Source organism: Geotrypetes seraphini, chromosome 16, assembly GCF_902459505.1.
Source record: "Geotrypetes seraphini chromosome 16, aGeoSer1.1, whole genome shotgun sequence".
Classification (NCBI taxonomy): Eukaryota; Metazoa; Chordata; class Amphibia; order Gymnophiona; family Dermophiidae; genus Geotrypetes; species Geotrypetes seraphini.
Window position 1 is genome coordinate 15,629,268 of NC_047099.1, and position 144,179 is coordinate 15,773,446.

The 144,179-nt window shown below is 42.9% G+C and overlaps 3 protein-coding genes across 3 annotated transcripts; 2 read left to right on the top strand and 1 right to left on the bottom strand.

Moving 5' to 3' along the window:
* The first annotated feature begins 18,739 nt into the window (after window positions 1–18,739).
* On the top strand, window positions 18,740–57,928 carry LOC117349729 (vomeronasal type-2 receptor 26-like). Its single transcript, XM_033923320.1, has 3 exons — window positions 18,740–18,865; window positions 36,046–36,169; window positions 57,012–57,928. The coding sequence occupies exons 1-3, from the start codon at window positions 18,740–18,742 to the stop codon at window positions 57,926–57,928; spliced, it is 1,167 nt and encodes a 388-aa protein (XP_033779211.1).
* Window positions 57,929–74,763: 16,835 nt separating this feature from the next.
* Window positions 74,764–81,314, bottom strand: LOC117350566 (solute carrier family 52, riboflavin transporter, member 3-A-like). The gene is given in 5 exon segments (XM_033924896.1): window positions 74,764–75,793; window positions 76,637–76,760; window positions 79,114–80,059; window positions 80,062–80,233; window positions 81,241–81,314. Coding segments are annotated over 4 exon segments (1,356 nt in total). The 5' UTR covers window positions 80,138–80,233; window positions 81,241–81,314; the 3' UTR covers window positions 74,764–75,583.
* A 10,718-nt stretch (window positions 81,315–92,032) lies between these two features.
* Window positions 92,033–103,481, top strand: LOC117350938 (olfactory receptor 11-like). Its single transcript, XM_033925693.1, has 3 exons — window positions 92,033–92,096; window positions 93,053–93,217; window positions 101,930–103,481. The coding sequence occupies exon 3, from the start codon at window positions 101,952–101,954 to the stop codon at window positions 102,873–102,875; it is 924 nt and encodes a 307-aa protein (XP_033781584.1). The 5' UTR covers window positions 92,033–92,096; window positions 93,053–93,217; window positions 101,930–101,951; the 3' UTR covers window positions 102,876–103,481.
* Window positions 103,482–144,179: the final 40,698 nt, after the last annotated feature.

Sequence of the window (144,179 nt, forward strand, 5' to 3'; positions counted from 1 at the left end):
AAATAAAGTTTGAAGCACAGCAAAAGGAAATGAAGACAAAAAAATACCAGGACCTAAACTGCATATATACTAATGCAAGGAGCCTAAGGAACAAAATGGGGGAATTAGAAGTCATGGCCAAAACTGAGAACATAGATATCACTGGGGTCTCCGAAACATGGTGGAATGAAGAAAACAAATGGGATATAGCACTACTGGGGTACAAACTCTATCACCAGGACAGGTCAGGTCAGAAAGGAGGAGGAATAGCCCTATACATAAAAGAAAGCATACACGACCAGAGTAGACACAGCAGTGACGACCAACAATATGGAATTGCTATGGGTTAAAAATACCAGGAAGGAAAGGGCCCGAGATAAAGATGGGCCTAAACTATCGTCCACCTGGGCAAACCGAAGCTATCGATGAAGAAATGGAAGCTGAGATGAAGCGAGAATGCAAAAGCGGTAACACGCTTATTATGGGAGATTTCAACTATCCAGGAATAGATTGGAGTCTTGGAAGCTCCAAATGCGCCAGAGAGACCGGATTCCTGGAGACTATACAGGGTTGCTTCATCGATCAACTTGTTAGAGAACCGACGAGAGGGAATACCACTCTGGACCTAATCCTAAATGGGCTAAGAGGACCTGTGAAGGAAGTGGAAGTAATGGGACCATTGGGAAACAGCGATCACAATATGATCAAGTTCAAAGTTAAAGTAGGAATACCGAAGGGAAAAAGAACCATAGCGACAACTTTTAACTTCAAGAAAGGAAACTACAAAGCAATGAGAGTAATGGTAAGGAAGAAACTTAGGAGCACCTCAAAGAAATGGCAAACTGTAGAGCAAGCCTGGTCTTTAATCAAAGACACAGTGATCGAGGCCCAAAATCTACACATCCCAAGATTCAAAAAAGGGTGCAAAAGAAAATCGAACAAAAAAGACCCGGCGTGGATAACCAAAGAAGTGAAGAAAGGGATAGGTGATAAGAATAATTCATTCAGGAAATGGAAAAAGGGCAAAACTGAGGAGAACTGGAAAGAACACAGGAAGTATCAAAAAGAATGTCACCGTGTGGTTAGAAAAGACAAAAGAGAATATGAAGAAAGGCTAGCCAAGGAAGCAAAAAATTTCAAACCGTTCTTCAGATATGTTAAAGGGAAGCAGCCGGCTAGGGAGGAGGTGGGATTGCTGGATGACGGAGACAGGAAGGGAGTGGTGAAGGAGGAGAAAGAAGCGGTTTAAAGCCTAAACATGTTCTTTTCATCTGTATTTACAAAAGAGGAAACATCCAATATACCAGAACCTGAGCAAATCTTCAAAAGAGATCAAACAGTAGGAAATAAGCCTTGAAGATGTACGCAGACAGCTAGAAAAATTAAAAACTGACAAATCGCCAGGCCCTGATAGAATCCACCCAAGGGTTCTGAAAGAACTAAAGGAGGAAATAGTGGAACTACTACAGCAAGTTTGCAATCTATCCCTGAAAACAGGTGTGATCCCAGAGGATGGGGAAGATAGCCAATGTTATGCCCATCTTTAAAAAGGGTTCAAGAGGTGACCCAGGGAGCTACAGACCAGTGAGTCTGACCTCGGTTCTGGGGAAAATGGCGGAAGCACTGATAAAAGACAGCATCGATGAGCATTTTGAAAGAAATAAACTTCTAATCACAAGCCAGTATGGCTTCTGCAAGGGGAGATCGTGCCTAATGAACTTACTGCACTTCTTTGAAAGAATTAACAAACGGATGGACAAAGGGGACCCCATAGACATCGTATATTTAGATTTCCAAAAAGCCTTTGACAAGGTACCCCATGAACGCCTACTTTGGAAACTATGAACCATGGGGTGGAAGGAGACGTATACAGATGGATCAGAAATTGGTTGGCGGGTAGAAAGCAGAGAGTAGGAGTGAAGGGCCACTACTCAGACTGGAGGAGGGCCACAAGTGGTGTTCCGCAGGGGTCGGTGCTCGGACTACTGCTATTCAATATATTTATAAATGATATAGAATCAGGGACGAAGTGCAAAATAATAAAATTTGCAGATGACACCAAATTATTTAGTGGTGCTCAGACTAAAGAGGATTGCGAAGAATTACAAAGGGACCTGAACAAGCTAGGGGAGTGGGTGACGAGATGGCAGATGAAGTTCAATGTAGAGAAATGTAAAATATTGCATGTATGAACCAAAAACCTGAGGTATGATGGGAGGGATGTTATTGAGTGAGAGTACCCAAGAAAGGGACTTGGGGGTAATAGTGGACAAGACAATGAAGCCATCAGCACAGTGCGCAGCGGCCGCCAAGAGAGTGAACAGAATGCTAGGTATAATCAAGAAGGGTATTACAACCAGAATGAAATAAGTTATCCTGCTATTGTATCGGGCGATGGTGCATCCGCATCTGGAGTACTGCACCTAATATTGGTCGCCACACCTTTAAAAGGATATGGCGATACTCGAGAGGGTTCAGAGGAGAGCGACACGTTTGATAAAAGGAATTGAAAACCTTTCATACACTGAGAGACTGGAGAAACTGGGGCTCTTTTCTCTGGAGAAGAGAAGACTTAGAGGGGACGTGATTGAGACCTATAAGATATATAAGGGCATAGAGAAAGTAGAGAGGGACAGATTCTTCAAACTTTCAAAAACTACAAAAACGAGAGGGCATTTGGAAAATTTGAAAGGGGACAGATTCAAAACCAATGCTAGGAAGTTTTCCTCACCCAACGGGTTTGGACACCTAGAATGCGCTTCCAGAGGGCGTGATAGGACAGAGTACGATATTAGGGTTCAAGAAGGGATTGGACAATTTTCTGAAGGAAAAGGTGATAGAAGGGTATAGAGGCCTACTACACAGGTCCTGGATCTGTCGGGCCGCCGCGCAAGCAGACTGCTGGGCACGATGGACCTCCGGTCTGACTCAACAGAGGCACTTCTTATGTTCATTCAAACATGATGATGTCAGACCATGAGGGGGAAGGGGGAAGACAGAGTTGTCTGACCATGGGAGAGGGTTGAGATGATGCACAGGGATGGAAGGGAAGGGGAGACAGAGGGAGGAGATGGTGCACAGCAATGGGTGCAGCAAAGAAGAGATAAGAAGAAATGCTTGTTATAGATAGATGGAAATAGGAGAGAATAAAGAGGGAGGAGATGGCACACATGGATAGATGGGAAAGGAAAACATGGAAAAGTAGATCGATTTTGAGAAGATAGCAGAAAAATGGAAGAAATTTGAATGTTAAAAGTTAATGCTAAAGATGGATGTATGGCAGAAAGTGAAGGAGAGATAAACAGCACATGGATAAGGTGGCCCTGGATACACAGTTAAGAGCACAGACAGAAGGAAGTGCAACCAGAGAATGGGAAAAGATGGTTTGAAAACCAAAATCACCAGACAACAAAGGTAGAGAAAATGGATTTTATTTTCAATGTAGTGATTGAATTGTGTCAATTTTGAGAATTTAAATATGCCGTCTATATTGTGCACTATTCAGGAAAAAATGCATTTATTTCTATTTCTCTGGCGTTGTTCTACATGCAGTCTTGAATCTCAGGATTTTCTTTGTATATATTAGTACTTTTAGTTTGAGGTCCCATATTTGCATAGGGGTTATCTGTGTTCTGGTAGGAATGAATGTTGAGAAGCATACAGTGTGCTTTGTGTAGTTTAATTTTGTGATTAACCATTATGTATTGTTAATAAGATTATATTGTGGGCTCAACAAGTGGCCTTACCCAGTGCACAGAAAACCTCAGCCGAGCAGTTACGTGAGGTTCTGTTGGTAGCTTGGTATTGGAATAATAAAAAAAACAGGTCCAATGACAGAGGTGTACTTTCCTGGTATAGTTTATTGATCAAAATCAAAACAAACTTTCAAACAGGCTTCTTCAGGTTTGTATCACCTGTATCATTGCAGCATTCAAAACACAAACAATTGTCAGTTCCAAGCCCATTATCTCAAAAGAGAAAAAAAACTTGTCCCACTGTAAAGTTTTCTTCAAACAAAAATTCAGCCTTCTCTTAATCTAGTACACAATCTAAATTTTATCCCAGCTCTCTTTAACATTAATTAATTCATTAGCGTATTTCCATTCCTTCTATACTGGGCAACTCTGTTTCTTCTATCTCCATATTTTAAGCAAGGTCCTCATCAGCCATCTCATTGTCTTACCCAAACACCATTCTCTGTGTCTTCTATCTCACCAACCTCTACCTGAGCTGGTAGACTGTGGCTTCCTGATTCTCTGGGCTGGCAATCTGTGGCTTGCAACCTGCTGACTGGCTCTGGATTGCTGGGTCTGGAGCAGGTGTGTACTCTGAGGCTGGCCCTCGAACTGCTTTTGGAGCTGGCTCCCTTGCTTTGAGAAAACTACTCCCTTTTCTTTCACTGCAGGAAGCTGATTAGTCCTCCCTGCAGGTGTGTTAAAGTAGCCTGCTCTCAGAGAGCTTCTCACATGGCTTAAACCAATTTGAGCCTGATTGGGAGTGGTTTGTATTCCAGTCCTGTTCTTTCCTTTCCCTGGCTCTATGCCTGCTGGGAGATGTAGTCTTTCAACTTGTTTTCTTATAACTGGCTTATGTAAAGCTAAACCAGATCTGCCCGCTTTAGGCAGGGCTTTAGGAGGTTTCATTGCTGGAAGGCTTGGTTTTAAGTATTCCTAGGAGCTGCTTTGGGACTCTCCTTAGCAGGCTTAGGAATAATTTCAAGGGTTTTAACCCCATTTCCTTTTTCTCGCAAGGCTTCCTCGCTAGGAACAGGGGCAGCCTTGTGACAATATATAAAAAATGAATGAAAAAATGGTATTACAATTAGTACTATTATGGAGGCGGGGTCTGGGGGCGGTGATTCGGCAGAGATTGGGCAAGGTCTGGCCCACAACGTAGCCTGTGTTTTAGATTTCAGCCCCTTAATGTGATTGAGTTTGACATCCCTGATCTAAGCATATAACTTCATTACTTAAAAAGTTTAATTGGTGCTGATATAAGTACATAAGCACATAAGCAATGCCTCTGCCGGGTCAGACCTGAGGTCCATCGTGCCCAGCAGTCCGCTCACGCGGCGGCCCAACAGGTCCAGAACCTGCGTAATAATCCTCTATCTATACCCCTCTATCCCCTTTTCCAACAGGAAATTGTCCAATCCTTTCTTAAACCCCAGTACCGTACTCTGCCCTATTACATCCTCTGGAAGCGCATTCCAGGTGTCCACCACCCGCTGAGTAAAGAAAAACTTCCTAGCATTTGTTTTGAATCTATCCCCTTCTAATTTTTCCGAATGCCCTCTTGTTCTTTTATGTTTTGAAAGTTTGAAGAATCTGTCTCTCTCCACTTTCTCTATGCCCTTCATGATCTTGTAGGTCTCTATCATGTCTCCTCTGAGTCTCCGCTTTTCCAGGGAGAAGAGCTCCAGCTTCTCCAATCTTTCAGTGTATGAAAGGTTTTCCATGCCCTTAATCATTCGTGTCGCTCTCCTCTGGACCCTCTCAAGTATTGCCATATCCTTCTTAAGATGCAGTGACCAATACTGAACACAGTACTCCAGGTGCGGGCGCACCATTGCCCGATACAACGGCAGGATGACTTCTTTCGTTCTGGTCGTAATACCATTTTTAATAATACCCAACATTCTGTTCGCCTTCTTCGCGGCTGCTGCGCATTGCGCCGTTGACTTCATTGTTGTATCCACCAGTACACCCAAATCTCTTTCAAGGTTACTTCCCTCTAATACTAATCCCCCCATTTGGTAGCTGAACATCGGGTTCTTTCTCCCTATATGCATGACCTTGCATTTCCCTACATTGAATTTCATCTGCCATTTATTTGCCCACTCCTCCAGTTTGCTTAGGTCTCTTTGTAGGGCCTCACACTCTTCTGTAGTTCTGACCCTTCTACAGAGTTTAGTGTCATCCGCAAATTTTATAACTTCACATTTTGTCCCCGTTTCCAGGTCATTAATAAATACATTGAACAGCAGTGGTCCAAGTACAGACCCCTGCGGAACTCCACTCGTGACCTTTCTCCATCCCGAGTAGTGACCCTTCACTCCAACCCTCTGTCTCCTGCCTGCCAACCAGTGTTTGACCCATCTGTGTACGTCCCCTTCCACCCCGTGGTTCCACAGCTTCCTAAGTAACCTCTCATGGGGTACCTTGTCAAAGGCCTTTTGGAAGTCAAGGTAGATGATGTCTACAGGTTCCCCTTTGTCCAAATGGCTGTTTACCCCCTCGAAGAAGTGCAGTAAGTTTGTTTGGCACGATCTTCCCTTGCAGAAGCCATGTTGGCTCGCTTTCATCAGCCCATTTTTTTCTATGTGCTCACAGATGCTGTCCTTTATCAGTGCTTCTACAATCTTGCCTGGAACCGATGTCAAACTTACCGGCCTATAGTTTCCCGGGTCTCCTCTTGACCCCTTTTTAAAGATAGGTGTAACATTTGCTATCTTCCAGTCCTCCGGTATCTCTCCAGTTTTCAAGGATAGGTTGCAAACTCGTTGGAGTATTTCCGCTATCTCATTTCTTAGTTCTTTTAGTACCCTAGATAATAAGCATAAATTAAAATTAATTGGATGGTAGATGCTTAACTCGGTAGGCACCTACCACTTTCAGGTATATGCCTACTCCAAGGCACCTACCAAAAATTAGATATGGTTATGGGGGCAGATTGTGGGCATGTTTGGAATGTAGGCACCTGTTTTGGACTTAGGTGTCAGTATTTCTGCCAAACAAATCTCTGGCTTAAATAGGATGCATCTAAGGTTAGGACAAAACTGGCATCTAATCCCACTTTAGGTACCACTAGGTATAATTCTATAAATGGCACCCAACAGAAGACAACACATGCACTAAGCACTGCATTCCTCAACATCTATGTTTTAAACACCATATACAGCCTGGGTGCTATTCTATAATGGCATTAGGACATAAGATTCCATTATAGAATACTCGCTTAAGTTGGTATCTATTTGTCTACATTTAGGAATACAACTTATGCAATTTCAATGGCAGCTGTAAATGTTCATGTGTAACTTACCATATTCTGTAAATGTTCAACCTACATATACCACACCGCTGTAAGTGTTTCTTGCATTTCAGTGCTATGCAAGTTCTACATGTAAATTACAGAAGGCTGCTTAATGCTCAACTAGATTATATACCTACGAGTAGGTGTATATCCATATGCATATAAGGGTGAGAACTGTACTGATTTTGCTTGGATTAATTAGGTACCAGTTATAGAATGAGCAGTGTTATTTTCCATTTGACATTTCATTAGATTATCTGTTGAATTCACTGTAACAATTAAATGCTTTGTATAAAATTTTCAAAGCTAGTATAACATGAACAACAGATCAACTTCTTTGAATTGTTCATCCCAGATCAGTTACGGAATTTCAGAAGCATCAGTGAATGACCAACTTGAATTCCCATCCTTTTATCAGACTTTTCTACATGATTATTCTCAATACCATGGTATGATTGAGCTTCTGAGACTCTTTGGATGGAGCTGGGTGGGAATTCTCACCTCACCTAATAAGGATGATCAAATGCACAGTGAAGAATTGAAGAAGGCGATTGTCAGGAGTGGGAGTTGTGTAGATTTTTTGATAACATTGCCGTCATTAATGCTTCTCCTAGCTGGAGAAAAAATAAAATATGTTTCTGACAAGATTTACAATTCAAAAGCCAATGTGATTATTATCCACAGTACCAACAGTCAAATAAAATTTGCACTGTGTTCCTCTGCCTTCAACATTTCTGACAGCAAACTTTTGATCTTCTCTGTGGAGACCTCTGTCATTCTGAAGATACATACCTTCGTTACCTCTTCAAACTGTGCTAGCTTAAATCGTTCCCTAATCTTTACAATCCCTACAAGGAATATTCCAGGTTTCACGCATTTCCTCCATAATCTCAACGCCTCCACATTCTCAGAGCCATCTTTCTTACAGACTCTGTGGAGAGCAGCTTTTCGTTGTTTGTTGCCCTATGGGCATACATTATTGAATATGAGAAACTGCACCGGACAGGAGACACTGTCTAACATACCCCCTTACAAATTTTATGTGGATACTTTACAGTTCTCTTTCAACCTTTATAATATGGTTTATGCCTTTGCTCATTCTTTACATAATATGTTCACTGCCAAGTCTCAACTTGGGCAGAGCCTCAACATGGACTTTCAGCCTTGGCAGGTAAAGCCTTCAAGTTCATTTTTTCTAGGAAGTGTAATGATCATTTTCCTTACAATAAAGTTCATTGTTACAAGATATTGTAGATTAGTAACATATAATATACACTGCCAGAAATTGTATTCATGTAAATCCCTATTGAAAGCTGTAGTTAGATATTTTAAATTTGGTGCAAAAGAATACCAATAAAGAAACTTTTTTCACATTTTGTAGGAGTTCAAAATCAATTATACAAAACTGCAAATATTTCTAGGGGGTAGAGAGGAAACCCTATGAAGCCTAGAGCTAAGTTATTGTTCATTTTCTCCTCAAACATCTCTTTGACCTCAAAATCTAAGTTCTACAAAAAACTGTGCAAAATATCACACATAGGCAAACCATTCTATGTATGCAACCTATTAGGAAATAGTATACACTCTACAGAAAAGATACACTGAGGGGTGGATCCATCAAGAAGCATTACAGCTTAACATACCTTTACCTCACATTAAGGAAATTAGTGCACATTAAATTCTAAAGCCCATTATATACATGTGGGCTTTTAGGCCCAGATTCCAAAAATGACACATCAGCACATCTAGGTACCTAAAATTATTCAATTAGGCTTAATTGGCACTATTAATTTAAAAGAACCATTAAAAATGATTAAAAGCAACAATTTAAAAAAGTTAATTAACTGGTAGGAGCCTAACTTGGTAGGTACCTACTACTTCAAGATAGGTGTCTACTCCAGAAAGTAGATGTGGTTAGGGGCAGATTCTGGTCAGATTTTGGACATGTTTTGATTCAGGCTCCAGTAGGCGCCTAACTTAGGCACACTCATTTTGGCCAAGAAAGCACTGGCATAAATGAAGTTTGCCTAAGATTTCAAAGACTACTGATGCCTAAAACTGCTTAAGCTCTGCTAGGCTCAATTCTATAAATAGCATCTAGTGGAGGATTGACAATTGTGTTCAATGGCATCTACAAGATACGAACTGTTTGTAGAATCTGGGCCTTAGTGTTAAACACACTCTAATTCTCTTAATGCACATTAAGGTGCATTAAACCCTAAAACTGTTTGATAATCCCTCTGCCCCTTAGTGAATATAGCGTACCTATAACTAAAAAGTAGTAGAGGTTTCTACTGTGGGCCTATAAGGTATATGCTCCGATTGAATCTCTGAAAGAGATGGGATTTAAAAATGAAAACATTTGGAGAGAAGTAAATTGGGAGATTGAGTGTTAGAAACAGAAATAGTAGTTGAGTTGGACTGAGACAAAAGATGAAATGTGGCTCTAATCTTCTGAATTTTACCTGTAAAAAAATCAGCCAAAGTTTGTACTTAAGGTAATTGAAGAGAATAATTTTGTTTTTGGTGATTTGTAGTCAGGAAGCAGACAATTCTGTAAAGGGTTTCCGTATTCCCAGCTTTAGAAATTTGTTTTGAGGCATAAAGTGATTTTGCTTGTATTATTTTTGATTTATAGTAATCCGCTTGATCTTTGTATTGGTGTAAGATAGTCAAGGATTTATTGTGCCTCCACAATACGCAATTGTTTCTTTACAAGCTTAAATTCAGATGAGTACCATGGATTTTTAAGTTGTCGAGAGGTAAGAGATTATCCCCCTCTTCTATGAAACTGCAATAGCAGTTTCTAGTGCGGGGAGCTGTGCTGAATGGCCTGTGCTGCTCCCAACGCTCATAGGAACTCAATGAGCGTCGGGAGCAGCACGGGCCATTCAGCACAGCTCTCTGTGCTAAAAAACGCTAGCACAGTTTTGTAGAAGAGGAGGTTAGTTTGGAGAGGAGCTAGTTCATCTAGAAGTATAGATAGAGAGTTATTGCATTCTGCTATGAGCTCATCCGTGGTTTTATCAGAAGTAGTTTCACACTTATACTTAAAAGAGGAGGAAATGTAAGAGGCGTCTATTTTTGAATAATCACAGGAGCTAAGTTGTTTGGTGCCAGACAGAGGAGTCGTAGGTAACCAAAAATAAGAAAAAATAAGTAAAGAGTGATCCGATAATGGCACGGGATTATTAGAGATCAGAGAGTAGAAAAGAGCTGCAGGTTTAGGAACCATAATCATATCGAGCATGTGTCCTGTTCTGTGAGTTGGGGAAGTTATTAGCAGGAATAGGTTTAAATCATTGAATAAATTCATCAACTCTGAGGCATCTGAGTTATTGGGGTCTTCAAGGTGAACATTAAAGTCTCCAAAAATGAGGGGGATTTTCAGTAGTGGTACAAAATTCAAATATTGTGGATTGTAGTAATAAAAGCCTTTCTTGAGAGATAGGAGGAGGAAGGTATAAAAGTAAACAGTCATGGGTAACGTTGGTTTTAAATTTGAATTGAATAGATTCTAAAGGATTTTGTTTAAAAGAGAATTCATGGTCAAAGGCTAGTTTCTTCCGGTGGACTTTGGCTACCCCTCATCCTCTTTTGCAAAGACGGTGGTTTAATGAAATATGTAACTAGTGGGGCAGGCAAATGCTAAATATGCCTCCTCACCATCTGAGAGCCATGTTTCAGTGATACCAAGGAAATCAAGATTGTGTTGAAGTATCACATCATTTAGCAGATGATATTTAGTTTTAAGAGATCTAGAATTGATTAGGCAAAAGTTGAAGCAATTCGAGAGGGAAGAACTATGAGTAGTTGTTTTAATCTGAATGAGGTTAGGGCAGGGATCTCAAAGTCCCTCCTTGAGGGCCGCAAGCCAGTCGGGTTTTCAGGATTTCCCCAATGAATATGCATGAGATCTATGTGCATGCACTGCTTTCAATGCATATTCATTGGGAAATCCTGAAAACACGACTGGATTGCGGCCCTCAAGGAGGGACTTTGAGACCCTTGGGTTAGAGGGTAGTAGATGAAGATTAGAGGGATTGTGATGTATGAATTTGCATCTGCCTAATATAACTAGAATTTTCAACGGTTCACAAGCCAAAGGCTCAGCCTTATTAGCTATTGTTGGGGCAGGAAGAGTTAGTTTCCCCATGAGAAAAGTAGTTACGAAACAATGAGGCAGAGCTAGGAAATTAACCAGAAGCAGACAAAAGGCAGAGGTATAAAATTTTACATAAGAACATAAGAATAGCATTACTGGGTCAGATCAATGGTCCATCAAGCCCAGTAGCCCATTCAGACAGTGGTTAATCCAGGTCACTAGTATCTGGCCAAAACCCAAGGTGTAGCAATATTCCATGCTACTAATGCAGGGCAAGCAATGGCTTCCCCATATCTTTCTCAATAACAGACAATGGACTTTTCCTCCAGGAACTTGTCCAAACCTTTCTTAAAACCAGCTATGCTATCCACTCTTACCACATCCTCTAGCAACATGTTCTAGAGCTTAACTAATCTCTGAGTGAAAAAAAATTTCCTCCTATTGGTTTTAAGAGAATTTCACTGTAACTTCATCAAATGTCCCCTAGTCTTTGTTATTTTTGATGGAGTGAAAAATCGATCCACTTGTACCCGTTCTACTCCACTCAGGATTTTGTAAACTTCAATCATATCTACCCTCAGTCATCTCTTTTCCAAGCTGAAGAGCCCTAACCATTTTAGTCTTTCCTCATACGAGAAGAGTTCCATCCCCTTTACCATTCTGGTCGCTCTTCTTTGAACCTTTTCTAGCATCACTATATCTTTCTTGAGATAAGGAAACCAGAATTGAAGGCAATACTCCAAATGAGGTCACACCATGGAGCAATACAGGGGCATTATGACATTCTTGGTCTTGTTAACCATCCCTTTTTTAATAATTCCCAGCATCTTGTTTGATTTATTGGCCACCGCAGCACATTGGACGGAAGGTTTCATTGTATTGTCTACAATGATACCCAGATCCCTTTCTTGGGTGCTAACCCCCAAGGTAGACCCTAGCATCCGGTAACTATGATTCAGGTTATTCTTCCCAATGTGCATCACTTTGCATTTGTCCACATTAAATTTCATCTGCTACTTGGACGTCCAGTCTTCTAATTTCCTAAGGTCCGCCTGTAATTTTTCACAATCTGCATGCGTTTTAACAACTTTGAACAGTTTAGTACCATCTGCAAATTTAATCACCTTACTCATCATTCCAATTTCCAGATCATTTATAAATAATTTAAATAGCACCAGTCCCAGGACAGACCCCTGCAACACTCCACTGTTTACTCTCCTCCATTGAGAAAAATGACCATTTAACCCTACCCTCTGTTTTCTATCTGATAATCAATTCTTAATCCATAACTGATCTTTGCCATTTAACCCATGCGCTTTTCAATATTTCCCTAAGTAATGGAAAAGTCCCTTTGGACTGGAAAACTGCTAACGTCATTCTGCTCCACAAAAAGGAATGCAGGTCAGAGGCTGAGAATTACAAACTGGTGAGTCTCACATCAATAGTGTGTAAACCTATGGAAATGTTGATTAAAAACAGATTGGATACGATTCTGGATGTCGAGAGGCTGAGGGATCCCCACCAGCATGGATTCATGAAGAGAAGGTCTTGTCAATCCAATCTGATAAGCTTCTTTGACTGGGTAACGAAAAAACTGGACAAGTAATAGTGCCTGGACATCGTGTATTTGGACTTCAGTAAGGCTTTTGACAGTGTCCCACATCGTAGGTTGTTGAATAAGATGAAAACGATGGGACTAGGAGAAACATTGACGGCATGGGTTAAAGACTGGCTCAGTGGTAGACTTCAGAGGGTGGTGGTAAATGGTACCCCCTTAGAAACGTCGGAAGTGACCAGTGGAGTGCCGCAGGGCTCGGTCTTGGGTCCGATACTGTTTAATATCTTTGTACGAGACCTGCCTCAGGGACTTCGAGGTAAAATTACACTATTCGCCGATGACGCTAAGCTATGCAACATGGTTGACAGCGCAACCGTGCCCGAGACTATGAGGCAGGACCTATTTTTACTGGAACGATGGTCTAATACTTGGCAACTGAGTTTCAATGCCAAAAAGTGTAAGATTATGCATCTTGGTAGCGGTAACCCCAGCAGAACATACACCCTGTCACGGAACGGGACCTGGGTGTAGTCATTAGCAAAGATATGAAGACTGCCACTCAAGTGGAAAAAGCTTCGGCCAAGGCTAGACAAATGCTGGGTTGCATCCGAAGAAGTTTTGTCAGCCGAAAGCCTGAAGTCATAATGCTGTTGTATAGGTCCATGTTGAGACCTCATATGGAGTACTGTGTTCAGTTTTGGAGGCCACATTATCAAAAGAATGTGAAGAGAATGGAATTGGTTCATTGAATGGCCACTTAGATGGTCTCAGGACTCAAAGATCTCCCATATGAAGAACGTCTAAGCAGGCTGCAGTTATATTCTCTCAAAGAAACAAGAGAGAGGGGAGACATGATAGAGACATTCAAATATCTTACAGGCCGTACCAAGGTGGAGAAAGATATCCTTTTTCCTACGGGTCCTATGGCAACAAGAGGGCATCCGCTCAAACTCAAGGGTGGGAGATTTCATGGTGACATCAGGAAGTACTTCTTCACCGAAAGGGTGGTTGATCGTTGGAATGGCCTTTCAACGTCAGATAGTTGAGGCCAGCAACGTGCTCAACTTCAAGAAATGATGGAATAAACATGTGTTTAATTGCTTAGAGGGAGTGTTCTTTTAAGGGGAGTGTTCTTTTAAGGGGAGGGTACTTTTGAATGGGCAGATGTGTTGGGCCAACGGCCCTTTTCTGCCATCATACTCTGTTTCTTTGTTTCTATGTTTCTAACTTTTATCAAAAGCTTTCTGAAAATCTAGATACACTATATCAACCAGCTCACCTTTATCCACATGTTTATTCACACCTTCAAAGAAGTCAAGCAAATTCGTGAGGCAAGATCTCCCTCGGCTGAACCCATGCTAGCTCCCTATCATTAAATCATGTTTGTCTATGTGTTCCACAATTTTAATTTTTATAATCGTTTCAACCATTTTGCCTGGCATCGAAGTGAGGCTTACTGGTCTGTAATTTCCTGGATTTCCCCTGGAGCCCTTTTTAAAAACCGGCTTAACATTGGCCACCCTCCAATCTTCAGGTACTACAGACGATTTTAATGACAGGTTACAGATCACTAACAACAGGTCAGCAATTTCATGTTTGAGTTCTTTTAGTACCCTGGGATGTATACCATCCGGTCCTGGTGATTTATCACTTTCTAACTTTTCGATTTGGCTCAGTACCTCTTCCAGATTCACCGAGATTTCTTTAAGTTCCTCTGCATCATCACCCTTGAAAACCATTTCCTGTTCAGGTAGATCTCTTATATCTTCTTCCGTAAAGACCGAAGCAAAGAATTCACTCAGTCTTTCTGCTATGTCCTTATCCTCCCTGAAAGCCCCTTTCACTCCTTGATCATTCAACGGTCCCATAGATTCCCTCACAGGTTTTCTGCTTCTGGTGTACCTAAAAAAATTGCTATGAGTTTTTGCCTCTTTTGCAAGTGTCTCTTTATATTCTTTATAAGCTGTCTTTATCAATGCTTTGCAACTAACTTGCCAGTGCTTGTGTTTCTACTTATTTTTTTCATTCAGATTCTTTTTCCATTCCTTAAAGGATGTTGTTTTGGCTCTAATAGCCTCTTTCACTTCACTTCACTTCACTTTTATTCTTTATCATTTTTATCATATTTCAATAAAATACATATTGAACAAATACAAGAGTCTTGCACATTAAAATAAAAAGAAATTATAAACAAGTAACAAGGCAGGGTGGCTGCTTCAGCCCGACAGCCGGAACCTACCTTAACAAGGCAAGGACTACTCACGAGTTTCTTCACATCCTCGCCTCGGGGCGATCCTGCTGAGCCAGACGCGAAGGAAGCGTCAGCACTAGAAAGTGAGATCTCGCTTAGTCCCGCAGGACCTGCACCTCCCTTGCAGCCGCGAGAGAGGGGAACTTCAGCAGCAATGTTGGCAGTGGATTCTCCACTGCCCCTGGAGCTACCAAGCTTGCTGGCTTCACCAGAACTCGTGGTCTTTAGTCAATGGAGCTCCAGTGGAGAGAGGGGAATTACCAACATTACAGCCCCTTGTTAGACCCGCTGAGGTTACTCTGGACACTATTTGGACTGCGTTAGACTCCCTTTACAAGGTATGTCTGGGAATCTTTCCTCTTGTTCCGGCTCAATCTTTGAGGTTAGAAAAATTTGAAGAAGACTTGAAGTCCCAGGGAGAAAAAGTTAATTCCTTAGAACAGTCGGTGCAGGAATAAAATCTACTACTGGAACTATAAACAGGATAAACTTTTGATGCAGGATAAACTTCTGCAGGATAAACTTTTGATGTCGAGATAAATAGAAAATCTTGAGATTATACAAAGAAATTGAATTTAAGATTGTTAAACTTCCCTAAGACACTGACTATGACACCTAAAGAAACTTTTTATAAGTTTCTGAAAGAAGTTTTCAAATATCCCGATAATGTAATGCTTCCTCTATATAAAATTTACTTTTTGCCTGTTTCTCAAAAAAAGCCTTCCTCTTCTGATCCTGAAGGTATTCCTCAGACAAGAACAGCAGGTCCATTGGATATATCAAATATATTGGAGGTTTCTCAAGAGGAAGTCATTATGAGGTTCATAATCAAAACACAAAAACATCTAAAAAACCGCCTAAGTCGGAGTTTGGACGTGTTACCTGGCAAAACGCTCAAGTGACCATAATCAAAGGTCGGCCAGCTGCACATCTTATGCTGCAAAACGTCCAACGTAAGTCGTACAAAATGGGGGCGTTCCGGGGGCATTCTGAGGGTGGGTTTAGGCCCCAAACGTACAAATATGATAACCAAAGCTCAATCAGATTGCTCTGTGCGTTCAAAGTAGCGTTTTGACTTAGACCTGCTACCTGGTACAGATGAAGCTTCTGGACCAACTGGGGCTACATCAGTGTCTGAGCTGCCACTAGCAATGCTGGAGTCAGTGTTCTGCTGTGGAAAACCTGGCCATGTAACCTGAGTGGAGGAAGGCAGGCGTGGAACAGGTCCCAACAGCTGGGGGTGCTTTGTTTCTGTGTGGCTTTGCGTCCTGTTGCCACTGAGGGAGGTGGAGGGTGGTGCAGGCACCTGATCATCGTGCTGGCTTGTGGAGGGAGGACGGTTGGTAGCTCTCAACTCACTCTGAAGGCCTTCCAGCTTGCCTTAGCAGTTCATTCGTCTCCCGTTGGGCCTCCAGTGACTGCTGTTTTACCACCAGTGACTGCTGTCTTGCCTCCACACCCTCTCTCAGCAGCTGGAGCTTCTGCTGCCGATATCCCTCCAGGGTCAGATTGTGGCCCAGTAGCCTCTGGGCCAGTCTCAGCAGGTGGCGACGCTGGCGACTGGGTGCCCTCCAGCGGCCAGACTGTGCGGCCTCACTGCCCTCCTCGGTATCGGCAGCCACATTGGCAAACTGCTTAGGCGGTGGGAGAATTGGCAGCTCCTCATCCCCATTGGCAGGCTCCTGGAGTTGGGTGTCCTGGGACTCGTCTGGCTCCTGCTGGCTGAGTGTTGCAGCTGTGTCATCCTGCTGTCTCAGCACAGTCAGTGTGTTGATGCCACTGCATCCGTCCTCATCCTTGTCAGAGCTGGCATCTACATAGGGGAAAAGCACATATGGATATCATAGCATACCACAGGTAACATGCATCCCAAAGGTTTGTGACCACATACCCAGCTAACATAGGGCGGTGTGTTGGTGACATTATGAAGGGGGTGAAAGCAATGTATGTGCAGACACCTTATGTGAGCACACCTACTGATCATAGCAATGGTTCCAAATTGTCTGTACAAGGGTGTAGGAATCTAATTCCTTGCTCTGCCATCAGCACATGGAGCAGTACCAACCAGGTGTTATGTAAAGGTTTGAAGAGCAGGTGTACTCACTGCCCCATTAGAGGAGTAGAAGAAGGAGGATGAAAGAGAGGTCCCTCTGAATAGGGGACATAGCTGTGAGACTGGGGATTATGACACCTACATACCAGAAGGCAGTGCAGGTGCGGCGGCTGATGTGTCCTGTGTGCCCACACCATAGGTGGAGGTTGCTGACACAAAGGTGAGCACCAGCTGCTCCATGGGGCTGAGGTCTGCCATGTTAGCATCTGGAGGCCGGTTGCCCACCTTAGCTCCGACCTCCCTTTTGATGGCTCTCCATTTCTTCTCGCTTATGGTGGTGGACTGCATTCAGGTGCTGAGCTATTGCCGTCCAGACCTTGCTCTTTGAGTATGCCCCGAGTCTCTCACCTTGGGGTGAGAAGAGCTGCTGGTGTTGTGTGTGCAGCTCCTGCACCAGCATTTCGGTCTCAGCCTGGGAGAAGTTAGGCTTTCGGGACAGAGCTTTGTCCGGTTTGGGAGCCATGGTGTCAAAGTACCCACACTTTTGATAATATGAGGTTAGACGTATTTATTGGCATTTAAGCATGTCCAACAAGCCTTCAGCTGGATGTCTTTGCGTAATATGTCCATGTGGTCGGTTATGGACAAATCCGAAACATGTCTAGGTCACGTTTATTGGTACGTTTAAATCCAGGGGGCCGGGATACATCTACATCAGCACGAACGTCCGTCTCCTATCTGTTCGGACACACCGTCCTATCTACTGATGCAAACCTAACCCATTTGCTGGATGTTACACATTACATGGTCTGCCTTTTCAAGCGTGTGGCTGTATTCAGGTAAGCAAGTATTCATGCTTAATCGATGATGTTTTACATGCTTATAGAGATGTCAGGGCCTCATGTTGCTGGTTACCCTCTGGAAAGCCTGTTTGAAACAGCATTTAGACGAGCAGGGGGGGAACAATCTGCATAGGGGCCATAACAGGGTAAGGGCAACGACTGTGTGAGCTTCCTGGAATACACCTCTTCACTCTCCCCATCCCCATCCCTGCCTAGGGGGGCTCCTTATCCCACAATGCCACCCCCTTCCTCCAATGATTGCTTCACCTTACCCCCTCCCCTGGGATTCCTGCCTTATACACCCTTGATTTCTGCCAGCTAATTTCTGCCAGCTAATTGTGAGCTGTCAGGGACACTGTTGGTAACATGACTGGGGCTTCAATGGCCCATTGGCAGCGTGGCCCTCAGGTTTGCCCCTTTGTCCCTAAACGGGCTCCTGAAAGATGCCAACCATCTGACGATTTCCTGCAGGGTCTGCATGATTTCACGCCTCCCCTCCTGCAGTTCGCTGCGCATTTCGACCACAACGTTCAGCAGCTGTCCATAGGCCTCAGGAGGGGGAGGAACAATTGGGGCCACTGGCTGTAAATCGTGGCATGGGGCCGGCCCTGCTGCCTCCATCGCCACCTCCTCAACCCCTTCAAGAGGGGGCATGTTTGCATAGACATCAGGGACCTCCCATGCTTCCTGCTCCTCCACCACATGCTCCGGCACCACCTAGAATATGTTAGGGTTACCATAGCGTGCGTTGCTTTTATACTACATACACAATTAGCTATCACCCCCCACCCAACCCATTGAGACTAAGTGGGAGACAGGTCAGGCCAGTGTGTGACCAAATATGTAAATTACTTTGTGTGTACAGTTACACCGGTATACATCTATACAAAAGGTGGCCGGCATATGCAGGTGACACTGAATGGCCTTGATGTATTTGTTGACACAGTGGACTGACCCACATCACCCACATCTCATCACCCACATTTTGGCTGGCAATAGGTTGCATACCAGAACAGCTGCCAAGGAAGAGCACATTCACAAGAAGGTGAGCTTTGAGAGGTAGCAGACATGATATGACATAGGATACAGGGTGACAGGTGCAACTATGATTCACACATTATGCTTATAATCGGACAGTGTCTCTCTGAAGCCCTTCTCTGCAATGAACTGCATTGTCAAGGAGGCATACCTGAATAAGGGATATATGCCTCCAACACAGCAGGCCTGACATTGGTCTGGAGCTATGAAGGTGACCTCCAGACCAACATGTGGGCAGCAGCCTCTGAGGCGTATATCCCTTGTTGTGTTATGCCTCCTTGAAAATGCAGTTGATTGCAGAGAGGGGCTTCAGAGAATGAGCACTCAGTATGCTACCAGCGCCGATATCAACTGGAGAGATATTCATTGATCTGAGGATGACCTCCCGTTCCTCCATTATAGCTTTTTACCATCTTATAGTCACCTACACGTTTCAGGATTTCTGGTATGTCTTACAAGGCAGCTACCATACCTGTGCTACTGACTTTTTTTTGGGGGGGGCTGCCACTTAAGTGCAGCTCTGAGGCGATGTCTGGTGCGCCGGATGAGGGCTGGATTCTCCCGGTGGACCCTGCGCCACCTGCACCTCAGGGACTCCAGGTCACGGTATACCCCATAACGCCTGCAAGAAGGATATGGTGGAGAATAGGGTCAGGTGACAGTTCTTTGCATCCCCCTTTCAAACATATGCAGGCTTCTGAGGGCACTGAGCACATCACATCTGTCATGTATTTTCTGATAGGATAGGTACATATCCAGAAATGAAACATCTGCCTGCCAAGATATTGTTATCCTTCTCTATCTATCTATCTATGTTTCCTTTATTATATATATCTAATCTAATCTAATCCTTAGCTTTGTTTACTGCATCATCTCCACGTTCGTAGAGCTCGACGCGGTTTACAGTAGGAGAAATAGGAAGGAACTACAACAGAGGGTTAAAGGTAGAAGTGTGAAGAAAATTTAGAGGACTTGGGATGCCAAGATATAAGAGTTTCCTTGATTCCTAAGTTGGAGGGAGACTTACATTTTTTTGAGAAAAGCCAGGTTTTCAGATGTTTGCGGAAAACTTGGAGAGAGCTCAAGTTCCGAAGAGGGGAGGTAAGGTTCTTCCAGAGCTCAGTGATTTTGAAGTGGAGGGAGGTCCCTAGCTTTCCTGTGTGGGAAATGCCTTTTAGTGAGGGAAAGGATAGTTTTAATTTGTGGGAGGATCTGGTGATATTAGGGTTTGAGGAATTCCAAGAAAGAGGGATAAATGGAGGGAGGATAACATATAGGATTTTGAAATCTAAAGAGGCGCATTTATAGTGGACCCTGGCAATTATTGGAAGCCAGTGGAGCTTGGCCAGGAGCAGGGAGACATGGTCAAATTTACTTTTAGTGAAGATGAGCTTGGCTGCGGCAATCTGAATCCGTTGGAGTCTGTGGAAGTTTTTCTTAGTTAAGCTTAAGTAGATAGAGTTGCAATAGTCCAATCTGGAGAGGATGATGGATTGGACAAGGAGGGTAAAATGTTTTTGATGGAAGCAGAATCTAACTTTCCTCAGCATGTGAAGGCTGAAAAAGCATTTTTTTTTTACTAAGGATTGGAGGTGGTAATTGAAGGACAATGTGGAATCAATGATGATGCCCAAGACCTTGCTTGAGAACTCAACCTGCAAAGAGGAGCCAGAGGGTAGTGGGATGGAGGTGGGTAGGTGATCTAGTTTTGGACCGAGCCAAAGAAGTCTTGTTTTGGACTCATTCAATTTCATTTGCACAGTGTGGGCCCAGAATTGTAGGTTCATTATACAAGAGGATATGTTCTTAGACAGGTCGGTGAGGTTCAAATCGGTCTCGAGGAGGACGAGGATGTCGTCTGCATAAGTGTAAACTGTTTCAAGGGGGGATAGGTGGAGGACATATAGATGTTGAAAAGGATAGGGGATAGTGGAGAGCCTTTCGGGACTCCACAATTCGGTTTCCAGGGGGAGGATGAGGTGCCATTCATGTTAACAATGTAAGAACGAGAGCGGAGGAATTTAGAGAACCAACCTAGGACTGTGGAGTTGATATCTATCTCAGAGAGTTGGTAAACAAGAATATCATGGTGAACAACGTCGAAAGCAGCGGAAAGGTCAAATTGTAGGAGGACGGCGAACTTGTTTCGAGAGTGAAGTTGTTGAACCCTTGAAATCAGGGAAGACAGTAGGGATTCGGTGCTGAAGTTAGGACGAAAGCCATATTGATAGAGTAAAAGAATAGAGAATCTCTCTAAGTATGATGAGAGTTGGGAAGAAATGATGGACTCTAGCATCTTGGTTAGAATAAGCAAGCAGTTCCTTGAAAGATGGGGGTGGGAGCAATAGGTTTAGAGACTAAGACACTGGAGGGGTTCTCACCTATGCAGGGTGACACGTATTCTGGAACAGGCCCTCATGGCGACGTTGCCATTGTGGCCAAACACCCGTGCCTCTTACTGGAGGCAGAGCTCCACTAGGGACTCAGTATCCCCTAGGGAGTAGTTTGGCTCCCTTCACTCCACCATCACACCCGCACGTACTCACACAAGCTCTCACACACACACTCACACACCCTCTCCCACACTCACCCTGGTGGCCACACACTCTTCCTGGAACGCCCTTCCTTACTACATGATCTCTCACTCCCACAACCTTTCCTAATAATTTTTTGCTGATAGTATCATTCCTTCTGATTGAGAAATTGTCTCTCTCCATAATGAGGACTACAGATGAGTACTGACATATTGAAAGGAATTGTTGATTCACTTCACTTTTTAACCACGCCGGCTCTCATTTCCTCTTTTTTCCACCTATGCTGATACGTGAAATACATCTGATCTGGGCTTCCATGATGGTATTTTTAAATAACATCCACACCTGGTTTACAGTCCTAACCTTTGCAACTGATCCTTTTAGCTTCTTTTTAACCATTTTCCTCATTTTATCATAGTCGCCCTTTTGAAAATTAAATGCCCCTACAGTAGATTTCTTTTGCGACGTTACTCCTGGTATCAGCTCATGCGCACAAAGGAGTTCCATAGGGAAGGGAACTTTTAAACACATGTACCAGCTGATGAGCAGTGGGTGGAGTCAACAGCGCGCCACTGCTTCACGGTGGCAGAGAGAGTAATAGATGGAGGAACCTGAAATTAAATGGGAGAAGGCAGGTTAACAACAAAATAATTCTACTAGGGGAGGAACAACAGTGAGGATACTGGCAAGGAACACAAACAACAGATATATTGACAAAGGAACAAAATACAAATATACTAATATACTAATCAGAAATTCAAAGCACAAGTAATTAAAAGACTTACAGGTAAATGCACAGATCAAGTAATCAAGCAGTATAGTATAAGTCAAGGCGTGACAATTTGCAGAACAAGTAAAAACTAAGTGAATTGTGAATAGCGAGCGCCACAGAGAAGGGAACTTTTAAACGCATGTACCAGCAGATAGTGTAATAGATGGAGGAACCAGCTGATAAGTGGTGGGCAGTATCAACAGGGTAGAACTTGCAGAAATCGGAATCTCACATATTGTAGGATAAATTATAAGTGATGTGTATGTAAGTATAAAAAAGAAAAGAAATCTAACCATTATTTACCTTTCTAGCTCAACCAGTACCTTAAAGAGGTTAACTTTAAAACATCAGATGGACATGAGATTTTCTTTGATGGGCAAAGATATGCTACAGCTCGCTATGACATCATGCAATTGATTCTGTTCCCCAATTCGTCATCCAAAATAATCCATGTTGGACATTTCGACCCCTCAGCAACTAAAGACAAGCAACTCTTTGTGAACCAAACTGGTATCATATGGAACACGCCCTTCAACCAGGCCTGAAACTTTCTATTCTGTTTATAGTAGAGAATATAGGGCCCCATTTACAGACCCATAGTAGCAAGTCCCATCATGGAAAATGGAATGCAGCCATTAGGAATTAAATGGGCTGGGTCACATTTGCTGCACACGAATCGCTACTATGATTTTGTAGAGGTGGCCTATAATGTAGAAACTTAACAGTTTAAAAAGTAGGGGAAGATAAGAACTTCTTAAAGTTTGTATTCATATTACCCTAATTATAAAATAAATATTCCTGTCCTTTGTTGAAAATGTTTTGTGACAGAGATTCAGCTTGTGATGGTAAGCAGTTTTAAGCCATTCATCACCATAGGCTGAGTAGACCCTGGTTATTCAAAGCCAGGGCATATCTGATCTCCAGCATTGACCATCCATGTGGCACCCAAAATGTTAACTGGACACTGGACTAATACCCAGTTAATTCAGCAATAAATTTAAGACAGCCTTTCAACTCTATGTTTTATTAAACTATGGTATACCTCCTTATTTAAGGCTGAAGTCAAGGTGGTTTAAGATTCAATAAAAATAGTGAAAAAGATGAAAATGTTTAATGCCCTTGTATTATTCTATGATATGGCAGCACCTTGAATACTGGTCGTGTATCTCATAAAAGATACGGCATTAGAAAATGTACAGAGAAGGGCGATGGAAATGATAAATGGGATATGTGGCGGGGTCAAGCCCCAGCCACGCAAGTTTGGATATAGTCCCCACAGAGTGCCAATGAGGTGTGTAGGTTTCACCAAATAAAGTCTTTTCTTTTTTCTTTTTGCACTTTCCAAAATAAAAAAGTTTTATTTTCATTGAAATTCCTTATACCGGGCAACTGGCAGCAAAATCCCCTTCACTGCTTTCAACATAGTACATACTTCACAAATACAGCAAACTTGGCAAATCTCCAACAGTTCAGGATTTCTATATTTCTCCAACTAAACAAAACAGCAAATTGGTTTTCCAGTTTTTGCCCTTGGCTGCTGTCTTCTCTCAGTCCATGCAGCCCTTGTAAATGGGGCCAACGTTTGCTTCTCTCAGCCCACAGGCAACTCCAGACAGTGCTCCTGCCTGCACTAAATTCTCAGACTGCCACTATGATCCACAGTCAAATTAAGGGACACTCTCTTATGCCTAGCTCCAAAGAGCTCTCTCACCTAACTGCCCTGACTCTCTAACTGGGCCAGTAGGTGTGGGAACAAGTTCCACCCAAATACAGACAAATGGACCTTGTACACATCCCGTGCTCACAATTAGATACTAAACTAAACTAAACCTTAAGTTTATATACCGCATCCTCTCCACGGAAGTGGAGCTTGGCATGGTTTACAAGAACTTAAAAGGAGAGAAAGGAAAAGGTTTACATGAGCTTATATATAGAATGGAAGAGTAAGGGGGAAAATAGAATTACATGTTAGAGAAGAACCAAGTTTACAGTTGCTTGCGGAATAGTTGGAGAGAGCCCAGGTTCCGCAACGGGATAGTAAGGTAGTTCCAGGGATAGGGACAAACTTTGGCACTTGCCTTGGTTTTAAACCTAGTCGCCTCTGCAATAACACTGGGCTTTCCTCCCCCACTGCACCAAAGCTCATTCACTCACAGCTGTCCCCATACTCAAACAATCTCTGTTTCAAATCCCTGCACAGGATCCTTTACCAGGAAGGTTAACCAGGATCTTAAACAGGAAGGTTTCTTATTTAAAGGAGGTTTATTCATCCATGCTCTCATCAAACATTCTTTCCACGGGTTCACAACTATAATCCATGTCATATTCTACATTATCATTATCAAACCTTGTTCATTCACATTCATAGGAACTATTTCTAGGCAATGTGACTCCCTTCCCCCACTCTGTATAAGCTCTCGTTTCCCACAGCCAGTCTGCTCCAACATTTCCTCAGAATCTTCCCCTCCCAATCTAACCTTGCTCTGGGACATAGACTCTTGCCTTGCCTGGGAGTTTCAGACAGCAGCCTTAAATGAGGCAGGGGTACTGGAATGGAAACAGGGTTTTCAAACGTGCCTGGCATACTTCTCAGCTGTGCAGCTCTGCCTAGCCATTTCTATTGCTGCTCTGACAAAGATTCATATATCATTCATTCTAGAACAAATTAAACTATGGATGACCAACTTCAAATTAAAGCTAAACACAGACAAACTAAATTTTTCCTGGCAAGTCCTAACGACAAAATCAAAGACTCATCGATATCCTTGAACGGTCAGGTCTTTCCTATTGACCATTCCATTAAAATTATGGGAGTGACTCTGGATCGCCACCTTACTCTAAATGCTCACACAGATTTACTGGTTAAAAAATGCTTCTCGTTACTTTGGAAACTCAGAACCATCAGAAAATACTTTGATGCAGCATCTTTCCGCATACTGGTTCAATCTTCCATCTTAAGCATGCTCGATTATTGCAACATCATTTACTTGGGATCCTTCAAAAAAACCATTCTAAGACTCAGAGTCATTCAAAATTCAGCAGTTCAACTGATCTTTGGGCTGAAGAAATGGGATCACATAAGCCCTTATTATCAAAAACTCCATTGGCTGCCCCTGGAGGCACGAATTCTGTTCAAGTTCTCTTGTTTGTATTATAAATCAATACTTGGTCTGGCCCCCACTTACCTAGTTTCCCAATTTAATCTGGCAAGTTCTATTAGGCCCACACGAAGAATACATCTGTTCATCTACCCAACAATAAAGGCCTGCCACTATAAAAGATTCCTGCCCAGAACCCTCGCCTTCCAGGCAGGCAAATGAAATGATTGGCTGAGTAACGCTATCACGCACTCCTCAACCTACCTCAATTTTAGAAAATTGATAAAAACGAGTTTGTTCAATTGATTTGTAAACTAAGAATTTTATAGCACTGCAAATTCAACCATTAACCTTAAGAACTATATAGCTTTCTACTTCTTCCATTATATAAGATTGTATAGATGTCTTTGAATTGTTGACCTCTTCGCTGATTGTCCAGCGTTTCTTGTTGTAAACCGCCTCAAACTTTTAATGGCTTTGGCAGTATATAAAAATAAAATAATTATTATTGATGTGTGAGCTATCTGCTTGCCAGACTTTACAGCTTGCTTTCTTGTTCTAGTTTGCCAGGAATAGGGTTAGCAGCACAGTCTCTGAATGAGACAGGGTCCTGCCTGTCACATATCCCCTAAAACACTATTATTTCTTTCAACAATAGGAATTTCCTGATCCTTCTCCCAAATATGGGATAAAATATCTGCATTCTAGCTCCCCCACCGGCTTGCGGGTGAGCTACTTCAGTGGAATCCCATCCTTGCCTCCCCCTAGGTGTATCCTCCACCCTACCCAACTCCTGGATCTCTGGAAGAGTGATTCTTTCACATATAAGCTAGGCTACCCTATCTTCTACCTTCACCCTGTAATCTTCCTCCCTGAAGTTAAACAGAATTATCTGTAGAGAGCTCCTAAAGTCAGGGTCCACCATTCTGGCTCCCACACTCAACCCATGTTTGAGATTAAGCCCAGACCGTGGCACAATGGACTTTATAACTCTTCTACTTCCTCTCAGTATGGTTACCTCTTGGGCTCTAGACAAATCTAGGCCTGCTGATTGCTTAGTAGCCCTGTAGGGTGGTCACGCATTCACAGACGTCCACATAAACTTTAGGACAGACTCACTGAATTCTTTCTTTGCCACTGCCATGGGGATTTGAACACTACTTTCCTTGCCTGTCTTCTATCAATCTCAAGCTTGCTTATAAGCTCCACAATTCTTCGACCATGCTTATATCTCTCAGGGCATGGTGGGCCAACAGAACTGGACAAGGCTCTCTTACTGGTTTGCCCTAGAGATAATGTCTAGCCTGAGGATCCCAATGGGCCATACCAAAACATTTGTTTCCTAAATCCTTGGGGAATCACCAAATGTTTACAGTTTCTGCGCTCCCTCGAGTCCCAGGTCAGTAATACAAGAGACCCCCTACCACCTGGAATTGGCACCTGCCCTTCTTGGTACTTCTCAATCGCTGCCAGGCATAAGCCAGAGTAGGATCAGTCCCTTGCTCCCTTCCCAAATTGGTAAATCTCTCTAGTACTTCTCGTGGGATCCAGGGTCCCCACCTAAGGTTCCCATCTCCTCTCCATTTTTGGGCATAGACCTGATTCTCTGCCCTCCTCTGTATTCGGGTTTTCTTAACCCTCCAGGAGGGTTGCTCCAGTAAGTCATCTGCTAAGGGAAAGATACTACCCAGCTTTGCTCTCCCATTCTCCCTTTCTCTCTCCTGTTGTTAAGAACATAAGAATTGCCACTGCTGGGTCAGACCAGTGATCCATCATGCCCAGCAGTCTGCTCACATGGCGGCCCTCTGGTCAAAGACCAGACCCTATCTGAGATTAGTCCTACCTGCGTACCTCCTTGTTTATTATGAACTTGTCTAACTTTGTCTTGAATCCCTGGAGGGTGTTTTCCCCTATGATAGACTCCAGAAGAGCATTCCAGTTTTCTACCACTCTCTGGGTGAAGAAGAACTTCCTTATGTTCGTACGGAATCTATCCCCTTTCAATTTTAGAGAATGCCCTCTCATTCTCCCTACCTTGGAGAGGGTGAACAACCTGTTCTTATCTACTAAGTCTATTCCCTTCAGTACCTTGAATGTTTTGATCATATCCCCTCTCAATCTCCTCTGTTCGAGGGAGAAAAGACCCACTTTCTCTAATCTTTCACTGTACAGCAACTCTTTCAGCTCCTTAACCATCTTAGTCGCTCTTCTCTGGACCCTCTCGAGTAGTGCCATGTCCTTCTTCATGTACGGCGACCAGTGCTGGACGCTGTACTCCAGATGAGGGAGCACCATGGCCCGGTACAGTGGCATGATAACCTTCTCTGATCTGTTCATGATCCCCTTCTTTATCATTCCTAGCATTCTGCTCGCCCTTTACGCTGCTGCCGCACATTGCATGGACGGCTTCATCGTCTTGTCGATCATAACTCCTAAATCTCTTTCCTGGGAGGTCTCTCCAACTACCGCCCTGTACAACCTGTATTCAAGCTTGAGATTTTTGTTACATACTTTACACTTATCCATGTTGAACCTCATCTACCATGTTGATGCCCATTCCTCGAGCTTGATTATGTCACGTTGCAGATCTTCGCAATCCTTCACTACACTGAATAACTTTGTATTGTCCGCAAATTTAATCACCTCACTCGTCATACCAATGTCCAGATCATTTATAAAGATGTTGAAGAGCATGGGTCCAAGCACCGAGCCCTGTGGCACCCCACTGGTGACACTTTTCCAGTCCGAGTATTGTCAATTTACCCCCACTCTCTGTTTCCTATGCTCTAGACAGTTTTTAATCCACATGAGTATTTCACCCTCAATTCCATGGCTCACAATTTCTGAATTAGTCATTCATGTGGAACCTTGTCAAACACCTTCTAAAATTCCAGATATACAATGTCGACTGGGTTGCCCTTGTGTATCTGTCTGTTTACTCCCTCAAAGAATTGCAGCAAGTTCATCAAACACGACCTGCCTTTGCTAAAACTGTGCTGACTGGTCCTCATTAGCCCGTGTCCGTCAAGGTGATCAATGATGCAGTCCTTTATCAGTGACTCCACCATCTTTCTCGGTACCAAGGTCAGACTCATTGGTCTGTAGTTTCCCAGATCTCCCCTCAAATCTTTCTTGAAGATTGGCATAACATTCGCCACCTTCCAGTCTTCCGGAATCTTTCCCAATTTGATGGACAGATTGGCTATTAGTTGAAGCAGTTCAGCTATGGTCCTTGATGACCCTCGAATGGAAGCCATCCGGTCCCATGGATTTATCGCTTTTAAGCCTATCAATCTGCTTACACACCTCCTCTAGACTGACCATCAATCCTTTCAGCTTTCCTTCTTCATTTCCAGCATATAGCCTGATTGGTTCCGGTATGGTGTGTAAATCTTTGGTAAATACAGACGCAAAAAATGTGTTCAGTTTGTCAGCGATTACTTTGTCCTCCTTTAGCGCTCCCTTTATTCCATGGTCATCCAACGTCCCACAGCTTCTTTCACGGGTTGTTTCCCCTTAATATATCGAAAGAATGGCTTGAAGTTCTTTGCCTCCTTGGCTATTTTTTCCTCGTAGTCTCTTTTGGCCCATTTTACCACCTTATGGCACCTGCGTTGATGTTTCTTGTGCTTGTTCCAGTTTTCATCCGTTTTTGACCTTTTCTATTCCTTAAACAAAGTTTTCTTGTCTCTGATCGCTTCTTTCATCTCTACAGTGAGCCACGCCGGTTCTTTGTTCTTTTTCCTCTTTGATCCCTTGTTGAGAAGCAGTATATATAGATTTTGAGCCTTGGTGACTGTGTCCTTTTTTGATCGATGTTTCTCTCCTGCATCCAGATCAAAGTGGATTATATTGTGATCACTGTTTCCCAGCATCCCTTCTACTTCTACATCTTGTGCCGGTCCTCGCATACCATTTAGAATTAAGTCCAGAATTGCATTTCCTCTAGTATTTTCTTGACAAGTTGTTCCAGGAAGCAATCACCTACAGCTTCCAAGAACTTGGTTTCTCTAACGCAGCCTGAGGTACCTAAGTTCCAGTCTATTCCTGGATAGTTGAAGTCATCCATGATAACTGTGTTGCCTTACAGTTGCGTTTAATCTCGTCTGTCATTTCTCCGTCAATTTCTTTGGACTGCCCTGGAGGTCGGTAGTAGATACCGATCTTGGTTTCCAGGCCATTTGTTCCTAGAATTTTGACCCATAGAGACTCTAACTTATTCATCAGTAGTGGCATGTTCTCTCCAGTAGATTCAATTTCCTCTTTGACGTATATGGCAATTCCTCCACCTTTTTGGGCCACTCTGTTTCTGCGGTATAGTTTGTATCCTGGTAGCACAGTGTTCCAGACATTTCCTTAGTCCTACCTTGTTTCCGTGATGCCTATGATGTCAACATTATCTTTTTTTGTGCCCTAGCTTCTAATTCACCCATCTTATTTCTAAGGCTCCTTGCACTCGTGTATATACACTCGAGTTTGCGACGTGTTCCTTTCTTGCATTTTCTTCCCTCTTGTGTCCTTTTTGATCTGTCTTGCCTGTGATCTGGTGAGTCTTTCCCTCTATCTTCTTACATGGTATCCTCTGGGTATACCGAGTCTCGAACCATCGACTCTCTCTCTTGGCTGACTGTCGGCTTTCCCCTTCTTTCTAGTTTAAAAACTTCTCAATTTCTCTCTTGATGTTGCTTGCAAGTAGCCTCATTCCGTCCCTGCTGAGGTGGAGTCCATCCTTCCTGTATAGCTTGCTCTTCCCCCAGAACGTCGTAGACCAGATATACAGTCAAGGGAGGTATGCTGTCTGCCTGGAGCCAGGATCCGAGATGTCACCGCCTGTCTAGATAGACTACTCACGCCCCAGGACCACTTCCCCATGCTTCTTATCCACATCGGAACGAACGACACAGCCAGGAACACCCCGGAGAATATAGCCATTGACTTTGGAGCCTTGGGTGAGAAGCTGAGGCAGACGGGAGCACAGGTGGTCTTCTCATCGATCCTCCCAGTTAGAGGCAAGGGAAGAGCCAGAGATGAGCGCATCCAGAGGACCAATGAGTGGCTACACGGATGGTGCAGGGAGATGAACTTCAGATTCCTGAACCATGGAGAGGCACTACAGGGACTTCAGGGACCAGACGGACTTCATCTAACCAGCAGGGGTAAGAACGTCTTCGGACACCGACTAGCCCGTCTGCTTAGAAGGGCTTTAAACTAGGTAAGTTGGGGGAGGGTTCCTGTGCAGTGGGTAACTATCCTGAGGAGGAGAGTCACAGCTCCACTTCTGAGTCTAAGGTAAGTGCTCACTTTGCTAACAATACTAACAATACCAAGTCCGAGGTAAGTACTCACATTACAAATAATTCTGAGTCCGCAATAAATGCTCACATTGCAAACAATTCATTAGGGGGCAAAATAACTCGGACGGGAAACTCCCCACAGAGTCCTAGCAATCACAAGGCATGGAGAGCTATGTATGTCAATGCACACAGTTTAGGCAATAAAATCCTGGAACTGGAGACCAAGATAATAAATGCTGACCTAGATGTGGTGGCGATTTCCGAAAGTTGGTTCACGGACTCTTATGGGTGGGATATGGCTATACCGGGTTACAACTTACTTCGTCGAGACAGAGAGGGCAAGTTAGGAGGAGGGGTAGCACTATACACTAGGGAGGACATTAAAACTACGAGAATCACGGAGGTCAAGTACTCCGGAGAATTCCTCTGGGTAAACCTAGCCAGAGGCAAAGAAAAGTGTCTGTATCTTGGTGTAATTTATAGACCACCAAGACAGCTGGAAAACAAAGACATAGAATTAATCCATGACATAGAGAATATCACTTTAAGGGGGGACACTGTACTGTCTTCACTGTACTGGACTTCAACATGCCAGATGCAGATTGGAACACGCTCACAGCGACAACCAACGCCAGCAGAAGGCTATTATCCACCATTAAAGGAGCACAACTCAAACAACTGGTATCAGAGCCCACTAGGGCACAGGCGATATTGGACCTGGTACTCACCAACGGAGAAAGCGTATCGGAGGTCTCGGTAGGCGATAAGTTAGCCTCCAGTGACCACAACATGATATGGTTCAACCTCAAGAAAGATTTCACTAGATCAAGCACGGCAACCAGAGTACTCAACTTTCGAGGCGCTGACTTCAAACGCATGGGAGATTTCGTCCATCACACACTACAAATCCAAGCTGTGGCCAATAATGTGGAGGATATGTGGTCAACCTTGAAATCTACCTTACATGTAGCAACGAACCGATACATCAAATCAGCAAGCAAACGGCAAAGAAACAATAGACCCCAATGGTTCACCGCAGAGATCTCAGATCTCATTAAAGAAAAGAAATCAGCATTCATTTCTTACAAACATTCAGAGACAAGGGAGGCTAAATTGGAATACATGGCCAAATCTGCAGCGGTGAAAGCGGCAGTCAGAGAGGCCAAGCATCAAGCTGAAGTAAACCTAGCAAGGAACATCAAGAAGGGCGACAAATCCTTCTTCAGGTATATTAGTGACAGAAAAAGAAACACTGATGGGATAGTGCGCCTTAGGAAATCAGATGGGAAATATGTAGAATCAGATTCAGACAAAGCCGAACTACTAAATGAATATTTTTGTTCTGTTTTCACCTGCGAGGCACCGGGGTCTGGTCCACAGTTGCAGGCAAAGCAAAGTTCAGAAGACCCATTTCGGGATTTTGAGTTTACTTCCGGAGACGTCTACGACGAATTATCAAGACTCAAGGTGAACAAAGCAATGGGGCCGGACAATCTATATCCCAGGGTGCTCAGTGAGCTCAGGGACGACCTAGCGGAGCCTTTATCAGTACTCTTCAATCTGTCCCTGAGCACGGGAATAGTGCCCTTGGACTGGAAAACAGCTAACGTTGTTCCTCTGCACAAAAAGGGTTGTAGGACAGAGGCTGCGAATTACAGACCGGTGAATCTCACATCGGTAGTGAGTAAACTCATGGAAACACTCATCAAACACAAATTAGACATGATACTAGACGAGGAGGAACTACGCGATCCCCACCAACATGGATTCACCAAGGGGAGGTCCTGTCAATCCAATCTCATCAGTTTCATTGACTGGGTAACAAGGAAACTAGATATAGGAGAATCCCTGGACGTCGTGTACTTGGACTTCAGTAAAGCCTTTGATAGCGTCCCCCACCGCAGGCTATTGGGCAAGATGAAATCGATGGGATTAGGTGAAACACTTACAGCATGGGTCCACGATTGGCTGAGTGGAAGAATTCAGAGGGTGGTGGTTAATGGTACCATCTCTAAAACGTCGGAGGTGACCAGTGGGGTGCCGCAGGGCTCGGTCTTGGGCCCGATCCTTTTCAACATATTCGTAAGAGACATGACTCAGGGGCTTCAAGGTAAAATAGCATTATTCGCCGATGATGCCAAACTATGTAACATTGTGAGTAACGGCAGTCTGTCCGACAGCATGATGCAAGACCTGGTTTTATTGGAACTTTGGTCCTCGACCTGGCAGCTTAGCTTCAATGCTAACAAATGCAACGTCATGCACCTGGGCAACAATAATCCGTGCAGAACGTACACATTAAATGGTGAAACCTTAGCAAGGACTACAGCAGAACGGGATTTGGGGGTGATCATCAGTGAAGACATGAAAACGGCCAATCAAGTGGAGAAGGCCTCATCCAGGGCTAGGCAATGCTGGGTTGTATCCGGAGAAGCTTTGTTAGTCGGAAGCTCAATGTCCTAATGCCCTTGTACAGAACCATAGTGAGGCCTCATCTGGAGTACTGCGTACAATTCTGGAGGCCACATTACCGTAAAGATGTACTGAGAGTCGAGTCGGTACAGCAGATGGCCACCAGGATGGTCTCGGGGCTTAAAGATCTATCATACGAAGAAAGACTGAACGAATTGCAGCTATACTCTCTCGAAGAACGCAGGGAGAGAGGAGACATGATTGAGACGTTTAAATATGTCACTGGTCGTATCGAGGGAGAAGATGATATTTTCCTTCTTAAAGGACCCTCCGCCACAAGAGGACACCCGCTGAAAATAAAGGGCGGGAAGTTTCATGGCGACACCAGGAAATACTTCTTCACCGAAAGAGTGGTTGACAGCTGGAATAAGCTCCCAGTGCAGGTGATCGAGGCCAGCAGCGTGCCCGATTTTAAGAACAGATGGGATGCTCATGTCGGATCTCTACGAGGGAAAGGTCATCAGAGAGCGATTAAATAGGGGGGGGGGGGTCAGCGGTGTGGGCAGACTCGATGGGCCTCGGCCTTTTTCTGCCGTCACTTTCTATGTTTCTATAAAGTGGAATCCTTCTTCCTCACACCAGCGCCACATCCATGTGTTGACTGCTTGCAGCTCCATCTGCCTCTTCTCATCAGTCCTGGGTACCGGCAGGATCTCCGAGAATGCTATCCTCTGCGTTCTGGTCTTCAGCTTCCTTCCCATTCTTGGAAATAGGGCTACTCCTGTCCTAGAATAACATCATATGGTGGATGGGGCATAACTATTATTATACTAATCACAGCTATGATATAAAATAAAATATATTTAGTATGAAGTGCTCAGACCAATACCCTTTGATTCAGTGATCTCACCAAACTGGGGTATATTAGGGACCATCATATCACTTCATTGTCCCTATGCCACCCTCCACCATTCTTTTAGTACAACATAAATGTTGAACAAGAAAGTAAAAGTCACTTATCTTTGAGTGGATTATGTAGATTGGGTGGACAATCTTAAACCTCCAGCTGCGTGAAAATTAAAGTGCTGTGTGCTGAAAATGCACCCATTATCAACGTGAAACCTTAAGTGTGCTGTTACTATGCCTGACTCCTCATAATCCACTCAAAGATAAGTGACTTTTACTTTCTTGTTCAACATTTATGTTGTACTAAAAGAATGGTGGAGGGTGGCATAGGGACAATGAAGTGATATGATGGTCCCTAATATACCCCAGCTTGGTGAGATCACTGAATCAAAGGGTAAAGGTCTGAGCACTTCATACTAAATATATTTTATTTTATATCATAGCTGTGATTAGTATAATAATAGATTAAATATTCATCACAGAGTAATACTGAATATCTCCCCAGTAGTTAGTGTAATGGGATGGGGCATAAGTGCCATATTCAGTTCATGCTTTCTTCCCTGATACTCCAAACTCACCCTCTTTATGATTGTGCCATTCATGCACTTAATTCTAGATACTCCCTCTACTCTCTGCCCGTTCTTCCTCACAACATCCTTCCACAGGATGGCTCCAGAGTTTAATAATGCCCTGACAGAAACCCCCTCTAATTGCAAAGGAACCCAAAACTCCTTTTTAACTCTATTTCAGTAGATCTCAGTTCTATTAGTCAGGGTCATTTTGATCTGGTACTGCTGCTGTTTGTGTCCTATCTTCCCATAGGAGAAATACCTGAAGGATAATGCTTTTGGACGTTTCCCTAGTACCCTTATAAGGGACCGAAATTGGGTCCTATAGTGCTCCGGGGAATGCCCTAAGTATTCAAGCAACACTTGTTTAATGTTCTTATAGTCTAGGGCTTGTTCAGCACTCAGAGTCTGATAGGCCTATAAAGCAAGGCCTAATAAACAAGGCATGAGTCTTAATTGCCACTGCTCCACTGGCCAGCAAGAAACCCCAGCAACCCTCTCAAACCCCAGCAAAAAGTCCTCAATGTCATCTTCGCTGGATAACTTATTGAGTCTAATTGGCTCCCTGAAGGGAGGTCCTACCGAGACACTGGTAGTGCTACTTGAGTCACTGTTCATGACAGTTGAATGCTGAGCCAGGTTATTGATGGCTTGTGCTTGGTCACCCAACTGCTGCATCAGTTCTGTGTGGCATGTCTGCTGCACCTGGTGATCGACTCTCCATAAGTCCATCTGAGCTCTTATCTATTCCTGATAAGCTTATCGATTCCTGCTTCCATCTCGGCTCTTGCTTGGTGGACACCTCTTGAAAGTGATACAAACACACAAAAAAACAAGTGTGGCTCTCTCACAGTGTTTTATTTTCTCTTGGCATCCCCAGGCCAATCCCTTACTTTTATCCACACCAGCCCTCCTTCAGGTACTCTTTACCTTCAGGACTGATGTGTCTCAGCCCTCAGGTTTTAGGCCTCCCGGCCTCTCTCTGCCATGAACCTCTCCCCCACCGTGCATCTATTTTAAACCTCTTGTAAATGTTGCCAGTTGGAGGAACCAATTCTCAACACTGCCCTGCCACTGGTCAGCATCTTCTTTCCACTGCGCCCTGCTCTCTCTGACAAGTTTCTGCCGGGGTGGGCAGTGGAGAGAAGACACAGGGCAGCATCGAGAATCGGTTCCTCGACCCGTCAAAATTTACAAGAAATGTAAAGTAGATATATGGTGGAGGTGGGGGGTGGGGGGGAAGCAGTAGATGTCAGGCAAGATTTGCAGAAGAGAGAGCCAACCAGCAGATACATTGACGAGTAGCAAGATGCCATTCCCAGGAGAGTACACCATCGATCCCATTACCACCAGGAATTTTTGGGGAGGTGATGGCCCCTGTGGCTCCTACCCCCTCACCTGTTCTGACATTTTTGAATTTTGCTGTAATTTAGTTTTCATGTAGCTGCCTTATGACAGCTCAAAAATTCTGTATTTATTAGGAAAAAATAATCTTGTGATACTTTGTACATCTGAAATATTGGAAGCAGATAAAGTTTAAAATCTTATAGAGTGAGGTAACAGCTGATTAGGGAATATGACTCTTTTTCTTCCTTTCCTCAGATACTGTGCTCTGTGTGCTCTGAGAGCTGTGCACCTGGATACAGGAAAGTTATTGACCGTGAGAAACAAATCTGCTGCTTTGAATGCGTTCCTTGCTCTGAAGGGGAATATTCTAATACAACAGGTAAGCCAAATTATATGGAATGTCTGCTTGTGAGATTTCCTTGTTTTTTCTCTTTGATTGAATCCCACAAAGTGATCATTGTGTTGGCTGACGTAACTCTGCTTGATTATGGTTTGTCTTGTGTGGCATGAACTCCAAAGCGAAAGTCCTTCATCATCCCAGAAGACAGTTGTCATGATTTTGCCTAAAAAATTTTCTGTCTTGAACTATTTTTGAGGTGGGGATAACTGCATTGACTCCATTTTGGACTCAGGATTTCTGTGATAGACCTAAGTCTCATCTCTAATCACTAAATGATGACTAAAATTCACTTGGTTTTCATGGAGCATCTCCAAGTTCTCCTGACAGCACTGGAGCCTCAAAGCCTTCTGAAATGATATCAGCATTCTTGGAACCCATCTTGGAACCTTGGACATGCCCGACTTTTCATGAATTATTTTCAAAACTGTATCTCCTGAAATGCTCATTTCTTCAGCTATTCTGGAAACCTTAATTTGTTGATCTGACAAAAATAAGTTCTCAACTTTCTTGCACATTTCTATGGAAGTTGCTTCCATAGGTCATCCATTGCGAGTGCCATCTTCAATGAACTCTCTTCCCCACTTTAACTGCTTGTTCCAAAATTTTACTTTGTAGAATGATGGGGCAGACTCTCCATAAACTGCAGTCATGTGTTCATGGATCTCCTTTGACTTTCCCCCTACTTTTATGAGTTTTTTACTTGATCCACATGAGGACCCTCCTGATATCCTGTCTCTTGGAATGTTAGAGTCACAGTGAGCCATAACCGTTCATGAGTAACCTTAAGACATGTCACAACATGCACAGACTTGTTTCAACATGCTTGCTACTTCCGTTCATACTTGGGTAGATAAATTATTGAACATTCCTCATACACTTAGAACTATCCTATAAATTAAGTTGCAAGTCAGCCATAGTTTTTTTTAGAATACATGTAGTGCCTTTTCCCAGGCAGCTATCATTTACACCAACTAAAACTATGCCTAACTTAAGTGTGGATGGGGCATATTATATAACAGTGCACATAAATTATAGGAGTGTCCTCAACCTATCCATGACCCTTCCCTGGCCAGGTCCCAGTTTGAAATTTGCATGGTTGAATTTATGCATTCAGACAGTGGGTAAGATGGGAGCTCATCCCAGGGTACCCTTCCATGGAAAAGAAGATGGATGTGATCTGAGCACAAGAATATACAGTGCCTTCCATGCCCACACTTTATGCTCAACCCTATAACAGTATATGTGCTCTCTTACACAGAGGTAAAGAAAAACAACAAAACCATATTCTTCTGCAAAAATCGTACTTTAAATGCCCTGATCAGTCAGCACTTTTTTTTTGGAAAACCCACTGAACAAAACATCCCAATTAACTCCCGTGTAATACATCTAGAGGTTGCTTTCTGCAATGGAAATGCCCAGGGAAAACGTGTGACCACAACAGGTTGAACAGGTGATGGTGAAAGCCAGACGGAAAAAGGAGGTATTGATGCCCCTGTATAAGACTCTGGTGAGACCTCATTTAGAATATTGTGTACAATTCTGGAGACCACACCTTCAAAAAGATATAAAAAGGATGGAATCGGTCCAAAGGAAGGCTACTAAAATAGTGTATGGTCTTCATCATAAGGTGTATGGGGACAGACTTAAATATCTTAATCTGTATATTTTGGAGGAAAGGCAGGAGAGGGGAGATATGATAGAGATGTTTAAATACCTACATGATGTAAATGTGCATGAGTCAAGTCTTTCATTTGAAAGGAAGCTCTGGAATGAGAGGGCAAAGGATGAAGTTAAGAGGTGATAGGCTCAGGAGTAATCAAAGGAAATACTTTTTTACAGAAAAGGTGGTAGATGTGTGGAACAGTCTCCCGTAAGATGTGGTGGAGTCAGAGACTGTGTCTGAATTCAAGAAAGCCTGAGATAGACATGTGGTATCTGTTAGAGAGAGAAAAAGAGATAATGGTTACTGTGGGTGGGCAGTCTAGATGGGCCATTTGGCCTTTATCTGCCATAATGTTTCTATGTTTCTATCAATTACAATCAGGAGATACTTATAACCCCTAGGTGTTCTGTCAAGAGGTCCTACTATATACATGGCCAGCTACCCTATGGGTTCCTCTACCTATGGTACTGGTATCATGGGAACCCTCTAGGGTCTCTGCTGGGTAAGCTTCTGGCAGGTTGGACAAGAGGCACAGAACTCTCTTGTTGTAAACCTTGCCAAAAGAAATGCCTTTGAACTTGAGTCTCTGTGGCCTCTATCCCTTTATGTCCTGCCAATAGGTATTCATTAGCCATACCTAAAATCAGTCTTCTAAACCCTTGGAGAGCCACCAGTTGTTCTATTATTTTCCCTGGCTAGGCCCTGGGTTTTACTCAATACAACAATCCTCTCTTTATCTTCATATGCCTCCCTCCTGTGCCTGGGACGCTTGTTTTTCAAGCCTCCTGTAAAGAGGGACAATTCTTTTATTCCATTTAGAATGTGGGGAAAGTTTTGGCAACCTTGCTAGGAATAGAGGGAACTTCCCCAGAATGGGCAGCATCCGTTATAGTTTGTCTCATCTCCTGGTTACTCTGTAGGATTGCCTCAGGTCCTCAAATTGTTTCTGCTGCTTGCCAACAAGTAATCCATGCTGACCTGCAAGGAAAACAAACAAATAAAAAACCCACCAAGTAAGGTTCTTCTCTTAACAGGGCCCTGTCACTGCCTGCAGTTGCCCCCAACCACCTTAGATTCACCCCTCTTATCCACATCATAAGAACATAAGAATAGCCTTACTAGATCAGACCAATAGTCCATCTAGTCCAGTATCCCATCTTTGCAGAGGCCAATGCAAGTCACAAGTACCTGGCAAAACTCAAATAGTAGCAGCATTCCATGCTACCATCCCATCCCATCCATCTCAACAGCAGATGATGGACTTTTCCTCCAGGAATTTGTCCAAACCTTTCTTTAAACTAGCTATATTAACTGCTCTTACCACATCCTCTGGCAATGCATTCCAGAGCTTAACTATTCTCTGAGTGAAAAAAAATTCTATTGGTTTTAAAAGTAGCTTCATTGAGTGTCTCCTAATCTTTGTAAATCTTGATGTAGTAAAAAAAATTGATCCACTTGTACCCGTTCTACACCACTCAGGATTTTGTAGATTTCAATCATATCTCCCTTCAGCTGTCTCTTTTCCAAGCTGAAGAGTCCTAATCTCTTTAGTCTTTCTTCACTCTTCTTTGAACTTTTTCTAGTGCTGCTATGTCTTTCTTGAGATAAGGAGACCAGAACTCAGTACTCAAGGTGAGGTTGCACCATTGAGCAATTCAGAGGCATTTTAACATTCTTAGCCTTGTTAACCATCCCTTTTCTAATAATTCCTAGCCTCTTGTTTGCCTTCTTGGCTGCCGCTGCACATTGGGCGGAAGGATTCAGCATATTGTCTACGATGACACCCAGATCCTTTTCTTGAGCGCTGACCCCCCAATGTGGTCCCTAGCATCCTATAACTATGATTTGGATTATTCTTCCCAATGTGCATTACTTTGTATTTGCCCAAACTGAATTTTATCTGCCATTTTGACACCCAGTTTTCCAATTTCCTAAGGTCTTCCTGCAGTTTTTCACAGTCTGCATGCTTTTTAACAACTTTGAACAGTTTAGTGTCATCTGTAAATTTAATCACCTCACTCGTAATTTCAATTTCTAGATCATTTATAAATAAGTTGAATAGTACCAGTCCCAGTACAGATCCCTACAACATTCTACTGTTTACTCTCTTCCATTGAGAAAAATGGCCATTCAACCCTCTCCTCTGTTTTCTATTCGATAACTAGTTATTAATCCACAATTGAACATTGCCTCCTATCCCAAGACTCTGATTTATTCAGGAGCCTCTCATGAGGAACTTTGTCAAAAGCCTTCTGGAAATCTGGATACACTACATCAACCAACTCGTCTTTATCCACATGTTTATTCACACCGTCAAAAAAGTCAAGCAAATTGGTAAGGCAAGACCACCCTCGGCTGAACCAGTCTCAGTTGGGTAATCTTACCACATGTAGTGGTGAGTCTAGGCCTTGGGGTATATAACACGCTGCAGTTACTTTAGATGCTCACATGGACTTATTGGCTAGAAATGCTTTTTGACATTATGGAAACTAAGAACCATCAGAAAATACTTTGATGCGGCATCATTCCATCTACTGGTGCAATCTTCTATTCTAAGTATGCTTAACTACTGCAATATCATCTATCTAAGAACCTTCAAGAAAACCCTTCAAAGACTCCGAGTAATTCAAAATTCAGCAGTATGACTAATTTTCGGTTTAAACTTCACTGGCTGCCCCTGGAAGCAAGAGTTCTGTTTAAATTTTCTTGTCTGTTTCAAATCAATCTTTGGTTTGGCCCCTCTATACCTGGCTTCCCACTTTAATTTAGACTGTGCTATTAGGCCCACACGGTAGAATCCACATGTTTACCCATCCAACAATAAAGGCCTGCCGTTATAAAAGATTCCTGGACAGAACTCTAGCCTTCCAAGCAGATAAACAGAACAATTGGCTGGGTAACATTATTATGTACTCCTCATCCTATTTTAGTTTTAGAAAATTAGTAGAAATGAAACTGTTTAACCGATTTGTTACCTAATGATTTATATTCATCAGCTCTCCTATTCTGTATACATATATCCGATGATTTAACATTGTGACTACTTCGCTGACTTAACATTGTGACTACTTCGCTGATTGTCCAGCTCTTATTGTAAACCGCCTCGAACTACCTTGGCTTTGGCGGTATATAAGAATAAAATTATTATTATTATTGATTCCTCCTGGTCTGGTCACTGGACATCTCTACTACAGATGACTCACTTGGTTCAGTCTCCACTCTCCTGCACTCAGTTCCCTGGCTCTCAGATCAGCTTCAGGTAATCAGCTGCTACAGGAAGGTCCGGAGAAAGAGCTACAAGTAGTTGTTCAGCAGACGGTTCCAACTCCGGAATCAACAGTACAGCCCACCCCTAAGAAGCGCAGAGTGGTGGTCATCGGAGATTCGCTGCTGAGGGGCACCGAGGGACCAATCTGCAGACCAGACCTACAATCAAGAGTGGTCTGCTGTTTGCCAGGGGCCAGGATCCGGGATGTCACTGCTTGCATTGACAGACTCATCAAGCCCCGAGACCACTTCCCCATGGTTCTAATCCACGTCGGAACCAACGACACCGCAAGGAGCAGCCCGGACAGCATACCTGAAGACTTCAGGGCCCTGGGGGAGAAGCTGAGGAGGATGGATGCGCAGGTAGTCTTCTCCTCGATTCTCCCAGTGAGGGGAAAGGGCAGAGCCAGAGAGGATCGAATACAAAGGGCGAACGACTGGCTGCGAGGATGGTGCAAGGAGATGAACTTCGGGTTTCTGCACCATGGAGAAGCATTGCAAGGACTACAGGGACACGACGGGCTACACCTAACCAGAAGAGGGAAGAATGTCCTTGGACACCGCCTAGCCCGCCTACTCCACAGGGCTTTAAACTAGGTAAGTCTGGGGAGGGTACAGGCACAAACAACATACCAGGCGAACTAAAATGCCAATACATTTATGAGGCTGAGGAAAGTAGACACCGAAATTCTGGGTCAGGGGTGAGTGCACACACTTTTGAGTCGGGAGTAGGGTCACATCATATTTATGGGTCACATTGTAATTCCGGGTCTAGGGGGAGTACACACTGTAGTTCTGGGTATATGGGGAGTACACATTGTGGTTCTGAGCCTCAGGAAAGCACAAATAACACAAACAATGCTAAAGGTGTTCAAATAGCTCAAACAGGAATATCCCCACTGAGACATAACAAAAATATAACATGGAGGGCTATGTACGTCAACGCACACAGTTTAGGAAACAAGATCCTGGAATTGGAAACAGAAATAAGGAATGCCGACCTGGATGTGGTGGCGATATCCGAAACCTGGCTCACAGACTCCCACGGGTGGGACATGGTCATACCGGGTTACAACTTGCTTCGCCGGGACAGAGAGGGTAGGAAGGGAGGGGGTGTAGCATTATATACTAAAGATGACATTAAGGTCACGAGAATCTCAGATGTCCAGTATACTGGGGAATCCCTTTGGGTTAATTTGGCCAGAGGGAAGGACAAATGCTTGTATCTTGGCGTAATTTACAGACCCCCAAGACAACAGGATGACCTGGATATGGAAATAATCGAAGATATAGAAAATATCACCTTGCGTGGGGACACAGTATTGCTAGGTGACTTCAACATGCCTGATGTGGATTGGGTTACACTTACCTCTGCTTCCGGCAGCAGCAGGAGGCTATTAAACTCTATGAAAGGAGCAAGCCTCAGGCAACTGGTGTTGGAACCGACAAGGGATCAGGCAATACTTGGAATTGAAAAATAGACTATCTAATGTGGAAACAAAAGTGGATGGACATGAGACCAGAATAAAATCTTTGGAATCCCAGGTCAGGGATAGTGGAAATCTTAATTTTAAAGTTGAAATGTTGGAAAACATGACCAGAAGATGTAATCTTCGGATTATAAATTTTCCAAAACTTTCAACTATGTCTCCACAAGATATGTTTAAGAAATACCTGAAAGAGATTTTGAAAGTGCCCGAAACTTCTTACCCACCTCTCACTAAAATATATTACTTGCCAACTAGGACTTTGGGTCAGGAACCAGGCCAGCAGAATTTGTCTGCTGATAGTTTGGACCTAACAAATTTCCTTGAGAGGTCGGATAATGAGCCACCGGCAACTGCGATGCTGCTGGTACAATTTGCTATAGACTCTGACAGAGAATGGATGCTTAAGATGTTTTTTAAGTTTAAGGATATACCATTTATGACAAAAACTGTGAGAATGTATCCTGATCTGTCAAGGTTGACCCAAAAGAGAAGAAAACAGTTTCTCATTTTGAGACCAAGGGTCATACAGCTGGGTGCTACGTTTGTACTCAGATACCCCTGTAAATGTGTGATGGTCTATCAGGGGAATAGACATGTATATTTTGAACCTCAGCAGTTGATAAAATATATTTCTGCAAAAGAGCAAATTTAATATTCCTGTGAGAATTGTAGTTACAATTACAACCCGCTTAGTTTAATTAGGTTCCTTGCCTTTACTCAATACCATCTGTATTTTCTTAGTAATGTTTGATTGAAACTCAGCAAATTAGCTTTCTCCCCCTTTATTGAGGTCTAATTTTTCCAATCCAGTATAATTAGAATTTTAAGGAAAAATTTTTCCTATTGTACTATACTATTGAATTGTTTATTTTCCTTTTTGCTATTTTATTTATCTTTTTGATTATAATGTTAACAATGGTTGAGACTGGTATTGGAATATTTCTTTGAATTGACTGTTTATTATGTCAAATTATAAAATTAAATAAAGATTTATAAAAAAAAAAAGAATGCTTCTATTCATTAAACAAGTCTTGAGCATTCCTTTCCTGACCTACATAAGGGTGGTTAATTGAGGTCCATGTTTTCCTCATTCAGCAGCTTGGGATTAGAGGAATTTTCCCATTCCACGTGTCCTGACAATTACTTCCTTCCAGGTTCTTTTCCTCTGGCCATCATTCCTCATCCATGTCACAGGACTGGTGTCTGTTCAAGTGCTCTTGGCTCCACACCCTTCTCAGCCAACATACTGTGGAAAAGGGCTCTGCCTGTCTTCACCCCTCCCCCTTGCTTACATCTGCCACATGGCTCACTGTAGGTGAACCGGCATGGCTCACTGTAGAGGTGAAGGAAGCAATCAGAGACAAGAAAACTTCATTTAAGGAATGGAAAAGGTCAAAAAAGGTTGAAAACTGGAATAAGCACAAATATCAACAAAGGTGACATAAGACGGTAAAAGGGGCCAAAAGAGACTATGAGGAAAAAATAGCCAAGGAGGTGAAAAACTTCAAGCTGTTCTTTCGATATATTAAGGGGAAATGACCCGTGAGAGAAGCGGTGGGGCCGTTGGATGACCGTGGAATAAAGTGAGTGCTAAAGAAGGACAAAGAAATCACTGACAAACTGAACACATTTTTTGCGTCTGTATTTACCAAAGAGGATATACACAGCAAACCGGAACCCATCAGGCTATATACTGGAAATGAAGACGGGAAACTGACAGGGTTGACGGTCAATCTAGAAGAGGTATGCAAGCAGATTGATAGGCTTAAGAGCGATAAATCCACGGGACCAGATAGCATCCATCCAAGGGTCATCAAGGAACTGAAAGGGACTATAGATGAACTGTTTCAGTTAATAGCCAATCTGTCAATCAAATAAGGAAAGATTCAGGAAGACTGGAAGATGGTGAATGTTACGCCGTTCTTCGAAAAAGGTTCGAGGGAAGATTCAGGAAACTACAGACAGGTGAGTCTGACCTCAGAACTGGGAAAGATGATAGAGGTACTGATAAAGGACTGCATCATTGATCACCTTGACGGACACGATCTGATGAGGACCAGCCAGCACGATTTCAGTAAAGGCAAATCTTGCCTGACGAACTTCCTGCACTTCTTCGAGGGAGTAAACAGGCAGATAGACAAGGGCGACCCAGTTGACATTGTATATTGTCACAACCCCAGCCTCAAGACTAGGGTTGTGCCAGGTCTATCTCCTCCAAATACAAGCCTTACCCTGAAAAGGGCTAACCAGGGTGATAGGCTAAGCTCAGACAAACAGATAGGGTCTGAGTTCCTATCAAACCACCAGGTTACAGAACCCTGGGGAGGGGAAGATGAGAGGGAGAACAGCCTGGAGCAGCAGGAGGTGCCTTACAAAAAAGAACAGCCTAAGAGGCAGGCTCACAGCTCAGCTAAGGCACAACTGCTGGGCCCAATTAAGGCTAATCAGAAAGCTCAGCAGAAGCAACAGGTTGTACCTCCCCCTTACAGGTTAGGGCGTGTCCAGCTCAGGGCTTTAGAGGCTGCACTGAAGAAAAACAATTCAGTCTGGGGTAAAACAATTTAGGTTTTACCCCAGGCTCGAGTGACTGGGCTCCTGAATCCTCACTGTGTCAGGATGTTGAAATGCTTGAGGCATCCACTGTCCCTGAGGTCAACCAGCCAGCCAGCCAGGACACCATAGAATTCATGGATACTTCCCTGGAACCAGAAGAAAGCTACATGGACCAAAGCTCAGTTGGACTCTTTTACTATTTTCTTTATTGGCTTTTGAATCTGGTTTTCTTTTGGGGCTGTCTGAAAGCACCAGGATAGTGTGTGCAGCGTGGTCAGTGCTAGGCTCACGGCTGCAGGTGTGCCTTATTGCCTGGGACAGTGAAGGTTTTTTTTTGTGGAACATTTGGACTTTTGTTTTTTTTTCCTGTTTGGATGTTGCTTTGGACTTAGCCGGGTGAAAGGGATAGTAGTGGGGAGAATCCATGCAAGATCCTCAGGGCGGGATTGTGGGGCCAATTTTTTGGCAAGCTTTAATTAAGTGGATTCTGCTACTCCCCTCCCCCACCAGCTGTTTGTGAAGTTGGTTGGGGAAGGCCTGTTAAAGACCAGGCCTAGGCAGCATGTTCTGGATTGTTTAAAACCATTGGGAATAACCAGGGAAAAGGCTGGGTGTTCCGGTAGCCGTATTTTGCCTTCTTTGATTGTGAGACTGTTAGGGCAAGGCTACAATAGAACCAATTTTGAACTTACCTGCACGAAAGGTGAGGGCTGTATTTTTTTGTATGCCCAAATTTTCTGTTTATGATTGTTTTTGAATTCGTAGCCCAAATTGGGACAATTTGCTATTTGAGGGAAATAAAGTTGGACTATGTTTTGTTAAAAGCTTTATTGTTCCTGCCATGTTTTTTGTTTCACTCATAAGAACCAGCAGGACCTTCAACCTCTTTTGAAGGCATGGCAGAACTCGGTCTTTGCTGAGCCCTGGTCGGGAGCCGTTTGCAAATCCCGGCACCGGCTGGCTCACAATTGGTGTCAGAAGTGGGATAGAGCACCTCCTGCTGGACATTTTGGTTAACTTTAAAAAAAAAAAAAAAAGTTTTGGCTTTTTGGGTTTTTTTTTTTAGTTTGTTTTGTTTGTTCCTGCACTGGGGCGGCTGGTCCATAAGGACTCTTCTGTCGGTGGTCGCTGAGAGGGGCGAGTCTTCGGTGGAGGATAGCCTGACATCCGGACGGAAGTAGTCGGAGGATGGAACCTGTGGGACCGGGACTTACCTGCGCTGGACCTGATCCGGAAGGTGACCGATAAGGACCAGACCCGAGTTCCAGAGGAGCAAGCCGTGCGGAGAACGACTGGAGGCCAAGGAGGCCTAACACCCAAAGGCGCAGACTCACCAGTACTGTTGGTAAGAGTACCTAAGCTAAAGGGCTGGTGAGGGGTTACTACAGTATTGGCTGGACTATCCTGTGGTACCGTACTTGGGTTTGTTTTTGTGTTTACTTCTGTCCAGAGCCAGGAAGGATGGATCAGCAACAGTTGATGGCATTCCTCACTGCGGAGAGACAGAAGCAGAGTGAGGACCTGCAGGCAGTTCTAAAAGCCAATCAGGACCTCTGGTATCGGTCTCAAGAACATTCGAGGAGACAACATGATGAGATGGTCATAGCAATGGGCGAGCAGACAAAGGCTCTGACCCAGCTATTGCAGCAACCCTCGCCGACTACAGGCAGTGATCCTGGACTGAGCTATGTTCAACAACCAGCGGTAGGAGCTAATCCTCTTTCTGTTATGAACTTATGCAAGATAACACCTGCAGATGCACCAGATGAGTTTTTAAGTGCATTCGAGAGGGTAGCTACCGCAGCTGGTTGGCCACAGGGACAGTGGGCTGTCAGACTTTTGCCATGCCTTGCCGGGGAAACTCTGGCGGCATTTCAAACGTTGAACCCAGAGCTGGCCAATAATTATCAGGCAGTTAAAACCCATATCTTGGAATATTTAGGTTTTACCCCGGAGCATTAGTAATGCAGGACAAGGAAAGGCCCAAAGCCTTAGTACAAAAACTATCTAAGTTAGCAGAGAGGTGGTTGCACTCCTGTTTAGGGGACCCCAGAGCTCTGTTTTTAGAGATAGTTAAGGAGCAGTTTCTGGAGTCAGTCCCAAAAAACTTACGGGGCTGGGTCCGGAGACAGGGATGCAAGAACCTTGCTCAAGCTCTGGAAGTGGCCGAGGCGTACTTAGACGCTCAGGACACCGTTGAAGAGGAGAAAGCGACCTCTTCACAGAGCTTGGAGAAGGGGAAGGCAGTGTGGCCTCAAGGCCAACCTTACAAGACCACTGGGTATCCCAAGCCCAAGGAGACCTCGCACAAGGAAGGTCTACGATGCTACCGGTGTGGGAAATCGGGTCATACCCAGAGGTTTTGTAGAGAAAGGAAGGATTTGGTGGTGACCCAAGGGACAAACGTTAATATTCCCGAGGAATACCGAGTGGTGGTTTCGGTAGCAGGGAGGGAAGTCTCCGCCCTGGTGGACACGGGGGCCGAGCAATTGGTGGCTTCATGTCAGCTATGGAACCAGCTGGGAAAGACCCAGAACTTGGAGAGTAAGGTGGAAAAAGTCCCCATTACATGCATTCACGGGGAGTCAAGGGAGTATCCCCTCTGGCCCGTGACTGTAGCTTATAAAGGGGAGAGGACACGCATTCAGGTAGCGGTCTTGAACTCTACCCCTTACCCCTTGATCTTGGGAAGAGACTCAGGCAAGATCCAGACTCAGGCAAGAGGCCAGACTCAGGCAAGATCCCCGGAAGGAAGCTGGAACCAAGGGAAGAGGGGAAAATGTGTGTTAGGAGATAAGGTGGAAAGTAAAAGGACTGCCCCGGTAGGGAGGTGGCGTCAATTCAGAGGGCCAAGACCAAAGGGGTGGTGTCCCTCTATTCGTTGGGCCCCTCTTTCTGATAGGGCCTTGGCACCGACCCGAGCCTATGCTAGGGCAGCGGGGTTCGATCTTTATGCTGCCCAAACTCAAACTATTCCAACTAGAGGCAGGGCCTTAATAATGACAGACATCCAGGTGTCACCCCCGCCAGGTTCCTATGTTAGGATAGCCCCACGGTCAGGGTTAGCCCTGGAGCACTCATTGGATGTCACTGCAGGGGTAATTGACCCTGATTTTAGAGGCAATCTGGGGGTACTGTTAGTGAACCACGGGGATACTGACTACAGCATTCAGGTGGGGGACCGTATTGCCCAAATGGTGTGTGAAAGGATTTGGCACGCCAAGTTGGAACGACGGGAACGGCTCCCTGACACCAAGAGGGGACAGAAGGGGTTCGGGTCCACAGGAGATAGGGCCCAAGTATCTCTACCTGGTCCTGAGTCCTCAGGTGCCGATAAGGGGAGTCCGGAGGAAGCAACCCTGTCCGCACTACACGCTGAAATATTAGCCCTAAGAGGAGAATTAGGGACAGTGCAACAAAAGTGGGAAATGAACTTAAAGTCCCAGGCGGAAGCCAGTTTCCTATCATAGAAGGATCCACTGGACCGGGCTAATGAGAAGTTCAGGGAGGAGACTTTAGCACAGTGCCAACGGGAATCGGAGGGTCTTAGGCGGCTGCTAGACCAGATGAACGCCCAGTTGAAGCAAGTTAAAGGGCAGATTGAGGAGAGCTAAGCCCAACAGCAAGCAGTCCAACACAGTGTGGGTGAGATAAAAACATTGTGTGGGGAATTAGCAAAGGACCAGGGGCGAACGAAGAGTTGGGCTGAACAACAGCAAGCTCAGGGGGAGCAGCTGGAACATCATGCCCAACATTTTGAACGGGTTGTAGGAACATTTAAAGAAATGGAACAAGGGATGAATGACATACAACAGCAAGTCACTCAAATGAAAAAGGAGGAACTAGGGGGAATAACCAATGTTATATCAGCCCTAGCGAAACGAGTGGATGGGTTGGAAAGGGTAGAGAACAATGATAGGGTAACCTCAGAGACAAGATATGAGACCCCTGTATTGCAGTGGCCCGACGATTTCATGGACCCTGACCCACCACCCATCAGTCAGGGGAAAAAGGTTAATAAACCCCGTAGGCGTTATTCATCGCCCAGGAAAACTTAGCAATAATGTGGATAGTCTCTCTAGAATGCAAGAGGGTAGTAAAACAACCCCAAAGGTTAGGGATGGTCAACCCTTAAAGGTGAGGGTATGTCACAACCCCAGCCTCAAGACTAGGGTTGTGCCAGGTCTATCTCCTCCAGGTCTATCAAGCCTTACCCTGAAAAGGACTAACCAGGGTGATAGGCTAAGCTCAGACAAACAGATAGGGTCTGAGTTCCTATCAAACCACCAGGTTACAGAACCCTGGGGAGGGGAAGATGAGAGGGAGAACAGCCTGGAGCAGCAGGAGGTGCCTTATAAAAAAAGAACAGCCTAAGAGGCAGGCTCACAGCTCAGCTAAGGCACAACTGCTGGGCCCAATTAAGGCTAATCAGAAAGCTCAGCAGAAGCAACAGGTTGTACCTCCCCCTTACAGGTTAGGGCGTGTCCAGCTCAGGGCTTTAGAGGCTGCACTGAAGAAAAACAATTCAGTCTGCCCTGGGTCAGCCCAGGAAGGAGGCTCGAGTGACTGGGCTCCTGAATCCTCACTGTGTCAGGATGTTGAAATGCTTGAGGCATCCACTGTCCCTGAGGTCAACCAGCCAGCCAGCCAGGACACCATAGAATTCATGGATACTTCCCTGGAACCAGAAGAAAGCTACATGGACCAAAGCTAAGTTGGACTCTTTTGCTATTTTCTTTATTGGCTTTTGAATCTGGTTTTCTTTTGGGGCTGTCTGAAAGCACCAGGATAGTGTGTGCAGCGTGGGCAGTGCTAGGCTCACGGCTGCAGGTGTGCCTTATTGCCTGGGACAGTGAAGAAGGTTTTTTTTTGTGGAACATTTGGACTTTTGCTTTTTTTTTCTGTTTGGATGTTGCTTTGGACTAAGCCGGGTGAAAGGGATAGTAGTGGGGAGAATCCACGCAAGATCCTCAGGGCGGGATTGTGGGGCCAATTTTTTGGCAAGCTTTAATTAAGTGGATTCTGCTACTCCCCTCCCCCACCAGCTGTTTGTGAAGTTGGTTGGGGAAGGCCTGTTAAAGACCAGGCCTAGGCAGCATGTTCTAGACTGTTTAAAACCATTGGGAATAACCAGGGAAAAGGCTGGGTGTTCCGGTAGCCGTATTTTGCCTTCTTTGATTGTGAGACTGTTAGGGCAAGGCTACAATAGAACCAATTTTGAACTTACCTGCACGAAAGGTGAGGGCTGTATTTTTTTGTATGCCCAAATTTTCTGTTTATGATTGTTTTTGAAATCGTAGCCCAAATTGGGACAATTTGCTATTTGAGGGAAATAAAGTTGGACTCAGTTTTGTTAAAAGTTTTATTGTTCCTGCCATGTTTTTTGTTTCACTCATAAGAACTGTCCCTGAGCAGGACCTTCAACCTCTTTTGAAGGCACGGCAGAACTCGGTCTTTGCTGAGCCCTGGTCGGGAGCTGTCTGCAAATCCCGGCACCGGCAGGCTCACAATATCTGGATTTTTAGAAGGCGTTCGACAAAGTTCCACATGAACGACTACTTCGGAAAATTGCATGCCATGGAATCTAGGGTGAAATACTCACGTGGATTAAAAACTGGCTGGAGTATAGGAAATAGAGAGTGGGGGTAAATGGACAATTCTCAGACTGTAAGAGCATCACAAGTGGGAGCCTCAGGGCTCGGTGCTTGGACCTGTGCTCTTCAACATCTTTATAAATGATCTGGACATTGGTACGACGAATGAGGTAATTAAATCTGTGGACGATACAAAGTTATACAGAGTAGTGAAGAGACAGGGGGATTGTGAAGATCTGCAACATGACATAATCAAGCTTGGGAAATTGGCATCGATATGGCAGAAGAGGATCAATGTGGAAAAGTGCAAAGTTATACATGCCAGGAACAAAAATCTCATGCACGAATACAGGATGTCCAGGGCGGTACTTGGAGAGACCTCCGAGGAAAGGGACTTGGGAGTTCTGATCGACAAGTCCATGAAGCCATCTGCCCAATGCGCTCTGGCGGTGAAAAGGGTGAACAGAATGCTAGGAATGATCAAGAAGATGATCACAAACAGATTAGAGAACATTATCATGCCGCTGTACCAAGCCATGGTGCGCCCTCACCTGGAGTACTGCATCCAGCACTGGTCGCTGTACTTGAAGAAGGACACAGTACTACTCAAAAGGGTCCAGAGAAGAGCGACTAAAATGGTTAAGGGGCTGGAAGAGTTGCCTTACAGTGAGAGATTAGAGAAACTGGGCCTCTTCTCCTTTGAAAAAAAGAGACTGAGAGGGGACATGATTGAAACGTTCAAGATACTGAAGGGAATGGTCTTAGTAGATAAAGACAGATTATTCACCCTTTCCAAGGTAGGAAGAATGAGAAGGCACTCTCTAAAGTTGAAAAGGAATAGATTCCATACAAACGTAAGGAAATTCTTCTTCACCCAGAGAGTGGTAGAAAATTGGAACACTCTTCCGGAGTCTGTTATAGGGGAAAACACTCTCCAGGATTTCAAAACAAAGTTGGACAAGTTCATGCAAAACTGTAATGTACGCAGGTGAGGCTGGAATCATTTAGAGCACTGGTCTTTGACCTGAGGGCCACCGCGTGAGCGGACAGCTGGGCAGGATGGTCCGCTGGTTTGATCCAGCAGTGGAAATTCTTCTGTTCTTCTGTTCTTAAGTCCCTGATTGGCTGAGGTGCCACAGGCCTTTCCCAAGGGAGGGGCCCGAGACGCCTCAGCCAATCAGGGCCTTGGGCCCCTCCCTATGCATCAGATGATGCATCGGGGTGCTGCCTAGGCCTGGTCTTTAACAGGCCTTCCCCAACCAACTTCACAAACAGCTGGTGGGGGAGGGGAGTAGCAGAATCCACTTAATTAAAGCTTGCAAAAAAAATTGGCCCCACAATCCCGCCCTGAGGATTTTGTGTGGATTCTCCCCACTACTATCCCTTTCGCCCGGGTAAGTCCAAAGCAACATCCAAACAGAATTACATCTAGGGCAAGAGAAAACATCCCAGAACTGAAAGGTTTAATACTGTCCCTTTAGAAGGCACCAGAAAAAAAGCTTTGGTTAGAAAGAGAAGGCCCCTTTAAGAATGTGAACATAAGAACATAAGAATTACCATTGCTGGGTCAGACCAAAGGCCAATCCTGCCCAGCAGTCTGCTCACGCGGCAGCCCCAAGGTCAAGACCAGTGCTCCAAATGAGTCCAGTCTCACTAGTTTAGCATGAACTTGTCCAACTTTGTTTTGAAATCCTGGAGAGTGTTTTCCCCTATAACAGACTCCGGAAGAGTGTTCCAGTTTTCTACCACTCTCTGGGTGAAGAAGAATTTCCTTACGTTTGTATGGAATCTATTCCTTTTCAACTTTAGAGAGTGCCTTCTCATTCTTCCTACCTTGGAAAGGGTGAATAATCTGTCTTTATCTACTAAGACCATTCCCTTCAGTATCTTGAACGTTTCAATCATGTCCCCTCTCAGTCTCTTTTTTTCAAAGGAGAAGAGGCCCAGTTTTTCTAATCTCTCACTGTAAGGCAACTCTTCCAGCCCCTTAACCATTTTAGTCGCTCTTCTCTGGACCCTTTTGAGTAGTACTGTATCCTTCTTCAAGTACAGCGACCAGTGCTGGATGCAGTACTCCAGGTGAGGGCGCACCATGGCTTGGTACAGCGGCATGATAATGTTCTCTAATCTGTTTGTGATCATCTTCTTGATCATTCCTAGCATTCTGTTCGCCCTTTTTGCTGCCACCGCACATTACACACGGACGATTTCATCGACTTGTCGATCAGAACTCCCAAGTCTCTTTCCTGAGAGGTCTCTCCAAGTACCGCCCCAGACATCCTGTATTCGTGCAGGAGATTTTTGTTACCGACATGCATCACTTTTCACTTATCCACATTGAACCTCATTTGCCATGTCGATGCATATTTCTCGAGCTTGGTTATATCACGTTGCAGATCTTTGCAATCCCCTCGCGACCTCTCTACTCTGAATAACTTCATATCGTCCACAAATTTAATCACCTCACTCATCGTACCAATGTCCAGGTCATTTATAAAGATTTTGAAGAGCACAGGTCCAAGCACTGAGCCCTTCGGCACACCACTGGTTATGTTCTTCCAGTCTGAATATTGTCCATTTACCCCCCACTCTCTCTTTCCTATGCTCCAGCCAGTTTTTAATCCACATGAGTATTTCACCCTTGATTCCACCCTCCCTAAGGAAGGTCCTGAATGGCTGATGCACCCCAGGCCTTTCCCAAGAGAGGAGTCTGAGGCAGCTCAGCCAATCAGGACCTTCCTTAGGGAGGGTGGAATCAAGGGTGAAATACTCATGTGGATTAAAAACTGGCTGGAGCATAGGAAAGAGAGAGTGGGGGGTAAATGGACAATATTCAGACTGGAAGAACATCACCAGTGGTGTGCCGAAGGGCTCAGTGCTCCCAGTGCATTACATGATGCATCGGGACATGGCCTAAGGCCAGTATCACAGCGGAGCAGCAGGAGCAGGACTTTTACCCTTCCTCCTGCTCCACAAGACCATGTGACTCAGGAGGCCTGAGGAACAGGAGGGACTGGGCACCCTTTCTGCTCCCACCGATTCTAAAGGTATGGGGAGGGGGTGAGCTGGGCCCGGCCCGGCCAGCCTCATAGCCTACTACAGGGAGGGATGTGGGCATGGCCAGGCCCAGCCAGGTGGCATTTGTGATGGTAGGAGGGAGATGGCATCCCTCCTGCCTTGTGTTCGGTGGGGCATTGGTGCGGGGGGCATTGGAATGGGGGGTAGGCATCATTGCATGGGGACATTGGTGCAGGGGGCGGGTTAAAACCATGGGCTGGCAATTATACAGAATATATAAGAAAGGAATAAGGTAGGATCCAAGATGGCGTTTGGCAAGACGTGCTGAAGAACTGCTTCAGAGATTGTCTCTTCAATTACTTTTTTTCTCTAAACTCATCCACGTACCTGATACCTAAACGGAGGGGTCGAAGTGCCGTTGGTGCCTCGCAGTGCACTGGCGCCCCCATAGCCAGCAGCATTGAGGAGCTTCTCCGGCGGTAGAGCAGGGAGCATTTTCGGCGTCGGAGAGAAGCCTGCAGAGGATCAGCGGAGTGAGCGAGGCCGCGGCAAATCCTCCGGGACTGGAAACAACTTTGAGTCCCGATGTCAGGGCGCCGCCCCCACAGCCTCAAACAAGCAGCTCTCCAAGGTGTATGGAAACCCCGGAATTCAGGGCTTTACCTTCCCCGGAGGCAAGTAGTCCATCGCAGAGCCTGCTGTTAGGAGCTCATATTGATATCAGCTCCTTTAAAGAACCTGAGAGAAAATCAACTAAAGAGAGGCGAGTAAGTCTTCAGGGACAACGACAAGAAATTCAGCTTGATGGTGAGCACTATGACACTTCTATTTCTTTAATTTCTTTGGAAAAACCCTCAGAAGTAACTCTGGACTCATTGTGGGATCTTATGGCCGGACTAGTGAAGACCATAAGTCCCAAACTTCAGTTAATTGAGGGGAAATTGTCTCAACACTCTACTGAACTTAAAGAATTGGAAAATGAAATGACTGCCTCTAATTCTTCTGTTCAGAAGCTTGAACAGGAAATAAAATCATCCAAACAATTACAGGAAATTTTAATGAAAGATAACATCAACCTTAGGAGAAAGATGGAGAACTTGGAAAATAACTCCAGATACAACAATTTAAGATTAATTAATTTTCCTAGGCTATCATTGGTATCACCTAGAGAAATGTTTAAGAGATATTTTCTTGAAGTTTGGGGGGCCTCGGAAGATTCGATACCCCCTTTATCACGAGTTTATTACCTACCTAATAAAAATAAACCGTTAAAAAGGTCGTTGGACCAAGGACTATTGGACGTATCAGAGTTATTGGAGAAATCTGATAAAGAGGCAGTCGTACCAAGTACCTTGATTATATCAGTAGCACTCTCTATTGATAAAGTTTGGTTGTTAAAACTATTCTTTAAAAATAGACAGAAAGAATTTATGGACTTTAAAGTACAGATATTTCCTGATTTATCATGGGAGACCCAAAAGCGTCGCCGTGAATTTCTAATGTTGAAGCCAGGTGTTACATCTTTAGGTGCCACTTTTTATTTACGACATCCTTGTAAGTGTATAGTGCATTACCGAACAGTTAAATATGTTTTCTTTGAGCCTAGTCAGTTGACTTCCTTCTTAGCGCTTTCTCGCTTGGAGGCAGAAAAATCATAAGCCCTAAGATTATTGATCAATCCCAGCAATCAGCCTTCTAGCTAATTCTAAGTGTAAGAATGTACATTTTGTTCAATTCTTTTTCTTTTGCTCTCGCTAAGGAATCTTGGATCCTATAATTTGAGGACTTGAGCATATTAGTTATAAATGATCTCAATGTTATTGAATTATTTCTTGCTTTATGTAGAATTACTAATCTTGCTTTCTGTACAAGTTAATCTTGATTGTATGATTTGAAAATCAATAAATATATATTAACATAAAAAAGGAATAATTCATTTTTTATGTATTCTGTAAAAATTGCCAGCCGTGGTTTTAAAAGCCAGAAGAGGGCAGGAGAGTTGACCAGGATAGAAGCGACTGATCTTTAGCAGTCACTTCTTTTCTGATCAGCAAGCCCAATCGATGTTAGCTAAAGTGTTTAATGAATCTCCCTCCCAAATTTGCATGCCATTTACCTCATTTGCATGCACGGATCAGGAAGGGGATCGCTAAACACTTTAGTGAATTGGGTCGGAGAGAAATTGGGTCATAAAGGGTTCGCAAACCAATTGGTGCATGATCAGTTTGGCTAGTGAATCTAGCTCTAAGTTGTACATGCAGTGTTGCACAAGGTAATTTCCTTAATATTTGGTGGGAATATCTGGTGGTCCAACCCTACGGGGACATGGTCTTAGCTTTCATCTCAGAGACACTCCACTCCACATCTCAGAGACACTCCACAAGGACCTATTGGAATCTATGGGATTGCAGAACATTGTACAAGATGCAGGCAATGTTTATTACAATAAACAATTTGTTGCACACAAATAAACCACCTAAGATAGATAAATGGACTCAACACGGTTTGTGTTTTGATCTACACATCTTCATCAGAGATCCATAAAATGGTGGCAAGAAATGTACAGTACAGTGGTTTATTTGTGTGCAACAAATTGTTTATTATAATAAACATTTCCTATATTTTGTACAGTGTTCTGCAGTTTTTTCGTGTCTTGGTTCCACCATTTTTACTGCAGACTGTTGGATTTTGTTCCAGAGGAGATGCATGGAAAATATTCACAGTGAGTCAAGTTTCAAGTTTTCAAGTTTATTAAGTTCAAGTCCACCTTCTGCCACCCTTACTCTGCCACTGCCTGTTTGAAATACATTGCATTGCATCCCCAAGTGTTATATTATTCTGTTTAGGCATGATATGAACACAAGGGGACATTTAACTGGTTGTCTATCATGTAATGGACACCACTTAATACTTATGTAAGTGATGGTATATTGACTCAAATACTGTAAATCCAATCCAGTCTAACCAGTCTATCCATTGTGTAGCTGAGAATACAGGACCCCTATATATTTCACATTCTGGAACCTTCTTATAGCCTTCACGTGTAATCATAAATATATTCAGGCACAAACAACCCCCAAAACTGACCTAGATCCCTGTGGCCTTCCCACATGGTGCAAATAGTCTATCAGTCACTCCAAACAATGTGAGCTAGTGGCTCCTTTTTTCTCAAAACTCGGATCTGTTAATATGTAAATATTCACAAAATAATCATTAATATATGTTATATTCCATAGGTGCAAAAGACTGCATGAAGTGCCCTGAAGATCAGTGGCCCAGTGAGAAGAAAGATGAGTGTCTCCCAAGAGTCATTGAATTCCTGTCTTATTATGATCCCTTGGGTATAGCTTTGTCTTCCATTTCTATTCTCTTTACCATCATCACTGCCCTAGTGCTGGGAATCTTTATTAAATATCGAGACACACCTATGGTGAAAGCCAATAACCGGAATCTCAGCTATACCCTCCTCATCTCCCTCATGTTGTCTTTTTTCTGCATCTTGATATTCATTGGACACCCTGGAACAGTGACCTGTCTTCTCAGACAATCTGCTTTTGGGATAATATTTAGCATTGCTGTTTCTTCTGTGCTTGCAAAAACTGTCACAGTCGTCATTGCCTTCAGTGCCACTAATCCCACCAGTAAGTTAAGAAAATGGGTTGGGTCAAGAGTCTCCTGCTATCTAGTCCTTCTCTGCACTTCTGGTGAAGTTCTTATGTGTACCATCTGGCTGCTCAGCTCTACTCCATTCCCTGAATATGACACCCAGTCTGTTACTGGGAAAATGTTACTACGGTGTAACGAAGGATCCACCATTGCTTTTTATAGTGTAATTGGGTACATGGGTTTTTTGGCTTTTTCAAGTTTCATTGTGGCTTTCCTTGTAAGGAAGGTGCCAGATAGTTTCAATGAGGCTCAGCATATCACTTTCAGCATGCTGGTCTTCTGCAGTGTCTGGGTATCTTTTATCCCAGCTTACCTGAGCGTCAAAGGCAAATACATGGTGGCTGTGGAGATTTTTGCCATCCTGACTTCCAGTGCCGGACTGTTGGGCTGTATATTCATTCCCAAATGCTACATTATTCTGTTCAGGCCTGACCTGAACAAGAGGGAGCAGTTAACTGGAAAGCAATATCCTAAAAATACTGCATGAAAAAGGATTTCTTCCACATCATCTTGATAGCCCTGCCCACTCAGGAAAGATGAAAAATTTTATTATAGCAGGTTTCAGGGTCTCGCCATGTAGAAAGAACCGAGGTGAGGTATTCAGTCTCAATTCCCTTATGGGTGGCACAAACAAGTCACCATGATGGACAGAATGTAACTTGGGTAAAAGGACATAAGCGTTATTAACTGCCTTTATTAAGAGATTCACCCAACCTAGTGTACAGCTAGTACAGTTTAACATAAAACCATGTTGTTAACAGGATACTGACAATTGGTCTAATCACCGTTTGCCTAATACTCAATTGGTCTAATGACGATGGCTCTAAAATACAATTGGTCTAATTAAACAATTGATCTAATACTCAATTTGTCTAAAATGGTTCCTAAATGTCAATTAATAAAGTTTAAATTTGCAAGCCAAATATAATGTTAAATTTCAATTATTAATGTCAAATATTGTCACCACCTGTACCTCAGCCGAGCACTTTAGGCAGCCTGGCAGTGACATATAACTTAAACTCTGGCATGGGCCCTTTTGAAGTAGGGGAACCTTTCAAATGGGACAGCCCTAGGTTATTACCTCGCACAGCCTGTGTGTGCTTCTCTAGAGAAAATCCAGTAGTCAGAATGGCTTTAGTGGGAATTACAAGCTTTATTGGGCCACTGGCCTCAGCAACATAATGCAATCCCAGTTCCACCGGTGGCATGAAACTTTACAAACTAGCAAAGAATTCTTCAAAACAAAAATACAATTCAATCTGCTCTGGGCTTTGTCAAATAAATCACAAAACATAACATTTCTCTTCACCAGAGTCTTATACTTATGCAGGCTATCTGCCATTAGAGTCCAAAGTCCTTTTAGCTTTAGAAATGTCCTGCTGAAAATTGCTACCTGGAAAACACTCACTAAGCTTGAGCTGTAGTTAGCAAGTAGAGAATGACACGGGGAAAAAATCTGTCCCTGTCACCGCCCCGTCCCCGTCCCACCATCCTCTGCACCGCCCCGTCACCATCACCGTCACCGCCATCCCTTTCACCGCCCCGTCACCGCCATCCCATTCACCGCCCCGTCACCATCCCCGCAGCATCCATATAAGCCTTAGTACTCTAATATTTAGCTTATTCCGTTCTTATAAATCAAAGTTCCTGCTGCTGAACTAGAGATGTGTAAGCAAATCAGCTGCGCCATCATTATATTAATAGGTTGCTCTCGTCGTCCCTGTCTTATGAAAGAGCACAGGCTGTGTACAAATGTTTGCAAGTTAAAGAACCACTCTCACTCAGGCTGATGTTACCGAGGAGGGAGTGGAAAACATGAGAGAAGGGCTGTGGGAAATGCTGCTTGTAATGCAATTGAATCAAAATGTGGAGCCATCATGGTGAATCTTTTAAAAAAATATATAATCATCTTTATTGCGAGCAAACCACAAAAGAAACAAACAAAGGCCAAATAAGAATACATCCAGTCCAAGTTACCAATTACAGAAGAATTTTACAATAATAAACAAAAGTAAGATAAAAATATGATACAATACCAAAGAAGTGAACAGTAGAGGCCAATGTTTAAGAGAAAGCAGAAAGAGAAAAATAGATTTGCAGGAGAGTTTTTTTCCCCATATATTATAACATCCCTCCCCCCTAAAAAAAAAAAACTACCACCATCCAATAATCAGTACAACTCCCCTCACCCAACTTCCACCCACAGAAACCAATTATTTATTCAATATAAGACTATGTTGTTATAAAGTGAGCGTATTCCAATAGGGCTCCTAGATCGCCTGGAATGCACTCCAGCACTTGGACTCTGCACCGGCAGACATTACAAACAAATCATTCTTCCCCAAGGCAGAGGCCTCAATATTTATTTAAGTATTTATATACTTAAATAAAGGTCCAGCAGCCCCCACCCTCCCTCCACCTCACCTTATATTCTGAGTTTGCCGGCATCCTTTTTTCCGAGCCGCACGCGTTCAAAAAGCTGTGCATGCGCAGCTGCGCGAGTCAATCAAACTTCTCCTCTCCTGCAACTTCCTGTTTCCGGTTGCGTCAGAGGAAAAAATTGATTGACTCACGCAGCCGCGTGTGCACTGTGTGAACGCGTGCGGCTCGGGAAAAAGGAAGCCGGCAAACTTGAAATATAAGGTGAGGTGGAGGGAGGGAGCTGGCAAAACGCTACGGGTGGGCGGGCGGTGGCTGCGGGGACCGCGCGATCCTTGATACCTCACTGCGGAGACAAGACCATTCACCACTCCACGGGCTGGTGAATGGCCTTGTCCCCGTCCCCGCAGCGACTTCTATTTTTCTTTCCCCGTTCCATTAATTACTTAGTTAATGCTCTACAAGGTTATAATTTCATAATGCATTTACAGTGAGGATTAAACCATTGTTTATCTATATCATGTGTGTCTCAAAGCTACTATCTCACGTGACATATGAATACATAATAACAGTTATAATAAAGTGATTCCCAATGTGTACCTTTCTGATATGTCTCAAATTTTACTATGGCATGTGACAGTCCAAAGGTTATAATGCATGCTTCTTAAGCTCTCTTGATTAGCCTTGCTCAGGCAAAGTCTGATAGTTGCCCATATAAGGGATGCTTAAACAAGATAAGAGAAAAAGGGTAAATGTATGTCAAGTTAATATGTGGCAAGGGAGGGGGGAATGCCTCAGCCTTCTGCTCAAGGTGCAACCCTTGTCCTTGCTTAGAATGTATACGTGGCAGGAGGGAGAGGGAGAGGAAATGAGAAACAGGGCCTCAGAACCAAACCCAGGCCTGGATCCACACATAGGCCTCGATCCACACACAGGGCCTAGGTCAGTGTGCCGACCCGGCCTGCGTTCAGAACTGCCTGCATGTTAACCCTGCCTGTGTTCTGATGCCCTGGATCAGAACTTATCAGATCTCCATCCTTACAAGGTTGCTTGCTATAGCAATCAGATAACAGCTGTCAGCATTCACGGAGGTTTGGGAACAAGGAACCAGAGCAATTCCCAGGCTGATTTTCTGCCCAGTGTTTGTTTCAGCTAATCTATTGTTTGTACAGGAGAACAGTATTGGCTCTTGTGCTCAACCCCTGCCCAGTTAATCAGGAGGCAAACTTTGCAGTCTCAAATATTGCAGTCTCTGCCATAACACTTTCCCAGTTTATCAGAGAGAAAACACATCAAGGGAAAATAATCTTTCCCTGGATTCACAGTTCTCAAGCTATTTCCATTTGCTCTGGCCAGTTCTCAAACTCAGTACTTCACTCCTCTACCAGCATAGGTTCAGGAAGGTAGGATTCTGAAGGAGAGTTCACAACCTGTTCTTCCTTCATGTCCCAATAGGAATCAGCAAGCTGCCCTGGCTGCTTCCAGGCAAGCTCAGCCTCCTGCTGGGCTTCTTGCCTCTGCACTGCTCCTGCCTCGAGGGTTCCTTCCTCCTTCCCCTTAGCTCTCTACAGAGCCTCACTTTAGCTGAAGGAAGAAACCACTCCCCTGTAGCTTCAGAGGTGGGGAGGGTTTCCTTCCCTCTGCTTGTACCGTTTCTCTCAGGGTAAACTGCTTGTCTGCCTTCTGCCTCCCAGGCACTGGATAATGAGAGAGCAGAGATTTCTGCATTTGCTTAGACACTAACTCAGGTAAAGCAAAGTTTTCTTGTTCGGTCTCCATGTCTTCCTCACTGCTTACAGGGTAGTCAGCTGAATTACTCTCTTGGGCACTGACCCGGTCAGCCCTTCTGCACCGGGGTTTGTATGTTTTACTATATTTCCCTGTGATACACTTCGGGGATGCAGTAGGTTTGTCACAATATCTAATATTCAGTTCATCTAAAATGGTTCATTTTAAAAACATTGGTACAACACTCATAAAATTTAAATTTCCAAGCAAAATGAAATATAATGTTAAATATCAATTATTAATATAAAATAAGCACTCAGTTTGTCTAAAATTGTTCATTTTATTTAAACACTCAAACTGTAAAATGTGAAATCGTCAAACAACGCATAAAGACTATACAAGCAAAATATGTCTGTCAGCAAAATACAACTAAACATCTCCAAGATGGACCTCCTACAAAGAACACTGCAACTACATCCGTCCTCTCTACATTGGGACTCGACTACCGTAACTGCTAATGATCAAGCGTGCAGCCTAGCAATACTCCTTGATTTCATCCTATCACTCTTCAACCACATCTCACAGGTGATATCTTCCTCATTTTACTACCTGCAACAACTCTGAAAAATAAGGAACTACTTTTCTGAGTCTGATTGTACCCAGCTACCTATGCCTTAGTCCTCTCCCATATAGACTGCTGTAACTTGTTATTTAACGGTCTCACGGTAAAGAATGTACAATGCCTACATTGTGTACAAAATGCGGCAGACTGCTTAAAGAACCTCCATTCCTGTGACCCAGTCCCTCAGTCTCTATTGTTGGTTCACTGAATGCCCTTAGTCAAACGTTGTGTTTTCACGGGCCTGATGCAATCATTCAAATCCTTGCACAACATGGTACCAGGCAATATGACGGCCAAGCTTCCTCCTTATGTGCCCAACAGGTCCCTCTGCTTTCAGGATGAAATATATCTCAAAACACCCCCGATCACGCCTTTCAACTGCAAACCACCAAATGACTTTCCTACTCTCACTTCATACCAACCAACTGGAATCAACTGCCCTCACAGATAAGATCCTTTGAAGGACTCCTCAACTTTAGGAAAGCAATAAAACCATACCTGCTCACCTAATTCCAACAACTGAAAGATTACAAAGAATTGTATATTGATACAAGATACTCGGTATGTGTTGTGTTAGGATAAAACTTGTATTGTAAAAACTTGTACTGTAACTGTGACAAATTTAACCTGTAAACTGTATATTACGGATATTGGTATTAGATCAGTATGTATCGAGTTAGGATAAAAACTTAAGAACATAAGAATAGCCTACAGGGCCAGACCAATGGTCCATCAAGCCCAGTAGCCCATTCTCACGGTGGTCAATCCAGGTCACTAGTACCTGGCCAAAACCCAAGATATAGCAATATTCCATGATACCAATACGGGGCAAGCAGTGGCTTCTCCCATGCCTTTCTTAATAACAGACTATGGACTTTTCCTCCAGGAACTTGTCCAAACCTTTCTTAAAACCAGCTACGTTATCTACTCTTACCACTTCCTCTGGCAACGCATTCCAGAGCTTAACTATTCTCTGAGTGAAAAAAATTTTCTCCTATTGATTTTAAGAGAACTCATAGGAACATAAGAATCGCCACTGCTGGGTCAGACTAGTGGTCCATTGTGCCCAGCAATCTGTACACACGGCGGCTCTTGGTTTAAATACCAGTGCCCTAACTGAGCCTAGATTTACCTGCGTACTTTCTGATTCATCGGGAACTTGTCTAACTTTATCTGGTCTCAGTTAGGGTGCTGGTTTTTGACCTGTGGGCCATCGCAGGAGCGGACTGCTGGGCACAATGGAGTGAAGTAGAATGGATACAAGTGAATCAATTTTTTACTCCATCAAAAAGTACAAAGACTAGGGGACACTCAATGAAGTTACAGGGAAAAATTTTATTCACTCAGAGAATAGTTAAGCTCTGTAATACATTGCCAGAGATTGTGGTAAGAGTGGATAGTGTAGCTGGTTTTAATAAAGGTTTGGACAATTTCCTAGAGGAAAAGTCCATAGTCTGTCATTAAGACATGGGGGAAGCCACTGCTTGCAAAAAACAACACTCTTGATGATGTTTATAAGTATACTGTGTCAATGGTGTATGCAATATTTATAAACTTTATGCTCAGAATCATGGAGGCGATAAATGGGGAGGACCCCAACACTACCGCCTCACATCAGGAAGAAGATGTGTGAATTGTTCTCCATTTATTACATGAGACATTCTTTATCATCTTTGAATCACTTACGCCCATTACTAAAAATCCTTGTAAATCTCCATTGGTTCTCTGAGGCAGGAATGAAACGTGGTACGTCGGAACCTGCAAGCTATAAGATAAGTTTGCTGTGTTTTCTTTGAATGATATGACGTACACAAGTTAAGAACTTTAAGCCCTAGTGGCACATTAGTATACAAGTATACAAACTTGAAGTCGCTTTTTACTCTTTTTTATATGCAATGATTGGGCGGTGAGGCGGTAGTGTCGGGGTCCTCCCCAGTTATCGCCTCCATGATTCTGAGCATAAAGTTTATAAATATTGCATACACCATTATTGTTTATTGTTTATTCAGATTTTTGATTAAACGCTTTTTCGAAACTACAAAGCGTTGAACAAGATTTAAAATAACATTTAAACAAAAATTTAACAATTAAAACATACATTTCTATAAAAAAACTACAAGACTGACAGCAATTACATACTAGGTAAATACGGACCGAAAGGCCCCTAAACACGAATAGGAAGAAGGGGAGAAATACAATCGATATAGAAAATGTGAGAAACATTTAAGGTAAACACAAAAGGGACTGGGAAAATAAATGTAAAAACAAGTATTGGTTAATCTCTAAAATACAATTGATCAATTAAAAGCATCTTTAAAAAGAAAGCACTTTAAATTGCTTTAAAAATTTTTTAAGTTTTTTTCCATTTTTAAGTGTAAAGGAAGAGTATTCCAGATCATAGGGGCTGTCACAGAAAAAATTGAGGTACGACGTGTACCGATTATTTTTAAAGATGGAATGTTAAGATTGTATTGAGAAATAGATCTTAAAGCTCTCGGAGGGTCATATGGGATCAAAAGTCTGTCTAGAAATGCTGGTGTATTGGTCTGCAAAGTTTTAAATGTCAGAAGGGTGATTTTATAAGTTACCCTGTGTGGGACAGGCAACCAGTGGGCTTTTTGAAGCAAAGGAGTAACATGATCAAATTTCTTTGCTCCCGAGATTATCTTAATGGCTGTGTTTTGGATAAGCTGCAAGCATTTTAAGTCTTTATGATAGATCCCTTTTAATAATGAGTTACAATAGTCCATTTTTGATATTACAAGTGCATGGATCAGAACATTCAGGGAACTAATATCAAGTAGAGGGGCCAACTATCGAATCATCCTTAATTTATAAAAACAATTTTTAACCAATGCACTAATTTGTGGTCAAAATGTTAACTTATTATCTATAAGGACACCTAAGATTTTAGTAGTTGTGATTGGTGGAAGTGGAGTATTTTCAATGGTGACTGGAGAAATTAATTGTGCTCCCTCTTTCCCGGGGAAGAGGAGAGTGTTAGTTTTTGAAATATTTAAAGAAAGCTTATTAGTATTTAACCAGTCGTGAACTTTATTCAATTTATGATTAATTGACTGAATCTCATTTTGGCTATTGGGATCAATGGGGTGCAATAATTGAAGATCATCGGCGTAGGCGTAAACGGTAAACCCTATTGATTGACAAAGGGTCAGGAGAGGAGCCAAATAGATATTAAATAAAAGAGGTGATAAGATGGAGCCTTGTGGAATACCAAAGTTAGAATGATAGGATTTTGAAACTGAGTTATTGAAATGTACTGTATGACACAGTATACTTATAAACATCATCAAGAGTGGTTTTTTGCTTCATATACTTGTCTTTATCACTCTATCTTTGAATGATTTAAGCCTATTCCCCCTTTTTTGTGCCCTGGATTGGTAGCATTGAATATTTCTACTCTTTGGGTTTTGGCCAGGTACTAATAACTTGGATTGGCCACCATAAGAATGGGCTTACTGGGCTTGATGGACCATTGATCTGACCCAATAAGGCTATTCTTACATCCTTATGTAAATGATTTTTTTTTTCAGCTTCTGAGAAAATGGTCACTAAAAAAGTAGGGCCAGATTATATATTTAAGTTTATTTTATTTTCAAGTTTTCAAGTTTTATTTAAAATTTGATATACCACTTAAAAATTTGTCTAAGTGGTATACAGAGCTAAAGTATAAAATTTTAAAATGAATTAGGGTGACATAACTATGACATAGATGGTGCCAAAATATTTCAACACATATGGGAAAGAGGGGTGATATACATTTTGTGATTGGATAGTAGAACAAATAAGGTAAGTACAGTAGGGGGATATGTTCTTCCTTTATTGTTATTTGAGTAGGAGAGTTACAGATCATAAGCATTCTAAATTAAGAATGGTTTAAAGTTTGTTTTAAATTTGTCAGTATGGGTCTCTTTCCATAGATATAGAAGTAGAGCGTTCCAAAGAGTTGGAGCTGTGACTAAGAAAATCTTTTTTCTGGTTGTATCATAGAAGAGGTAACATAACATAACATAACATATTTAGGAAATGTTGATTACTAGATTAGAGAATTCTGGGAGAGCAATATGGAATAATGAACCTGTCAACGCACTTTCAGTATGCTGGTGTTCTTCAGTGTCTGGGTGACCTTTATCCCAGCCTACCTGAGTGTCAAAGGCAAATACATGGTGGCTGTCGAGATATTTGCCATTCTGGCTTCCAATGTTGAACTGCTGGGCTGCATATTCATCCGCAAGTGCTACATTATTCTGATCAGGCCTGACCTAAGGGGGCAATTAACTGGAAGACAACAACTTAAAAATATCATATGTGAGAATATTTCTTCCACATCATCTTGATGGTCCTGCCCATATTCTTGATATGGTTCAAAATGATTGTATTTTTTTTTTTAAGTTCAATAATCTTTATTGAAGTTTTTACAACATATAAAGGTATACTGACCAGTTTCTTTTTTTTATTATTCTTTATTCATTTTTAAAACTTTCAATAAGTGCAACATAAGATACAATCGCCTTACACTTTAACATTACTTAATATTCCATTAAAAACATACACATCAAATATCCCCTCCCCTTATACCATCAATTGACCAGTTTCAATGAGAAATTGCATTTTAAAATATGAATGCTTTCACTATAACCTGAAAATTCTGGCAAAGGTTTTCAAAGGAAGATATATTTACTGGCTGCCAGTAAATGTTTGACTTCCTTATCCATGCATTTTCTTCCATTATAATGATAGTATCAGATTCTCAATAGTTTAACTGGACTAATAGAATATGCACAGTAAAGAGGAGGAAATATTACGCAAGATTTATGTAGATAGTTACAATTTTCCACTGTTCTTTAAATGAGATTTAGATGTTTGGTTTGGAAACAACCAGGTTTATTTTTAACATCAACAGCACCTCCATTGCCACAAGAGGGCGGGCTCTTCTTACACATGCTGTAGCTTCAGAAGTTTACATGTATTCCCTCTCTTACCGTTAGGTATCACCTTTAGGAAGATGTATTGACTACAGAATGACATGGGGAAAAATTTGTCCCCATCACCGCCCCGTCCCCGCGACCACTGTCTCCGCCCTGTCCCCATCCCTGTGACCACTTTCCCCACCCCATCCCCGCGACCACTGTCCCAGCTCCATCCCCGTCCCCGTGACTACTATCCCCGTAGTATTCATACAAGCCTCAGTACTGCAATATTTAGCTTATTCCTTCCTTATAAAACAAAGTTCTGGCTGCTGAACTAGAGAATGAGATGTTCAACTCGCAGGGCTTTGTTTATACATTTTTATCAACACAACTAATATACTACTTTATCCTAAAGAAAAAAAAGGAAATAAATAAATATAATTTTTTTTACCTTTGTTGTCTGGTTTCTGCTTTTCTCATCTTCTCATTCAATTCCTTCCATCCACTGTCTGTCTTCTCTCAGCATCTTCCATTTGCTCTGTTTCTGTGCCTCTCCCTCCCCCCCAATTGGTCTGGCACCCATATTCTTCCCTCCGCTCCCCCCATAGTCTGGCATCTCTGTCTTCTTCCCTTCAGCGTCTTCTCCCCACTCTCTGTTCCCCATTTTCCTTCAGCATTTTCTCCCCACTCTGTCATCCCCATTTCCCTTCAGCGACTTCTCTCCACTGTCTTCCCCATTTCCCTTCAGCGTCTTCTCCCCACTCTGTCTTCCCCATTTCCCTTCAGCGTCTTCTCCCCACTCTGTCTTCCCCAATCCCCATTTCCCTTCAGCGTCTTCTTCCCATTCTGTCTTCCCCATTTCCCTTCAGCGTCTTCTCCCCACTCTGCCTTCCCCAATCCCCATTTCCCTTCAGCGTCTTCTTCCCACTCTGTCTTCCCCATTTCCCTTCAGCGTCTTCTCCCCACCACCACCCTTCCCTCTCGCCACCTCACTGCCCTACAGCACCCCTTGCGCGGCCTGAGAATCTCCCTCCCTCCCCCTTACCTTCACGGCGCATTAGTACCGGAAGTTGCATCAGAAGAAAAGCTTCCAGCCACTCACACACAACTGCAGGCAGGCTCGGCTGGCTTGAACAAGTTACTTTACTAACACGCCATGAAGGTAAGGGGGAGGGAGGGAGATAGATTCAGTAGGTAGGAAGGAGGGAGGGTGCCGCGCGTGATCGTTGACCGCATGCATTCCCTCCCTTAACTGCGGAGACAAGGCCATTCACCGCTCCACGGTGTGGTGGATGGCCTTATTCCCGTGCTTTCAGTGAGCACTCCCCATCCCCCCCACACACACACACTGTTTTGACAGGTTACCCGCGGCTAGCCGCAGGTAACAGCCACTGTGTCATTCTCTAGTATTGACCACCTTTATGAAGAGAATCATCCAATGTAGTGTACAGCAAATACAGTTTAGCATAAAACAGTTTTGACAACAGTGTAACAACAGTAAAATGACCATATATAAACACAGAATACAATCAATGAAGAAATCAGCAAATTAAAACCTAAAAATAAAACTAACATGAAACAGTATAAAAAAAATGAACACATCAATATTATCGTTAAAAGTTGCTTTTATCGCCTACGGTTAATCCGGTCAATGTCTAAATACCTAGAGGCAAAATCGCTAAACATTTTAGTCCATTCCCTCATAATTTCAAAATTAGATTACTGTAATTCATTGTATTTAAACATAACACATAAGGAACAAAGGCGACTACAAATTATACAAAATATCGCCATTAAATTAATTCATCATGGAAAGAAATACGACCACGTAACGCCTTATCTAATAAACTCACATTGGTTACCTATTAACCAAAGAATAACATACAAAATAGCTCTACTAGTATTTAAAACAACAACTACCAATGAACCACAGTTCATTGATCGCCTTCTAATTCCACAAACCTCAAATCGTTCTCTCCGATCTAATACACAAAATCTATTAATGGTCCCCTCATTAAAAACAATAGGAACGAGACGCCACGACATCTTCTCAGTTAAGGCACCGCTTGTTTGGAATACCCTTCCTTTGTATATTAGAAATACTAAAGATCTTAGCTCATTTAAAAATAATTTAAAAACATTCCTCTTTAAAGCTGCATTTAACCTCTAAATTCTTATCATTTCATGTAAATTTTAATTCCAGAATTTTTGTACCCAAATCCTAATGTTCTTAACCTCCCCCCTCCAACCCTCTTTTTCTCCGCACTAGGAATCAAAATTTTGTAACTTTTTCCCTCACGTTTTCTCCACCTTATTCCAGTTTTGTAGTATCCGTCAGTATTGTCAGTCAGAAATTGCTCTGTGTTATTTATTGTAGAAATTTTATTAATATTTTTAATGTTTTACTCCAATTGTACATTTTATGTAATTCGCTTAGAAATATTAAGCGAACCATCAAATTTAAATAAAACTTGAAACTTGAAACTTGATTTAAAGGCACTTCAGAAAACCAAAATCACAAATATATGATAAATGTCAGTACAATTCAAAATAATAGACAGCAAGGGAGAATATTCAAATAACATTTGTATATCTGCACATTGTAATTTGTTTAGTAAGAAAAGCATTATCATCATATCTACTTATATTATCTGAATGTTCTAATGTGTACTTGTTAGGTGTTTCATTGATACTATGTTGGGTCAAAGTTATCCTTTGATATTCAGCACCAACCAGGTAAGGTTAGTGCATAGACTGGACAGTATGAATATAGTTATCCTATCTTAACTAGGCACATGCTTGCCAACCAGAAACTGGAGTGAGCACTGCCTACCGCTGGCTGAAAATCACCTCGAAGGATCTTATAAATTACTTTTGATGGGGCTTTACCATGCATTTCAAGCTTTATTTTTAGTTAATTATTTTTATGTGTTCATGTTATTCTCAATTGTAATTATTCTTGCATGTCACCCATAATTGTAACTTGCAGATTAAACATATTTTGAAATACGTAAACAAACAAGCAATTCATACTTTTCAATTCAAATATTTTTGGAAATATTTTGAAACAAGATCTATGAGGCCCTTCTGTGAGCCCTGCATCTGCTGCTTCCTCTTCCGGCGGTCCCGGCCCTTCTGTGAGCCCTGCGCCTGCGCTGCTTCCTCTTCCAGCGGTCCCACCCTTTCTCTGACATCAAATCGTGTATAACGATTGCGTTATATGCGTGAAAATACGGTGTATATATATATATAGTATATATTGGTGTTTGTCAGCAGTTTTGCATCACCTCCGAGTAATACATTTTTCCGTCTTTCTTGCTGGATCACAGCAATATTTCTGATGTCTACTGCTGCATATTATATACTGACATGTTCAGAATTTTATGCTCTATCACCCTGCACATTTTAAATTGATTTATGACTTCAGATTTAAGACTTGTAATAAACTACAGAATGTCAAAAAATGTCGATATTTCATGTCAAAAACCGGATTGAAACAGTCTAATCAGATCACTCAATTTTCAACCAATGGCATTTGCTTTGAGGAACCAATCACAGCACAACATTCATGCGCATATATGGCGAAGCGGGAAAATCAGTTTTCGTAACTGTCTGCTACTCCAGTGACAGCATAATCGCAACATGGGAAAAGTTAGAAATCTTTCAAAAGAAGAACGTGTGATGGCAGTTGTACTTAATGAAGAAGGCTATTCAAGCCGACAAATTGCAGCCAGGGTGAAGTGTAATCAAAGTTCTCACAACCCTAGCTCAGCGTGTTCCAGACAAGGCTTCTTCTAACCGTAGCCCTCTGTTAAAAAGGGCTAACCAATGTGACAGGGCAACTCCTAGTTTCCAGCTAGGATCAGAGTTCCAGTTTAAGCACCAAGCCACTAAGCCCTGGGGAGGGGAGGAAGAAGGAGAGAACAGCCTAGAGCAATAGGAGGTGTGACCTGGAAAGCAACAGCCTAGGAAACAAGTTCCTAGGGCAGGTAATACTCAGCTGCAAGGAATTAAAGCACAGAGGAAAGCTCAGTGTAAGGAACAAGCTGCCCTGCCCCCTTTCAAGCTAGGGAGTGGTCAGCTGCATGCTTTAGAGGCTGCCCTAAGGAGAACTAAGTCAGTCTACCCTGGATCATCCCAGGAAGCAGAATCCCAGGACCGGACTCCTGAAGCTGCTCAAATCCAAGACATTGAGATGTCAGAGGTAGCTCCTGTCCCTGAGGCCAGCCAAGCAGCCAACCCGGAACCCATGGAATTTCTGGAGACTGCCATGGAACCACAGGACAACTTGATGGATGAAAGTTAAGTGCATTAACTTTATTTTTCCTTGTGTGTTTTAAACTGTGGTGATTTTTGGCTGTGAATTGCTACAAGCAACACGGTGAAGCTAAGTAAGCTGTGCTGAGCTCACAGCCACGAGGAAACCTGCTTTTTGTCTTTAAAAGTCAGGTATATTTTTGTTTGGCAAGTTTGAGTTCTGTCTTTTTGCAGAGTGTTTGGAACTTATGGTGTGCTAATTGTGTGAGGGAATTGTGGCCGGGAGAATCCACTATCCATCCTTGGGTTGGGATTGTGGGGCCAATTTTTGGCAAGCTGACTAAAGGCTAATTTAAGGTGGATTCAGCTACTCCCTTCCCCCACTGGTGTGCATATCTGGTTGGGCAGGTCAGTTACCAACCAGGCTTCTGCAACGTTTGCTCTCAAACCTAGGAGCAATCTTAGAGAAGACTCTGAACAAAAGAACTGGACAATTGTTATGACTGTATTCTGTTTTCTTTTATTTGCTCAGATATTGGGACTACTACAACTGAGCTATTAAGTATTGTTTAGTACACTTACCTGTTTGTACCTGCCAAGAAGGTGAGGGCTATATTTTTGAAAGCCCTAGTTTATTTTTCATATTTCTTTGAAGTGGAAAATTTACCATGGAAAAAGTGTTTCATTGCCAATAAAGGGAGACACCATTTGAGGAAAGAACTTTATTATTCCTGACCATATGATTCTTTTCTTATTTTTAGCCAGCAGGACCTCCAACTTATTTTGAAGGCACGTATAGATCGGCCGTGGCTGAGCGGTGAACGGGGCCTAAGTCTAAACCCGGCACCGGCAACGCCACAAAGTACAGTCATATGCTTGCTCAGCAAGAAAAAAGAGACAAGAAATGTGACTGACAGGGTTCGAAGTGGAAGACCTTGCAAATCCACTCTGCAAAAGGACAGGGTTGTTCGCCGGATCTCAGTGGCAGATCGCAAACTCACATCACCAGAATTGTCAGCCAAGTGGCAAGAAATATGTTCAGTGAATGTATCTGCCTCAACAGTACGTCGGCGGTGCCTGTTTTGCCTACGTTGCTGTAGACCAAGAAAGAAGCCGTTGGTAACGCCGATGCAAAGAAAGCGACAGGTTGAGTGAGCCAGAAAGTACAGCATGTGAACTCCAGAGGTGTGAGAAAACGTTCTCATCAGCGATGAGAATACTTTCTGTGTGTTAGGAAGCCAGTGCAGCACATTTGTAAGATGTTTTAAAAATGAGGCTTTCAAACCACAGTGCCTAGACTTGACTTTAAAGCATCCAACAAAAAACATAGTCTGGGGCTGTATGTCAGCCAAAGGCATTGGACGCTTTCAGGTGATTGATGACATGATGAATAGTGCCAAGTATCTCTCCACTTTGCAAAACATAATAGTTCTGTCTGCAAGGAGTCTCTTCCAGGGTGACTTCCACTTCCAGGATGACAATGCACCCAGTCTTCGGGCAAAGATGGTTACATAGTGGATGACATTGTGCCATATTCAGCAACTGGAATGGCCAGGCAGTCACCAGATCTCAATCCAATTGAGAATTTGTGGAATAATCTTGCTGTCAAGGTGTTTATCAACCTGCAGTACCTCAGGGGGTATGCGGGCCACCTATTGGGGGTATATGGGCTGGCCTCCTCCTGGGATCTATCCCTCCCTGCTTCCCGCTGAAGCCACCACCACCAAAGCCGCTGCCACCGATGATTACTCCCTGCCCCACTCCTGAAGCTGACCCTGCCACCTGACACACTCTAGTCCTACCCCCACCCCTGCCACCATGCTCCATTCCTACCCACTCCTCCCACCACCACCGCATTGGGGACGGGCCAGGTGTACGCAGTGACTGTACACAGCCAGCTTACAAGCCTTCCCCCAACATCAATTTGACATCATAGAGAAGGTTCCAGGCCAGCCAATCACTGCCTGGCTGCCTCGGAACCTTCTCTCCGATGTCAGAATTGACATCGGGGGAAGGCCTGTGGGCTGGTCACAGGCAATTGCTGCATGTGCCTGTTGCTGCATGTACCTGTTGCTGCATGTACCTGTTGCTGCAGCAGCGGCGGCATGGTGGTGGTATTGGAGCATGTTGGATAGCAGGGACAGCTTTGGGGGTGGGGCAGGGAGGCAGGGAGAAATTGGCGGTAGTGGATTCAGCAGGGGTGCGGCAGGCAAAGAGAGATGAAGAAAAACTTGGACTCATGGAGGGACAGAGATGGTTGGAGAATGGAATGAGATATGAAGGAAAGGAAGCATGCAGGAGGCAGAAAGAAAGAAAGAAATATTGGATGCACAGTCAGAAGGAAGTGCAACCAGAGACTCATGAAATCACCAGACAACAAAGGTAGAAAAAATGATTTTATTTTCAATTTGCTTATCAAAATGTGTCAGTTGTGAGAATTTATACCTGCTGTCTATATTTTGCAATATATTTGTCTATTTTTCTATAGTTGTTACTGAGGTGACATTGCATATTTTAAAGTCATCTGCCTTGACCTCTTTGAAAATCCCCAAATATAAATGATAACTAACATTTTCTCTGCGTACAGTGTACTTTGTGCTTTTTTAATTTTGTGGTGTTTGTGAAAAATGGCTGGAAGAAATTACATTACAGTTAGTACTATTATTATGGGGGTGGAGTCACGGGCGGAGCTTGGGTGGGTCTGGGGCCGAGCTTGGGCGGGGGTACTCAATTGGTATTTGTTAGGCTTCGGGGATACTTGACTTGAAAGGTTGAGAAACACTGTTATAGTGTGCCTAAGGAAGTACTGGGGAAAACGTGCAGGCAGGAGTATTGCCTGGGATTGCCTAAGGGCAGGAAGCAGTGGACTCAGGTCCTGGTTATAGAAGGCTGCCTGAGTTAACAAAACAGCAGCAGTCCATAAGTTGGAACTGTTGGAAGAGTCTTTTCTGTTTTATTTTGCTGAGCTGGAAAAGACTGAACTGTTTGAATAGTAAATCAGTGTCTTGGATTGTCTGGTATTATTGGCCATGAGATGGTGAAGAGAGACCTGTTTTGATAGTACAGTCAAACCTCGGTTTGCGAGTGTTTTACAAGACGAGCAAAACATTCTCGCAAAACTTGTCTCGCAAACTGAGTGTTGACTCGATTTGCGAGCACCCCACCGATAACCGGCATCGCTCCCCCCCCCGCTCGAACCAGCACCCCCACCCCTTGTGAACCGGCACCACCTGCCCGAACAACTTGAACGTACCCCCCCCCCCGGTGCCGCTAGAAGATCTTCCTGCCTCTTCCGGGCCTTGAACATGCATCTGCACATGCTCAAGGCCTTCTTGGCGAGAGGGAGAATTAGAAGGCCTTGAGCATACGCAGATGCATGCTCAAGGCCCGGCAGAGGCAGGAAGATCTTCTAGCGGCATCGGCACGTCCTGTGGCCTGCGTGCCAGTGCCAGACCAGGGGGGGGGTAAGTTTAAGTTGTTCAGGCGGGGAGGGGGGGTGCCGGTTTGCGTACGGGGGGGATGCCAGTTCGCGCGGAGGGGAGTCTTTGCGAGCGGGGGGGAGCAGCACCACTGGCCTTGGGGAGAGGGTGGGAACGTATCAAAGCGAGTTTCCATTATTTCCTATGGGGAAACTCGCTTTGATATACGAGTATTTTGGTTTACGAGCATGCTTCTAGAACGAATTATGCTCGTAAACCAAGGTTTACCAAATACTTTATTTTTGGTGCATGGGACTATGTGAACAGAAATAAACTTTTTTGTGTTTGGAATATGATTATAGCTCAGAAGCTGTTTGCATAGAGAATATTGCTACTTCCCTATTGGCACCCTTGGAAGTTGGACTATGCATGTGATGAGGGGACGGCCTTTGCCAGGCTGGCAGCCTTGGACCTCATCATAATGGAAAACCTTTATTTTTTTTCTTTTGAGGGTTTGTCAAATTATATTTATTTAAAAACTCTATAAATTACTACCCTAGTATTGTAAATTCTATTACTATCCATTGCTTGTTATTTTTAATTTAATTAAAAAAAAATTAAAATATCAAGATTCTACCTTTTACCAAACCAACAGAGAAAACAGAAATGCGAATCTTCATCATTCAATTCTATTCACAGAAAATAAATATTATATGAATTGGAAAGATCGATCAGCAGGAGCTGCTCTTAATCCTAGTTCGTGAGCCTGAACTCCTCTGAGCACTTCCCCTTTCCTTGGTTGAATGTCAGAAAGAGCATTTTGTGTTGCAATCTGAAGACTTGAAAATGTTGTACACACTGACCACAGGGAACATGGTCAAGGCCCCAACCATAGACCCCAGCTGCACTGTAGCTCCACACCATACAAGGGCGCTGTAGTTCTGGTCACGTAGGATAATTCCAATCATCACCTTGACATAGCTGAGAGTCCCAGTAAAAAGCACCCATGAGATGATCTGGTAATACCAAAATACACACATAAAGAGAAAATACCAGAACTGCTGATGCTGCTTTTGAGCCATGACTGGAAAACAGTACAAAAAGGGTTCTTAGAACAGTAATTTTGCCTTTCTCTTCCAACTCAATTGGACCTATACTGGAATTCTGACACTATAAATTTTAATTCACAACTACCTAGGATTTTCCCTCTTAGACCTTTCCTTCTATAGTGGCCATGAGGTTGGAAACCATTTACTCTGGATCATGAGCCAGAAATAAACCCATAGGTTAGCACTCTGAATGATAAACATGATCCCTACCTATGGTAATATGGCTCCAGAAAAAAGAGGACTGATTGAGACATCCAGGTTTTACTTTCATTGAAAGCAATGGAAATGAAACCCAGATGTCTCAATCCATCCTCCTTTTTCTGGAGCTATATGGTAACCACAGGGATGTTAACCCTGACTTTGTAACAATCACATGAAGCCCAAACCAGAAGCTGGATATTCAGCATGGTAGAAGCAGTTAGCTTAGCAGAATTTATTTACTTTTTTTAATGGTTTGGATAATTTCCTAAAAGAAAAGTTCATAAGCCATTATTAAGATGGATTTGGGAAAATCCACTGCTTATTCTTAGGATAAGCAGCATACAATTTTGTTTTACTCTATGGGATTTTGCCAGGTACTTGTGACCTGGTTTGGCCACTATTGGAAACAGGATACTGGGCTTGATGGACCTTTGTTCTGTACTAATATGGAAATTCCTATATTCTTAACTTCCTTAAATTCTTAAATTCCTATACTCTTCCTTGCAGTTTGCTGTTAGCTGACTGAAGAAAAATGAGTAAAGTACTCACAATAAGTGCATCACCCCACTCTGAATGCTGCAGTAAGGGGCATGGGCTCAGGACAGCCATTGCCATGTTATATGTTCCAAAACCTGTGCCAACCAGTGCAAGAAATCCCAGTAACAGAAGAGACCTGTGGGCAAGGAAATAGTTCAAATCAAGCACAAGAGATGCTGTGGGCAGATTATTCAAAATCCTATAGTGAAATTCCAGGTGAATTCTTGCACCTGGATGTTATGTCTGCCTCCATTCACACAATTTATTTATTTATTAATGAATTTATTGTGACAAAATAACCACCTGTCTTTACTTTTAGCTTCTAATCCTTCAAATTTGGACTCCCCTCAGCTGGTTGTTTTTTACCATTTATGTTTACTGTCCTATTCTAATAAAGTTCTTACCCTGTAATCATTTGTTTCAGATTGTCAGTCTGTGTTTTTTGTTTGTTTGTTTTTGGTATATATTTTATTATGTCTGCTATTCATAATTATATGTATGTTCCCCATTTTATATTCTTTGTATATCGCTTAGAATTTTGATAAGTGATTCAATCAAATTTTAAATAAACTTTAAACTATTTTGGTGGAGGGGCTTAAGCCCCTAAACACTGAAAGTATCAGCCGGGAAAATGTCCATTAAAAAAAAATCCAAAATGAAGTTTTTTTTGAGAATGGCCTACCTCTATGTTCAACAGTTTCATTGCCCAGACCACCACTATGTCTAACCTTAGAATACATTATCAACCAAAAAATTGCCCAAGTCCCAAACGCACAAAGCAAGATCTTTTAGACAAAGGAGGGGCCAGTCCTTCGCCTAAAAGCTGGATTCTGTAAGCGGCGTCTATCAAAAACAACGGTTACAGAATCCCCCCACCCCCACAACAATCATGGCAGGAAAGATACCTAATCTCTCCTGCCACAATCACGAGCACTATCACAATCTCCCCTCCCCCCCGAACTGCCGCAAACTGCGGCAGGAGAGATGCCTAATTTTTCCTGCTGTGATCGCGATACAGGCAGGAGGGAACCCAACACATCCCGCTAAGGTGCAAGCCCCTGACACCCACCCTCCCCCGACAATACTGGCAGGAGGGAGCCCAACCCCTCCTGCCAAGGCGCAAGCATCCAAACCCCCCTCCCCCCCCCCCCCGACAATACCTCTTTTTGCTCTAGGCGTTTAGAGGCAGGATAAATACCTAAGCTGGTTTTAGATATGTTTAAAACCAGCTTTGATTATCGGTACTTGGACGAACTGTCTTTGTGATTGTCCAAGTATCGATTTAGGCCACTTTTTGAACATTTTAAAAAAAAATTATTATGAGCCCCTTAGGGTTTGTGTTAGGTTTCCTCTACTCTTTAATATTGAGTTGTTGATCTCTAGTTCATCCTGTTTCAGTGTAGCACTTGCACTGAATTTTGGCATTTATAAAGAGCTTTTTTCAGCTTACCTTTACTGCTCAGCGATCTGAAGCCATTTAGAAATTACTGGCAGCAGAAACCATCAATCTTTCCTTTTTCCACTGTTCCTGCCAGTAATGAGTGGTCTTTAAATTTTGTGTTTTAAGTCACTAGGGAAAGGCAGAATTTGCCTGTCCCTCACTATTGAAAATGTCATGGTGAAACAGCACTTCCACTGGCAGGACTGTAGGTGGAGGGCTCACGCTCAGCTTAGAGCAGTGTGCCGCAAACTTTTCAAAGCTACAGCACATATATTTTCTGTAAACCGCTTAGAACCTAACGGATGTAGCGGTATATAAGAAATGAATTACATTACATTACATTACATAAAACTCGGGGTCACGTCTGAAGGGCATACGGAAATGCATGGATGTCGATGCGATGATGTCACATGTGTGTACGACATCATCATATCAACGTCCGCGCATGCACGAATGCCCTCCAGCCATGGCCCTTAGCCATGGGGATTGCTAGAGGAGTGGTATGGAGATGTGCTTGTGGCAACTGACTGCCTACAAGACATGCAGACAGACTAGCAAAAAAATAAAGACTGATCATTGGTTGAAAAGATACCTCCCTTGCCTTTTTTTGCTAGACATCCTGTAAGCAGTGAGCTGGTGCAGCACCTCTCCTCCTCACCAGTGTCTTGCGGCACACCTGGAATCTGCCGTGGCATACGGTTTGTGATACACTGGCTTAGAGGGAAGAATACCTACTGCCCCAACCTATTCACCAAGTCCAACTTCTTGCCTTTATACCCTCTACTGTTTTCTCACACTTCAGCTCTGTTTCTGGCCTGTTCAGCACTTTGAATCCGAATTCAATGGTTTTGCATTTCTGTTATCATTAAGTATCTTGTTATAGTATCATTTTTTAAAGGTAGATTGATATAAAAAAACCCTAGAACTATACTCAACCAAGTCTGTTACTTAGGGGACTCGGATGTGAAATCAATCCTGCCATGGCCTTCAGGCTCACGTAATAATGAAATGGAGTCATTCCAGATTCACCATGCTAAGGTGAACTTACCTTCTGGGCACGAACATGGCAATGAAGCAAGCAAGTGGATTGGCCATGGAGCTCAAGGTTGCAGAGAGATGATAAGCCATGTTCCCATATGGCATGCACGAATAGGTCTGTACTGATGGCAGGATTCCATTAGTCAGCGAGTTCACCCAGGCAACAAGAAAATATATAAAAACAAGCTGGGGTACTGAGTAACTGTCTTCTTTACATTGTGTACCAGCTACTCCTTCACTGTGTTCTGGAGTTGGTCCTAGGGTGGAGCTATCATTGCTCCCAAATAATTCTCTGCTGTCTTGGACATTGGTGGTTACTTCAGATGAGTTGATGTTGACAGAACTAGCAACCAAATTTTCCCTGGATATCTCCAAAATTGTAGGTACCCTTGTAAGAAAGAAAAAGGCCACTAAGCAGAAAACCATCATTGCGGCCAAGAGAAAAAAGAAGATCTCAGTGGAAAAGTTAGGTGGCATATATTGTGTTTCCATTTGGTGGAAGCCACTTGTATCATTGACATTGATCACAGTGCTGTTAAGAATCTGGGAAACATTAACACAATTGACCATGCTAGCTCCCTGAGCCAATGCTATAATACCAGGGAGGAGGCCACTGAGACCCTCACCAATGAAATAGGTGGTAATGTACTTTGGCTGAAGTCGCATCATGAATGGCAGGAAGGTGACAGAGGAAGTACAGTCCACCAAGGATAAGAAGAAGGTGATGATGAGGAAGGCTGTACTATGAAGGACACCTCCGATGACAGTGGTGCGCTGCCAGAACAAAGCCAAGAGCAAGCATGCCAGGATGCCAAGAATTACAATGCTGTAGATGACAATCACTTCATTTAGCTTTCCGGGTTTGAATCTGTGCATAAGTGTGACAAAAAGGGGTCCTACATTTGCCAATTGGATGATAACAGTCAAGTAGGAGGGCAAATACCAGCCTTCTGGTAATTGATGGCCACCCAGGAACCAGTGCCAAAAATGCAAGCCAATAGGTGAACAAGTAGATCCATGCATCCAGTATCCATGACTGCTTCAGTCTTCTTAGCACCTTCTTTATAGTCCGGGGAAAGAGGAATCTCTCTGTGACTCCTCAGCTAGGTATTCCATGAAATATATTCTTCCTGGGCGCACAGAAATAGTGAATGACATAAGTAACTTTGAAAAAACATGTATTGATCAACATTCAAAAATCTGTTGTAAACCTCCTTATGGTTGGTATTACAATATAACTACATGGACAGTGTTAGCATACATAAACCTTCACTACACACCAGATCCTTAAATCCAAATATGTTTATGCTGCTTCTAAAAGACAAGGATATCTTACGTGAATTGCTCAACATTGTACATATTGAAATAATCTGAAAACTTGCTTTTTAAAAATGTTTTTGACTGTTCTCTTTCCAAATCCCATGAAGAACTATGTTACGGAAAAGGCGCTGCTAATGAAATTCCTCTGTAATGTTTCTGTATCACAGCTTCTAGTTTTTAAAAAACACATAAGTGTCATATTAATTTTGGGTCTAAAAAATGCATTAGGGCTTATTTTGTGGGGATGTCATTTTTTTCATGTACAACAAAAATCTCTCTCTTTCTCTCCTCCATCCCAATTCTTCCTCTTTCCTTTCTCCCCTCCACCATATGCAGCATCTCTCCCTCCCTCCCATCCCCCTGTGCAGCAGAACGTCACTGATCCTCCCACCGTGAGACTGACATACTTCCAAAAACAGCAGCGGTGGCAGCACTCTGAACGGGCTGCTTCATGGCCTTTCCTGCCAGGGCCTTCCCTCTGCTGCATCAATGATGTGATAGAGGGAAGGACCCGGCAGGGAAGACTGCAAAGCAGCTTGTTCAGAGCGCTACCGCTGCTTCTGCTCTAGGAGGCTTCGGCGCAGTGGAATGTCAGGTTTTACCGGGGTGGGGGGGGGGTCGCTGAATTGTTGAATCAAAAAATTTTTTTGGGCAAATCAGGCAGCACTAGTGTCAGGGATGGAGTCAGGGAGTTTCAGGAACATTTGGGGGGGGCTATGGGGGGTCCATCTTAACTAGGGCTTATTCTCAGGGAAACACGGTAGTAGCACTATCCAAGCAGGTTTTGTGCACCGAAAATACTTTTCTCTCTTCTTACCTCTTGACCTGGTCTCTGAGCACCCACACACCGATGCAATCACGTCCTTCTAATGGAAGTCACTCACACTGATATTACAACCCCGAGCAGTTCACATAACTCCACTAGCCATAGTCTGAGAGGAACATTTCAATACAGATTTAATATGGAAAGCCATCGGAAAAATCTGCAGAAATCACAAAAAGAGGGACTCAAACTCCAGTGCTGCTGTGAGTGTTTGGGCACCAGGGGACAGTGCAGAGCCACAGAGCTTGCCAAAGGGTAAACATAGCCATCAAGAACTGTGAAACAGCAATCTGTGGCTAATTCCTCTCATTTTCTGCAAAATAAAGATGGCCACCAACCAGTGGCGCAGTAAGGGGGGACGGTACGTCCTGGGTGCGGCCTTCCATGGGGCGCCATCACCCCTCCACCTCTCCGTCCTCCTTCCCACTCCTCCCCCTGCTGCACATGTGTGCCCGTGCCTCTTCCCCGTACCTTTTTAACTTTGGTGCGAGTAGCGACAAATTTCCTTCAGTGCTTTCTCTGATGTCTCTTCTGGGAAGAAGTGACATCAGAGAAAAAGCGCTAAAGCTGACACGGGCAGCACATTTGTCGCTGCTCACGCCAAATGGGGCGGGAAAGAGTTGCCACCAGTCACCCTCGCTATGCCACTGCCGCCAACAACCACACCAGTCTGCTTAACAGCTAAAAGGCTTTGTGCAATAAAGCACTGTGGTCATCCTATTAGTCAGGTCTGCATTTTTGTTTTCAACTTCGTATTGTAAACCTCTCTGATATACCTGTGAAAGGAGTATAATAAGAATTTTAGTTTAGGTGAACATAAAAGGCAATAACATAAAACACAACTAAATAAAAAATTTAATGCCTTTTTATTGGAATAATTTCATACACTTTTACCAGCTTTGAAAAGCCAGAGCTCTCTTTCTCTGATCAGGAATGAACAAAAGATGCCAATATCAGAAAGCTACAAATGCAAAGGATTTAAGCTCCTAACCATGACCAGGACTGGACCAGTGTAAAGCTGTTATGACCCTTGTATTCTTATTAATCACGTTGATTAGTCAAACAAATTATTGTAATGTGTTGTATAATGGTATTACTGGTGTTACATTGTAACATCTGCAATTAATATACTCATAGATGGCTTATAAGTCAATTTCTGATGTCTGTAGATATGATCATATTATGCCATTGAACAAGCAAAAGAAAGGGAATCCAAAGGACAAAAAAAAGTAGATGCAAACAAGAAATATGACTAGCCTCCCAAACTGGGTAGCCTCAAAAGTTTACTGCAGGATCTGACACAGACATGTTTCGACAAATTCCTACATCAGGGGTTGTAAATGTAATGATCAAGATCATAGTTCTTGTTCCTTCACTGATTAGCAAACAGAGGTGTCAAGCTGATTTTTAATCATTGAATCAGTGCTTGGAAATGAAAAAAAAAATATTACTACCCCAATAATATAGTTTGATCAGTTCTTTGTTATGATTGACAGTCATAATTAAATGATCCTAATACCTTAAAATTTGACATAAATTCCAAATTTATTAATCTAATTATTCCAAAATTAGTTGCTCTATCCATAATAGTCAAGTTTTAACAATATTAAAATTAAGGTGTTTTATTTTTAAGATTAGTGCATGTTGGGGTCCTTTTATTAAGGTGTGCTAACCGATTTAGCAGGGGTTCATGTCCACTAAATGCTAAGATGTCCATAGGAATATAATGGATGTCTTAGCATTTAGTGCACACTAATCTTTAACATGGGCTAAATCAGTTAGCGCATCTTAATAAAAGGATCTCATTATCTGCAATGGGGCTTGTGGCTGATAGCATGCATTAATCTTTGGTAAAAGACACCCCCCCTAAATTTCTAATGTCCATTCCAAATCCCACCCACTTGTAGTTAAAATCTAGAGCCAAAGACAAATATGCAAATAGCTTCTATAACACATCTTAATGTAATAATTATCTGAAATGTGGGCAAGATTCCATACAGCCAACTTAGGGGATAGATATCAATGTGACCTATAGTTAAGACTAACCAGTGCTATTTTAACACAGGCTCACAACTAGGAATGGCTTAGTGGTTAAAACCATAGCTTCAGCACCCTGAGGTTGTGGGTTCAAGCCCCAAACTGTTTCTTATAAGTCTTGACAAGTCAAGTAATCCTTCATTGCCCCAGGTTCATTAGCTATATTGTGGGCCTGCTAGGACAAATAGGGAAAAATGCTTGAGTACCTGAATGTAAGCTCCTTAGACAACCTCCATTAATAGATGGTATATAAAATAAATGAAAAATTGGGATTAATAGTAAAATAGCACATTTAATAATATCCCATTTTGATAATTTTCTCCCTTAATAAATGTCTCTAGAAATCAAAATCGCTGCTGTTGGTAATAAAAAGTGAGCCAAGGGTAGGACAATCAATCCATTGTGATGTAACTGATGAGGTCAGCTGTTAGGCATTGGCTGGAATGAGGCCTTATGACATTATAATCTTGGCTGGAATGAGGCCTTATGACATTATAATCTCGGCTCTGGTTACCAGAGACTGAAACTCTTCACAGTAAGAGGGGAAGTAATCAACATGGGCTAATGTTAAGATGTTATTTTATAGTAGCTCATGCTATATTACCACAGGTCCCATTTAATGCCATGAGACCTAGTTACTAATAACTGGGGTTAATAGTACAATAACACCGCATAACGGTAGCCCACTTTGATAACTTTCACCTTAGTGAGTAGCCCAGATGATCCCTGTTTCTGCACAGAATGGAGGTAATTTTACAGAGGGCTTTTTATGTGTCTAGCCTGTTTACATTGGTAGAGCTATGTATACCTAAGGTGACCATACGACATGTTTTGAATGGGACTGTCCCTTTTTCTGATCACCTGTCTCGTTGTCCCCACGCACAGCTCCAGGATGCCGAAATGTCCCATTTTCAACGACGGTGTCCCAAAGTTGGGTGAAAAAGAACTTCCTTATGTTTGTACAAAATCTATCCCCTTTTAACTTTTAGAGAGTGCCCTCTCGTTCTCCCTACCTTGGAGAGAGTGAACAACCTGTCTTTATCTACTAAGTCTATTCTCTTCATTATCTTGAAGGTTTCAATCATGTCCCTTCTCATTCTCCTCTTTTCAAGGGAGAAGAGGCCCAGTTTCTCTAATCTATCCCTGTACGACAACTCCTCCAGCCCTTTAACCATTTTAGTCGCTCTTCTCTGGACCCTTTCAAGTAGTACTGTGTCCTTCTTCAAGTACGGCGACCAGTGCTGGACGCAGTATTCCACGTGAAGGTGTACCATGGCATGATAACCTTCTGATCTGTTCGTGATCCCCTTCATAATCATTCCCAGCATTCTGTTTGCCTTTTTTGCCGCCGCCACACATTTAAACCAGTACTCCCAAGTTTCTTTCCTGGGGTGTCTCTCCGAGTACTGCAGCAGACATCCTGTATTCGTGTACAAGATTTTTGTTACCAACATGCATCACCTTACACTTGTCCACATTAAACTTCATTTGCCATGTCACGGCCCATCATCTGCAAATTTAATCACCTCACTCATCGTTCCAATTTCTAGGTCACTTATAAATATGTTGAAGAGCACAGGCCCAAACACCGAAACCTGTGGCACTCTGCTGGTGATGCTTTTCCAGTCTGAGTATTGTCCATTTACCCCCACTCTTTGTTTTCTATCTGCCAACCAGTTTTTGATCCACGTGTGTATTTCACCCTCAATCCCATGGATCGCAATTTTTTGAAGTAGTCGTTCATGCGGGACCTTGTCAAACGCCTTCTGAAAATCCAGAATGTCGACCGGATCACCTTTGTCTATCTGCCTGTTAACTCCCTCGAAAAAGTGCACCAAGTTTGCCATGCAAGTTCTTCCTTTGCTGAAGCCGTGCTGGCTGGTTCTCATCAGAATGTGTCCATCAAGGTGGTCAATGATGCGATCATTTATCAGCGCCTGTACCAAGATCAGATTCACTGGCCTATAATATCCCGGATCTCCCCTCGAACCTTTCTGGAAGATCAGCGTAACATTCGCCACTTTCCAGTCTTCCGGAATCCTTCCTGATTTGATCGACAGATTGGTTATTAGTTGAAACAGTTCAGCTATAACCCCGTTCAGTTCCTTGATTACCCTCGGATGGATGCTATCCAGTCCCGGGGATTTGTAATTTTTAAGCCTGTCAATCAGCCTGCATACTTCTTCTAGACTGACTGTCAACCCAGTCAGTTTCCTGTATTCATTTCCTAAGTATAACCTGTCAACCTCCAGTATGTTACATATATCCTCTTCTGTAAATTCAGATGCAAAAAACGTATTCAGTTTGTCGGCTATGGCTTTGTCATCCTTTAGCATTTCCTTTATTCTATGGTCATCCACTTCCTTCACAGGTCATTTCCCCTTAATATATTGCCTTCTTGGCAATTTTTTCCTCGTAGTCCCTTTTGGCCCCTCATACTACCTTATGGCACCTGCATTGATGTTGCTTGTACTTTTTTCAGTGCGAAGACAAAACAAGGAAAACTGCAGATACACATACAATGATACAGGCAAAATTTATTAAATTGATTGCGGTTAAAAACAAAACCTTAAAACTAAACCAAGGGACCCTACCTGCTTACCTGCTCTTGCCGCAACAACAGCTGGAAAAGCATGTCCCGGCGCTGCCCCAGAAGCCTTCTCCCAGACGTCAATTCTGACATCAGAGAGGAAGTTCCGGGCCAGCCAATCACTGTCTGGAAAGAAGGTTTCTGGGCCGGTGCTGGGACATGCCTTTCCTGCAGTTGTTGCGGCAAGGGCAGGAAGTACAGTGGTGGCAGACCGTGGGGGGAGCAGATGAATCGGCTTCAGAGAGAGGAAGGCAGGCAGGCAGGCAGATAGACAGGCAGGAGTCCTACCTGCAGTTCAGCTTTCTCATATTCGGTGCAGCAGGGAGGGAGGGAGGCTGGCTGGCTGGCTTCGGGGGAGGGGGTGGAATGGTGGAACAAATGCTGGAAGGCAGTGAGGGGGAGGCAGGCAGTCAGGCTGGCTTTGGCAAGGGAGGGGCACTAAGGACATAGGAAGGAGGCACTAAGGACAGGAAGTGGCACCAAGGACATTGGAAAGAGGCACTGGGTACACTAAGGACCTCGGAAGGGGCACTAAGGACATAGGAAAGAAGGAGGGATGGAATAGAAAGGGACAATTGTTGGGCCTGAGTGCAGAAAGAAAGAAATGAAAAAAAGGATGTACAGTCAGAAGGAAACGCAACCAGAGACTCATGAAATCACCAGACAGCAAAGGTAGGAAAAATGATTTTATTTTCAATTTAGTGAGTGATCAAAATGTGTAAGTTTTGAGAATTTATATCTGCTGTCTCTATTTTGTACTATATTTGTCTATTTTTCTATAGTTACTGAGTGACATTGGAGGCTCCTCGCGCAATGTGCGCTTGTGTTGGAAGCCTTCTCTCTGACGTTGTGATGTCAGAGAGGTTTCCGATGCAGGTGCGGATCACATGAGGAGCCACCACCCGTGGCTTAGAATAGAAAAAAGACCGAAGCAAGGGAGCCGATTGTTGATCATCACATGCAGACCACAGGCCGCAGAATAGTACCTGGGGGCCGCATGCGGCCCATGGGCCACAAGTTTGAGCCCGCTGTACTAGACCCACCTGTCTACCATCCCAATAGGTTCCACTTATATGGCAGGACATAAGGGTTTTGGGAAGTTTTGGGGGGTGCACATGTTTCACCATGCATGCAGTGGTTAGAGTGGTTTATGGGCCTGGGTCCTCCTCTCCATGGTTCACTAGCCAACCCCCCAGACCACTTAAGCCACCTCTGTGCAGCTCTATTAGGCTTTCCTCTGCCAGGCTGCCAGGTGCTGATGTTCTGAAGTCAGATATGTGACTTTTCATTACGAATTATATGGCAAGAGTCGGGGGGGTGGGGGGGGGGGGCAGTGATCAGCACTGTAAAGGCCCAAGTCGTTTTTAGATACGTCCAAAACCCGGTTTGATTATCGGCACTTGGATGACTTGTCTCACTGATCATTTAAGTGCTGATTTAGGCTGGTTTTTAAACATATTTCCATTTTAATTATGAGCTCCATAGTGTTAGAAAACAAAAGCTCACCAGGAACAAGAAATAGTCTCTCCTAATATTATGAAATATAATTGCATCAAAGGAACTTTACATTTATTTTATTTGATTTTCTATACCGTTCTCCCAGGAGAGTTCAGAACGGTTTACATGAATTTATTCATGTACTCAAGCGTTTTTCCTTGGCTGTACAACAAACAGGAAAGTTTCCAAGCTGTGCAAAATGCATCAAAGTTAGTACTTATGTGAGCTGTATGTACCTTTTTGTTTTTTGTACTTTGGTAGCTCTATAGTCCAGCACAGAACCTTGGTTTTTTTTACTTTTACCAAAGAATCTCTAAGCTCTGAGTGTAAAAGCAGCAACTAAGGAGCGGGTACTCCAGACTGGGTATGCTGCAGCTCCTGTTTACCCTCCCTGAAGTTTTTCTGCAGTCAAGGGGAAAGAGAAGTAACCACTCTGTAAAGCTTTTATGTCTGAAAACATAAAAGCTTTTCGGAGCTATGCTTTCTTACCATTAGCTAAAGAGGTTCCCGAGCCAACCAGGGAACAGCACGGACCAGAGTGGGAATCGCTGTCTTTTCACGAGAGATCTGAGCCCGGAAGCAGCCTTCTCCACCCTCAACACACTAAGCAATTCCATTCTGGGAGGAACAACCTGTTTTTCAGGGGAGGGACTGAAGGTCACAGCAAATGCTTTCAGTTCATTCTCGGACAGCATACACGAGACAAAGCTGCCAGAGTGACTCATACTCCGAGAAACTGGAACCAGCACAACCAGCCAGCAGAATCTCCTTCAGGCCAAGACTTATGTACTACAGATTTAGGGAGCCTCAAAAGATCTGTCCTGCATGGTTTTAAAATCATTTTATCTTTGAGAAAATGATCAGGCTTACAGATCAAATTACAATGAACTAAAATGAAATAAGCACCATCAGTTCCTGAAACCCTTTTATGTAGCACACAGAGGATGTAAGTATCCTGAGAAACCTCCAGTCAGGATGTCCACAGTGAATATGTATGAGATAAATTTGCATGCACTAGTCTCCAGTAGTGCTGTCCAATTCAGGGAAATTTTTTTGATTTGATTCAATTTAGTCTATTGAATCGATTTTTCAATTCGATTCACTTTTCCTGCCCAATTGGGTGGCTGTTTCAAACATCCTGGCAGGTTTATTTTTTAGTCTTTCTACCCACTCCACACCCCCTTTGCTCTCTTCAACCCCACGCCAGCGCTGGGGTGTAAACAAAATAAAACATACTTTTTGTGTCTCTGCTAGGTCCTAGCTCACGCTCGCTGTCTAACACCAGCTCTGGCAGAATACACATTTCAAATCTGACATATTGTAATCACAAAATAGAAAATACAATTATTTTTTTCTACCTTCCACTGTCATATCCAACATTTGTTTCTTTCCTTGTTTGTTTCTTCCTGTCTTGTGCCTTGGGTCAAACCTCTCTATTCCCCTCCATGCAGCATCTCTTCTTTCCTCCCCTGCATTATCATGTGCAACATTTCTTTCTCTCTCCCCATGCACCATCTCTCCCTGCCCTCCACCCTTTGTCCAAAATTTCTCCCTCTTTCTTCTCCATGCATGTCTCCCTCCCCTCCACCATATGAAGGATTTCTCACTCTCACCCCTTTCTACCTCTTTGTTTCATCTCTCCCGTCCTCTCTTCCTCCCCAATAATTCTTCCTCTCTACTTTCTCCCCCATGTGCAGCATCTTTCCTCCCCTCCCATCCCCTAAGCAGTAAGAACATAAGAATAGCCTTACTGGGTCCATCAAGGCCAGTAGTCCGTTCCCACTGTGGACAATCCAGGTCACCCGTACCTGGCCCAAACCCATATTCCATGCTACCAATACAGGGCAAGCAGTGGCTTCCCCCATGTCTTTCTCAATAACAGACTATGGACTTTTCCTCAAGGAACTTGTCCAAACCTTTCTTAAAACCAGCTATGCTATCCGCTCTTACTACATCCTCTAGCAACGCATTCCAGATCTTAACTATTCTCTGAGTGAAAAAAAATTTCCTCCTATTGGTTTTAAGAGTATTTCCCTGTAACTTCATCGAGTGTCCCATAGTCTTTGTAATTTTTGACGGGGTGAAAAATCGATCTACTTTTACCCACTCAGGATTTTGTAGCCTTCAATCATATCGCCCCTCAGCTGTCTCCTTTCCAAGCTGAAGAACCCTAACCATTTTAGTCTTTCCTCATATGAGGAGTTCTATCCCCTTTACCATCTTGGTCGCTCTTCTTTGAACCTTTTCTAGCGCCACTATATCTTTCTTGAGATAAGAAGACCAGAATTGAACGCAATACTCCAGATGAGGTTGCACCATGGAGTGATACAGGGGCATTATAATATTCTTAGTCTTGTTAACCATCCCTTTTTAAATAATTCTTAGCATCCTGTATGCTTTTTTGGCTGCTGCCACACTTTGGCAGACGTTTTAATCGTATTGTCTACAGTGATACCCAGATCCTTTTCATGGGTGCTAATCCCCATGTTGGACCCTAGTATCCGGTAACTGTGATTCAGTAGCACCCCACCGATCCTCCCATCATGAAACCTAACATACCTCTGAAGCCTCCTAAAGCAGCAGTAGTGGCAGCGCTTTGAACGAGCTGCATCATGACCTGCCTCACTAGGGCTTTTCTCTGCCACGTCACTGATGACATGAACAGTGATGCAGCAGAGGGAAGGCCACAGTGGGGAAGGCCGTGAAGCAGCTTGTTCAGAGTGCTGCCATCGCTGTTGTTTTAGGAGGCCTCATATGTATTTCAGGTCTCATTAGGGTGGGGGTCGCTGAATCAGTGAGTCTAATTTTCTTGGACAACAAATTGATTTACCAAAGTGAATTGGTGAATCGATTCAAATCGGGCAGCACTAGTCTCTAGTGTATGTAAAGCAAGTCATGTATATTTATTGTGGGTATCCTGAAAACTAGATTGGTTTGGTGGTCTCCAGGAAGTGTTTGGAAGGCCCTGAAGTAAGTTCATTAAGAATTCATTATAAATATCTTCTGGAAAATTTCCAGAAAGCCAGGTAGCCATGTTAGTCCTCTTTTAAAGGTAATATAGAGAAATAACACAAGAGATAAAGGATAAGATGAAACCTTTTTTATTGAACTAAATCATTTTTATTAGTTTTCAAAGGTAACCCTTCCTCTTCAGATCAGAAATAAGCAAATGTTGACAAATATTTAAGTGAATAATACAAGAGAATTAGGATAAACATATATATTAAGAAATTTTAATAATTGTGCTTAATAATATCTAAAAAACCAGAGCAAGGCAAAAACACTTCATTTAGTAGTTCTATCTCTATTAATTCATGAATAAGCTATAAATTCATAAGCATGTAAACAATAGCACTTATCTTAATCTGTCAGCAAATGTTCCAGCAGTTCAGTTATAATCCAATTAAAGAAAAGTTGATTGAAGCATGTCAAAAGGGTCCTTAACCAACTGGAATAAGTGATGTCCAAGTGTAACCAAGTCCCAGATTCTTCACACAGTGCTTAAAAAGTGCATGTGCAATAATAAAAAATCCAAATTCATCATTCACACAAGTTCCAAGAATAAATAACAGATGTAATCAATCCACAACCAAGTCATTTTCCTCAGATTCCTCAACACCGATCATGTTTCAATAAAGTTCTTTCTCAGGAAGAGGAAGAAGAACGCTGAAAAATGGAAAACACACAGACAACCAAAAATAATAATAATAATAATAATTTTGTATTTTGTATACCGCCATACCCAGGGAGTTCTAAGCGGTTCACAGCAGATAGATTCAGTACAAACAGTGCAGTTGGCAACAAAAATGAGCAAAGCAATTATAAAAAGTAAAGGGAGCAAAAAAAATACATGCAACACGTACAAAGAGAACAAAGTACAATAAGTACAAGGAATAAGGACATGCATAAGTACATGCCGTAGTACATGCAGCAGAAAGTACATGGAGCAAAATACATGCAATAGATACAATAAGTACGTGCATACAGTTTAAGAGAAGGAGAACTGCATACACGCCATAAGGAAAGAGCCTATAAGGAAAAAGTATGCAAGCCGTAAGGAGGGAGCCACAATCTTAGAAGAGTGAGAGGGGAAGGTCATGTGGTATGGTTAGGATTCGGTCTGTTGAATAGCTGAGTTTTAATTTGCTTTCTAAAATTGAGATATGAAGAGGCATCAAGTATAGTTTGGGCGAGCCATGAATTTAGTTTAGCCGCTTGAAAGGAGAAGGTTCTTTCGAAGAATCTTTTCAGGTGGCACAATTTTAGTGAGGGAAAAGCGAACAGGTTTATTCTGCAGGAGCTCTTGTTGTGGCTCAGGTTGAAGTGAGGGTAAAGATAATCCGGCGACATAACAAATACTGTTTTGTAGCAGATGCATGAGAACTTAAATAGAACTCTGGATTCGAACGGCAGCCAGTGCAGCTTGTGGTAGAAAGGGGTTATGTGTTCCCATTTCTTCAAGCCAAAGATGAGATGGACAGCAGTCTAAAATAGCCAGCACTAACATTCAAAATAATTCAAGTAAATCAATCAACTATATTTTCTTAACTCTTTTACCAGGCGATGAGAAGAAACTAGATCAACCAGGAGCAGTGATCAGGACTACCGGAAGAAGTTGCATCAAAACTCGCGAGATTGGCCATTTGAAATAGTATCGAGAGGCACAGTGGGAGTGAGCATGAATTCATGGAAACTTCTGTGGCTTATACAGCTTCTTGAGAAACAAGTGAGCAAATGTGCCAAGAGGTACAATCAGTACTAGTCTAAGGCCTCCTTTTATGAAACCACGATAGCAGTTTCTAGCGCGGGGAGCCGCACTGAATGGCCTGCGCTGCTCCTGACGCTCATTGAGTTTCTATGAGCATCAGGAGCAGCGCGGATCATTCAGCGTGGTTCCCTACGCTAGAAACTGCTATCGCAGTTTCATAAAAGAGGGGGGTAAATCTCACAAGTTTTAGGACAAAATATCAAGGATTTATACCTAAACAAACTAGAAAAAAAAGGCTAACCGTCCATTCTTTCTAATTTAACCAGTACCTTAAGAAGATTCACTTTAAAGATCCAGAGGTACATGAGATTTTTGATGACAAAGGACATGTTCCAGTTCACTATGACATTGTACAATTTGCTGGATTCCCCAATGTGTTGTCCTCCCAAGGACAAGCAGCTCTTTATGAACCTAATTGCCTGCAGATGGAACACTCCCTTTAAACAGGCCTGATACTATCTATTCTGTTTATAATATGGGAACAGAGTAGTTTAGAAAAGGCAGAAAAAGAAAAGGGCTTGAAAAAAGTTTACATTCACATGCTTTTATAATTATGGAATAAATATTCCTGCCTTTTGTTGAAAACATTCCCAGTACCCATACCCTGAAGAAAGCCACAGCATGATGGCTGAAACGTCAGTTCTTTCTACTCAGATGTGGCAAGACCCAGAAAACTGCTACAATCAGGACACTAGTTGCGGAAGTCTAAGAGGACATTCCCAGTATAAATCTGTCTTTAAATTAGTTATCATTCAGCTACTGTGTTCTAGCTCAGAAATGCTCTGTTTAATGAGAAAACTTTAATCATGTTGTGATTAATATATCATAAGTATTGGAAACAGTCAATCTCTCTTATGAAGAGAGCCATCTGCAGAATGGGGAATATGACTCTATTTCTCTCTTCCTCTTCTCAGGACCTCTACTCTGTGTGCTCTGAGAGCTGTGCACCTGGATACAGGAAAGTTCTTGATCACGAGAAGCTGATCTGATGCTTTGACTGTGTCCCATGCTCTCAGAAAGAAAAAAAAAAAAAAAAAAAAAAAGCACATTAGGGTGTGCTGAATATTCTAATGCAACAGGTAGGAAACCACATAAGGGTATGTTATAAATATTGAATCAGGTGCAAAATCCTTTATCTAAAATCTTTGGAACCAGGCATATTTTGGTATCTGGAGCTTTTCAGTTTTTGGAATAAATTTTGTACTTCCTCCCTCCCACCCCAAAGAGTGATGATCCACACCTCTCCTGGACCACTGGAAGTTTTGACAACCATTTCCAGCACTGAGAGAGCATGGGCAGGAGTAAGTGAGAATCACTCCTGCCCCAACATCTCACCAGGCCACCATGGAAGCAAGGTGGACCTAGAGATCCTGCCGCTGGGTTCAGGAGGTGGTGGGTCATCACTGTTTGGGGTAGGGAGAAGAAAGCTTCATTGTCTTAAATAAGCCTGGTCCCAACTATTTTGAATAAAGGATCTAGTACCGAAAAAAAAAGCACTGAGTGCTATTTTATAACGGCACTCTGAGTTTACAGAATAGCACTTAGCGCTGGGATCTGTGCCTAAATTTGGGGACAAGGATTTACATCCACTGAAACCTGGTAAAAATCATCACACCTAAATTAGGCATGGATCCCCTGAATTCTATAATACTGCGTACATCTTTAGTGAATGCCCCAGACCTGCCAAGCCCACTCCCATAGCCATGCCCCCTTTCAAGTTGTTCATGTAAATTTTTCAGTGCCCCTCTTTTTAAAATAGGGCTCTGCAAAATGCATGTGTAAATTCAATTTGTTGCTAATTAAGGCCAGTAATGAATTCTTTCATATACTGTGTTTGTCTTAATGGCACTACAGGCTACTCATATTGCAATGTAAAGAGCAACCTATTTAGGGTCTATTTCTCATATGTATGTATAGTATGAGTGCCATTAAGACAAACACAGTATATGATTAGATTGATCTAACAACAGTGGCTTTTGATAGACTACAATAGTAATGAATTCTTAGCACCCAATTATTGACATTAATTGACTCATTATTCAATACAACGGTGTGGGAGCATGCCCAACATAAGAACATAAGAATTGCCACTGCTGAGTTAGACCAGTGGTCCATCATGCCCAGCAGTCCGCCCACGAGGCGGCCCTCTGGTCTAAGACCAGCACCCTAACTGAGGCTAGCCCTACCAGCGCACGTTCTTGTTCAGCAGAAACTTGTCTAACTTTGTCTTGAATCCTTGGAGGGTGTTTTCCCCTATAACAGCCACTGGAAGAGCGTTCCAGCTTTCTACCACTCTCTGGGTGAAGAAGAACTTCCTTACGTTTGTACGGAATCTATCCCCTTTCAACTTTAGAGAGTGCCCTCTTGTTCTCCCTAACTAGGAGAGGGTGAACAACCTATCCTTATCTACTAAGTCTATCCCCTTCAGTACCTTGAATGTTTCGATCATGTCTCCTCTCAACCTCCTCTGTTCGAGGGAGAAGAAGCCCTGTTTCTCTAATCTTTCGCTGTACGGCAGCTCTTCCAGCCCCTTAACCATCTTAGTCGCTCTTCTCTGGACCCTTTCGAGTAGTACCGTATCCTTCTTCATGTACGGCGACCAGTGCTGGACGCAGTACTCCAGGTGAGGGCGTATCATGGCCCGGTACAGCGCATGATAACCTTCTCTGATCTGTTCGTGATCCCCTTCTTTATCATTCCTAGCATTCTGTATGCCCTTTTTGCTGCTGCCGCACATTGTGTGGACGGCTTCATCGACTTGTCGATCAGAACTCCCAAGTCCCTTTCCTGGGAGGTCTCTCCAAGTACCGCCCCGGACATCCTGTATTCGTGCATGAGAATTTTGTTACCGACATGCATCACTTTACACTTATCCATGTACAATACATCTGCCATGCACATGCAATTTTGAGTGCCATTTATAGAATTTGGGAGATGTGCACAGACCTAACCTGAAAAATTAATCTGTACATATGCAAATAAGGACATTAAGAATGCAAATAAAATTAGCATGTGCACACTAAGTAGCCTGAATCTTCTTTTACACATGCCCTACGGGAAGCACAAGCAGCCAGTTTTATAAAATGATCTATCTAAAAAACCAAATAGTAAAAATGAGCAGAGATGACCAAATCAAACACTCCTTAAAGAAGGGGATTCAATGCGCTTCAGCAATTTTTATTGGAATAAAACATGTACATAAGATTTAAGAACAAAGAACCCAACATGGACTGTTTTTCAGCATGTCTGCCTTCATCATAGGTCCACATGTATTTAAAATTTTAACCCCTCCCCCCCTTTTTTACAAAACCTCATTAGACTTCTTTATTGCCAGCTTTGCTCATAGGAATTCTATTATTGTCAGGAATAATACCACCATGGCTGGAGATAAAAATGTCTAATGTGGTGGTGGTGGCGGTGGCGAAGAGGGCAAACAGAATGCTAGGAATGATTAAGAAGGGAATCACAAACATATCTGAAAAGGTTATCATGACGTTATACTGCGCCATGGTATGCCCCCACCTGGAATACTGTGTCCAACTTTGGTCGCCGTACATAGTACTACTCGAAAGGGTCCAGGGAAGAGCGACAAAAATGATTAAGGGACTGGGGGAGTTGCCGTGCAACAAGAGGCTAGAGAAATTGGGCCACTTCTTCCTTGAGAAGAGAAGACTGAGAGAGGACATGATTGAAACATTCAAGATATTGAAGGGAATTGACTTAGTAGAGAAAGAGAGATTGTTCACCCTCTCCAACATGAAGAGAATGAGAGGGCACTCTCTAAAGCTAAAAGGGGATAGATTCCATACAAATGTAAGGAAGTTCTTCTTCACTCAGAGAGTGGTAGAAATCTGGAACGCTCTTCCAGAGGCTGTTATAGGGGAATCCCCTCCAGGGATTCAAGACAAGGTTGGATAAGTTCCTACTAGAACAGAACATACGCAGGTAAGGCTAGACTCAAATAGGACACTGATCTTTGACCCAAGGGCCGCCGTGTGAGCAGATTTCTGGGCAGTGGCAAATTTTATGCTCTTATGTTCGTAAAAGGAGCATCTAATTTTTTAAGTGATTGGCTTTCTTGCCGTTCATGTACATTCAGGTATTTAACAATGTTATTTTGTTTAATATCTTTTGTATTTAGTAATTTCAATTATACATATCAAGTATAGATGTACAAGAAAAGAATAACATTGGTGGAATATATTTTACAAGAAATATTACACACAAAAAAAGGAACTATTTCTAAAATCCACTTCAAGGAGAGATTTGTGAGGATATACTAAAAGTAAATAATTTCAGATTTAAATCTAGTTAGCATTCCAACTATAAACATTGAGATCCATTTCCCTTTTTGTTCCTTCTGATTTTAATTACCTTTTTTCCCCATGTTCCAATAGAAATATCTCTAAATGAGAATGATCAAAAAATATAAATTGTTTTCCCTGATAATGTAAAATACATTTTACAGGGAAATCGGAGGAAAAAAAGTTGCCTCCAGTAGCCAAAACCCTGGATTTCAGGGCCAACTGTTTCCTACATTCTTATTTTGTTTAATATTTTGTGTGTATATAATCTATATATATAAAATCGGAGGTATGTATGTGTGTGTGTATATGCCGCGATCACGCAAAAACGGCTTGACCGATTTGAACGAAACTTGGTATGCAGATCCCTCACTACCTGGGATGATATGTTCTGGGGTCTCGCGGCCCACCTGCACACGTGGGCAGAGCTACAAACAGAAAATCAGATTTCACCCATTCAAGTCAATGGAAAAAATGTAAAAAGCTGTGGGACCGATTTGAACGAAACTTGTTATGCAGATCCCTCACTACCTTGGGTGATATGTTCTGGGGGTCTCGCGGCCCACCTGCACACGTGGGCGGAGCTACAAACAGAAAATCTGATTTCACCCATTCAAGTCAATGGAAAAAAAAGTAAAAAGCTGTGGGACCGATTTGAACGAAACTTGATATGCAGATCCCTCACTACCTGGGGTGATATGTTCTGGGGGTCTCACTGCCCACCTGCACACGTGGGCGGAGCTACAAACTGAAAATCATATTTCACCCATTCATGTCAATGGCAAAAATGTAAAAAGCTGCCAACGCAAAAACGTCTTGCCCGATTCGAACGAAACTTGGTATGCAGATCCCTCACTACCTGGGGTGATATCTTCTGGGGGTCTCGTGCCCACCTGCACATGTGGGCGGAGCTACAACCTGAAAATCAGATTTCACCCATTCATGTCAATGGCAAAAATGTAAAAAGCTGCCAACGAAACAACGGCTTGCCCGATTTGAACGAAACTTGGTATGCAGATCCCTCACTACCTGGGGTGATATGTTCTGGGGGTCTCGCAGCCCTCCTGCACATGTGGGCGGAGCTACAAACAGAAAATCAGATTTCACCCATTCATGTCAATGGCAAAAATGTAAAAATCTGTCAACGCAAAAACGGCTTGCCCGATTTGAACTAAACTTGGTATGCAGATCCCTCACTACCTGGGGTGATATGTTCTGGGGGTCTCGCGGCCCACCTGCACACATGGGCGGAGCTACAAACAGAAAATCTGATTTCACCCATTCATGTCAATGGAAAAATTGTAAAAAGCTGCCAACGCAAAAACGGCTTGCCCGATTTGAACGAAACTTGCAACACATCTTCCTTTTCAGTTTAAGAGCTTGCAAATTCCAGTGAGACTTGCATTCTCTATCACAATCAACAAATCACAGGGACAGACTATTACATACTGTGGAGTGGATTTAAGATCCCCCTGTTTTTCCCATGGTCAACTCTATGTTGCTTGCTCAAGAATTTATATGTTCTTGCTCCTGGAGTTGAAACTAAAAATGTTGTTTATAATCAAGTTTTGTGTTAGTTGTATTGTATTCATTTGGTTAAATATTTCACATTATAATTTGAATATTGTACTTTTTATAAAGCTGTAAAAAAATAATTTCATTCACCACTATAAAGTATCTTTATTTGAATCCATTTACAGTGTTATTGCTATAATTAAATACCCGTGCAACGCCGGGGCATCAGCTAGTTTCTTTATATTATGCTTGTATCCCTTCTTTAATATCTTTTGTAGATGATAGTGGACCCCTGATACAGGTCATTGTCAGGTCCTTTCTTCATAAATCTTAAGTATATGTTTATTCCAAAAAAACATTGCTGAATCACATTGAACTCACTTCTTTGAAGGTTGTTTGGTTTGGTCATCTTTTTGTCTATAAACTGAGAAATACTAAATGTAAAGTACTCATGATTAATGTCTATAATTTAGTACTTTGCTAGGTATATCAAGTATTTTTCTAATTACTCAATATTATTTATGTAATGTGCTCAGTAACCACCACCGGTCATATGGTGTCCTGTGTTGACTTCCAATTCTTGATTTGATGTTTTTAATATCTCCCCTAAATTCCTATTGTGTGTGTATGCAAATCTGGGCAATTCTTGCAGGTTAGGATGTAACTCTTAACACTTCCTAGTACTTCCTAATGATCTTTTGAATTAAATATGTTTTAGATGAATATGGCAACACACATCTTTATTTTTGCGTCTTTATTTTTGTGATCACTAGTCTTAGTCCATTGTGAATGCGTGAACTTAGCTCTCTTTTGTGCTTTCTTGATATTCCCTCATACCAGTGCCTAACAAACAGAACCAGATAAATGCAGCTTTTTTTGTTTATTTCCTCTATTTTTCTTTTGTTTATTGTACTGCTTAAGTTGGATTTAATCACGAACACTGGTTAAAATTTACGCTGTGCCTTTCTGGTCAAATGGAGGAATAGGGAACCTGTGTGTACAATGATGGTTCCCATGAAATCGTGGTCATTATATATTTTATAATATGACCGGTGGTGGTTACTGAGCACATAACATAAATAATATTGAGTAATTAGAAAAATACTTGATATACCTAGCAAAGTATAATTTTAGAAATTGGTCATATTTTTGCCATCTAATCACATGCTTTTTCAGTCTTGCCTGTGTGTAGTAAGCATATAGGATCATCCATTATTTCACATCCAGGAACCTTCTTACATAGAAACGTAGAAACATGATGGCAGATAAAGTCCAAATGGCCCATCTACTCTGCCATCCACATCATCTCTTCCTCTCACTAACAGATCCCATGTGACTATCCCAGGCTTTCTTGAATTCAGCCACAGTCTCTGTCTCCACCACTTCTTCTGGGAGACTGTTCCATACAACTACCAGCTTTTTTATGAAGAAGTATTTTCTTTGATTACTCTGGAAAGAATTTTATTAGATTACTCCTGAGCCTGTCACCTCTTAACTTCCATCCTATGTCCTCTCATTTCAGACCTTCCTTTCAATTGAAAGAAGTTCGACTCATGCACATTTACACCACATAGGTATTTAAACATTTCTATTATATCTCTCCTCTCCTGCCTTTCCTCTAAAGTATACATATTGAGATCTTTAAGTATGTCTCCATATTTCTTATGATGAAGACCACACATCATTTTAATAGCCTTCCTCTGGACCGACTCCATCCTTTTTATATCTTTTTGAAGATGTGGTCTCCAGAATTGTAAACAATATTCTAAATGAGGTCTCACCAAAGTCTTATACAGGGGCATCAATCCCTCCTTTTTTTCTACTGGCCATACCTCTTCAATGCACCCTATCAAACTTCTAGCTTTCGGCATCACCTTTTTCAACCTGTTTGGCCAGCTTTTTGATCATTACATAAAATGATCATTACATGTTTGATCATTACATAAAATCACACCCAAGTCTCACTCTTCTGTTGTGCACATAAGTTCTTCACCCACTAAACTGTATTGTTCCTTCAGGTGTTTGCAGCCCAAATGTATGACCTTGAATTTCTTAGCGTTAAATTTTAACTGCCAATTTCAGACCATTCTTCAAAGTTTGCTAAATCTTTCTTCATGTTATTCACACTATCTGCCTAACTTCCAATAAACCCTCAAGACCAATGATGACTGGTGCTGATAGGGGGGCATTGCAGCAGAGAGTAAGAGAATGACCAATGGCAGGCTGCATCAGCAGGGTGAGAGTGACTGGTGGTGGGAATGTCCATGGGGATCTGTACACCAGTAGAGTGTGGATACTCTAGGGTGTCCAGACTACTTGAAAGGATCAAAGCTCATTCTATGCTTTCAGGTAGGTACTAGAAGAAAAAGGAGCCATTGAACCAAAGGTGCCTGAAGGGACTGGGTCATCAATCAACTAAATCACAGTTGCATTACCAGACTGTTGTAGAATGGCTGCACCTACCACCATCACCTGAGATGGGGTTAAGTGCAGTCACAATACTGACAGCAATCCTGCTAGCTTGACCTCTGGCCATGTTTTTCTGCTGTAACACCTTGCTCAAATCATACGCCTACCCACACTAAGCAATTAGCTATTGGCACAGGCCAAGATTAAAATGTCTGCTTTGAAAAAACCACAGTAGCTGCTTAGGACAGCATAGTAAACATCCTCCTGTATTCAGTTATATGTCTTCATGGCCCAACATTGAATATCTAGTCTTAATTTAGCTGACAATAGCTAACGCTTAAAAAATGCTGACTGTTGCTGACTGAATATGGCTTGATGAGAAGAAGAATCTGGAGGGCATGTTCAGTCTCTTTGAGCCTGTATAGGTATGAGCGATGCACAAATAGAAGATTAGATAGAAAAAATAACCAGAGTTTCATCAAACTGAGGAAAATCCACCTGGGTTATATAAGTAATTAAACTCAAAACAAAGCAGACAATTAATAAGATTGCTGCTTTCTGAGATCATCTCCCGGATGAATTTACTAACCAACTTAAACACTCTGCGTTCATGTGAAGGGAGATTAGTAAGAGGTGGGCATATGGATGGATTATTCTACTTCAGTGTGTAGCTCTGGTCATAAGATGATGAGTCTGAAGTACAAAAGGAAATGAAGCATCGCATATCTTTCATTCCAAGAATACAAACATTTCTTATTAAAAAGGTGGTCAAAAAAAACCTTGTCTTTATTCTGCAAACTACTATGACTTGAAAATATGTTTATTGACTCTACAGTAATAGGTGAATTGAGGAATAAAGTGAAATCCTAATGTTCTGGTAAGCTTTTTTAATTAGATCTGCTCTGAATTGTCTTAGATCTATAAGTAAATATTTTTTCCTAGATGTCTGACATAAGGCACTATGTAATTTTCCCATCAACAGAAAATAAGAAAACCAATTTAGCATCTGGGCACTTGGCATGGCCATTTTTAGGATAGAAACCAACATCTACCGGCTAATTACATGCATAGATGTTTATATAGGTCTATTTACATGAATACTGTTTAAGAACCATTCTGTAAATATATAATCATTTTATATAGGACTGAATTATATATATATTTTTTTTTTATTGCTGGTTTGCAAATGCAGATTACCAATTTACTGTAGGAATCCTCAGCGTATCCCATGGTATGCCCTAGTGCTTAGCACAGCTTAGTAAAAAGACCCCATAGTGAGAAAATCCTATCATGTGGTGGGTGCAAGCCCAGTTAAATGGCACAACATTCCCAAGTAAGCAAACTGAGGTTCTATTCTTGATTTGTTTTTGGTTTTTAGGATTTGCCCTAAACAGGTGTCCCAATTAACCAGAATCCATTGTACACACATATTTTATTTTTATTCCCCTAACCTGAAACCTGTATAGCTGAAATATGGTGATACCGTTTGTGTACTCCTTAGACTCAAGGCTACAGTTTGTTTGATTTAGTTTCTTTTTTTTCCCCTTTCTTCTCTCAACACAGATTGGAGTATGAATATGTAGCAATGAGAAACCATACTGACGTGACAGAATTCATGATTCTCGGATTCTCAGAATTTCCAGAGCTGCAGCGTCCTCTCTTCATTCTCTTCTCACTCCTCTACCTGATGGCTGTGCTGGGGAACCTCCTCGTTATCTGCATAATTTGTGCTGATCGACACCTCCACACCCCCATGTATTTCTTCTTAGCCAACTTATCTATGATAGATATCTCTTCCCTTACAGTCACAGTTCCCAAATTATTGACAATGCTCCTGACTCATAGTAATACCATATCTTTCAGTGGATGTATTGTACAAATGTATTGGTTTCTGACTGGTCCTGGGGTAGAATTTCTGCTTCTCACTGCCATGGCGTATGATCGTTATGTCGCAATATGCAATCCACTGCATTATACTATTATCATGAATGAGAGGGTCTGTGCTTTCCTTGCAGCTTTCTCATGGGCGACTGGTTTCCTGGAAGTAATTCCCCATGCTATTGTTACATCTCAGTTTTCTTTCTGTGACTCCAATGTGATCAATCATGTTCTTTGTGACCTCACAGCTCTCATGAAACTGTCCTGCACAGACACCGCTGTCATTGAAACCATGAACTTTGTGGCATCGGTGTTTACAACCTTCACCCCATTTTCCCTAACCCTGACATCCTATGTGTTTATCATCTCCACCATCCTGAAAACCCGCTCTACAGAGGGCAAAAGCAAGGCCTTCTCCACCTGCTCCTCCCACCTTACTGTCATCCTTCTGTCATATGGGACAATGTTAGGAGTATATCTGCAACCCGCATCATTGGATTCTATTAATGGAAACAAACTAGCTACAATGATATATATTATTTTGCTCCCACTTTTGAATCCCCTAATTTATAGTCTGAGAAACAAAGAATTAAAAGTGGCTCTTAGGAAAGCTATCCAGAGAAAATCATAATAACCAAACTAATTAATTAATTTTTATTTATTTATTGGGATTTATTAACTACCTTTATGAAGAGATTCACCAAGGGGGTGTATAGCAGGTATAATTCAACATAAAACTTCCAATTATGTTAACAGCATGACCAAAAAACAGTATAACCAAAAGGACCAAATATAAACATAAAAACGATGAATGAGGTAAAGTAAATTGAAACTTAAGAATAAGACTACTATGAAACAGTTTCAAAAATGTACTTATTATGCTAAAAGAGAGACATAATACTTATGAAGCATCTAATAAGCACAAATCAGATATGGCACTAATGTTTTTCTATCCTATAGCCAAGGGATCAAATGCAGATATTAGATGAGGAGAAGATGGGTGGTACAGGATGCGTTGGGATAAAGAGATGGGAAGGTAAGCTCAAGGCACATTGTTTATACAGTTAAACAAGGTATAAAGAACTGATTCAGTTAATGTGTGTGGCAAGCTAGTCTTGCTGCAGAACAGAGTGCAGGAGTAGCCTAGTGGTAAGAGCTGCTGCCTCAGCAGCCTGGGGTTGCTGCTTTGATCACTTAATCCTTTCTTTCCCCTTGTATCATAGTTAGATTGGGAGCCCACCAGGACAGATATGGAAAATAGTTAAAATATGTGCAAGAAAAAAATCATATGCCACCCTAAACTTCTCCAAGGTAGGTAGTATAAACAACAATCTGGTAATGACTATTCAAATCAGGAGAAAGATCATTTGTAAATTTTACCCACAAGCTTATTGTCAGTTGTCAAAATAAATGACACAGATGCAAAAGGATGGATTCTATAAATGGTTCTTAAAAATGGGCACCAATAAAGATCGGTGCTAAGCTGGCAGGGACAAATGCATTGAATTACATCTGAATTTTGTTTTATAATACTAAGTTAGAATGTTTTAGAGTTCAAATATTTTTATTGAATTTTTAGTAAAATAGAACAGAACATATAAAACAAGACATGGTAGCTGCCAGTGTGTGAGAATACAAATGGACAAATAAGGTATTCAAATAGTATACAAGTAATATGAATTCTGCAGTCACACACTGCAACTCCAACGGAGTCAGAAGGGAATCCTGGAGAGAGTGGAGAGAATAGTACCTTGCTCATTCATTAAGTAGTGATGGGGGAGTGTATAAGAGGGGTATTATGCCTTGTAATATTAGTAGTAGAGAGACTCAAATTTTAATATAGCAAAGAGTGTAACATAATTTCAAGGAAGAGTATAGTGGAAATATCATTGACAATTAAGTTCACTATGGGAGCTCAGATCTTATTAATTGTATTTTGTCTGTTGGAGAATTCTGCTGCTTTAACTTCATATAAGTGTATCAGGAGGATAGTATTCCACAAGAACATGACATTTAATAGATCTGCAGATTTCCAATTATGTAGAATCATTTGGCTAGTAAGTGCTATCAAAATGTTAAATAAGGATTTCTGCCAGGTGGTTAAAGAGTCTTCAATGGTGAGAGCTCTAAAAATGGGAATATCAGATGAAAGATCTAATTGTATTGGAAGAATTTGTTTGATATGCTAGACTTGTGACCAAAAAATAGCAATATTAGGACAAGAAAAAATCATATGATGTAGGTCACCCAAGTCCGAGTGACAGTGCCAACACTTGTTAGAGCCTAGAAGGCCAGCGCAAAACATCCTATTTGGAGTCCAAAAGACTTTATATGATAAGAAGTAAAGGGACTGTGAGAGACTAAATGATGCAGTGGGTCGTAGGATCTTGCTGAAATAGAGCTCCCAGTCCTTCGCAGATTCTTTCTGAGACGTTTCGTTGGACCATATGTCAGTGGACATTTTGGATCTGGGGAAAAGTTTGGAGCGCAGTTCCCTATAGAAAATAGATGTAGAGTGTCCCAAAGTGAATCCGAGATGAGAGAACAAGACAAGCCGATGATTTAGGAAATTCAGAAATGGAGAGTGAAAATTTTTTAATACAATGAGAAAGTTGTAGCCATCGGAAAAATTCCGATGAGGGACTGGCAAACTTGCTCATGATTTGGGAGAAGGCTAAGAGGGCATTATTTTCGGAAATATGCCCTAGTAACCAAACACCTCTATCCATCTAAGAATGCCAGTGAATAGGATGATTGTCAATTTGGATTTGGCCATTGTACCAAAGTGGAGACGAAATAGTATGCTATCTATTTTGATGGGAGATGGAATCAAAGTGTTGGATGGCGTGAATAGTGGCAATAATAGTAACAGATTTGTCAGGTACCATATGTAAGGGAGTATATGGTAAACATGAAGGTGGAATGGGAGAGACCACAGATTGTTTTATAGAAAACCAAGCAGAGCGGCGATCCAGTGGTACGGAATCTTGTACCCAGAAGGAACTATATCTGAGGAGTGCAGAGATGTTATAGAGGAAAAAGTCTGGGAATCCCATGCCGCCATTTTCTTTAGAGGATTTCAATATTTTAATTGCAATTCTGGGAGTTTTCTTACACCACAGATATTCAGTGAGCTTACTTTCAATAGATTTATAGAAATCACGTGGCGCTAATGATTGGGGTGATGGTCATCTTAATTGCCTCAATACGGCCCCGCCAAGACAAGGATAGGGGAGACCAGCATTTTAATAGGGATTCAACTTTAGAAGAGATGACAGTTAGGTTAAGGGACATCATAACCTTCTTGTCATGATGGAAAAGGACACCCAAATATTTAAATGAAGAATATGACCACTTAAAGTTAATAGGACCACAGTCAGAGATAGACGTGTGGTCATTTAAGGGCATAATTTTGGATTTATCCCAATTTATATGATATCTAGCACAATTGGAGAACTGAGATACTACTTGGAGTAAGATTGGTATGGAAGAGGAAGGATTGGAAAGAAATATTAGAAGATCGTCCGCATAAGTAAGGGTTTTAAATTGTTCCGATCCAATAGGTATACCAGAGATATCAGGATGAAGTCTAATTGCAATAAGAAAGGGTTCCAGAGCAGTACTGAAGAGGAGTGGAGATAAAGTACAGCCTTGGCAGGTGCCTCTATGTAGAAGAATGGGGATGGAGATAAGAGTCATTGATACGTAATCTGGAAGAAGGTTTGGTATACAGCAATTGAACCCATTTCACAAAACCGTCCCCACAACCAAACCATCGAAGAGCATTAATTAGGTGGGGCCATTCCACCATGTCGAATGCTTTTTCGGCGTCATGTGAGATCGTTACCATGGGGAGAGAAGAAGATTGAGCAACATCTATTAGGGAGTGAAATGTGCGTGCATTATCGCCTATGAAACGATTTTTCATGAACTCTCCTTGATCAGGGTGAACTATGTTGCCCAGTAATTTATCCAATCTAGAAGCCAGTATTTTAGCTAGAATTTTACATTCAGTGTTTAGTAGCAAGATGGGTCTATAATTAGCTACATTAGATTCATCCCTACCAGGTTTAGGTAAAACTATAATGTGAGCGTCTGTAAAACAACCTTGGTCCTTAGGGTGTGAAAAGAGATATGTAAATAATTGTCTCAGGATAGGTTCAAGTTCTGGGGAAAGAACTTTAAAAAGTTCTACTGGGAATCCATCAGGACCAGGTGTTTTGTGTGAGGATAAAGATTTTATGACCTTTATAATTTCATCTTCATCGATAAGAGCACCAAGTTTCAGTGCCTGGGAGTGTGGGAGATCATGAAAGAAACTTTCACTCGTTGAGGACAAGTATAGGTTTTCATAAAAGGAAGTGAACACTTGGGAGATAGAAGCATCATTGGTGAGAATGGATCAATTCGTTCTGCTAAGAGAAGCAATTCTAGCACATTGCTTGCAGTTAGCACGAAATTGGGTAGAGGGATGTCTATCACATCTAGAGTCGAGAGGAAGATTGAAGTCGCCGCTGATGAGAAGGGGATAATTGGAAAATTCGGGAAGTGTTTCCCTCAGGGTTATCATGAAGGAAGGTAAATCGATATTGCTTGCAGTTAGCAAGGAGTCAACCAGATTTATTAGTGGACATTTATTTTCCTGATCGTGAAAGCAAAAAGCTTTCTTGAGCTTTATTATGAGATAGAAGATTATATTCAGCTTTTTTCTTTATCGATTCAGGTGACAAGGCAAAGGTTTACGTATTAAGCTGTTGTGATTCCAGTGTCAACTTCCAAAGAGTTTAGTCTGGAAGATTCATCTTTTCTTTTCCATGACATATAGCTGAGGATTTCTCCTCTGAGACTTACTTTGAAAGCTTGCTATACTGTGTTGTAAGAAGATACTGAATCCTGATTGTTAAGGAAAAATTCTGAGATAAAATAGCGTATTCTATCCAAAAAGGTGGATTCAGAGAGGAGGGATGTATTCAATCTCCATTTGTGTCTAGGTGTTGTATGTTGTAGTTCCAGATGAAGACCAATCAGAGTGTGATCTGATAAGTTGATGGGGTGTATAGTAGAAGCATGAATCTGTGGAAGTAATATTTTTGATATGAGGAAAAAAATCAATTCTAGAGTATGAGCGGTGTGGTGCCGAATAAAATGTGAAGGAACTCTCAGCCAGATGGAAAATTCTCCAAGGATTACAAAGTCCTAAATCCTGGATAATATTATTCTGGATAATTTTAGTAGTACGAAATTGGGTAGAGGGATGTCTATCACATCTAGAGTCGAGAGGAAGATTGAAGTCGCCGCTGATGAGAAGGGGATAATTGGAAAATTCGGGAAGTGTTTCCCTCAGGGTTATCATGAAGGAAGGTAAATCGATATTGGGTGCATAAACATTCAAAATGGATCTACCTTCGTTGTTGTATAATTGGTGAATAATTTGTATATTAGTATTATTTTTGAATAATATTGAAACACCTCTTTTCTTCTTTTGAGCAGGAGAAAATAAATGGATCTCTTGTAGAAGAAGAATATCATAATCCTTCAGTCGAAGGTAATCCATAATTTTTTTACATTTAAGGACTTGATTTATGCCATTGACATTCCATGAGGCAAATTTAAGAGGTCATTTTCCATAGTGAAAAGACTACGAGAATAGATTATGATATAGAAAATATACACTCTATGAGATATTATATGAGATGAGCAAGGTACAGAAGTGACAAAGGAATGGTATCCTGAGGAGAACCTTCTCCAGGGCAGAACGAGGAAAAGAGCACAAACCAAATTGTTAAACATGGGACTAACAGGGCCAGGAAGACCCACTTCCAATGATACTGGAAGTTTAAGTTAAGATAAATGTATATATCTTATGTAAGTACAACGTGTAGAAAAGATATTAACACCAGTATTGGAATAATATAAACATGAGATAAACATAGTATTGCTAGTAGGGATATTTGAGATACCCCAATCTTAATAGCAGAGTTCCCAAGTGGAGAGATTCATTGATAAGCCGGACAACATATGCAGTGTTTGTATTCTGTAAGAAAATAGTTGGTTGAACAAGAAATGGAAATTATCAGTGATATACTAATATCAAATATAGTAATAAGGAGACATCAATTATAAAAGTAGGCACAATAACTGAAGGGACACACACTTATGCATAAGAAGAAATAAATGCAAAAGCTTTCATTAATCAGACTATGCAATAATATTATCAAGGAAACTACTAGTATAATTATTGAAAGCATTGTAGTGGGATAATATATATTATAATGGAGAGAGCAAGTTACACTGGTGGGGAAAATTGTATTGTATGGCATACAGGAGAGGGTCTCACAACTAATATGGCCCCCATAATCTACATATACATTAGATATACTCTTAGCCATGACCCCAAAAGACAACAATACTATACGGAAATGCAGCTGAACAATGGAGATTCTTCAGTAACTAATAACATAACAAAGTGGAGACAGCACAGCTCACATAGTACATATATTTCCCCCTACACATATGGTTTAATGATTAAAACAAGATGTTGGAGCAATAATATAGCAGACTCCTGGAAATAAACAAAAAGCCATTCGTCGTTTGAAGAGTTAGGGGCAGCCATTTGACTATAACCATGTGGTTGCAGAAATGTATTGTTTAGTAAATGAGACAGATTCTGGTAAACCTAATTTTCTTCCAGTATTTTTTAAGACGGTGTAGAGATAATACATCTGTTTATAAAGACAAAGTTTTCATCCATTAACATGGCTAGGGTGAATATTGATGAGTTAGGATGTGATGAGTGAAGTTACTGTTGCTAAGGAAAATATTAGCAAGAATTAAGAAATCTTGTGACTTCAATTAAGGTATGGATTGTGATTGGAAGATGTATGTATGTTTAATAATGGCTTAATTATTGGAGGTATTTGGAGGTATTAGGAGTCAGGTAGATAGCTTGTGTATATGGGATTCACAGCCAAACAATACACTTTGTGATGGTTAGCTGAATCGAAAGGCTGACATAATTCAAAGATATTACCCACATGAAAGATATAAATCATAAGTAAATATGTAACTTGAGGAGTACAACAGTGTTAGCATAAATTATTAGTACTCTTATAGAAAGAGGAAACAATGATCCTGAGGGATGATTAAAGAAATCATTAGCACTGGTAGAAAAGTAGCAGGTCAGGCGTACATACAACCATTGTTCAAGTATGGCAATATAGTAGTAGTATAATAATCACAAAGAAAATCTATTATCTGTCTATATCAGAACAGAAGAATTAAACCTACAGTGAGAGACATAAGCATTGACATAGAAAAAATATTTAAACATGTGGCTGTGGACAGCATGAAAAAAGTAATAAGCACTGGTAATTATACAGTACACAGCAAAATTAGATGCATGAGAAAGGAAAAAAAAAGAAATATGGATGAACTCTACACTCAGTATACAAAATATATAAATCATTATTAATCACATGAGCAGGAGAGATAATTAATCTGAGATGATTCTAAAGAGAACAGTAGTAATAGCGAGAAAGTAGCAAGTCAGGCATAGCCACATCAGCTACCCAAAGGAATAAAAATAAAACCAACAGCAATGGTATAAGGGAAAAAGAAAAAAAATAATAATAAAAATAAAAATTACCTTTAATATAAGGAGAGCAATCTTACTGTTGGAACTGAATTATTAGGTATAGTGAAGATAGCTTGATAAATGACTGCAATTATCAGGTAAAAAGTGAAAAATATAAGTAAGGGTGTTTTGTATTTTGAAAATGATGGTATTTGCCGAAGAGAGAAAGGGTTGGAGCATGCTTCATTTATAAGATAGAGGTTTGAGAGAGAATATCAGAAATATCATTTCACAGCAATGAGAAGAGCACGAGAGATTTAGAAATTTAGTAGGAAAATAAGTGAACAGTATAGTTCATATGAAAAGAACGGACAACAGATCAAAGGAGTGTCTAAAGAAAGCAATGAGAGCATCAAAAAAAGCATCTAGCCAAGCATAAGCAAAATTGTTGTATTAGCAGGGAGAAGAAAAGGCAGGAGCAGGCTCTATTCAAAAGATATAGGTGTGAGAGAAAACAGCAGAGATCAAGCAATATAACAATCGGGAAAACACATTGTTTAGTAAAGAGATCAGCAAGATTAGTGTCAGTGGTAAGCACTAAGATGAAGATATACAAAAAAGTCAGTATACTTGGCTTTGCCCACTAGAGAAAGGGAGATAGTGAATTTATTTGAGATAATGTCTTAAATAGAGTCAACAGAGAAATCAGCAAGACAGAAAGATTTGCAGGCATTACACAGAAAAACAATAGAGCAGGGGTATGGAACTCCGGTCCTCAAGAGCTGTAGTCCAGTCGGGTTTTCAGGATTTCCCCAATGAATATACATGCAAATAGATCTCATGAATATTCATTGGGGAAATCCTGAAAACCCGACTGGAATACAGCTCTCAAGGACCGGAGTTCCCTACCCCTGCAATAGAGAGACAAGCAGGAAGTGCCAGTTAAAACACGACCCACAAAGCAAATCTGCTGAGGAGAAAATAAACAAGAACAGTCAGATACCCTATAAACTGGTTACAGTTAGCCTTAAGGAAAGGAGAGGTAATTAAAGCTTAATTAAGTGAAGTGAAAACAGCTAGGTCCGTTCCTGAAAAAAGAAAAAAGAGAATGCAGGGTGCCAACTCAGATCTTGAGATAATCTGTTTTGAAAAGGTAACAGACAGCATTATTTTACTGTAAATAGGAGAGTACAACTGCAATGTAAGGAGGTCTTATTAATAAAATAAACAAAACAATCAAGATCAGTACCTGGGTAAAGTAAGAGAGTGGGGAAAGAGCATGCAGGATTACATAAGACCTAGCCACAGAGAGTTTAGCACAGGGAATACAATTAAAAAAAAAAAACTGTTGATTAGATAAGGAAGAAGTTAGTTCGGGAGAAATAAAGGCTATAAGTATCGAGGGTCAAAGATGCATATCAAACAAGATTCGTATAAGCTAAGAGAGATTGAGTCATTATAAACTTATGAATGAAGCCGGTATACTGGAGAGGAGAGGTGAGGTGGAGCTTCTGCACATGCATATAAATACCAGCAAAGCCGGTAAAGAACGGAAAAAAAATAAAGCATAACCGTTGTATAAAACACAGTACTCGCTAAGCAATGAGTTTGGAAAAAAAAAAGCAAATCCATAGTTAACAATTAAACTCTGCAGTGTTTGAGATATAGGGCAGATCAGTCACTTAGGAACAAAGTTGAAAAAAGTCCATTTTTTCAGAATCTCAGGATCGGAGTAGTTTGTGTGATTTTGATATGTGTATTGCCCATGTTTTTATCTAGCAAGGGTATGTAGAAGTCACCTCCACCAAAGCGTCAGAGTAATAGAATTCTTTATTGAATATACATCAAATAATACATCAGATAATACCAAGCAATGCAGACAGACATCAGATAATATACAAAGAACAATCAATAAACCAAGTACTTCATCGTGATTGGTACGCCCTCTTCCAATTCTGATCGGGAATCTGATCGATCAAGGGAAGAGACCCAACCCACAGTTCCCATGGCCGCGGCAAGTTCCAAAGATTCAAAGTCCAGTCTGTGCCTCCCGGCCTTTATAGCACAGAAAGTGCTGAGTTCTCACACACACACAGATACTGCTGTTTCTGCAGAAATAACAGGTGTCTCCCTTATCTCCTCACTCTCCCAGATGGAATGTACTGCTCAGGCCCTCCCTAATTCCAGTACCACAGGAAATCTTTCTCGGCCCTTCTCCTTCTCGGTGAAACACAAAACAGTATAGGAGATATGATATAAGTTGATAAACAACTTGCTCTCACGAAAGTAATATGTAAGGCTGCTAATCATCTGGCACAGATGCCAGCTAGAAAATCAGGCAGACATGAAGATTCACACCTAATAGTCAAAGTGACCACTTGCCATGCCCTGGCCAGCCATGGGCATAACAATATGTAGCTCTGAAATGTGCTGGGTAAAAAAGACCATACTGAGCACCCAGGTCTTTAAGCTCTTGGAGAGCTAAGAAGGATTTTCTTTTTTGCAGTTGAAGGTGCCAGATCTGACACGATGAGGATTTTGCGACCCTGGTGTAGCATGGAGGCTTTTCCCTTGGTAGCAATGAGGCTCTGGAGTGCTAGCTGGAACCGGAGAAGTTTTACAATAATCAGTTTGTTACCCAGAATGGGTTTGGAGGGTGTACGATGAGCACGTTCCAGTTCAAGAGCAGGAGAAAATTCAATATCAAGAAACTTTGGTAACCAAGATGAGATGAAAGCCATGGTATATGCCCCCTCGGTATTTTCAGGCATTCCTAAAATGCGAATATTGCTCCTTCTAGAGCAATTTGCTATATCTTCCAGATCAGCCATGAGTTTCTGAATGGCAGTGGAATTGGCGCAAACAGCCAGAATTTCGGTTTCCACAGCAGAGACACGGAGAGAAAGATGTTCAAAATGTGAAGTGGCAAGCTGGGAGTGGATCAAGCTCTGTTCTCATGTCTTTAGAGAGTTCTCATCATAGTTTTGATGTTTTGCAGTTCAACCAAAATGGGGTCTTCACTCCTGCCTGGTTTTTCTGGTAAAGGAACCGTTTATTTGTTGGTTGAGGATCTGATTTGGGGTTTTTTTAAGCCATTTAGATAAGAGTGTGCTGTTCAAGAGAGAACTGCTATTGTTTTGCACAAAGATCTGCTTGAAACACGATATTGGAGTGATCAGTAATTGGAAGTGGGAGCTCCTAGCTCACGATGCCACCATGTTAAGTGTCAACCGCTAAGTTAGAATGTTTTAACAGAGAATAGCCATTCTGGATATATTGATGTCATTTTTTGTTTTTTTGTAAGTTTGCTATCAACAGAAAAACTAAATAAAACAGCAAGAAAAATAAATAACTAAGCACGCATGTGCTACCTGACATGTGCTGTGTCCCTCCGTGACTGGATTCTGTTTACGGCACGCGGTGGCTTGAGGCACGCATGCGGCGACTTGAAGAGCATGCGCCGACTGGTGGCGCGCGGCGGCTTTAAGAGCATGCGCTGGCTGGTGGTGCATGGCAGCTTGAAGAGCATGCACCAGCTGGCGGCACGTACAGGAGTTTGAGCGGTGGTGGCAGTTTCACTGAGAGCTGACAGGAGGGTGTTGTTTCACTCCAATAGCTGGTAAAAATTCTCAAAGGAGAGGGAAAGGGGGCTGCTTTGGGGGGAAGGGTGTGCTAGGGGGCAGAAAGCTTTGCTCTGGGGGAAGACATAAAGGGGTCATGGAGAGACAGTCATGGAGGAACTGGAGGGGAAAAGGGAAAGAAGGCTGCTTTGGGGAAGGGGTGTGGGGGGGCAGACAGCTTTGCTTGGGGGGGAAACAGAAGGGGGCCACGGAGAGACAGGGAGGAACTGGAGGGGGAGAGGGAAAAGGAGGCTGCTTTGGGGGAGGGGTGTGCTGGGGGGAAGGCAGCTTTGCTTGGGGGAAGACAGAAGGGGGCCACACAGAGACAGTCAGGGAGGAACTGGAGGGGGAAAGGGAAAGAGGGCTGCTTTGGAGGGAGGGGGTGTGCTGGGGGTTAGACAGCTTTGCTTGGGGGAAGACAGAAGGGGGCCACACAGAGACAGTCAGGGAGGAACTGGAGGGGGGAGGGGTGTGCTAGGGGGCAGACAGCTTTGCTTGGGGGGAAGACAGAAGGGGGCCACGAAAAGACAGGGAGGAACTGGAGGGGGAGAGGGGAAAGGAGGCTGCTTTGGGGGAGTGGTGTGCTGGGGGGCAGACAGCTTTTCTCGGGGGGAAGACAGAAGGGGGCCACAGAGAGACAGTCAGGGATGGCACAACAGAAAAATAGAGGCAGGCAGGGGGGCCAGAGAAAGAGACAGAGAGACTAAACTAAACTAAACCTTAAGTTTATATACCGCATCCTCTCCACAGAAGTGGAGCTCGGCACGGTTTACAAGAACTTAAAATATAAGAAGACAAAGGAAAAGGTTTACATGAGCTTATATATAGAATGGAAGAGTAAGGGGGAAAATAGAATTACATATTAGAGAAGAGCCAAATTTTCAGTTGCTTGCGGAATAGTTGGAGAGAGCTCAGGTTCTGCAACGGGATAGTAAGGTCATTCCAGAGACCTGTGATTTTGAAGAGAAGAGATTTCCCAGTTTTCCTGCATAGAGAATACTGCGTAGAGAGGGGAAGGATAGTTTATATCTTTGGGCGGGTCTGGTGGAGTCAGGACTAGAGGAGTTAAAGGATAGTGGGATTAGGGGAGGAAGGATGCCGTGAATGATCTTAAAAGCCAGGCAGGAGCATTTGAAATGGATTCTGGAAATCACTGGGAGCCAGTGAAGATTGGACAGGAGTCTGGAGACATGGTCAGATTTGCGTTTTGCAAAGATCAACTTGGCTGCAGTATTCTGGATACATACAGAATACTGGGAGAGACACAGACAGAAAGATTGACAGACAGACAGACAGACAGCATCCAAGGAAAGAGAGACAAAGAAAAAAAAACAGACAGACGTCTACTCTAGCACCTGTTAATGTAACAGGCTTAAACACTAGGCTATAATAATAAAATGCTAAGCACGCATGTGCACTCTTATCCCATGTTTCCTGAGTCCTGATCTGTCGAGATGTGGCCACAAGAGTATGCATGCACGCTTACCATGCATCTTTTTCTCTTTCTCTCGCAGCTGGCTTGAACATTTGCAATTACCTGACAAAGTTCATTTTTTAACTCAAAACCGTTGCTGCGGCTCCTCTCTCGAACTGCACCAGGTGGGGATCGAGAGGAGCCATAGGACTATTTTAAGAGCCAATTGGAGTAATACGTTGAAGAGTTTTGAGACTCCATCAGGCAAATCTTGTTTAAGACTATTGCTACTAAGTACAGTCAAACCTCGGTTTACAAGTGCACCGGTTTGTGAGTGTTTTGCAAGACGAGCAAAACATTCATAAAATCGGCGCCTTGGAAACCGAGTTTGACTCGATTTATGAGCACCACTCCCTGCGATCTGGCATCCTCCCCAGTGATCCGGCATACCCCCCTCCCCCCCGCTCGCTTGGTCCCCCCGCGATCCTACATCCCCCCAAGCACCAAAATAACATCCCTTACCCCGATTTGGCACCGGCACCAGCACCAACGCACAGGACATGCCGGTGCCAGTGCCCGAAGATCCTCTCTCTTGGCTGTGCTGTGCTGGGCGGTGCATCAGAGATCCTCCCTCTTGCCTGTGCTAGGCTGGACTGGGCCTTGAGCATTTGCGCATGCTCAAGGCCTTCTGGTCTCACTCTCTCTGAGATTCTCAGATTCTCAGAATCTTGGAGAGCGTGAGACCAGAAGGCCTCGAGCATGCGCAAATCTCAAGGCCCAGTCCAGCCCAGCACAGCACAGGCAAGAGGGAATATCCCCGACGCACCGCCCAGCCCCGCACAGCTAAGAGGGAGGATCTTCGGGCACCGGCACCAGCATGTCCTGTGCATTGGTGCTGTTGCCAGTGTCAAATCGGGGTAAGGGATGTTATTTCGGTGCTCGGGGGGGATGTAGGATCACGGAGGGGATGGAGCGACACGAGGGGGAGTGACACGAGTGAGGGGAGGATGCCGGTTCACAGGGGGGATGCCGGATCACAGGGGGGTATATGAACATAAGAACATAAGAATTGCCGCTGCTGGGTCAGACCAGTGGTCATCGTGTCCAGCAGTCCGCTCACACGGCGGCCCCCCAGGTCGAAGACCTGTGCCCTAACCGAGACCAGCCCTACCTGCGTTCGTTCTGGTTCAGCAAGAACTTGTCCAACATCCCTTGTCTTGAATCCCTGGAGCGTGTTTTCCCTTATAACAGACTCTGGGAGAGCATTCCAGTTCTCCACCACTCTTTGGGTGAAGAAGAACTTCCTTACGTTTGTACGGAATCTATCCCCTTTTAACTTTAGAGAATGCCCTCTCGTTCTCTCTACCTTGGAGAGGGTGAACAACCTGTCTTTATCCACTAAGTCTATTCCCTTCATTATCTTGAATATGTCTCCTCTCAGTCTCCTCTTTTCAAGGGAGAACAGGCCCAGCTTCTCTAATCTCTCACCATACGGCAACTCCCCAAACCCCTTAACCATTTTAGTCGCTCTTCTCTGGACCCTTTCGAGTAGTACCATGTCCTTCTTCATGTATGGTGACCAGTGCTGGACACAGTATTCCAGATGAGGGCGTACCATAGCCCGGTACAGCGGCATGATAACCCTCTCTGATCTGTTCATGATCCCCTTCTTAATCATTCCTAGCATTCTGTTCGCCCTTTTCGCTGCCGCTGCGCATTGTGCAGACGGCCTCATTGACTTGTCGACCAGTACTCCCAGGTCCCTTTCCTGGGAGGTCTCTCCTAGTACTGCCCCGGACATCTTGTATTCGTGTGTGGGATTTTTGATACCAACATGCATTACCTTACACTTATCCACGTTGAACCTCATTTGCCATGTCGCTGCCCATTTCTCGAGCGTGGTTATGTCACGTTGCAGATCTTCACAATCCCCCTGTGTCCTCACTACTCTGTATAGCTTCGTATCGTCTGCAAATTTAATCACTTCACTAGTCGTACCCATTTCCAGATCATTTATGAATATGTTGAAGAGCACAGGTCCAAGTACCGAGCCCTGTGGCACCCCACTGGTGACATTCTTCCAGTCCGAGTATTGTCCATTTACTCCCACTCTCTGGTTCCTATCTGCTAGCCAGTTTTTAATCCACCTGAATATTTCACCCTCTATTCCATGGCTCTCAATTTTCGAAGTAGTCGTTCGTGCGGAACCTTGTCGAACGCCTTCTGAAAATCCAGATATATAATGTTGACCGGGTCTCCCTTGTCTGTCTGCTTGTTTACCCCCTTGAAGAAGTGCAGCAAATTCGTCAAGCAAGATCGTCCTTTGCTGAAGCCGTGCTGACTGGTCCTCATCAGTTTGTGTCCGTCAAGGTGATCAATGATGTGGTCTTTTATCAGCGCCTCTATCATCTTTCCCGGTACCGAAGTCAGACTCACCGGTCTGTAGTTTCCCGGATCTCCTCTCGAATCTTTTTTGAAGATTGGCGAAACATTCGCCACCTTCCAGTCTTCCGGAATCCTTCCTGTTCTAATCGATAGATTGGCTATTAGTTGAAGCAGTTCAGCTATAGTCCCTTTCAGTTCTTTAATGACCCTCGGATGGATGCCATCCGGTACTGGGGATTTGTCACTCTTAAGCCTATCAATCTGCCTGCATACTTCTTCTAGACTAACTGTCAGCCTTGTCAGTTTCCCATCTTTGTCTCCAGTGGGGTTCCGGTATGTTGTGTATGTCCTCTTTGGTGAATACAGACGCAAAAAATGTGTTCAGTTTATCGGCCTTTGGCTTTGTCCTCCTTTAGCACTCCCCTTATTCCATTATCATCCATTTGTCCCACCGCTTCCTTTGCGGGTCATTTCCCCTTAATGTATCGAAAGAAAGGCTTGAAGTTTTTCGCCTCCTTGGCTATTTTCTCCTCGTAGTCTCTTTTGGCCCCTTTTACTGCTTTATGGCACTTGTGTTGATGCTGTTTGTGCTTTTTCCAGTTTTCATCCATTTTTGACCTTTTCCATTCCTTAAACGAAGTCTTCTTGTCTCTGATCGCTTCCTTCACCGCTACAGTGAGCCATGCCGGTTCTTTGATCTTTTTCCTCTTGGCTCCCTTGTTGATATTGTCAGTTTGAAAGTGGCCCCCACAATATTAGGTGGTAGGGGTTAAGTGAAAGGCGTACTGACAAACGCCAGGTCCCAGGTTCAGTTCCCTCACAGATGACTCACCAGGAAGTAGAATAATAGACACGACCAGAGGTGATTGCTTAAAGAATATATTATAGAAATAGTCTTACAGAAAAGTAATATTTATAAGCATTACAATTAAGCAGAGAGCATTACACTTAAGCAGAGAGCAAGCAGTCTCACTGCCTTACAGAGGTCAGAGGCAGAGAGGGACATAGAAGCTTGTAGTTCTAGGAAGCTTCGTGTTAGATAAATAAAGGGAAGTATAGACAGAGAGAGGGAGAGCCAAGACAGAACCAGAGTGCCGAGCAAAGAGCCAAAAGATAGCTTCATAGAAAAAGAGAGAGCTCCCTTGATAGAGCAGAGAGCAGGCTTTTATACCTTGGAATCTTATTCTGAATAGAGAAAAATATTGTATCTCCCAGTATCTTTCTGTTTGAGACAACTTGCAAACTGTTTGAGACAATGGTTAATTTACTTGCTAAGGAGGGTGAGATACCTGTAAGCATGGTGATGGGATTAAGTCTCTGGCTTGATCTGTGCACCATTGTCCTAAGCACCCTCTTAATCAGGCATTAACACCTTTTAGCTAGCCATGATTCAATCAGGGCTACTTGAAACTTAAAATATATCAATCAGGGCTACTTAAAACAGTTTCCCTGCACTAAGGGTCTATCTGCCTTCTCATGCCAGGGTCAGATTGATATAATCTCCCAGAGGCCTCTAGGCTGACATCTCCCATAATTTTTTTATTTTTATTTTTATTCTTTGAAATGAGGGCAAGCTTGTGGTACCCTCGCTTACCTCCAACAGTACGTCCCCTGTCTTGCAGAATCTCCAAGCTATGAAGATAGGTTGTAAACAGTTCCCATTACAAGTTCAAACCTCTGTCTTAGGTCGTATAGGCCATAATCTGGGCGGGGATCCCAGTATGCCTATATCTTACCCGTCGTTGAGCGAGTGAACAGTGCATAATGGATGAAGCTTTTTCAGGAGGTTCAGGTATAAAGGTACCAAGATGTCATAAGAGAGAGTATCTAAGTATGGGATGTGGGATTAAGTCTCTGGCTTGATCTGTGCACCATTGTCCTAAGCACCCTCTTAATCAGGCATTAACACCTTTTAGCTAGCCATGATTCAATCAGGGCTACTTGAAACTTAAAATATATCAATCAGGGCTACTTAAAACAGTTTCCCTGCACTAAGGGTCTATCTGCCTTCTCATGCCAGGGTCAGATTGATATAATCTCCCAGAGGCCTCTAGGCTGACAGATATGTGGTATATATAGATTTTGTGCCTCGGTGACTGTGTCCTTAAGAAGGGACCATGCCTGCTCTAGCGTTTTAACAGTGCTTATCCTCTTCTTGATCTTTTTCCCCACCATGAGTCTCATCGCTTCATAATTTCCTTTTCGGAAGTTCAGCGCTGTGGCTGTCGTTCTGGATCTATGTTTCGCCCCTGCATCAATGTTGAAGCGGATCATATTGTGATCACTGGTTCCCAACATCCCCTCTACTTCTACATCTTGCGCCTGTCCTCGTAGTCCATTTAAAATTAAGTCCAGAATTGTTATTACCTCTTGTGTTTTCCTTGACAAGTTGTTCCAGGAAGCAATCGCCTACAGCATCCAGGAACTTGGTCTCCCTACCACAGCTGGAGGTGCCTAGATTCCAGTCTATAGCCGGGTAGTTGAAATCACCCATGATAACTGTGTTGCCTCCCTTGCAGTTGCGTTTGATCTCGTCTATCATTTCTCCATCCATTTCTTCGGGCTGCCCTGGGGGTCGATAGTATATGCCGATTTTCATTTCCGATCCATTTGATCCCGGAATTTTGACCCATAGAGACTCTAACTTATTCATACTTTCAGGCGGGTTCTCTCCAGTAGATTCGATTCCTTCTTTGACATAAAGGGCAACGCCCCCACCTTTGTGACCCACTCTGTCTCTGCGGTATAGTTTGTATCCTGGTAGCACAGTGTCCCAGATATTTTCTTCGGTCCACCATGTTTCCGTGATGCCGATGATGTCAAAATTATTTTGTTGTGACATAGCTTCTAATTCTCCCATCTTGATCCTTAGGCTCCTTGTGTTCGTGTACATACACTTGAATACTCCTGTTCCTTTCTTGCATTTCCTTCCCTCTTGTGTCCCTTTAGATCTGTCTTGCCTGAGATCTGGTGAGCCTTCTCTGCTATCTTTCTGCATGGTATCCTCCGTGTATACCGGTTCCCGAATCATCGACTCTCTCACTCGGTCGACTGTCGGCTTTCCCCTTCTTTCTAGTTTAAAAACTTCTCAACTTCTCTTTTGATGTTGTTTGCCAGAAGCCTCGTTCCGTCTCTGCTGAGGTGGAGTCAGTCCTTCCTGTATAGCTTGTTCTTCCCCCAGAACGTCGTCCAGTTGCGCACGAAGTGGAATCCTTCTTCCTCACACTAGCGCCTCATCCACGCGTTGACTGCTTGCAGCTCCATCTGCCTTTTCTCATCTGCTCTGGATACCGGCAGGATCTCTGAGAACGCTACCCTCAGTGATCTGGTCTTCAGCTTCCTTCCTAGCATCTGGAACTGTTCCTTCAGTACTTCCCTGCTGTAATTCCTGTTGCTCACGTTGTTAGTTCCCACATGGATCACCACCGCCGTATCTTCCTCTTTCACGCTGTTGATGATCCTGTCGATGCGGCTCACTATGTCTTCTATCTTGGCTCCTGGTAGGCATGTCACCAGCCGATCCTGTCTTCCTCCTGCCATGTGGCTGTCAACTTGCCTGATGATGGAGTCCCCCACGATGATCGCTGTCCTGTCTGACTTCTCTGGCCTCTCCAGCCTCAGGTCCGTGTCCCTGGTATACGCCCATCTCTCCAGCCGTAGGTCCGTGTCCTTTGTGTACTTCCATCTTCTCTCAACCTGGTGATGTCTTGCATCTTCCTGTGGGTTCCCTTCGCTGTTTCCAGGTGTCGCTGCTGTGTCACCCATTTCTTCTTTGTGTTTGTCCTCTAGGTGGTCCTCACTCACTGTGGGTGTGTCCCGGCTATTCCACTGTTGCTGGTGATTCTCCACGGCCTCTCTTTACGCCTCCTTGATGAATTTCTCTAACTCTCGGACTTCTTTCTCAGTGGTGGCCTCTATCTTGAAGTTGTCTGCATCTCTGTCCTCTTCCTCCACTGCTCGAACTGCCTCTAGTTCCAGTATTCTGCCTTCCAGGAGTCTAACTTGTTTCTTCAGGTGCTCCAGTTCTCCGCATCGAGTGCATACATAAGACCGCCTCCGAGAGGAGAGGTAGTCATACATATGGCAAGCGGTGCAAAAAACTGGGTAGCTCAACATCCTGTTTCCGTCCGTTGTTTCCATTTCTGTCCGCTTGCTGGTCCACATGAAGTGGCTTCTCCCTCCTTGCTGATGTCTTCTCTCTGTTCTGCTTGCTGGTGTGGCTGCTGGTGTCTCCCCTCTGTCAGTGTGGCTGCTGGTGTCTCCCCTCTGTTCTGCTTGCTGATGTGGCTGCTGGTGTCTCCCCTCTGTCGGTGTGGCTGCTGGTGTCTCCCCTCTGTTCTGCTTGCTGGTGTGGCTGCTGGTATCTCCCCTCTGTTCTGCTTGCTGGTGTGGCTGCAAGTGTCTTGCACGGTCTGCGAGTGACTCCCCTCTGTTGGTGTGGCTGCTGGTATCTCCTGGTGTCTGCTGGTGTCTCCTCTCTGTTGGTGTGGCTGCTGTGATTGCCCTTTGCAAAGTCCCTTCGCAAAGGCGCTCTCGCTAAGGCGAGCACCTTTAACTCATGCCTTCGATGCGCGCCGAACGGCTGCTCGCCATTGGCCCCTCCCCTTTCAAGGGGGAGCTCCTGATCCGAGCGCCGTCAGAGGGGTGGGCGGAGCTACCTCTCGCCGCTAGCCCCTCTTGCCTGCCTTCTCCTCCTGCCTTTCTCCTCCCCTCACTCCGATATGTAGCTGCTGGATTGCTGCTTTGGCTTCTGTCTCCTCCCAACTATGGAGCAGTGCTGGTGGCCTCAGGGGGGGATGGAGCAGCGCCGGTAGCCTCAGGGGGGGAGGAGGAGGTGGAACGAATCAAAGCAAGTTTCCCTTACTTCTATGGGGAAACTCACTTTGATATACGAGCAATTTGGTTTACGAGCATACTTCTGGAACAAATTATGCTCGTAAACCAAGGTTTCACTGTATAACAATAGCCGGTGTGAGTAATTTGTTAATACAAAAAAACTCATTCAGTGTCTTCCTTATGGATTACCAAAAAGGATGAATCAGGGTACAGTAGTAGAGTTGATGAAGGAAGGTGTCCTTTTCTTTGGCGCAAGACCAGCAATTGCCAGACTCGGATCACTTAAAGTGAGATAATTTATGCGGAGTCCAAATAGCCCTGTGTAGAACAAAGAATATGGATTGTTTCAGTGAAGAGGAACTAGAGGTATGTGATAATGATAACCACCCTTGTTTCCATGATATGTCATGAGGAGAAATCTGCAAGTCAAATTCCCAGGTGTGTTCCATGCCAGACAGGTGATGGTGGAGCTCTGCCTGTAGCCATTTATACCATTTGGATGCACATCCTTTAACGGTATGGAATTTTGAACTCATGAGTAGCAGACTAGGAGGATCCGAGGCAAGATGTGACTTGAGCATAAAAGTAGATATACAGTGAATTAGTTGAATCCATTAGAAGTGCTGATTGTTGAAAATATGATACCGTTGTTGAAGTTGATTAAAGTCATCTATGAAGTGTCATCTCTAAGGTCTTGAACAGTCCATATGCCACAACTCTGCCATTCACAGTCCAGTGTATTTGTTCATTACGAATTTTAAAGTTGATGTTGTTCCATATAGGTGCAGACATAGAAAGAAACCAGTGCCGAGGCAGAAATTGCTCAATTATTCCAACAGCAGTTTTTGCACTTTTGAAGAATGGGACCAGCAGTCTTGGATAGATGTTGGAACGGAAGGAGATGCATGGTGAGCTGACTCCCAGGAATGCCAAATTGGCAAACAAGCATTGTAATTTGATGTAAACCAGTAAGAAGTTTGTTGCATAATGAAAGTCCAGAAAATTGACTCCCCCACATTCTTTATTAGCCTTCAATTTGTCCAACGCAATTCTTGGAGTTTTGGCACACCATAAAAATGTAGTAAGAAGCTTCTCAATAGTAGAATAGAATGTATTGGGAAGTAGAATTGGAATCATATTCAAGAAGTAGTTGATCTTAGGCGCAATCATCATTTTAATAGTGCTCTTTTGCCCCCACCAGGTAAGCTGTATAGGATACTAACGAGACAGAAGATCTTTGACAATTGAGATTAGTTTTGTCACATTTATTGTGAGAGTTTCATCAATTGTTGGAGCAAAATAAATGCCCAGGTATTTCAGGGTAGTCTCAGACTAAGTAAAGTTGAAATGCTCAAGGTCATATAAGAACATAAGAACATAAGCAGTGTCTCTGCTGGGTCAGACCAGCAGTCCGCTATCACGGCGGCCCATCAGGTCCAGAAACCTGTATTTAACCCTCTATCTATACCCTTCTATCCCCTTTTCCTTCAGAAAATTGTCCAAACTCTTCTTGAACTCCAATACCATACCCTGTCCTATCACGCCCTCTGGAAGTGCATTCCAGGTGTCCACCACCCATTGGGTGAAGAAGAACTTCCTAGCATTGGTTCTGAATCTGTCCCCTTTTAATTTTTCTGAACGCCCTCTCGTTCTTAAAGTTTTTGAAAGTTTGAAAAATCTGTCCCTCTCTACTTTCTCTATGCCCTTCATGATCTTGTAAGTCTCTATCATATCCCCTCTAAGTCTCCGCTTCTCCAGGGAAAAGAGCCCCAGTTTCTCCTTTCTTTCAGTGTATGAAAGGTTTTCCATACCTTTTATCAAACGTGTCGCTCTCTTCTTAACCCTCTCGAGTATCGCCATATCCTTCTTTAGGTACGATGACCAATACTGGATGCAGTACTCCAGATACGGGCGCACCATCGCCCGATACAATGGCAGGATAACTTCTTTCGTTCTGGTTGTAATATCCTTCTTGATTATAACTACCATTCTATTTGCTTTCTTAGAGGCCGCTGTGCACTGTGCCGACAGCTTCATTGTCTTGTCCACTATTACCCCCCAAGTCCCTTTCTTGGGTACTCTCACTCAATAACTGCCCTCCCATTGTGTAGCTGTACCTCGGGTTTCTGTTTCCTACATGCAAGACTTTACATTTCTCTACATTTAACTTCATCTGCCATCTCGTTGCCCACTCCCCTAGTTTGTTCAGGTCCCTTTGTAAATCTTCGCAGTCCTCTTTAGTCCTAGCCCCATTAAATAATTTAGTGTCATCTGCGAATTTTATTACTTCGCATTTCGTCCCTGTTTCTTGATCATTTATAAATACATTGAATAGCAGCGGTCCAAGCACCGACCCCTGTGGAACACCACTTGTGACCCTTCTCCAAGTCCAAGTAGTGGCCCATCATTCCTGGGTAGGAGTGATGGGCCAACCAATTCCTGATCCGTCTGTGTACATCTCCTTCCACCCCATGGTTCTTCAGTTTCCGAAGTAGGCGTTCATGGGGTACCTTGTCAAAGGCTTTTTGGAAGTCTAAGATAAGTTCGTTAGGCACGATCTTCCCTTGTAGAAGCCATGTTGGCTTGTTATCATAAGTTTATTCCTTTGTAGATGCTCCTCAATGCTATCTTTTATCAGTGCTTCCGCCATTTTCCCCGAACTGAGGTCAGACTTGCCAGTCTGTAGTTCCCTGGGTCACCTCTTGATCCCTTTTTAAAGATGGGCATGACATTGGCTATCTTCCAATCCTCCGGGATCACGCCTGTTTTCAGGGATAGATTACAGACTTTAAGTCCTGGTATTTTTTTGACTTCACTTCCTTTCCCTGTGCTTCAATCTTTATTTTCTTCTCATGTGCTACAATCCTCTTCTGGATCAGTCAACTCCTGTGTTTTGCCCATTGTTTCTTCCCAGCATTTTTCCCACTTAGTATCTTCACGGGATACCTTCTTCCGAATCGTCGACACTTGGTCGACTGTCGGCTTTCCCCTTCTTCTTAGTTTAAAGCCTGTTCTATTCCTCTCCTGATGTTGTTTGATAGAAGTCTAGTTCCCGCCACGCTCAGGTGCAGTCCATCTCTCCTGAAGAGCTTGCTCTTGTCCCAAAACATTGTCCAGACCCTCTTCCTTACACCATCTCCTCATCCATGCATTTATTGATTGTAGTTACGTCTGCCTCTTCAAATCTGCCCTCAGTACTGGTAGGATCTCTGAAAATGCAATCTTCTTTGTCCTCATCTTCAACTTCCTTCCCAGAATCTTGAACTGTTCTATCAGTGCACTTCTACTGTAGTCCCTCCTACTGACATCATTTGTCCCGATGTAGATCATTACTGTGGTCTCTTTCGTCTCCGCTTCTTCTAGGATCCTTCCAATTTTGTCCACGATGTCCTTTGTTCTCACTCCTGGGAAGCAGGTCACCAGTCGATCCTCTCTCCCACCTGCTATGTGGCTGTCTACTTGCCTAAGGATTGAGTCTCCCACTAGGATCGCAGACTTTCCCTTCTTCAGTTTTCGCTCTGGTCTTAGGTCTATGTCCTCGGAGTGCTTCATTGCTTCTTCTTTGTCCTCAGTGTGCTTAGCTGCTTCTTCTTCTGGGCATCGACTAGACCATTCCTCCTCTTCCTGCGGGATTCCTCTGTGGGTTTCTTCCTTGGAGCCATCTTCCACTTGTTCTCCCTTCCATGTTGGTGTGTCTTCATCCTCCCTCTGATATTCGTGTTCTTCCATCCTCCTTCTGTAGGCCTCCTCAATTAATTCCTCGAGTTCTCTGAATTCTTCCTCGATGTGTCTCCCTCTCATGAAGTCCTCCTCTGTCCTGTGTGGGTCTTCAGTGATGTAAAGTCCTTCCAGTGCGTGTATCCTGTCCTTCAGTTCCCTGACTTTCCTTTTCAGGATGGTTAAGAGGCATAATTTCAGATTTTGATTTATTGAGTTTATATCCAGAGACATGTGCATAGTCAGTGATAGAGCGCAGGATGTGATATAATGAGTCCAGAGTAGTGTAGAGAAGTATGTCATCAGCATAGGCCAAATATTTGATGGTAACAGAGTCTACAGTTATACCATGGAGGTTAGAATTGTTTGTAATGCTGATAAGTAGTGGTTCCAATGCAAGGTTGAATAGTAAAGGAGACAGCGGACATCCTTGACGAGTGCCACGACTGGAATGGAAAGGAGCCAACAGTTGATTGTCGATTAAGATTTTAGTAGTAGGAGAAGTGTATAGAACTTTGATCATGTTGATAGCAGACAGAGAGAAACCATAGCATTGTAAGGCATGGAAGCTTTGGTTTTTTGTGGGGAGCAGACGACTTTCTATCCAACATTGGATCCAAAGTAAGATTGAAATCTCCTCCTTAATGGTATAGTACCCACAGCAGTAATAGAGTTTGCCAGTTCATGGAAAAAGTCAGGACAGTCTCTATTAGGGGCATATATGTTGAATAAAGCTAGAGAGGTATGTTGAAAGGTGATATTGACTCACACCCATCTGCCCTCAGTATCACAGGCTTGGTCAATTACTGTAATGTCAGGATGTTTCCTTATAAATAATATAACCCCATTCTTTTTATCTTTGGTAGGAGAAAAAAGGAGGTAGAGCCCAGTTACAAGTAAATTTGGAAGCTTCATGTTGCATCAAGGTGCGTTTCTTGCAGAAGGACAATGTCTGGGTGTAACTGGGATATATACTAAGTTATTTTAATCTTTTTCATTGTATTATTCAAGCCTTTTACATTAAGTGAAATACATTTGAAAGACATAGCAGTAAAAAGATATCATAGTGACATATACTGTACTGATGAGCATAACGAGAGTGGCACTTCCATACATTGTGAACTCTTTATGCAAAAATAAAACCATATGGCATAAAAAGTAAACCAACAAGTCAATGAGTGAAGAAAAATAACAGGCATGAAAGAACACCAGCAAAACATGGTGATTAACATTATAATTATAATGAACATACAACAAGTTAATAAGTATTTAAGGCAGTAGTAACATAGACAGGCTGAGGGGTATAACTCCCTGAGAGGAAGAGAGAAATGATAGAGAGGAAAAAGGTGAGAGGCCTTAACAATGCGGACATCTGCGATAGAAAAAGAGAGGGTTAAGGACGACGTATATCTCAAAAGGGAAAAGGTGGATAGGGCAATTCAGATAATAAAAAAGAAAAAGAGCATTGGTGAGTTGAGATATGCTGTGAAATAGAGACAAGCAGAGTGAAAAAAACAGTGATTGCAATCGTAAATACATAGCCAAGGTGGTCATGCTAGAAAGACATTGATAGGAATCGAGACCAGCAGTAAGATTGCAGATGGTAAGAAAGAGAAAGTAGAAGAATTCAGACAGGTTCCGATAAAAATAAAAAAATGGTAAGAAAGGAAAGAGAATAGAGAAAGATTCATTATGAATAGGAGGCAAGGTAAAAAAAATACCAATAGTGAAACAATGAGCCACGTAGGCTCGCCGACATCTGTGAGAGCGAGTCCATGGGACAGCACAGCAAGGTTCAAATAGCATCAATAGTGCTAGGTGAGATGGACTCCAGGTAATCGCCAAGCAGATTTGGATCAGTGAAATCCTTAGTACGGTTCTGTATGGTGACCCTCAAGAGAGCTGGATAAAACATTCCAAAGCGGGCATTGAGATCTTTGAGGCGAGGTCTGTATTCCAACAGCTGTTTCCGTAAGCGTGCTGAAGTTTTACTTAAATCAGGGACGAACATCAGGTTTTGACTCTCAAACTTTAGTGGTGCCTTCAATTTGGCTTTTTCCATGATCTCTATGGTTTGATTGAAGCGAAGGAGACTCATTATGATCAGTCTCGGGTAGTTCTCTCGGGGTGTACGCTGGGTGTTGACACGATGAGCGGATTCAATCTTGAAGACTTGAGCGAAGGATATGTCGAGCAAGGTAGGGAGAGTATCTTGTAAGAATTTGATTAAGTGTTGGCTTTCCCTACCCTCCGGTAGACCGAGGATACAAATGTTCCTCTTATGAGCCCTGTTGTTCGCTTTGTCCAGGTCTTTTTCAATTTGCACCATGTGCTTAAAATGGCAATGCAAATCTTTAACGTTTTCATCAGTGGCGCACTGTTTAGTTTCAAGCGATTCTACATGGGTGCAAAAGTGGAGGAGATCAGTTTTCATGGAAGACACATTTTGTTTAATGTCTTCAATATTAGTGTTTGTTTCGGAGATCATATATTTTAAAGCACAAATCTCCTCTATTAGTGTATTCATGTGGACGTCCTCCAGTTTTGAGGCCTGTTGTTTCGACAGAGATGGAGGATATATTTTCGTTCGTTTACCACCCTTGGACGCTGACATCTTTTATCAGATGAAAATAAGTGTGTCCAGCACACGCTGCAAGTGCTTTGGGGGAAAGATGTCAGTGCTGATGAAGTGTATTCTCAATTTTAATGCAGTGTTTTCAAGCTGCCATTTCTCTTGAAGCTCACTAGCGACCCCAGGAACAGGTTTATTCTTAAAATGTCCTCTCAATGGGCCAATGAAACATTTATCTTTAAAGCAGTTTAAACTCTGTAAAAGATACCAATGTTTCCTTAAAATCTTTTTGATGTCTCCAGATAAAGATGAAAAGTGGTCCGTTTTATTGCACAGATTTTGGATGAGACTGGGAAGTTAAGGAGATTTCCAGGGTCATTATATGAATACCTACAATTAGAACATTGTTAGTCAAATACGAAGATTGGGTCTTTCTTTTGGTGTTCTTGAAAGGTTTCTCAATTTTTTTAACCAATGTAATGATGTTCCAATCTCTGTATCTTTGTTACATAAGTGGTGGTGGAGTTTAATTCCAAATAGAACATATGATAGCATTCTACAAAAATGGTTTGATGAGTTAGGGATTTAAATATCACTTCATGATTTTAGTCAGGTTATCCATCGATTGCCTATAAATTATTAAGAAGAAGAAAAAGAAAAAATCACTCTATTGACCTGTTCAAAGAGTAAAGTTGATGATATAACTCAGTTCACAAAAACTTGCTCAGAATCAAGGAGGGGAAAACTGGGGCAAGCCCCAGAAAAACCACCTCACAGCCCAATCATCGCATGGAGAGTAAACAGAAACGTTATATCATTCCATATACATTACATTACATTACATTACATTACATTACATTAATGACTTCTATTCCGCCTGTACCTTGCAGTTCTAAGCGGATTACAACAAAAAGATAACTGGACATTTCCAGGAATAGGAATACAATTAACGACGTAGGGCCTAATACATCTAAACGATAGCTGGACGTTTTCAGGAAGAGGAATACAGTTAAAGGCGTTAGGTCTAAATCACATGTTGAAGGGAGGATCCTAAGAAGGGGAGAGAGGGGAGAGGAGTAGGGTTAGGAAATTAGAATGTATTTCTTGAATAGTATGGTTTTGATTTCTTTTCGAAAAGTTTTGAGGTCAGTTGAAGCTGTCAGTAGGTTGGTGATGGAGGGGTCCAATTTAGCTGCATGTGTTGCTAGTAGGCTGTCGTACATCTTTTTGCGCTTAGTTCCTTTATAAGGGGGGTAGGAGAAAGGGGACTGGGTTCTCCTTTGTCTGGAATAGAGGTTCCTATTTAGGCGGTTGTTTAAGTGGGAGGGTGCCGTTCCGTTTAATGTTTTGAATATTATGCAATATAGCTTAAATTGGATGCGGGCTTGTATTGGAAGCCAGTGTGAATCTAGGAAGGCGTTGGTGATGTGGTCAAATTTTCGAAGGGAATAGATCAGTCTGAGGGCAGTGTTCTGGACAGTCTGTAGTTGTTTTATTAGGTAGGTGGGACAAGGAAGGTAGAGGATATTGCAATAGTCCAGTAGACTTAGGACTAGGGATTGAACTATGAGTCTGTATTGTTCTTTGCCGAAGAATTTTCTAATTTTGCGAAGGTTGCGCATGGTAAAGAATGCTTTTTGTGTGATTTTGTTGATTTGCACCTGAAGAGTGCAACATCTATCTACTGTTACTCCAAGGAGTTTGAGAGTGGTCTGTATAGGATATTTGGTGGTTTTTATTTCTAGTTCTGTTATCGAGGGGGTTTTGTCTTTTTCAAGCAGTAGAAATTTAGTTTTGTCTGGATTGAGCTTCAGTTTGTGTTCTGTCATCCAGTTTTCCACTATTTCTAGGGTTTTTACCAGGTTATCTGTTGTAGTGGGGTCTTGTGAGTCAAAGGGAAGGAGTATGGTTATATCGTCTGCATAGCTGAATGAGGTTACTTCGAGTTTGTCTAATAGGGTACCAAGGGAGGCGATGAAGACATTGAAGAGCATGGGTGATAGTGGTGAGCCTTGAGGTACTCCGCAGGGATTGGTCCAGGTCTCCGATATTAGATCTTTTGTTTTTACTCTGTATGTTCTTGTTTTGAGGAATCCTTGGAACCAATTGTATACTCCGCCTGAGATCCCTATTGCTTCTAATATCTGAAGAAGTATACTGTGGTCAACCAGGTCAAATGCGGCTGAGAGGTCTAGTTGAATTATCAGCATCCTTCTTCCTTTGCTAAGGTGTTGTCGGGCTGTATCTAGAAGGGAGGCTAGCAGTGTCTCAGTGCTGTGGTTGGATCTGAACCCTGATTGAGTTGGGTGGAGTAGGTTGTGGTCTTCAAGGTAGTTGGTGAGGTATTGGGCAACCAGACCTTCTATTAGTTTAACATAAAATGGAATAGAGGCTATGGGTCGGTAGTTGGAAGGGGTGTCTATTGGTCCTTTGTGGTCTTTCAGTATTGGAGTGACTATGATTTCTCCTAGGTCTTGTGGGAATTGGCCTTCCGTGAGCGTTGTTTGGATCCATTGCAATAGGCAAGCTCTAAATTTGGGGGAGGCATTTGTTAGTAAATATGAGGGGCAATTATTCAGGTCGCATGAGGCTCGACTATATTTATTGTAGAGTTGGTTAAAGTCCCACCATTGCACCTTTTTAAAGTTGGACCAGTGTCTGTCGGCTGCAGTGGCTTCATCAGTTGTTGGGTTTATTATGATCTCTTCTAGGAGGGTCGGTGAATTGGAGAAGGAGGCTCTGATGGTAGCGATCTTGTTCTTGAAGTGGTCTGCTAGTTGGGTGGCCGTTGGAGGTTGGATTCCTTGAGTGGCTAGGAATGGCTGTGTGTCTGTGAGGCTTTTCACAAGTTGGAAGAGTTTCTTTGTGTCTATGGATTCTGTGCCTATTAGTTTGGAGTAGTAAGCTCTTCGTTTTTCTTTAAGTTTGGCTTTGTAATGTTTTATTAGGTTTCTCCAAGCTACTTTGGTTAGTTCTTGGTTCTTTTTTTGCCATACTCTTTCGAGTTGTCTACAGTGTCTTTTTAGTTGAAGAAGTTCTGTGTCGAACCATTTGTCAGAGGATCTGCAAAGTTTGTGTTTTGTCTTTTCTGGGGCTAGTCCATTCAGGGTGGTTTCGCTCAGGGAGCGCCACTGGCGAATGAATACTTTGTGGTCTATGGAGGCGATTGCGGGGTCTACTGTGGTCCAGAAGGTAGTGGGGTCGATTTTTGGTCGGGTTTTGAAGGTGGTTTTGTGGGTTTCGTGTTTGCTTGTGCTTTGTGTCCAGTTGATGTTGAAGGTGAATTTGAAGTGGTCTGACCATAGAGAGGGGTGCCAAGCCCCATTGGTGATATGAATGTTAGGTGTATGGGGGTGTTGGGCCATGTAAGCTGCAATATCGAGTTGGTGGCCTTTTTCGTGTGTGGGTTGCGGATACAGAATTTGGTAGGAGAGTGCATTGAGGTATGAGATTATGCCTTCAGCTTGTTTGGAGGAGCTGTCTTCTAGGTGGAGATTTATGTCGCCAAGAAGCAGGTTGTGTGTTGAGGTTAATGAGTTCCGGAAGATGAAATCTTCAAGATCATGTTTTGTGGTATTCCATTTTCCTGGAACGATGTAGCAGAGGATGCAAGTTAGGGTATCTTTGAGTGAGTTACTGGAGAGTTGACAGGCAAGCAGGTCTGATTGGGGGGTGGAGTGTTTGTCTAGGACTGTAATGGTAAGGTTGTTTTTCACTAGGATAGCCAGACCGCCCCCTCGCTTTTTTTCTCGGCAGACTAATTCGAGTTTGTATCCCTTAGGGCAGAATTCTGTAATGCTAGGGTCCGAGTCGGAGGATAGCCAGGTTTCGGTTAGGAAAAGGCAGCCTAATTGTTCTTTAACTATCCAGTCTTTTAATAGGTCTGCCTTTGGGCTGATTGATCTTATGTTCATATACGCACAGGGGATTGTGATTTGATTCTTGTGGATGTTGGGAATAAGCTGTGGGTGAAGGAGGTTCTTGGAAGTATGGGAGAGTTTGTGACCTGACTTCTTTGTGTTGTGGGGTGGTTTTCGTCCCCATGTGGTTGGGATGCTTTCTTGTGTGGTTGTTGTGCATTCTATCAGGTTTCCTATCTGAAGTTTCTTGTGTGGATGTGTCTGTCTGTGTGTTGTTGTCACTATTGGGATTGTTGAAAAGTGGTAGCCTGCTGTCTTCCAGTTTGTTGAGAGTAGGGAAAGCAGTAACAGGATGCATAGGAGTTTGGTAGTGGCGGGTGCCATTTTGTTGAGTGGGGGTGAGAGGCTTGGGTCAGGGATCTAGAGTAGAAACTAGGGGGACTAAAAAAAAAGAAAAAAATTAGTCTCCTCTCCCGGCAGGCAGTGGGGAGAAGTCGGAGCGGGCTCTCTAGACCTGCAGGCAGGTCCGATGGTCGTCCTCGGTCTCCGGCGGCGTGGGCTGGAATCCCTCAGGGTCTCACCGAAACTCGGTGAGACTTGATGGCTGCAGAAGTCTCCTCTCCCGGCAGGCAGTGGGGAGGAGTCGGGGCGGGCTCTCTAGACCTGCAGGCAGGTCCGATGGTCGTCCTCGGTCTCCGGCGGCGTGGGCTGGAATCCCTCAGGGTCTCACCGAAACTCGGTGAGACTTGATGGCTGCAGAAGTCTCCTCTCCCGGCAGGCAGTGGGGAGGAGTCGGGGCGGGCTCTCTAGACCTGCAGGCAGGTCCGATGGTCGTCCTCGGTCTCCGGCGGCGTGGGCTGGAATCCCTCAGGGTCTCACCGAAACTCGGTGAGACTTGATGGCTGCAGAAGTCTCCTCTCCCGGCAGGCAGTGGGGAGGAGTCGGGGCGGGCTCTCTAGACCTGCAGGCAGGTCCGATGGTCGTCCTCGGTCTCCGGCGGCGTGGGCTGGAATCCCTCAGGGTCTCACCGAAACTCGGTGAGACTTGATGGCTGCAGAAGTCTCCTCTCCCGGCAGGCAGTGGGGAGGAGTCGGGGCGGGCTCTCTAGACCTGCAGGCAGGTCCGATGGTCGTCCTCGGTCTCCGGCGGCGTGGGCTGGAATCCCTCAGGGTCTCACCGAAACTCGGTGAGACTTGATGGCTGCTTTTTGTGTTATAAAAAATGTTAAGGTTCAGCACTATATTAACTAGGTTTTTTAGTCAAAGAACTAAGCAAACTTAACTTGCAGCTTGCGGGTTCCGACGTGCACGTTTCGATCCTGCCTCAGGGAACACACAGGAATAGATGAAAAAACTCATGCGATAGGTACAGAGATTCTGAAAAAACAAAATTAAATGAATCAATGCTTTATTCAAAAATAAGTTAAAAAAGTTTAGCACATAAAAATTGAAGCAATTTAAACTTAGCTTTCGGCTAAACAGAAAAAGGACTCACCAGAATGAACTGTTGTCTCCCATACAGAAGCGCAAGTAGCGCGGTTTAGCTGCTTTGAGAGGTAACCAGAGCGGAAAGACCGCCATGATTTTAAAGGGCTCTGAAGGACGTGATCACGCGCAAAAACACGTGATGACATCATAGCACATACGGAAAAACAAAGGTGCCAAAAGACTGAAGAGACACTGTCAATCGAAAAATACTGAAGAAATAAAAATAAAAATGAAAAAATGAAAAAGATGTGAATTGCATCAAAGAATTGATAACATAAATCCTAAATTACGGAAAAAATGCTGAATTACAGAAAAGCGCACCACTCGATCTCACTGTTAAGACCTAGTGGGTGCAAGGTGTTTAATTTGAAAATCCAATACTGCTCCCTCACATGTAATTTGGCTTTTAGATTGCCACCACGAGGTAGCACAGGGACTTCCAAGATAGAACATTTCATTGAAGTAAGGAGATGGTTTTCAGTCACCCAATGTTGGGTGAGGGGAGCTTCCATTACTTGAGTGGAAATCCTGCTGAGATGTTCTCCAATACGCACTTTGATACTTCTGATGGTGTGTCCCACGTATAATTTATCGCAGGGGCATTGGATGACATACACAACTCCACTGGTAGAGCAGTTAGTAGAAGGTATATTAGTACGTTTATGCATCCACGAGGGTAAATTGATGCTAGTAAGAGGCACACTGTACGGGCAAACTTTACAGGATAAGCAAGGGGAATGACAGCTCCCAGGTGAACTCAATGCAGGACCCTATGATAAAAATTGGGACCTTGTCAGACATTGTTTGAGGTTACGACTACAAGAGTAGGCGAAATGAGGGGAATCATGAAAAACAGCGTGATGTTGTAAAATACTCCAATGTGATTTTATGATGCGTTTGATCTTGAAAGCTTGCTGAGAATAGGGAATAACACACACTGGAGAAGACTCAGACTCCTTATTACGAGGGGAAAAAAGAACATCTCTTTGGACAAATAAAGCTCTTTTAAAGGCCTTCTTAACAACAGAGTGAAGGTACCCCCGTTCACTGAAACGGTGTTTCATATCTTCAGCTTTGTGCAAAAAATCACTTTGGGTAGAACATATGCGGCGGAGTCTTAAAAACTGCCCCGTAGGGATGTTGTCACGCAGATGTTTCAGATGATGACTATCATACCTGAGTAGGGTATTTCTGTCTGTAGGTTTCCTAAAGATTGTAGTAGAAAACTTGCCGTCCTGTAAGGAGATGTTAATGTCTAAAAACGGTAGAGTATGCATATTAGAGTTGATGGAAAACTGAAGATTTGGATCACCTTGGTTAAGCCACAAAATAAATGATGTTAAATCTTCATGAGTACCCAACCAGACAGCGAATACATCTTCGATGTATCGCTTCCACATCAATAAATTTGGATAATGTTCAGAAGGATATATGTACTTTTGTTCGAAAGCTGACACATATAGGCATGCAATAGTGGGGGCCATTTTGGCACCCATGGCAGTACCTTTAATTTGAAAGAAAAATGACTGGTCGAATTGGAAATAGTTCATGCCAAGTGCCACCTTGGCTATACTGACTAAAAATTGTACCCGTTAAGCAGATAAACACTTCTGTTGTAGATGGTGTGTAATGATGTGAATGGCTGCATCTTGAGGGATATTAGTATACAGTGAGGCGATGTCTAAAGATACTAGGATAGCATGCGTGGGTACATCTTGGAAGGTTTCCAAAAGTTTGATCATGGCTCCCGTATCTTTGATGTATGAAGGAGATAAAGGAACTTGGTCTTTAAGCTGGAGATCTAAGAATTCCGACAATAGTTCCAAAATAGATCCTATGCCCGCCACGATAGGGCGAGCAGGTGGATTCACCATTGATTTATGGATTTTGGGGACAAAGTATATAACTGGGATGACAGGATGTAAACAGCGCAAAAACTTATATTCCCCTTCAGTGATCGTACCAGCTTCCAAGGCTTGAATTAAAAGGTGTGCAATACCATCAATCAGTTCTGTGGTGGGGTCATGATCAATCAACTTGTAATATGTAAGATCTGATAGCTGACGATTAGCCTCCTGAACATACGAGGATGTGTCCAACACCACAATGCCACCACCTTTATCAGCAGGTCGTATTACAATATTTTTGTCCGATGACAAGGACTTCAATGCTGTTCTTTGTGGAGGAGTGAGGTTATCTTTGACACGCATTTGCTGTGACTCAAGTTGGATAATGTCACGTTCTACCAGGTGTTCGAAGACTTGAATGTGGGGATCAACTGGTCCTGGTGGACACCAGGTAGATTTCAATCTCCTCGAAGTTATCCTAGTATCGTCTTCACTGATATCTGTCTGTTGATCTTGGCTAGCGTGTATATCTTGAAAAAAGTGTTTAAGTTTCAGTTTGCAAATGAATTTAAAGAGACATATACGTGTATCAAGTGAGTTATATTGTGTGGTTGGAACAAATGCAAGGCCTTTGGAAAGGACTTGCATTTAAACATCTGTAAGTGTTCTGTGAGACAAATTGAATATCTGAGACAAACCTATGGTTTGGGATTCTTGTATCTCGAAGGTCTTTGATTGCTTGGTTTTTGGTTTGACACTAAAAAAGACTTCTTTTGAGCAGGAGCCGTGGTTCCAGGTGCAATGGTGACACTCCGTGTGGTGTTAGAGTGTGAATCCTCTTCCGAGGTGTCACTGGAGGTCTGAGCGTACGTGGGGCGCTTATTCATTTTTACGTCTGGATTTGTCCATCCAGGCATACACGAAACCTCGTTGGTAATCCAACTCATCTCTGCGAAGCTTTTTAATCTTAGACCCTCTTAATTCCAATTTGAAATCATCTAATTTCATGGTCAGCTCTTGATATTGTATGGTGTAAACATCATCTTGCACATGATCCTTCAAGTAATCAACTTGTGACTGTAGATCAATTTTATATTCGTCTAGTTCTACTTTGGTGGTCTCAATGATCAATAGCATCAAGTCATATGAGCACTTATTCAGAATGGCATTCCATTTCTGTAAAAAATTAGTGTTATCTAAAAATAAACGTGGCTCAGTACGCCTGCTCGCCCTATCGTGGCGGGCATAGGATCTATTTTGGAACCATTGTCGGAATTCTTAGATCTCCAGCTTAAAGACCAAGTTCCTTTATCTCCTTCATACATCAAAGATACGGGAGCCATGATCAAACTTTTGGAAACCTTCCAAGATGTACCCACGCATGCTATCCTAGTATCTTTAGACATCGCCTCACTGTATACTAATATCCCTCAAGATGCAGCCATTCACATCATTACACACCATCTACAACAGAAGTGTTTATCCGCTCAGCGGGTACAATTTTTAGTCAGTATAGCCAAGGTGGCACTTGGCATGACCTATTTCCAATTCGACCAGTCATTTTTCTTTCAAATTAAAGGTACTGCCATGGGTGCCAAAATGGCCCCCACTATTGCATGCCTATATGTGTCAGCTTTCGAACAAAGGTACATATATCCTTCTGAACATTATCCAAATTTATTGATGTGGAAGCGATACATCGATGATGTATTCGCTGTCTGGTTGGGTACTCATGAAGATTTAACATCATTTATTTTGTGGCTTAACCAAGGTGATCCAAATCTTCAGTTTTCCATCAACTCTAATATGCATACTCTACCGTTTTTAGACATTAACATCTCCTTACAGGACGGCAAGTTTTCTACTACAATCTTTAGGAAACCTACAGACAGAAATACCCTACTCAGGTATGATAGTCATCATCCGAAACATCTGCGTGACAACATCCCTACGGGGCAGTTTTTAAGACTCTGCCGCATATGTTCTACCCAAAGTGATTTTTTGCACAAAGCTGAAGATATGAAACACCGTTTCAGTGAACGGGGGTACCCTCACTCTGTTGTTAAGAAGGCCTTTAAAAGAGCTTTATTTGTCCAAAGAGATGTTCTTTTTTCCCCTCGTAATAAGGAGTCTGAGTCTTCTCCAGTGTGTGTTATTCCCTATTCTCAGCAAGCTTTCAAGATCAAACGCATCATAAAATCACATTGGAGTATTTTACAACATCACGCTGTTTTTCATGATTCCCCTCATTTCGCCTACTCTCGTAGTCGTAACCTCAAACAATGTCTGACAAGGTCCCAATTTTTATCATAGGGTCCTGCATTGAGTTCACCTGGGAGCTGTCATTCCCCTTGCTTATCCTGTAAAGTTTGCCCGTACAGTGTGCCTCTTACTAGCATCAATTTACCCTCGTGGATGCATAAACGTACTAATATACCTTCTACTAACTGCTCTACCAGTGGAGTTGTGTATGTCATCCAATGCCCCTGCGATAAATTATACGTGGGACACACCATCAGAAGTATCAAAGTGCGTATTGGAGAACATCTCAGCAGGATTTCCACTCAAGTAATGGAAGCTCCCCTCACCCAACATTGGGTGACTGAAAACCATCTCCTTACTTCAATGAAATGTTCTATCTTGGAAGTCCCTGTGCTACCTCGTGGTGGCAATCTAAAAGCCAAATTACATGTGAGGGAGCAGTATTGGATTTTCAAATTAAACACCTTGCACCCACTAGGTCTTAACAGTGAAATCGAGTGGCGCGCTTTTCTGTAATTCAGCATTTTTTCCGTAATTTAGGATTTATGTTATCAATTCTTTGATGCAATTCACATCTTTTTCATTTTTATTTTTTATTTCTTCAGTATTTTTCGATTGACAGTGTCTCTTCAGTCTTTTGGCACCTTTGTTTTTCCGTATGTGCTATGATGTCATCACGTGTTTTTGCGCGTGATCACGTCCTTCAGAGCCCTTTAAAATCATGGCGGTCTTTCCGCTCTGGTTACCTCTCAAAGCAGCTAAACCGCGCTACTTGCGCTTCTATATGGGAGACAACAGTTCATTCTGGTGAGTCCTTTTTCTGTTTAGCCGAAAGCTAAGTTTAAATTGCTTCAATTTTTATGTGCTAAACTTTTTTAACTTATTTTTGAATAAAGCATTGATTCATTTAATTTTGTTTTTTCAGAATCTCTTTACCTATCGCATGAGTTTTTTCATCTATTCCTGTGTGTTCCCTGAGGCAGGATCGAAACGTGCACGTCGGAACCCGCAAGCTGCAAGTTAAGTTTGCTCAGTTCTTTGACTAAAAAACCTAGTTAATATAGTGCTGAACCTTAACATTTTTTATAACACAAAAAGCATATATTGGGCTGTGAGGTGGTTTTTCTGGGGCTTGCCCCAGTTTTCCCCTCCTTGATTCTGAGCAAGTTTTTGTGAACTGAGTTATATCATCAACTTTACTCTTTGAACAGGTCCATAGAGTGATTTTTTCTTTTTCTTTTCAATACATGCACCTTTTCACTCTTGTTACATTGATTGTAACTTGTCCCCCTCTTCATATATAAATTATTAAGGGCTATGTTTGGAGGGAATATACATATAGAATGTTACGTAGGGCATATTTCTCACAAGTGCAATCATTTTAGAATTGCAGCTGTTTTTAAAACAGGTGCCTTAAATGTAGGCCAGCATTTTACAGGCCTACATTTTTCTTGCACCTAGGGTCAGCTAATGATACCTAAAGCCACTTCCAGCAAAACCCACACCCATACCGGCCTCAGGCATCCTTAGGCATATCTAGATGCTTGAATGGCACCTTTAACGTAGGCGCCATTTGCCACATTAATTTTTTTATTTAAATGTGCAACTCAATTGGTTAATTAGACAGCAGTAGGATGCCTATTGCCACCTAAATTCAGGATGCTGTTACTAGAATCTAGACCTTAATGCATAAAATTTTATCTCGTGTATATTCATTGTTGTTATTCAAAACATCTGACTATTTGGGTGTGTCCTGAAAACTGGGTTGGGAACCTTTACTGTTAAGTAATAAGTCAAAGGGAACTCCAATGACAATTCAGACATCGGTGATTATTTACAGAAAGAGTTATTTCACAAAATCCAATGATTCAAATGGCAACTGAAGACAGAACACTCTGTACATTGGGTTCAACGTTAAGGATTTCCCCACTGATTCAAACTTTTCTAACTGGTTACATATATACGTTCTTTAGAGATCAGTAATTCCTGAGGGCCAAAATAAGCCCAGCTTTTACCACATAAAGAGGTCATTTTATAAAGTAATTTGCAAATATAAAGCATATCTACAATTGCGAAATAACTGTTATAAAATTATACAGGTGAACAGAGACAAAATATTAAAGGCAACAAGATCATATGTACTTTTATATGTAGTACATTGGTTTACCAAGGGGATAAAGTTTGGGTGAAGCAAGGGTACAGATGCATTGTTTTTACAAACTTATATATATGCATGCAACTATAGAGATTATACAAAAATACCCATAATGCAATAGAACAGGTGTAATTTTGGGCTACAGAATAGGAACACAATATGAGAGGCTTCCTACAGCAAATCTTCTGAAGGCACACAGGTACCTGTGTTTCCATTACAGGCTTATCTTTCTAGCCCACAGGTTTCAAAGTCGGTCCTCGAGGGCCGCAATCCAGTTGGATTTTCAGGATTTCCCCAATAAATATGAATGAGATCTATTAGCATACAATGAAAGCAGTGCATGAAAATAAATCTCATTCATATTCATTGGGGAAATCTTGAAATCCCGACTGGATTGCAGCCGAGGAGGGACTTTGACACCCCTGCGAGTCTAGCCAAATACAACTTCCAAGTTTATCAAAAGTTTCTATCCTGTCCATTAATAAATTTCTAATGGGTTACATTTCAGTAAGAGGTAAGGAAATGAAGAGCGAATGACAGATTATGAGGGAAAGAGGGGTGAATTACAATATTTAATAGGACACTTCAAGAAATATGAACCATCTAAATGAAGAAGTACTTGGATATGTCCATAATGTTCCACTCCTTCAAAATGATTTCACCACTGGTCTATATTATTAAGTATTCAATTCACAATCAATAACTATCGTATTATATCAGTTTATCTTCTTTCTGCTTCTAAATTATTAAAAATTATATTGATTGATTTATTTACTTATACATAGATCATACAAAATATATTATCGCTATTGAAATCTCCAAAAATCTCATCTATATCCAAATATTGACATGAATTCATGTTTTTAGAGTTAGGCCTGAATTCTCTATAGGGTGCCAATATTAGAAGCAAAAAGTGGATACCTATCGCATGTCAATCATGTGACGGTACCCTATAGAGAATAGTGCCTCCATGAAAGATAGGTACTGGAAATGTAAGCCAGGGTTTTCTGGGCCTATTTTTCTGGTATCGATTTTTAGGTTGTAACAATTTTTATTGACATGAAAAAATATAAGGCACGCATTAGTGAATACAGCAACAACAAACGCCAGCTCAGAGAAAAAGATACATCGGCTGCATACACCAAGACAATCATACCAAAGCATGTCACAAACACCAACCCAGAAAATCTCCCACCATCGCAAGGTCCCGCCTCCCCCCAAACCTACCCCCCATCAACACCCCCCCCGACCCCCCTAAGGGAGTGGAACACCGGACATAGAAAAGCACAAACCCAATTCCCCCCCCCCCCAGGGTCTGAACTCTGATGACCCTAGGGCGACAAACCCAACTAGGCATCCCCCTCCCTCTAAGCAGAGCCCCTCCAGCCCTCTACAACCCCCCTCCCCCCCCCTCAAACCCCCCCCCCAAACCCCAGAGCAGAGAGACGTCGAGATCCAGAGCTGGCCAGGAGAAAGCCGCTTCAAGTCAAGGTGTTCAGGAGCAGGCCACGCCCCCTAGGAGACAAGGAGTTGACATATGGGTCCCAGATCAGCAAAAAGCTCCGCCGACGCTTAAGGGAAACCCCCACCTCCCGGGCCTCACAAAGAACCAACTCATGGAGAAGAGCCCTCAAATGCCAAAAAGACGGAGGACTCGAGGAAGTCCACTGCTGCATGATACAACGCTGGGCCAGGAGACACACCTTACGACACAGCCATCGAGCCCCCGGAAGCAAGGAACGAAAAGCTCCCGGTAAATCCAGTACCACCTGCTCAACCGTGCCCTCTACCGACGACTCCAAAAGCGAGCTCAAATAGGAGACAACCTCAGCCCAAAAAGCCTGCGTACACCAACAAGTCCACAAAGCATGCGCAAACGTGTTCGGATCTCGACCACATTTAAAACACAGGGGAGAAGCAACACCCCCAAATTTGAATAGTTGAGCTTGGGTGATATACCCTCTATACAAAATGCGAGCATAACATTCCTGCAACACAGCTCCTTGAATTAAACGCGGCAAACCTGCCAGATTCCGGGAAACCTCCCAAGTACCAAGGTCTAAATGGAGCTCTGAGGCCCAACTATCCCGAACCCCCGGACAATGCCTAGGAGCCTCAAAAGGAAGCAAAGCCCGATATAAAGCAGACACTGAAGTCTGAAAAGGCTCCACCTGGGCATACAGATCCCTAATACGAGCCCCCAATGGGTGCTGAAGGGCAGTCCGGGAAAGTGTGAGAATATAATGTTTAACTTGACAGTAAGCGAAAGTGTCCCCCCAGCAGTGCCCCAACCGCTCCCTCAAATCCGCTAAAGTGCTCAGGTCCCCATCGACGGTCAGCAGATGTTCTACCAAATAAAATCCCAACGTTTTCCAATGACGGAAAGTCGAATTGTCCGAGCCCGGTACAAAATCTGGATTGCCCATCAGGGGCAACAGCGCAGTCACCCGCGGGTCCCCCCCCAGGCGCCAAACCAGACCCTCCCACACCCCACGCATGGAAGCCAAAAGAATTGAGCCCCGAACCTCCCGTGGCAAGGCCCCCCCCGGCAGGTGAAGCAAGGCAAGGAGAGAATACGGGGCGTATAGAATAGTCTCAAGCGAGGTGGGGGTATATTGAGAATCCCCAAACAACCAATCCTTAAGATGCCGCAAAAGACATGCTAAATTATATAAACCAAAATTCGGAATACCAAGACCTCCCTGCTGCCACCCCCCCACCAAAAGATCATAACGCAACCGAGGTTTCCTCCCACGCCAACAAAACCTAGCCAAAACCCGTCTCAGGCTCCTCAAGTCCTTCTTGAGAAGACGCAGTGGGAGAATCCTGAGTACGTAAAGCCACTGGGGAAAAATGACCATGCGAATCACCGCCACACGCCCCAACAAAAAAAGGGGGAAATCTTTCCATCGATCCAACTGCTGCGACGTGCGATCCAAAAGCGCCCCGACATTCAAAGAATAAAGACGACCAAGTGAAGCTGTGAGCCGAACCCCTAGATAACAAAAGGAATCCGTCGCCCAACGCAGCGGAAAGGAAGCCCCCCAGTTAGTCCGCAAGATAGACGAAGTGGGCAAAGCCTCCGACTTCCCCAAGTTCAAACGAAGGCCCGCAAAGTCCCCATACTCCTGAATCGTTTCCAATAACGCCGGCAACGAACGCTGCGGGTCCGTAAGATGAACAAAAAGATCATCTGCGAAAGCCTCTGGTATCGATTTTTATTGTGAATCAAGCCTACATAGGCACTTTAAGCTGCTTAATGCTACTTCTGGCGTTAGTCATGCCCACAGTAGCATTAGGAGGCCTGCCCTTATATATTTTTTCCTCCACCTCAACACCCCAACCAACACCCCCCAGTATCTTCTGTAGTTCAGCTGGCCGGAGGGATGCTTACTCTCTCTGGCCGGCAGGCACGCCTATTCATAATGGCGGGCATTCCCCTTCCTGGGGCGCCTGGGCCAACCGCTGTCTTAGACCTTCTTCCCAATGCATTCTGGGATATGCTGGCTGTGGGCTAAGACTCCAATTGACCAGAATGGCCAATGGGTATCCCTCCTGTCTTTTGCGTGTAGGGAGGGTTGTTTGGGGGGTTTCTCTTGCCAGAGTAGGGATTCAAGGGTGACAGTGGGAGGGAGTGGGCATCTCCTTGCCAGCTGACTTCATGGGGGGTGGGTTCCCTGCCATGGTCGTTCAGCTGATCCCAGCAGGGAGATTTCCTTGTGATGATCAACTCAGTGGCTGAGTCTATTTGAAATGTAGACCAGCTTTTTGTTGGCCTACATTTCAGAAACCTATCACAGCCCTGGGGAGATGTCTAGGGCTGCTTAAGCTCACTCAAGGCCACTTCTGGGTGAAACCATACCCACCCCCAGCCTTGGGTGAGCTTAAGCATTCCTAGGTGCCTCTCTGCACCTGCGACAGATGCAATTAGATGGTCCAAAGTACTTAAAGTAGCATAATGAGGGGCATACTATGGACTAGTGCTGCCCAATTCAGGAAAAAAAATTTCAATTTGATTCGATTCGATTCGGCCTATTGAATCGATTTTTTGATTTGATTCGATTTTCCTGCCCAATTGGGTGGATTTTTTTAAACATCCTGGTGGGTTTATTTTATAGTCTCTTCACCCCTTTTATAGCCTCTTCACCTCCTTTGCCCTCTCCTACCCACACTGGTCCTGGGGTGTAATCAAAATAAACAAACAAAA

What these genes read in the sequence shown, in the direction of transcription:
- LOC117350938 (XM_033925693.1), top strand. Translation starts at nt 101,952, where the DNA reads ATGAGAAACCATACTGACGTGACAGAATTCATGATTCTCGGATTCTCA.
- LOC117349729 (XM_033923320.1), top strand. Translation starts at nt 18,740, where the DNA reads ATGGCCTTGATGTATTTGTTGACACAGTGGACTGACCCACATCACCCA. An exon ending in AAGAGCACATTCACAAGAAG is followed by an intron (nt 18,866 to 36,045) that starts GTGAGCTTTGAG and finishes TCCTTTCCTCAG; the next exon opens with ATACTGTGCTCTGTGTGCTC. An exon ending in GGAATATTCTAATACAACAG is followed by an intron (nt 36,170 to 57,011) that starts GTAAGCCAAATT and finishes TATATTCCATAG; the next exon opens with GTGCAAAAGACTGCATGAAG.